Genomic DNA, 143721 nt, shown 5'->3' with positions numbered 1-143721 from the left:
AGACTCTGCTTCTTGCTGTTTAAGGATGCGTGGGTCAGAACAACACCGAAGTATCTTTTTCGGAAATGGATAGACAATCCTCTGTCTTTTTAAAAGATTTTTCAATAATAGAGAACCTAGATAGTCGAATAACTTATCCAAAATACCTCAGGTAAGGATCCTAGTTCTTGTTTCTAGGCAGTGTTGCAGCTCCTTTATATGTGTGGTTGTAATAAAGGAGGAATTGCATCATTATACAGTATTTATCTGAAAAGTTTTGTCCTTAATTTATCTTTAAAACATTAAATCATCTTGGAATAGATGAAAATGTAGTAACAGAGCCTTCCTTTTATTATAGAAGAGTGTAAGGGACTATCTCAAATTTGGAACCATATATGGCTACAAGATATGATAATGCAGAACTGATCTTGACATTGCTAAGCAGAGCTGCAGCCTGGTTAGTTGCTCCTGTAAGTTTGCACAAAAAATAATAATAATCACATAGCTGTGTACTTGATCTAGAACTTGGAAAAACATCCAAAGGGACTCTAGTAAACTACTTCCAACCTGTGAAGAAAACTGCACTGGTAAATTTATTAAGAATTAAGGAGACTTCTACCTTTTGATATATTTCATCCAATATTTTGCTGATGCATAAGTTGGTCTCCATAAGCCAGGGGTGTCCAAACTTGGGAACTTTAAAGACTTGTGGACTTCAACTCCCAGAATTCCCCAGCCAGCTCTGCTTTTGATATATTTCATCCAATATTTTGCTGATGCATAAGTTGGTCTCCATAAGCCAGGGGTGTCCAAACTTGGGAACTTTAAGACTTGTGGACTTCAACTCCCAGAATTCCCCAGCCAGCTGCTGGCTGGGGAATTCTGGGAGTTGAAGTCCACAAGTCTTAAAGTTCCCAAGTTTGGACACCCCTGCCATAAGCAATTGAAAGAACCTTTTTTTTCTAGGTTTACTTGTAAAAATCAACCTGCCTTGTAGAAGAGTTCAAAGTCTTTTTTAGAATGGTATCCAAAACTTGTAATTTTTTCTATTTGTGTAGGCTACTCTCTTGCACGCCTTGGTTCAAAAGTTTCAAACATTCTCCTACCAGTACTAGTTGCTTAATATTTTGGTTTTTGTGCATATAGCAGTACTCATACAGCCATGAAGTAGGAAAACCAGGCAGGTAATCTCAAGGTAAGATTCAAGGAAGTGTTTCCATTTTTTTTTTTTTTTTTTGGTATTCCGTTTCACTATCCTGAAGCTACTAACTTTCAAGGTAGTTCTATAACTGGTGGTATTAACAGAATATACTGTATTCGTTGTTGCATAGAAGCACTGGAATTTCAAAGGTTGTTGAAAGCACCACGTCCAGCTGTGGCAACAGCAGGATTAATGAGAGGGATAATAGGTGTTCATCTACCTGTAGATAGTCACCAATTCTCCATCTCTGAACTGTAAAATCTCCTGGAAGACAGGCACAAGTGAGAGGTATAACTAACACTTTATCCACAGAACTACTTGTTTGCTTCCATAGTTTTATCCCAAGTGGTATAAACCAAAGAATATAATACTTGACTTACTTACATGATGAGTATTTGTAGTGTCACTATTACGTTGCCAACTGTTGTGTTGATTTTTGTTCATTTGTCATCTGGACACTCCGTTAGGGCTGAAGATACTGAATAATGTGGAACTGATGTCTATACATCTATGAAACCAATCTGAAATATTTTTGTTTTACTTCTTTTCTCTCAAATTCAGTACTTCAGCCTTCCCTCTCTTAATGAGAATTGACATAGTTCACTTCGTCAGTGTTATCTCTAGGCATAATTTTCATGTAAACTGTAGACATGTAAACAGGGACAGCTCGATTATTTTCAAACAATTATTCGCCTTTCTGTCCCGGGTCCTTGTAAACTCAGTGGGAAGGCAATCATGTGGTGGTAATAGAGATAGCTTTAGGCCTCAGCTGTTCAAAATGGCTTTCAGCACCTATCAACCACAGGCTGAATCCATCAGCAAGAAGAATCTAGAAGTCTCTGGCGAATCTTGCCGTCTTTACTTGTTCCTTCAGTATCATCAGGTAATTTTGGCTCCGACAGATCTGTGGAAAGGCCAGGAAGAAACTTGTTATAGTCCTTTTAATTAAAGCACTTCCATAGAATAATCTGCTTTTATTTTATTTCAGAGCTCTATCAGCATGACTAGAATAGAATAACAGAGTTGGAAGGGACCTTGGAGGTCTTCTAGTCCAACCCCCTGCGTAGGCAGGAAACCTTACACCATCTCAGACAAATGGTTATCCAACATCTTCTTAAAAACTTCCAGTGTTGGAGCATTCACAACTTCTGGAGGCAAGTTGTTCCACTGATTGTTCTCAGCAACAGCAAACCTTTTGGTCTCAGCATGCAAAAATTTGGAAAATGCCTAACTAGACTGCTGGTATCTCATCCCTTCTTCAAAACAAGAGAGAAACCATTCTCTATCTAACTCCTCTCCCCAATCTAGGCCACCCTGAACAGCAGCCCTGGGGGTCAGGTGTTGGCAATTGCTAGCGTGTCACCAAAATGTCAACGTGGGTCATAGGTATGCCATCACGGACCTATCTAAACGAAGGGGAGGGGGAATAAAAAAGCAGAGGGAGATGATGTTACCTTTCAATTCTGCTGCATCATTGGACATGTCCACTTCCGTTTTCTTCCTATTCTCCTTGTGAGTGGTGTTTGGCTTGGCGTCCATGGCGTCCATTTTAATGGAGCCCAGGTTCCTCAGGAGCTGCATGGCGTCAAACCTCTCTCCGCTGCCTTTGAGGCTCTCCAGGACTTTGAGGCACTTGTAGGATTTCAGCTCGCTCACATTTTCCTCCAGAAAGAGCAGGTAGAGGCTCATGTCGTTGTAGTGTTTCGCTTTGACTTTGAGGACATCAAACGTCGGCAGAAGCTCGTAGACCTGGAGGATGTCCGAGCTTTGCCTGAGGGGAACGAAGAAGGCGTAGATCACCAGCGGCGTGATCAGGACGTACACGATGAAATTGATATAACTCAGCAGCTGGAAAACCCCGACGGCAATCATTTTGCACTGAAATCGCTCTGGGATGTTCGTGTCGTTTTTTAGTATCCCGGTTTTGACGTTGCAAATGAACTCATCAGTCAGGGAGGACAGGCTGATATAATAACCCAGGAAGAGGCAAGCAAAGAGGATGATGATCAAGGTTAGCAAACGGCAAATAATGTATTTGATGATTAAGTTCTTGGAGCTCTTCTTTGTCTTCAGATATTGTTCCACAATAGGGTACTTAAAGTAGCTGTCGGAGATCTCCCATAAACTGGAAAACACAAGGGGGGGGGAAGCCAATTTCCAGGAATGTTATATCAGGATTTCACTTGCTTTAGAAATTACTCCGTATACAATACTTCAACATTCCCAGGGACCTCTTTTCTTCTACCTCCTGTTTGAGTGTATTTTTCAACACTTCAAAATAAATTAAAGTTGGGAATAATTAGCAATTCTCCAAAATTTAGAATATAGAATAACAGAGTTGGAAGGGATCTTGAAGGTCTTCTAGTCCAACCCCCTGCTTAGGGAGAAAACCCTACACCATTTCATACAAATGGTTATCCAACATCATCTTAAAAACTTCCAGTGTTGGAGCATTCACAACTTCTGGAGGCAAGCTGTCCCACTGATTAATTGTTCTGTCAGGAAATTTCTCCTTAGTTCTAAGTTGCTTCTCTCCTTGATTAGTTTCCACCCATTGCTTCTTGTCCTGCTCTCAGGTGCTTTGGAGAATAGCTTGATTCCCTCTTCTTTATGGCAGCCCCTGAGATATTGGAACACAGCTACCATTTCACCACTTCTTTTAATTAAACTGGACGTACCCAATTCCAGCAACTGTTCTTCATATATTTTAGCCTCTAGTCCCCTAATCATTTTGTTACTCTTCTCTGCACTCTTTCTAGAGTCATTAAAATCATTAAATCATAATTAAAACAATACAGGTAGGCCTCGACATATGACCGTCATGAAGCCAGCCCCTTATGGTTGTGTGCTGCCATGGTTATAAAATGGGTCGGTCATGGGACCAACCTGATTTTAAGTCCTTTTTGCAGTAGTCATAAAACGAATATGGCAGCTGTTTACACGAATGACGTGGCAGCAAAGTGACCCCACTGTCCACTATGGCATGGTTTTGCACACCCCAATACAAAAAAAACAGATGTGGAGACTCTGGAAAGAGGGCAGAGGAGAGCAACAAAGATTATTAGAGGGCTGAAGGCCAAAACGGATGAAGAACGGCTGGAGGAAGTGGGCTTGTCTAGTCTAATGAAAATAAGGAGTAGGAGGGACATGATAGCAGAACCCCAATATTTGAGGGGCTCCTACAAAGATGTGTGTGTGTGTGTGAGAGAGAGAGAGAGAGGGAGAGAGGGAGAGAGAGAGAGAGAGACTATTTTCCAAAGCATCTGAAGACAACACAAGAAGCAGTGACTGAAAACTAACCAAAGACAGAAGCAACCTAGAACTAAGCAGAAATTTCCTAAGGGTGAGAGCAATTAACCAATGGAATATGGGTCCTCCATCACTGAGACTGGACAACCATTTGTCTGAAATTATATCGGGTCTTCCTCATCGAGCAGGGGGTTGGACTAGAAGACCTCGGAGGTCCCTTCCAACTCTATTATTCTATGTTTGATCCTGGTGGAATGCAACAAAACAGCTACAAATGTTACCATTTGGCTGAGTGTCCCAAAAGTAATCATGTGATTGAGAGTGGGCCCAGCTCCTGGAACTTCAAAATTGGACCATAACTCCCCTGTTTCAGATAGGCCGTAACTTTGAGGACTATTGGCAATGCAAAAGAGAATGCTCAGAAGAATGCTTCTATACTCATCAAGCTTGAGAACTATTGTACAGGTCAGGGGTCCTCAAACTTTTAAAACAGCGGGCCAATTCACGGTCCCTCAGACTGTGGGGGGGGGGTGGACCAGCTGGGTGGGCGTGGCCAGGTGGTCATGTGACTGGGTGGGCGTGGCCAATTGAGCAGTCCATTTTGCCTTTGTCCTTGCTGTACTTGCCCCTCCCCTCCTTACCCACTGGCCCCGGATCAAATGGCCGTGAAAAACATCCAGAAAGGCTGTTTTTAAAGTGTTTTTAAAAACTTTTAAAGCACTACTTTATAAGCTGGCAGCTGCTTTTTAAGCCAGCAGCAGCCCTTCCCCTACTCACCCACCGGCCCTAGATCACGTGGCTGCACTGGCGAGATCACCCCTCAGTCAGCTGGTCCCCCCCAGCGTCCTTCGGCCTTACCTTCAGCAGCAGCGGTGGGATCAGAAGTGCAGCTCAACCGGTGAAATAACCAACCAGAGGTGCTGCCGGAGTGGATGCTCGCTGGAAGGTAAGGCTGACGGTGAGGGGCGGGATGAGAGGCGGGGCTGAATCCTGCCACTCTGCAGCCGGATACTTTGCATTGGCAGGCCGTACCCAGCCCATGGGCCATAGTTTGAGGATCCATGGTATAGGTAGCCCTCAACTTACAACTATTCATTTAGTGACTGTTCAAAATTACCGTATTTTTCAGAGTATAAGACGCACCAAGGTTTTGAAGAGGCAAATTAAAAAAAAGTTTTTGCACTCTGCAAACCTTCCAAAAATGACCCGTTTTTCATGGAAACGGGCCTGTTTCCCCCCACCCCCAAAAGGGCATGAATAGGCCTTAGGCTTGTAGAGTGCTCCGGGGGGGGGGGGAACGAGCAAAAAAAAGGCTGTTTTTTTGCAAAAATGGGCATGTTTTTGCCCCCCCAAAAGGGTATGGATAGCCTTTAGGAAGCTTATAGAGTGCTCCTGAGGGCCGGGGGGGCATAATTAAGCAAAAAACGCACCATCTTTTGCTTATTTCTGTCCTCCCCGGCCCCTAGGAGCTCTCTGAAAGCCTCCTAAAAGCTATGCACGGCCATTTGGGTGAAGGGGGCAGAGTTTCAGGAGGCAAAAAATGCTGTATTCAGTGTATAAGACGCACCCAGATTTTCAGCCTTTTTTCTGAGGAAAAAAGGTGTGTCTTATACTCTGAGAAATACGGTACATCGGCACTGATAAAAGTGACACAACCATTTTCCACATTTCTGACTATTGCAGCATCCGCTTAGTCACGGGATCAAAATTCAGGCGCTTGGCAACTGGCATGTATTTATGACGGCTGCAGTTCCCCGAGGTCACCTGGCCACCTTATGCGGCCTTCTGACAAAGTCAGTGGGGGATGCCAGATTCACTTTATGGCCGCCCCAATTGTGGTCGTAAGTCGAGGACCGCCCATACAGTACAGGACTGGTTTCAAATCAAAAGACACAGCGACATCAGTTTAACTGAAACAAATGTGTTTAATTTCTGTGAATCTGCCACGGCGCGCCCAACACAATTTCATGCCATTAGAAATTCCAACTCATTTATGATGCCTTACACCAAGGTTTCTCAACCTTGGCAACTTGAAGATGTCCGGACTTCAACTCCCAGAATTCCCCAGCCAGCGAATGCTGGCTGGGGAATTCTGGGAGTTGAAATCCGGACATCTTCAAGTTGCCAAGGTTGAGAAACACTGCCTTATACTTTTCTAAGAGGCCGCTTATAATGAGGACTACTCAGAAAATAGTTAACATTCTGCCGTCAGCTGCCTTGGATTTAATTTGATTAGGTGACAGAACATTAGTCACTCCTCCTTATTCTCACCTGTGGACATCCTCCAAATGAATAGGGAGGGGGTGCATTGAAAGGGAAGATTGAACATGAATATTCATCAAATGCAAAACGAACAGCCAGGGCCCATTAGGGAATTAACTGAAGTAAATGCAAAGGAATCATACAGAGGCAGCGTCTCTTCTCACCCTTGGCAAGCTTAAGATGGGTGGACTTCAGCCATGTGCAAGTCCACCCATCTAAAAACTTGCCAAGGTTGAAGCAACACTGCTCTACGTTTTCTATTTCATATCTAAAGTTACACGTGTCAACTCTCAAAACGACGCTAGGAAAAGGTAAATGTTCTCCTTGCACATATGTGCTAGTCGTTCCTGACTCTAGGGGGCAGTGCTCATCTCCGTTTCAAAGCCGAAGAGCCATCGCTGTCCGAAGACGTCTCTGCGGTCATGTGGCTAGCATGACTAAACACCGAAGGCGCATGGAGCGCTGTTACCTTCCCACCAAAGGTGGTTCCTATTTTTCTATTTGCATTTTTACATGCTTTCGAACTGCTAGGTTGGCAGAAGCTGGGATAAGTAACGGGAGCTCACTCCGTTATGCAGTGCTAGGGATTTCTGATCGACAAGCTCAGCATCTTAGCCACTGAGCCACCGCTCAGGAATTCTGGGAGTTGAAGTCCACAGGTCTTAAAGTTGCCAAGGTTGGAGACCCGTTCTAGATGAGGCAGGATGTCCTCTTTTATGCGTTTCTTCCAAAAAAAAAATCGCACTTCCCTTGTCAGGCTATTGCAAGACCTGCTCAGCTCCTTCACCTTCCTTGAAGCACAAGTCTAAGCAGGCTGTGTGATGATAAACATGACCTCCAGCAGAGGAGAACACGGCGGGTGAAGGGGAATCGGAAGAAAACTGGAACAGCAGATAGAGATGTTACTTACCTCTGTGCAATATTTTCGATGGCAGGCGGGGAGCTGGCTGCGTCTCTGGCATCACAGTTCCGGCAACTGTTGGCAGCTTTGATGGCTCGGTTATAAGCCTTGTCAAGTTCTTCCAAGATAAATTTCAGATCTGAAGAAAGGTGGGGCGCTGCGGTGAAGCGCCAAAAGAGCCACGGCAGGTACAGCAAGATGGCGAGCAGCAGAAGGATGTACGGGAAAAACTGAAGGAAGAAATCAGGAGAAAGAATCTTCAACCAGGGCTCAAATTCAGGCCGGCACAAATTAAGTCATTTTATTTGCAGTCATTCACCGGCAGATGAGAGAAGAAACTCCAAATGTTCTGGCATCTTACAGGTGGGAATGTATCAGGGTGGATTTGATTTCAATCGACGTAATTTAAATCATGATTTAAGTCACTAGTAAAAAGGCTTGACTTAAATCAACTCGATTTAAATCATAATTTTTCAAGAGGAACTGTCATCTCTGTCCTACAGCGACTCCTCCTCTGACCTGCTGTTGACTCACTGACAGCCCCAATATACAGCCTCATGCTACACAGGTAAAGGTAAAGGTTCCCCTCGCACATAGGTGCTAGTCGTTCCTGACTCTAGGGGGCGGTGCTCATCTCCGTTTCAAAGCCGAAGAGCCAGCGCTGTCCGAAGACATCTCCGTGGTCATGTGGCCAGCATGACTAAACACCGAAGGCGCATGGAACACTGTTACCTTCCCACCAAAGGTGGTCCCGATTTTTCTACTTGCATTTTTGCATGCTTTCAAACTGCTAGGTTGGCAGAAGCTGGGACAAGTAACGGGAGCTCACTCCATTACGCAGTGCTAGGGTTTCGAATCGCCGAACTGCCGACCTTTCTGATCAACAAGCTCAGCATCTTAGCCACTGAGCCACTATGTCCCCATACTACACAACTAAGCTCCATTTCATGCTGAATAAATGGTAACTCCTAAATTATTAATGTATCTTAAACAGAAAACTATCTTTAGATAGGTTTTGACTCCCAAAAAAGGTGTTTTTGCCAAAATCCAGAAGGAAATGATTATGGGACTGCAGGAAGCGGCAAACAGCCATAAACCCGGGTCAATTTATGAGCGACTGAAATGCAGTCATGGGACTACAGGGCAGGAAGTCCATTGGAACTTCAGAACTGGGTCCTAAGTCCATTTTGGGGGAATCCATCCTAACTTTGAATGGTTGTTAAGTGATCAGTCATAAGTGAAGGACTATGTGTAAGTATCAAATGAATATAATCAGCAGTGGGATTTCCTTGGGTTTACCACTGGTTCGCAACTGTAAGCGCATGTGTGCAGCCTTCCATGCATGTGCTTTGCTCACATGCGCGGCCTGCATGCATGTGTGGGGCATCAGAAAGAAGGCTACATAGGACATTCTGGAGCCGGGACAGGTCAGTTCAACGCTACCAGTTCAGGCGAACCGGTCCAGTCTGAGCCGGCTGGATACTACCTCTGCATATTATGTGGTTAGTTTTTAGAGGCGAAGCTTATAGTTAGTATGTATTAAAAAGTATATTATCTGTTAGGAAATTGGAATCTTGTCACTTATGCAACTTGGCATCCTGTGTATATAATTATATAATATAATTATCCTAGAAAGGCATTGAATTATAGGAGTTGCAGTCTAATTCCTCTAGAATTGCTAGATCAGGAAAATGTGCTTGATAGACATCCTTCTAGGTAAGCATTAATATTGATTTGACATTTTGTTAGTTCTTTATCTTGCCCTGCATCAGGAACAAAAGCTGGTGTTAAATAGCACTCCCTTCTTTCTCTCCTTTTAGTCTGCACTGAATTATTGTTTTGCGGTCCTCAGCAATCTTGAGTGGATGTGGTTTAGGAAAGTAGCTTTAAATATTTATATTTAAAGAGCTGAAACATCTTCTGGATCAGGGAGCTTTGTTTACAGTCATTTGTGCTTTACTCTACCCTGTTTCCCAGAAAATAAGACCTCCCTGGATAATAAGCCCAATCGGGCTTTTGAGCGCATGCGCTAAAATAAGCCCTCCCCGAAAATATTGCAACACAGCAGCAGCCATGAGGTGACCACGCTCGCTGCCCCCTGCACCTCAAAATAATAAGACCTCCCTGAATATAAGGCTTATTTCGGGGGTCAAAAGAAAATAAGACCCTGTCTTATTTTGGGGAAAACATGGTAGGTTGGGCTGTTACAATGCATTCTACATGGGGCTACCTTTGAAGGGCATTTAGAAATGATAACCGTCTAGAATACAGATGGCTGAATAAACACGGTGCTCCTTGTTGCAACCACATAACACTGCTACCTTTGGGAGCTACAGTGGTCAATGGACAGCTTTCTGGGTATAATTCAATATGACAGCTATCATTTTTAAAGTGCACTAGTGAGGCTGTACTTGGAATGCTGGATGCTGTTCTGGTCACCACGATACAATCAGACAATGATACTCTAGAACAGCGATAGCGAACCTTTTTTTGGCTCACGTGCCATAAGGGGGCTAGCGCAGGGGGGTCATGCGTGGGGGTGCCGCACCCATAATGCAAAGCACAACCCCCCCCCCAGTGTGATCCCCCCCCATTTTGTGCATGCTTTTTTCGCCCTCCCCAAGCTCCAGAGGCTTTATAGGACCCTGGGCAGGGCAAAAAAAGCCTTCCCCGCCCCTCCGGAGGCCCGCCGGAAGTTTCAGGGACCTTCAGGAGGCTTCCCTGAAGCCTCCAGAGGACTAAAAAGGACCCTTCGAGCAAACCAGAAGTCTGTTCCCGAACTTCCGGTTTGGTCATAGGCTGGTTTTTTGCGCTCTGGTGGCTTCAGGGAAGCTCCTGAGGCCTCCGGAGGGCCTCCAGGGTGGGTGGGGGAGGCTCTTTTCACCCTGCCCAGGCTCCTATAAAGCCTCTGGAGCCTGCGGAGAGCAAAAAACGCCTTTAAAAAAGGCTGAACTCAGCTGGCCAGCACACGCATGCCTCACGTGCCCTGACAAATGGCTCCGCGTGCCACCTGTGGCACGCGTGCCATAGGTTTGACATCCCGGCTCTAGAAAGCGTGCAGGGAAGAGCCACAAAGATGATTAGGGGACTGGAGGCTAAAACATATGAAGAACGGTTGCAGGAACTGGGTATGTCTAGTTTAATAAAAAGAAGGACTAGGGGAGACATGATAGCAGTGTTCCAATATCTCAGGGGTTGCCACAAAGAAGAGGGAGTCAAACTATTTTTCAAAGCACCTGAAGGTCAGACTAGGAATAATGGATGCAAACTGACCAAGGAGAGATTCAGCCTGGAAATAAGGAGAAATTTTCTGACAGTGAGAGCAAACAACCAATGGAACAGAAATGTTCTACCTTATGATTCATGACTAATGTATCTTGTCTTTTTATGTACACTGAGAGCATTTGCACCAAAGACAAATTCCTTGTGTGTCCAATCACACTTGGCCAATAAAAAATTCTATTCCATTCCATTCTATTCTATTCTATTCTATTCTATTCTACATGCCTTCATGGGGAATTAATACACAGTAGAGCAATATTTCCCAAGCTTGATAACTTCAAGATGTGTGGACTTCAACTCTCAGAATTCCCTAGCCAGCACAGAATAAAGTATGTTTGTATCCTTGGACTTCTCAGAATTGGGTTTAAAATGAGGAGAGAGAGAGAAATGAAACAGAGAATTGTGTGGTTATTCAAACCTTATGAAGCCACAGGGGAAGGTGGCCTGATTCACTCTGAGACAGCTGCTTCTGTTGAACTGCAGCCCAGCAATAGGAATCCACGTAAGCAGCCTGACGCCAAGAAAATGCACTTGGAGAAAAACAGCTCATCTGGGTACCTAAGAAACAAAGCAGATAAAGGTAAAGATTCCCCTCGCACACGCGTGCTAGTCATTCCTGACTCTAGGGCCGGTGCTCATCTCCTTTTCAAAGCCGAAGAGACAACGCTGTCCGAAGATGTCTCCGTGGTCATGTGGCCAGCATGACTAAACACCGAAGGCGTACAGGATGCTGTTACCTTCTCACCAAAGGTGGTCTCTATCTTTCTACGTGCATTTTTATGTGCTTTCAAACTGCTAGGTTGGCAGAAGCTGGGACAAGTAACGAAAGCTCACTCCATAATGTGGTGCTAGGGATTCGAACCGCCGAACTGCTGTCCTTTCTGATCAACAAGCTCAGCATCTTAGCATCTGAGCCACCATGCTCCTCTCACCATGTCCCTCTCACAACAAAGCAGGAGGCATTGCCCCCCAAAAAAGGTCACAAAACACAGAAGAAATATTGAGAACAATGCATACATGCAACAGAATCAAATAGAACCATTTTCTAGGGATATCATGGGCACATCAGAATGCAGGGTGTCTTCTCTTGCACCTAACAGGCTATTTTTTATTCTGGGTACGAAATTGAACGCCATTATCCATGGAGGACCCAAAGGTCTCCATTTTCCCACCATTCAAAGACCCAAATCACTGGGAATTATGGAAATTGCAATCTAACAAATCTGGAGATAAGGAAATTCTTGCATATTTTGCAAGTTGTGGTCCCAACTCATACCAAGGCTGAACAAGAATAAATAAAAATAAGAGCCAGACAGCTGTGAGGAAAGAAGAAATATTTATTTCTAAAAGCAAAACATCCGTTTTTTGGGGTAGACTGCAGAGAAATGGAGTACAGTGGCAAACTTTTATAGGGGGGAGGCTTAATTGTGGTGTGGAACTGCCTATTTGTTGAGGTATGTGGATGTGTGTGTGCATGCATTCTTGTGAACATGCAGTTCTGCTGGGAAAATTTAATTTAACTCTACTTGTGTTTGCAGATTTTTGTGTTTTGATATGTGGATTAGGTCTAGGTAACTTGTTTACTAGGGTTGGCTGCATCCATATAGGCAGATTTGCTTATGTACCAGAGAACTTCCATTTAATGTAAAGATCAAAACCACAAAATCGAAGCCTGTAATTTAAATTGCAGTAAACAGCGAAGGGAGGGAGGAATAATATATATTATTACCCGTGAGAAACAAAGAAAGTTTAGAAGATCAGTTGCAAATGTAATTCCAAAGACTGATTCACGAATCACATGAGCTGCCTTGTATTGCCAAGACAACCATCACACTATAATCAAACTGGCCGTGGATTGATCATAGACAACAGTGACTTTTCTGTCTGAGACCACAGAGGGTCAAAAGAGACCTCATCAACATGGCATGGACCCAGGGGTTCTTTTCTTCCAAAAACTCAGTAGGGTGGAGAAGGGAAAGAGAAGTGGGTGGGGTGGGGAGAGTGATAGAAATGAGCTACAAAAGTTGTGCTGTCATTCTAGGCAGCCGTCCAAGAATTAAATATACGAGATGCCAAATGCGCAGAGACTGTCCTGCTCTATTAGGGAGAAGTATGGAGTAAGAAAAACGCCACTGCAATCTTGCACATGTAAGGGTCCAGCCTTCCAAGATTGCATCTGAGTTGCTACCTATTACGCAGATATAATTTTAGAGTAGTGGGAACTACTTTTGTAGCTACCTTCAGCTCAACCGAGGTTTCAAAACCTTTCTGTTTATCTTTCTGCAACGTGGTTATGTACAACTATTTTTAAAATTTAGAACCGCGCTGCAATTTATAACCAGTGATATCATAGACGAAGTGCAGAATAAGTCAGCAGAAATAGTTCCTTAATAAAAGGGATTCTAATTGTCTGTGAACTTATTTGTTTGCTTGTTTTTGTTTGTCAAACATGCACAAGGGAACAAGTATAGGTATGAACATAAACATGAACAAAGGAAGTAAATAAAGATAAATGGGGATAGTAAGACAGGGACGGTAGGCACGCTGGTGTACTTATGCACGCCCCCTTTACGGACCTCTTAGGAATGGGGTGAGGTCCACGGCAGGCAGTTTGAGATTGAAGCTGTGATGGTTGGAAGTTTACAATTGATATAATATTCACAAATGTGGCCCTACCTGTAAATATTTTGCTCACTCTATTTTAAATCCTTTGGAGTACATTTATTTATTAGTTTGATTTATCTAGCCTCCCAACTACATGACTGGTTTAGCTTACGATTCAGGGACTGAATCGGGAACCGGTTCGGGGGCGTGGCAGGGCTGGATCGCTGCTGGTTCTGTGACCCAGGCCTGACTTCCATTACTGTGCAATAGTGGATATATTAGTACTTTAGAAGATTTACCAGCATTACTCCATCTTTTACAATAGGGAACAATAGATCTTTCATCCAATCCATTGTTTTCCAAGCTTATCGACTTTTCAAAGTGTGGACTTAAAACTCCTTGAATTCCCCAACCAGCATGCTGTCTGGCTGGGGGAATTTGGAGTCTTGAAATCCATGCATCTTAAAGTTAATAAGGCTGAGAAACTCCGATCCTATCTCTTGGGGGGACTTTTGATCTGAGCATTCGATTAAATGAAAACAGGAACCAGTGAAGAAAACAAATCGGCCCATTATATTTAAAGCAATAACTTTGTTAGTCCCAACCAAGATTTTGACTTCCTCTTACCAGCCCGTATCTTAAATAAACTGGTTTGCTGAAGAATTAATCCCCATCAATTTAGTACTGGCTGGCTTCTGAGCAAATATGTCCAAGATGGCTGAAGAATTCATCAATTAATACAGTGATCAGATTATCTTCTTCAGCTTATTACTGCGTTGACTATGAAAAATATGTCTGGTTTGGCTCTGCAACCAAACAAGAAAGACAAAGACTTCAATGGATAATTAGAATTGCAGAAAAAACAATAATTGCTACCAACCTGCCTTCCATTGAAGACCTTTTATACTGCATGAGTCAAAAAAAGGGCTGTGAAAATATCTACAGACCCCTCACATCCTGGACATAAATTGTTTCAACTTCTACCCTCAAAACGACGCTATAGGGCTCTGCATACCAGAACAACTAGACGCAAAGACAGTTTCCCCCCCAAATACCGTCACTCTACTAATTCCCACAACATTACCTACTAAGCTACACTATAGAGCACTGCACACAAGAACAACTGCACACCAGGGGAGCTAAGGCACTGCACACCAGAACGACTAGACACAAGGACAGGTTCCCCCCCCCCCAAATGCCATCACTCTGCTAAACAACTAATTCCCACTACACTGACATATTACCTACTAAGACTGTATTTGTCAGCTCCAGTGTGCCGAAGGGCGCGGAACTGCTATTCGGATGGCCTCTTCTATTATTATTCTCATCCTTCCTAGTACCTATCTCTTCTCACTTATGACTATAACCAGGTTGCTTGTATCTTTAAATTCTATATTATTTTATTTGTTTCCTAGTATAATTTGATTGCTTATTAGTAACCTATGACTATCACTAAGTGTTGTATCTTATGATTCTTGATGAATGTACTCTATTTTATTTTTCTTTATGTAGCCTGAGAACATATGCATCCAAGACAAATTCCTTGTGTGTCCAATCACACTTGGCCAATAAAGAATTCTATTCTATTCTATTCTATTCTATTCTATTCTCTACTTCTTATTCTATTCCATTCCATTCCATTCCATTCCATTCCATTCTATTCTATACTATACATTTTTGGCTCGCGTGCCACAAGTGGGGGGAGCGCAGGGGGGTCGAGTGCGGGCGTGCCGTACCCATAATGCAACGCGTGACCCCCCCCAGTGCAAATGCGCGCAAAACGCATGCCCCCCCCCCATTTTTACTTTTTTTTTTGCCCTCCCCATGCTCCAGGGGCTTTATAGGAGCCTGGGGAGGGCGAAGAGAGCCTCCCCCAACCCCCCGGAGGCCCTCCGGAGGCTTCAGGGACTGTCCAGAGGCTTCCCTGATGCCTTCGAAGTGCTTAAAACCACCCTCCGAGCAAACCGGTTGCTCGGAGGGTGGTTTTAAGCGCTCCGAAGGCTTCAGGGACGGTCCCTGAAACCTCCGGGGGGGGCGGGGGAGGATCTTTTCTTTAACTTAACTTTATTCAATTTCTAGACCGCCCCTCTCTCAAGGGACTCGGGGCGGTGTACAGTCATATTAAAATAATTGAACAGTAAATATACGTTATAAATATGAAATAAATAAATTAAACATAGGACTGGAGGAGGTAGTGATGGTTCCCTGTACAATTTAGTTAAGTATATAAAGCCTCTGGAGCCTGGGGAAGGCGAAAAATAGCTTTAAAAAAGGGTGAACCCGCGTGCCCTGACAAATGGCTCCGCATGCCACTTGTGGCACGCGTGCCATAGGTTCGCCATCACGGCTATACACTATACTATGCTATACACTACTATACTATACACTACATTACTCTACTCTACTCTACTCTATTCTAAAATGAAAGAAGGGGAATCATCAGTTAACCAATATTTTTCCTTCTCCAGAACTATTTTTTTAAAAAATTCTTTTCTAACTCAAGCATCAGTCCCATAGGAGTTTCACAAAGGGAGGGATGACTTGGTCCCTAAAGCAGGAAGATGCTGTCATGGCTAATTCTAGGCAATTACCTTGGCCATTAAGGTGTTTGTGCAGTTACTTCATACTCGAAAGAGACATGGCTACGCTCTTAGGTGAGCTACACTGGTGGAGTCATACAATCTTACTGAACTGGTTACTGACTCTTTCTTCTGTGTGTCCAGTGGGATCGTGTCCTCACCACACCCGAAGGCGGGAGTTTATCTTAAACAGCATGCATAAGCATTATGGCAGACTGTTTTCACCTCCGATCTTTTGATGTTGCCTCTGGGCATTTGTTCCTTTTGCTAAATGACATCATCACTTGTTATAATCAACACAGAATAAAGAAAAGGAGGCTGCCACTAAGACAGTGATGCCCTCACATAGTATATACTGTATACCGTATTTTTCGGAGTATAAGACACACCTTCCCCCCCCCCCCAAAAAAAAGAGGGTGAAAATCTGGATGCATCTTATATGCTGAATACAGCATTTTTGCCTTCCTGAAATCCCGCAAAAATGGATGTGCAGAGGGTGGGGGGCTACTGACTGACAATCCATTAGTGCCAGTTTTGGCTTTTCTCCCGTATAGAAATTTGCATTTTCAGAGAGTCCACAGATGTCAACCAAGCAGAACCAACCGCAGCAGAATTATGATCCAATAATGGTCAACCAAACATCAGCCATAAGCGTCTTAGAAATGTGTATGTGATGGCTAGGATAGTTTGCCTAATGGGATATATATCACAATCAGTAACTCATATTAATATTCTGCATGATACAACATGACGCACGGAACCTATCACAATTAGTATATCACACTAACATCCTCTGTGATACAACAATAACATATGGAACCTACAGATATGACCAGCATCTAGTCACCCATCATGCAAAGGAAGAATAAATGCTAAAGATCTTGCTCAGAGATCGAATCAGAAATCAGGAAATTTGATGACAGAGTAATTTCAAAGGTGTCATGAAAATAAACACTAAAATGAAAATATAAATGGGCAGGACACATTGCACATTTATGCCAGGCCCCAAGAGCCAAGAAAAAACACGTGGAGTTACTTCTGAGCAATTTGGAGAACCATATTGTACCATCCGTAACATCCTTCCATGACTTTCTCTATCATGTTTGATCAGCTCTACTGACAGCTAAGCCAATGCCAATTTGCAAGGCATCCATACATCTATCAGAGAAATAGCTGCATAAACAGAGAGATAGAATCAAGATCTCGTGAAGTGTTAATGCCACTTTATAAGGCCTTGGTAAGGCCGCTCTTAGAATACTGCATCCACTTTTGGTCACCACGATATAAAAAGGATGTGGAGACTCTAGAAAGAGTGCAGAGAAGAGCAACAAAGATGATTAGGGGACTGGAGGCTAAAACATATGAAGAACGGTTGCAGGAACTAGGTATGTCTAGCTTAAGAGAAAGAAGGACTAGGGGAGACATTATAGCAGTCTTCCAATATCTCAGGGGTTGCCACAAAGAAGAGGGAGTGAAACTATCCCCCAAAGCACCTGAAGGCAGGACAAGAAGAAAATGGGTGGAAATGAATCAAGGAGAGAAGCAACTTAGAACTGAGGAGAAATTTCCTAACAGTTAGAACAATTAATCAGTGGAACAACTTGTTTCCAGAAGTTGTGAATGCTCCAACACTGGAGGTTTTTGAGAAGATGTTGGATAACCATTTGTCTGAAGTGGTGTAGGGTTTCCTGCCTAAGCAGAGGGTTAGTCTAGAAGACCTCCAAGGTCCCTTCCAACTCTGTTATTATTATTAATATTATTATTAAATATGGTAAACAATAAAAAACCCTCTATGGCAGGGGTGTCAAACCCGTGTAGTCAAGGCAGTGTCATGTGACATATTGGGACTCCCCCCCCCTTTGCTAAACTGGGCAGGGGCGGAGCCAGCAAGTGACAAATCCAACCTGCGAGTTTGACACCCCTGCTCTATGGGGTATAAAACTGATAAACTAATTCCCAAAATGGATGAGAAACTAAATCTCTTCAAAAAGAAAAACCAGAAACCAAGTTGCCTCTTGAAAAAGCACCTCTGGGACAACCAAGACCTGGATGATTGAGAATCTCCATAGACATAATTCCCAGAAGAGATTGACTAATATAGTCAACTACATCCTCTGAGGAAGAAGAGGCTAAATAAAAATCAAAACATCTAACTCCCAAACAAACAAACCAAAACAACTCCAAAATCATGAGAAAGTAAGGAAAGAAAAAAAAATAGGGTCATTTAATTGGAGCTCATTAGAAGGCTCAAGGCAGCTTTAGGGAGGTCGACCATTGCAAAATAAATAAATAAATAGAAAGATGGCAGCTATTGGATATTGCATTGCCGGAGAGCAACATGAAGTAACTTTTGGTTTCCCAACATCTGGAATTTCAATCCTCCCAGTGACATATGAACTTTGTCAGCTGTGAATATCCATCATTCTCGAGACATGGGAAGTGCCAATGCCTATTCTTAGTGGAGTTAAAAGGAGATCAGTTGCTGCTCCAGCAGAAATGCTGGAACACTGTAGGGACTTTCCACATTTCTCTCTCTCTCTCTCTCTCTCTCTCTCTCTCTGTGTGTGTGTGTGTGTGTGTGTGTGTGTGTGTGTGTGTCCTTGTGTCAAAATGCTTTCTGAGAATTTTCAGCTGTGGAGACAGCCAATGTTCCCTCTAATTTTTTTTCAGCGTGAGCAGAAAAGTATAGTGTTTGAGCGGCACATTTTCATGCCTGAGCACCTGAATTTTTTTCACAGATGTCGCCTAAGACAACAACTAAATCAATATTATTTGAAACTCAGTTATGTTTATTCAAGGTACCCGCTTAATTAAAAGTGTTATATAATATCAGTATCACTTAACAATGCTCCTGCTTACCAACCAAAATGTTGGCTCAGGAACTCTGGCATTGAAGTGTGCAAGTCTTAAAGCTGTCAAGTTACAAGATCCTTGCACCCCTAACCCTTTAGGGAAAAAAACCCCAGGGGTCTTCAAACCTGACAGCTTTAAGACTTGTGGACTTCAACTCCCAGAATTCCTCCTCCAGTCATGTTGCGGTGGCATCATCTGCGTGGATCTGCTCCATCTTCGGGGGTTTTTCACCAAAGGCAGGGCTGCCACTGAAGATGCCGACGAGCCCCCACCGCCACTAGAATAACTGCTGCCTCCTCCTCCTCCTCATCCTCCTCCAACAGCACCACCACATTTGCTGCCCGGCGCTGCGGCTGAGGTGAAGCTGCCAAAGCTCCCGCTGGCACCTCCGCCTGTGGCAGCAACGCCGCCGCCTCCCACTCTGCTCTGAGCACCTGAGCTGGGCCCCGCGTTACCCCTGCCGCCACCTCCTCCTCTGCCGTGCTTTTGAGAAGCCATGAGGCCTTTTTTTCCTGCTCCCACCCCCCCTGCCACCTTCCTACTGGCTCCCACGGCTTCATGGCTCCTCAAAAGCACAGCGGAGGAGGAGGGGGCGGGGGTATGGCGGCTTCACCTTAGCCGCAGTGTTGGGCAGCAAATGTGGTGGTGCTGTTGGAGGAGGAGGAGGAGGAGGAAGAGGAGGAGGCAGCAGCAGTTATTCTAGTGACGGTGGGGGCTTTGGGGGTTCACTTCAGGTGCAAGCGGCTAGGACTGGCTGCCCACAAAAGACCTCCCCAGGCTTGCTTTGCTGAACATGGGGCGACTGACAATAGTTTGAGCGGGCGCGGCCGGCGTAAACTACCATCAGTCGCCTCGCGCTCATCAAAACAAGTCCGGGGAGGTTCTTTGCAGGTGGCCAGTTCTAGCTGCCTGCAAAGGACCTCCCCAGCTTCCGGAGCCTGTGACAGTAGAAATCACTGCGTGGCAGTTGCAAACTGCTGCACGGTGTTTTTTTGCCACCTGCGCACCTGCGCACCTTAGAGGGAACATTGGAGACAGCCACAGGGCATTCATCGCCTAATCCATAAAATGGTTTCTTTTCAGCTTGAAACCCAAAGATAAGAAGTGTAGTCAAATGCATTATTAGAAATTACATGCAAAGGTGATGGCGAACGGAAACATCGTGTGCACATGCGCACGCTCATTGGGGCCGCACTCCGGAAAAGCTGAACTTCTGAGTTCTATCGCAGATGAATGCCCGGCATGCATGCACAGGGTGGTTTTTGGCACTGCCGTGTGCATGAAGAGATCACCCTGTGGAAAACCCAAAACCTCCGGGTTCTGGCATGCCTTCGCAACCGACAATCAGCTGGGTGGCATGCATGCGCACACTGGTTTTCGACACTGGTGTGCACGTGAAGGACAGATGAGCGTCACGTGCACCTGTGCGCAAGAAAGCTGGAAGTCAGCGCTGTCCAAAGACGTCTCCGTGGTCATGTGGCCGCATGACTAAATGCCGAAGGCGCACAGAACACTGTTACCTTCCCACCAAAGGTGGTTCCTATTTATCTACTTGCATTTTTACATGCTTTTGAACTGCTAGGTTGGCAGAAGCAGGGACAAGTAACGGGAGCTCACTCCATTACACGGTGCTAGAGATTCGAGCCGCCAACCTTTCTGATCGACAAACTCAGCATCTTAGCCACTGAGCCACCACATCCCCCTATTTTCTTTAAAGCTCTTAAAATTACATAAAGTTCCCCAAAACAAGACACACGCTTGCTCCCTTTGAAGCACCTGCTGCCTTCATGTCCTGGCTAAAACTGACAGTTCTGAGGGCACTGAAAGAAATGCTCAACTACAGTGAATTTCCCCTGGAGTGCATTTATGCTTGCTTAATCATAAGCAAGCTGCTGGAATTCCTGGGCACTGAGATATCCATGACTTTTAGGGCAGGAGGGAGGATAGCGCTCTGGGTCTCAGCCAAATATATTTGAATCTGCCAAGTTATTTTTTTTTTCCTGGCTTCCCAGAACAACTGACTAGAATCTGGGCAAAAGCAAAGCATTTGGAATGAAGCAATTCTATCAGGGTCGCGCTCCGGAAAAGTCATCTGGTTTCTAGCACATATGCGTGCCTGCCGATCAGCTGGCTGGCACACATGAGCAAGCTGGTTTTCAGCACTGCCGTGCACACGAAGGTATCACGCTCCAGAAAAGTTGAACTTCTGGGTTCTTGCATTCATGCGCACCCAACAATCAGCTAGCTGGCGCTCACACGCACACCGGTTTTCAGCACTGCCATGCACGCGAAGGGCAGCTTATCATTCGCACACATGCATGCCAAAACCTGGAAGACAAACAGGCAAGGCTGCGCATGCCAGGTGCCATGGCTTCACAGGCCAGTTTGGGCATGCGTGGCATAGGTTCGCCATCATGGATATAGGATAATGGCAGTGAAATTATTGTATGCACCAAGATGGAAAGATTTGGCAGCGCCTAAAATGGAGAATGTTTGGTTAAGATATCAGAGCTTGCTGAAATTTAAATTGACTTTCTTAATTGGAGGAAATATGAAAATATATATGTAGGACTGGAAGGTTTTTGAGGTCCCTTCCAGCGCTATGATTCTACATTCTATCTATGTAGTGTCATTTGTTTGAGACGTAATCATACTGTTGGCAGTGGTGGGTTGTAAATATTTTTACTACCGGTTCGGGTGCATGCAATGCTTCTGCACATGTGCAGAAGTCTCCAGATGGGTGGGCAGAGCCTCCCACTGCTGCTGCTACTACTGGTTCGGCTGAACTGGGATGAACTGGAAGCAACCCACCAGAGACTGTTGGACTGCAGCTGTGATGAATGCCATAAAATCACCTCCACCAAGGATTAAAGCAGCATCAGTGGGAGTTAAATTAAATCCCTAATTGACACACAGAGTTCACTATATGACCAGGGGGCTGGACTAGAAGACCTCCAAGGTCCCTTCCAGCTCTATTCTATTCAAGCTATTTGTTGGGAAGCAATCTGTTTAAACATTTTAGTCCAGACACCAGTATTCAGCTTAATCTTTCTCGCTGGGTTACTAATATAAGAAGAGTTCAATACAGGTAGCCCTCGAGTTACGACCACAATTGAGCCCAACATTTATGTTCCTAAGTAAAACATTTGTTAAGTGAATTTGCTCCATTTCACATTTTTTTCTTGCCACCGCTGTTAAGTGAATCTTAACAGTTGTTAAGTTAGTAACATGGTTGTTAAGTGAATCTTGCTCCCTCCATTGACTTTGCTCGTCAGGTGGTCGAAAAAGCTGATTGCAGGACATTGCAACCGTCACAAGTTTGGACCACTTGCCAAGCATCTGAATTTTGCTCAATGGGGATGCTGCCAAGGTCATAAGTGTGAAAAACGGTCATAAGTCTCTTTTTTTCAATGCTGTGGTAATTTTGAACGGTCACTAAATGAACTGTTGTAAGTCAAGGACTACCTGTACCATATCCGTTCTAAAAAGCTCTTGGAATAAAAATGAGATATGAATACATTTCCATCTGGGGGTAATTTTAGATTACAAAAAGTCCCAAACTGAATTCCCAAACTTCTCTAAGTAAATCTGGAAAAATACTTGCTTGAAATTCTGGATCATTTCACCTCTCAGTCAATTCTAATAATTTTGAGTCAGATGAGCTCAACATACAGGACATAGGCATACTTTCAACCTTAATTGGCCTAAATACCCAATTAAAACACACTGCACACCCTTAAAATTGAGCATAAAGTGGTACTTAGGCAGCCATTAAGAACAAGTAAATAGAAATAAATATGTTTTTCTTAAAGGTGTCCAATTGTGGTTGTAAGTCAAGGAACAACTGTAGTGATGCAGTTTCCAAACAACTACAAAAAAGCATAATGCAACTTCTTGGGCATCAATACTGTATTTTTTGGAGTATAAGACACAATGGAGTATAAGACGCACCAAGATTTTGAAGATGCAAATTTTTTAAAAAAAGGTTTTTGCACTCTGCAGATCAGAAAATGGGCCTGTTTTTTGTCCAAGAAAAAAAGGCATGCATAGCCTTTAGGAGGCTTATACAGTGCTTCTGGGGGCTGGGGGGACAAAAATGAGCAAAAAAACAGCCCATTTTTTGTTCATTTTGCCCTCCCCAGCCCCCAGAAGCATTCCGAAAGCCTCCTAAAGGCTATGCATGGCCATCTTGGTGAAGGGGGTAGGGTTTCGGGAGGCCAAAAAATGCTGTATTCAGTGTATAAGATGCACCCAGATATTCACCCTCTTTTTTTGAGGGAAAAGGGTGCGTCTTATACTCCAGAAAATATGGCAACTAAATATTTCTGATACCTGTTGATCAGTTCTGCACATCAGCTTGGAGGAATTTTAGTCCATTTCTCAAGACGGCAAGGAAGCAGCATGTAGATTTACCAGGGCAGCATGTAGATTTTTAATGCACTATGGTTTATAAAAAACCATGGTTTATGAGTTAGCACAAGGGTCAAGAACCTGCAACCTCAGGTCACATGCAGTTTTTTTCCCTGAAGAGCTTAAATGTCTTCTACAAACAGAAACTTGTGAAACCGAAAGCTGGTTCCCTTCATTTTGAAGTACGAAACGCTGTAAACTTTGTTGTGTGCCTCAATGTAGAATGATCTAATAGTAAAAATAGCCAGCCCAGCTGATGATCCCAACTACTTTGTGGCTCTTAATACTCACAAGTGTTAAATGCAACTCTTACTTACCACAATACTTCCCACCCTTGTGTTGGTTTAAACAGAATTCGAAACGTACCTAAGCTCTTATGAATGCCTTGCAAGAGAGAACAGGGTCAGGGCTAAAGAGCACATTTGCAGCACATAAACCCCATCTACAAAGAAATCCATCAGCACCACAACCACAAAGTCTGGAACATGTAAACTGCCCTTTTTTTTTGTTCTTCATTCTGTTCCTTGGCGTTTGCAAAAAGAGCGGCTCCAGGCATCCTAATATTCATCTGATTTAAAGTATGATCAAGTTAATCCAGCCCAATGTAGGCTAAACCTGGATATAATCATACCTTGTGCCATGGGCGATGTTCACTTGCTGATGGCAGAGCTACTGAAAGGCAGGTAACAGGCCCTGGACAGATCATTTCTTTAAGATGGGAAGAGTTTTTGGAAAAAGAACCTCCTAACAAATAATGAACTACAGCATCAGTTGGCATCAGCAGTAATAGTAAAAACAAGGACATCCTGCTTGTCAAAGTCCAACAGTTACAGGTAACTTATCAGCGGTCAATAAAACGTCTCTTATTATGGGAAAGCTGCAACTTCAAACTTGCCGCGTCTTGACACCTTGACTTTTTTCCCCTTCGCGGGGCTGTGGTGGGAGTGGCCTGCGTGTGACACATTGGCTGCCAGTCTGACACCCCTCCAGAGCAGTGGTGGGTTTCAATTTATTTTACTACTGGTTTGCTTGTGCATGCAGGCGCAGAAGCATCCTGGCAGATGGGGGAAGCCTCCCACTGCACCACTACCAATTCGCTCAATCCGGGACGACATGCAGAAACCCACTTCTGCTGCAGTCTCTCTGTAAACTTGTCAATGTGATATCTGGAGAAGGGGTGAAATCAACTTACCTTCGCTATTGGTTCGTAAATGTGAACGCACACACTACTTCCGCGCCTGTGCAGGATGTTGTGCGCATGCACAGAGCATCAAAAATGGGATGCAAAATCTTTCCTCTCCCACAGTCTTTCACGATAGCTCACAATTACCGACCTTTTTGAGGCTTGCAGTGTGGTTAGGCTGATATCTTTCAGATGCCCCAATACTTGACAAGAATGCAAGAATGAACTAATTGTCTCCTGCAAACACCCCTCTCCTTTCACTCCTCTTTTATTTCCTATGGGCGGGGGTCATTCACCGTCCACCTGTGATCTTACTCCCAAGTCGACCCCTGTTCTTTAGCTGTTCCCTTCCTCTGGCAACTCTTCACATTTCTGGGTGGGTGAGCGGAGCCCGCTACTGAGCGTACTTGCAAAGGTAAGTGGAACAGCAAGGGTGGGAGAAATCCGTTGTGTCACGCGATTTAGATTAGCTTGAAAGAAGGAAATCCAATGATACTAGCTAACATAAACTGTGTGTCACAGCTGATCGTCGGAAATATCAGTTCACTGGAAACAGTAGCAGTTTTACTACCAGTTCAGGCGAACCGGTAGCAATTTTAATACCGGTTCGAGCAAACCGGTCCGAACCAATAGCATTTCACCCCTGATCTGGAGTACTTCTGTATCAATCAATACTTTGGTGAAGTCACCACCAAAAAGGAAGATGGGTGGACTTCAACTCCCAAAATTCTCCATGAGCGGGTGGGGAATTCTGGGAGTTGAAGTCCACACATCTTCAAGTTGCTGAGGTGGTGAGATACTGGCATAGATAATGGTGATATTATGAATATATGCATTTAAGCCATTGAATGCAAATGAAATAGCTTGCATTTATTTAGATATACCGGCTGCCAAATGAAAAGACTGTAGGTGGCTTGCAGAGTCTAAATAGCATAGTAAATACAATGTAATCCTATATTCCCCCCCCCCCCTGTTTATTCTCAAAAGTGAGTGAGTGTTAAGATTCTCTTTGATTGGCTTACATTAACCCAATTTAATCAGGTTGGCCTCATCATCTGCAAGCAAGTCTAGCTTTTATAATGGGACTTCTGCCTTAATAAACTGGTTTAAGAGTGCAAGGTTTGGCTACCATCTTCTGCTCTAGAGATTTATCTATTTACTTAATTCCAACAAATCCTAGCAGAGTTTCAGCAAGTACTAACTTAATATAAGCTAAACAGCATTGTATAATTTTTATACTTATCCTTTTATACTCATCTGTCCTAAGTTTTATAGCATTTAGATTATATAGGTAAAGGCTCCCCCACACATGCATGCTAGTTGTTCCCGACTCTAGAGGGCAGTGCTCATCTCCATTTCTAAGCCCAAGAGCCTGCGCTGTCTGAAGACGTCTCTGTGGTCATGTGGCCGGCATGACTAAATGCCGAAGGTGCATTGAACGCTGTTACCTTCCCACCAAAGGTGGCTCCTTTTTTCTACTTGCATTTTTATATGCTTTCGAACTACTAGGTTGGCAGAAGCTGGGACAAGTAATGGGAGCTCACCCGATTCTGCGGCGTTAGGGATTCTAACCACTGAACTGCTGACCTTCTGATCGACAAGCTCAGCATCTTAGCCCCTGAGCCTCTGCATCCCTTAGATTATATATTAATTTTAATTTTATAGGATCTTCCCACATTTTAATTCCTGAATGCTGTAATTTTATGTTTATAATTTTAACTCTACCTTCTTTTATTCTAGCAACGTGATTTTATTATAAAACCACTCTGGAGGACATATATGGTGTTACCCTGAACCAACTTGCAGAGATTGAAAAGACTACTGGGATAATAAGCAGCAAAATGTTTCAAACCAGCAAGAAAATAAGTCCAGTTGCTGTGACTCAAATTTCCAGGTAACTCTACCTGGATGACTTAGAATCTTCATCAGCATGATTGTTATATATGTTTATGTTTCTACTTCCTAAAGAAATAATTGTGTTAATCTATGCTGGTCTATGACCAAAATGCAATTAAGTGATTGATGTTTACTTAATTTATATAGCTGCCCATCTCACACCCATCACATCCAGGCAGCTTACCATTAAAAAAAGGAGTAAAATACATACAATAGAATAGAGTACAGGTAGTCCTCAACTTACGACCACAATTGAACCCAAAATGTATGTTGCTAAGTAAGACATTTAAGTGAGCTCTGCCCCATGTTGCAACCTTTCGTTAAATGAATCGTTGCAGTGAAGTTAGTAACACGATTGTTAAGGGAATCTGATATACTCATTGACATTGCTTACCCATTTTGTGTCATAAGAGCACAAAAGTTGATCACATGACCCCAGGACATTGCGACCGTCGTAAGAGTCGGCTCCCAACTGTCTGAATTTTGATCGCTTGACCATGGGGATGGTTGCAACGGTCACAAGTGTGAAAAGTGACCTTAAGTCACTTTTTTCAGATGTAACTTTGTTGTAACTTTGAATGGTCACTAAATGAACTTTTGTAAGTCATGGGCTACCTATACTTTATTTAGCCAAGGGTGATTAGACACATTAGGAATTTGTCTCTGGTGCAGCAGCTCTCAGCGTACATGCAAAACAACAGAGTAATAAATAATTATTTCATGTTAATATATATTAATATAATATAATAATACCAATAAGAGGGGGGTAGCAAAGGAGATAAGGATAATACAGATAGTCCTTGACTTACGACCACAATTGAGCCCACAATTTATGATGGTAAGTGAAACATTTGTTAAGAGGATTTTGCCCCATTTTACAACCTTTCTTGCCCCAGTTGTTAAGTAAATCATCACAGTTGCTAAGTTAGCAACACAGTTGTTAAGTGAATCTGGCTTCCCCATTGACTTTCCTTGTCAGAAGGTTGCAAAAGCTGATCACATGACCCCGGGACAATGCAACCATCGTAAGTAGGAGTCAGTTGCCAAAAGTGTTCAAATTTTGATCACGTGACCATGGGGATGCTGAAAAGGTCCTAAGTGTCAAAAATGGTCATAAGTCACTTTTTCCCGTGCTGTTGTAACTTTGCACGGTCACTAAATGGACTGTTGTAAACTGAGGACTACCTGAAACAGAAGAACGTAATAAAAATAATACAGTACAAAAAGCACATAAACACAGCAGTGGAGTATCAGAAAGAAACGATGGAAAACAGGTTTCCACCCAAGGGACAAAAAATGAATCCTGCAGATCAGGTTGGGTGCCGCAGCCCCCAGAAACGGGGACAAGGGTGACCCAAGGCTCAGAAGGGTATTAGCAGTGCCTCACAATGGGTAGACTTTGGGGGTCCTCACCCCAAATTCACCCCCAGGCTGTGAGGCAGTCCGGTGGAACCAAACCAGCCTCCTTTCCAAACGTAGGACCGGAATGTCGCCACTTTGAATGGGTGACATCCTTCTTTCCCCGCAGGGAGACGGACAACTCTGGCTCACCCGTCTTTAACAGAATAATCAAGTTGGAAGGGACCTTGGAGGTCTTCTAGTCCAACCCCCTGCTCAGGCAGGAAACCCTATGCCACTTCAAGCAAATAGTTGCCCAATCTCTTCTTAAGAAGCTCCACTATTGGAGACTTTCAACTTCTGTTATTCCACTGATTCTATGTTCTCACTGTCAGGGGGATTTCTCCTTAGTTCTAAGTTGCTTCTCTCCTTGATTAGTTTCCATCCATTGCTTCTTGTCCTGCCCTCTGGTGCTTTGGAGAATAATTTAGAATATAGAATAACAAGAGTTGGAAGGGACCTTGGAGGCCTTCTAGTCCAACCCCCTGCTAAGGCAGGAAACCCTACACCACATTTGACCCCCACTTCTTTACGGCAGCCCCTATGATTTTGGAAGACTACTATCAAGTCACCCCTAGTCCTCCTTTTTAAAGTCTTGATTGGTTTGCCTTCAGGGAGCCTTTGAAAACTTGGGGAGACCCCCTGAGCATCTCATCCTTGGAAAGACCCCGCTCGGTCTTCACCCTACTCGGCTGAAAACAAGGCTCCCCAGCTCCCCATTTACTTTCTCCCCAAAGGCACCAAAACGGGGAGCGAGCGGGGCCTTTCCAGTGTACTCATTTTTATTTATTTATTTAGTCAAGCGTGAATTAGATAACAGATACACGTATAAACATGATTATGAATACGAATCCAAGGGAATATTAGGACAGAGACGGTAGGCACATTGGTGCGCTTATGCACGCCCCTCACAGACCTCTTAGGAATGGGGTGAGGTCCACGGTAGACAGTTTAAGGTTAAAGTTATGGGGGTTTGAGGATGTAACAACAGAGTCAGGTAGAGCATTCCAGGCATTGACCCCTCTGTTGCTGAAGTCCTATTTTCTGCAATCAAGTTTGGAGCGGTTTACCTTAAGTTTGCATCTATTGTGAGCTCCTGTGTTGAAGTTGAAGTACTCATTGACAATGTAGAAGATAATTTTATGTACTACGCTTAGGGTCGGATCTAAGTTCGAAGTTGTCCAAGGCCAAAATTTCAAGCCTGGTGGCATAAGGGTATACTGTTGCTAGCAGAGGAGCGGAGGACTCTTCTCATGAAGTATCTCTGGACTCACTCAATTGTATTAATGTCCGATAGGGTTTCCTGCCTAGGCAGGGGACTAGAAGACCTCCAAGGTCCCTTCCTCCGCTAACTCTGCTATTGTATAGTCTTGTATTGTATGCAGTGCGGCTTCCAGACAGACGAGCTGCATTGGAGAATTGGTCTAGCAAAGGTTTTGTATGCCCTAGTCTGCAGTTCGATATGAAAGGGAGAAGGAGCTAGGCATGAGCAACCCCCTCTAATATTGGAAGACTACTATCACCTCACCCCTTAGTCCTCCTTTTTAAAGCCTTGATTGCTTTGCCTTCAGGGAGCCTTGGAAAGCCTGGGGGAGACCCCCGTGAGCGTCTCATCCTTGGAAAGGCCCCGCTCGGTCTTTACCCTACTCGGCTGAAAACAAGGCTCCCCATCCTCCAAGGCGCCAAAACGGGGAGCGAAAGCCGGTCCTTTTCCTTAGCGAAATGGGGCTCTTCTCTGCCCCCCCCCCCCGCAGTCCCCACCCCCTCAGTCCGAGCCCCGGATAAGGACAGGCAGGCGGGCAGGCGCCCCCCCTCCCCAGGACAGCGCTGGGCTTACCTATGGAGATCTCCTGCGCGAAGGCGAGCGAGATGAGGAGCAGCGGCAGCCCGACGGCAATGCAGGTGACCAGCTTGTCGAGGGCCAGCTCCAGCCGCAGCCCCTTGTACCGGCTCTCCGACGGCTCCTTCAGCAAGAAGTCCGAGAAGACGTACTCGGTGGCGATGTGCGCGATGGCCATGGTCGCGGAGGAGGAGGAGGCGGCGGCGGCAGGGAGGACTTAGGCTACCAAACACCACCGGCACCTCAAGCGCGCGCAAACCCGGCCCGCTCCTCTGCGCCGCTTTAGCCGGGCAGCATCTCTAATTCCAGCCGCCGCCGCCGCCGCCTCCTCCTCCTCGTCGTCGTCCCCGGCACTTGGCCAGAGGGGAGTCTGGCCGCTGCAACGGCGTCCCCCGCCCGGCCGGGAGAGGCGAGGCGACCCGACCAGCCTTTGTTTGGCGCCCTCTCCGAAGGCAGCCGAGCATTGGCGGGGAGGGAGAGAGAGAGAGAGAGAGAGAGAGAGAGAGAGAGAGAGACAAACACACACACCCACACACCGCGCCGCCTCCGCCTCCGATTCCCCGCCGGCCTTTTGTCAAGGGGAGGCGGGGCCAGACGAGCTAGGGGGCGGGGTCGGTGAGGGGGGGTTTCCGAGAAGGCGGGGAAGGGGAACCCGGGGCCTGAGTACTGAGGTGGGGGGGGGAGGGAAGGCCCCGGCCTCGGAGCGAGCGAGCAGCAGGTAGTTCCTCGGACTTCATCCGAGGGAGGGTCCTTAAGTTATCTCGGCCTCGGGGGTGGAGGGGCTTGGCGGGATATCTGCAAGCAGCTGCGGATTGGCGTTTGTCGAGCGGGTTGCAACTGCACGGGACGGTTGCGTGCGTGTGTGTTTGTGTGTGTAAGAGAGAGAGAATACTAAGGAGACATTTCCTGACAGTGAGCACAATTAATCAGTGGAACAACCTGCCTCCAGAAGTTGGTTGTGCTCCAACAGTGGAGGTTTTTAAGAAGAGACTGGACGTCCACCTGTCTGAAATGGTGTAGGGTCTCCTGCTTGAGCAGGGGGCTGGACTTGAAGACCTCCAAGGTCCCTTCCAGCTCTATTCTGATTGATAACTTGGGTGGACTCCACAGTCTGAATGGGCTGTGTGTTTCCTCAAGTAGAGGTAGTAAAATAGTTCCAAGGCACCAGAAGGCAGGGCAAGAAACAAGGGATGGGAAATAATCAAGGAGGGAAGCAACCTGGAACTGAGGAGAAAATTCCTAACAAGTGAGGACAATTCACCAGTGGAACGGCTTGCCTCCAGAAGTTTTGGGTGCTCCATCGCCTGGAGGTTTTTAAGAAAAAAAAACTGGACAGCCACCTGTCTGAAATGGTTGGACTAGAAGACCCCCAAGGTCCATTCCAGCTGGATTCTGATCAAAAACATGTGGGCATAGGAATAAAATAACAGAGAATCAAACTTCTTTGAAGGAGACCTTATTATTGTAGGAACTCCAACACTGGAGGCTTTTAAGAAGAGACTGGGCAGCCACCTGTCTGAAATGGTACGTAGGGTCACCTGCTTGAGCAGACGGTTGGACTAGAGGACCTCCAAGGTCCCTTGCAGCTCTATTATTGAATTATGAATTGAATTGAATTCTTTATTGGCCAAGTGTGATTGGACACACAAGGAATTTGTCTTTGGTGCATATGCTCTCAGTGTACATAAAGAAAAATAAAATAAAATACATTCATCAAGAATCATAAGATCACAGTGATAGTCATAGGTTACTAATAAGCAATCAAATTATACTAGGAAACTAAACATAACTTTTAAAGATACAAGCAGCATGGTTATAGTCATAAGTGGGAAGAGATAGATACTAGGAAGGATGAGAAGAATAATAGTAATACAGTCTTAGTAGATAATTTGACAGTCTTGTGGAATTAGTTGTTTTAGCAGAGTGATGGCATTTGGGGGGGAAACTATCCTTGTGTCTAGTTTTTCTGGTGTATCTATAGCGTCGTTTTGAGGGTAGGAGTTGAAACAATTTATGCCCAGGATGCGAGGGGTCTGTAGATATTTTCACGGGCCTCTTTTTGACTCGTGCAGTGTACAGGGCCTCAATGGAAGGCAGGTTGGCAGCAATTGTTTTTTCTGCAGTTCTAATTACCCTCTGAAGTCTGCGTCTGTATTGTTGGGTTACAGAACCAAACCAGACAGTTCTAGAGGTGCAGATGACAGACTCAATAACTCCTCTGTAGAACAGAATCAGCAGCTCTTTGGGCTGTTTTGAACTTTTGGGGCAGTTTGAACAGTTTGAGTTGTGTCCCACTTTACGGCATTTTGTGCCCCAACTGTTAAGCAAACCATTGCAGTTGTTTAGTGACTTGTGTGGTTGTTAAAGGAATCTGGCTTCCCCCATTGAGTTTGCTTGTTGGAAGCCAGCTGAGGAAGTTGCAAATGGTGATCCCTTGACCTGGGTCACTGCAAATGTCTTCAATGCATGCCAGCTGTCAAGTGACTGAATTTTGATCACGTGGCTGTGGGGATGCTGCAACAGTTGTAATTGTGAAAAATGATCACAACTCTCTTGTTTCAGTGTAATTGCAAACAACCGCTAAACAAATGCTTGTAAGTCAAGAACTACTTATTGGTAAGAAAGTGGAAAGGCATTTGCTCTGTCGGGTTACTGCAGCATCTGGGTGAACTAGGCAGAATAGAATTGATCCTGGTTGGATGGGAGACCACCAGGAAACCTCAGGACAGTAAGATAGATGGAGAATTTTTTTAAATAAATCCTACAGGAAAAAGCAAGCTACTTAGATATTGTGGTCTGGCTAAGAAAATTGCCAAAACCTATCCATTTGGTCATGAGTAGCTTAGTTTAGAAGCCATTACCTTTTTTTGTGTGGTTCATGCACACCCCACTGATTGGCTTCATTTGTGGTTCAGCTCAGCTTGGGCAAAGCCAGGAAATGGGTTAATTCAATATCCCAATGTCAGAAGACATTTGTGTTTCTAAAGCATGGCTGCAAAACACATTTGCCCTAAGATTCTTAAATCCAGAATGTATTGATGACGCTATATTAGTAAATGCAGTATGTTTATTAATGCTGATGTGTTGAATTGTTTTGCCTTCATTTCATTTTTTAAAGACTTCCTAGTCATTTTTCCCTAGATCTTCAAATTAATAGCAATAGCACTTTGCAATAGCACTTTGACTTATATACCACTTCACAGTGCTTTTACAGCCCTCTCTAAGCAGTTGTAAACAGAGTCAGCCTGTTGCCCCCAACAATCTGGGTCCTCATTTTATTGACCTCGGAAGGATGGAAGGCTGAGTCAACCTTGAGCTGGTCAGAATTGAACTCCAGGTTGTGGGCAGTGTTTGCCTGCAATTCTAACCACTGTACTTTAAGCAAGACATTCGTTTTCCAAGCAATGTAAAGTTTACTTAAAATATTTTCTCCCTTTGGTCACTTGGTTATCCCATTTTTATTTCTCTTTTAGGTGGTTGACATTTTGCTGGTCTTGAGTAAGCCATCTGTAATGCAAACACACTCCAAGGGTGAAGCATAAATGTTTATATTAACAAACCAATAATGCTATATTATGCAGCCAGGTAATATAGCAAAAAGTATTAAGCAATATGTAGTAGATTAATAACCACAGTAATTACAGGAAATGCAGTCTGAAACATAATTCAAAGTATAATGCTTATAGTTTAAAATACATTAAATTGCTTGAAGAGACTACTTGAAGATGCAGTATAAAAAATTATCTGATGCCTTATGAATATTTTCCTCTCTTCCCGAAAGTAAAATGAAGGCCATGTGCCTGTGTTCTACTTTTCAAACCCTGTCTGCAATTGTTTGATTTTAGTATAGCCCCCTTATTTCAACTTTAGATGAAATTAGTTTAACTAGCCCTTGTTTGAACCTATTCACTCTTATCCATGATCTCAAGGCTTAACTTAGCCATAATTTGTTTTGAAACATGGTCTGTTAAATAAGAACTAATTGGTTCACAGATAAAGGTGATTGCTGAATCATATTATAAACTATGAATTACCAACTAACTATCCTGTGATGTGTAAATTTAACCAAAGTCTGAACTGGAACAACTGGATATAATTAAGAGATCACAACAGGCTCAGCAGTTTGAAAACCTTATTCATATTTCTAATCACAGCAGCTAAAGCTGCATAGAGAATTGCTCCTGTGTTTGCACAACATATAAAGGCAACATCAAACAAAGTAAATTATGGCTTAAGATGAAGCATGAACCAAAATTTATATTGCCAAAAGCTTTTAGTAGATGTAAATATTGAAATAAACCCAACCTTTGCCGAAATAGACCTTTGGATTGCAAGGGAATTAATAAGGATAATTAATACTAATAAGACAAAGTTTCAATTTGGAGATTAAATTTGAAGCTGATTCAGTCAAATCTTTGAATCTATGTCTACTTCTGAAGTGGAGCAGCAAACAGCATTGAAGTGGTAAACGAAATACTGAAGTGGACCAGGAAATAGCATTGAAGTTGTTTCTGAAATACTAGAAAAATCAAGTTGGCCTAATTTTCCAAATTATTGAGTTAACAATCGGTTCAAATTAGTTTCTTAATCTGCAGTTGATTCAAGTGGTTTTTTAATTAATCACGTTTAAATTTTAACATTACAATTCTATAGACAGCTGCTTTTATCACATTTGATAATTTTTGGTACTATATTTGATTATTATAACATTTTAGAACTCTGGGAGACTTTTATGGCTGAAAATAATGCATGGTTTAGAAACAATATACATTGTAATGATCATGGTTTTCAATGCTATGATAATATGTTGCACTAATAGTTATAAATTGATTCAAAATCTTGTAACAATGAACATATTTCTTTATCTTGTTATATTTTAACAGCTCTTATGATGGGGCAGGGCAACCTATAGTGTTTAATGCCATTTTTATAGCTGCCCATGTCAACCTGATTGACTGGTTACTAAACTTGAGCAGGGGCTGGCCTAGAAGACCTCCAAGGTACCTTCCAACTCTGTTATTACAAAATAATAAAGATTTTTTTGTTGTGGGGAGGTCCAAAGCTGGTGTTTTTTGGTAGGCATTTTATTCAGAACTTTCTATGGTAACCAATAAATAATTATGACTCTTTTTTTAATATATATAATTTTTTTTTTAATAAACACTAACAGACAAAACACAACAAACACCACAAAAATATCTTCCATTTCAAATTGTAAAAAGTGTGTCAATTGGTTACAAAGAGCTTTCGTGCATCCCTTCCACAGTCATCACCTACAATTCATATCAAGTTATATATTTTAAATCAAATCTATTTATATATATATTACTATCATCATACCTCAGCATCAAGGACATCTTGCCCTGCACCTGGAGTGGCGTGACTGGGAGGCATCTCTAGTTGGGATGGTGCCTGATTGGACCATGTGATGGAAAAATGGGTGATGGGCAAGGGTTTGAACTTTCTTTTGGATGGGGAAAACCTGGAAACTTTCAGATTCAGGTTTTCCCAGATGTGCCAATATGACATCTCTAATAAAATGGAACTTTGAGGGAACTCAAGCCTCAGAGTCTTCTTTCGTTAGGGGTGTTACCTGGAACCCTGACACCAGCTACTGACTGACAATCCATTAGTGCCAGTTTTGGCTCTTCTCCCGTATAGAAATTTGCATTTTCAGAGAGTCCACAGATGTCAACCAAGCAAAACCAACTGCAGCAGAATTATGATCCAATAATGGTCAACCAAACATCAACCAGGAGCCTATTTACAGGCCTCTCGTATCCTGGACGTAAATTGTTTCAACTCCTATCCTCAAAATGATGCTATAGAGCACTGCACCCTACAACCACAGTTTTCCTGAATGCCATCACTCTGCTAAACAACTAATTCCCACAACACACACAAACTGTTTACTAAGACTGAGTGTATTACTACTATTCTTCTCTTCCTTCCTAGTACCTATCTCTTCCCACTTATGACTATAACCATGTTGCTTGTATCTTTAAATTCTATATTGTTTTATTTGTTTCCTAGTATGATTTGCTTGCTTATTAGTAACCTACGACTATCACTAAGTGTTGTATTTTTTTATTCTTGAATGTATTCTATTTTATTTTTCTTTATGTACACTGAGAACTTATACACCAAAGACAAATTCCTTGTGTGTCCAATCACACTTGGCCAATAAAGAATTCTATTCTATTCTATTCTATTCTATTCTAATGACTATTCAAACTTACAGCAGCCCTGAAAAAAGTGTCTTATGACCATTTTTCATACTGCATTTCACACTGATCATTCAGCATCTCCATGGTCATGTGATCAAAATTCAGATGCTTGCCAACTGGTTCGCATTTATGACGGTTGCCATGTCCTGGGGTCATGTGATGACCTTTTGTGACCTCCTGACAAGCAAAGTCAATGGAGAAGCCAGATTCACTTAACAACCATGTTACTAACGGCAGTGATTCACTTAACAACTGTGACAAGAAAAGTCATAAGATGAGACAAAAAGCTTAACAAACGTCTCAGTAGCATAGAAATGTGGCTTAATTGTAGTCATACGTTTGGGGCTACAGGTATAGTGATGGGGAGCACAGGGTTGTCGTCCTCTTTTTTCACACCAGTTTGTTTATTGATACAAAGAAAGTACAAATAGTCTTTAAAACTTCTGGAACTGTTTTTTTTTTTGTGTGTGTGTACCAGCAGCCTTGCTCACCTTGAGGACGTTGAAGTGGAAGGTCTTGCTGATGGGGGTGACATTTTCCCACCATCACGATATCCCCAATCTGCACATCCCTGAAGCAGGGAGACAGGTGCACTGACATGTTCTTGTGTCGCTTCTTAAAGCGGTTGTATTTGAGGATGTAGTGCAGGTAGTCCCTGAGGATGACAATGGTGTGCTGCATCTCCATCTTGATGGCCACCCCGGACAGGATCTGGCCCCAGATGGAGATGTTGCCGGTGAAGGGACCCTTCTTGTCAATGTAGGAGCCCTCGATGGCCTGAGGGGCCTTGAAGCCTAGGTCGAAGTTCTTGTAGTAGCGGGCAGCTTCTCCTTGCCGCCGGCGTCCAGCAGCACCCACTTCTTGTTCTGGAAGATGGTGGGCTGCTTCTGTTAGGCCCGCTCTGTCCGCGCGGGCCTAACCTTGGCCGCATGGAATGAAAAGAGCAGGATCTTCTTTCTTTTGGGGTTCAATTATTCTCCAGAACTGGCCTCATGAAACTGGAGGGGCAGGGGAATCTGTGTGGTAAGAACTGGGGAGCTCCCTACAAAAAATCCACACCTAAATCTGGAGTCAATTCTCATAAAACTTCTTCAATATTTCTTGACGTGTGGAAGAGGCAAATGAGTCTGATGGGAAGTTGGTAGAAGAGGACTATTGATATGGCCTTGAAGAAAATCAACAACCATCACGTAAACATTAGCTTAGCCCAGAAAGATATGAAGAGGTTAGTGGGGGGAAATCAAGATTACCCTACTTTTATTTTCTTTAATATAAGAAGCAATGGAAAGAATTTATGTCAGGCATTCAAGATTCTGCTATTAAACCCCATAACAATAGTATTATACTGTGTGTCAGGCAGCTTCTTGACATGGTTTACCTCAAAAGGTTAACTTGGCATGAACTGAGCTGCTGATTTTGTTTTCCTTGGTATTATCCTTAGGCAAATAAGATTTTGGAACATGGTCAAAATGCTCAAAAGTTGCTTGCTACTAGAAAAGTATACACATGCAAGATACCTTGTTCTTATGTCAGTTGCTGGATCTCTTCCAGCCATAACACAAAGTTCATAATCATTGTTATTTTCTTTTAAAGAAATCAAGATAGCAGTGGCTCTCATGAAACTTCAGATATTGGTTTATGAAAAGGCAGCCTGTATAAATCTCGGGTTCAGACCACACCTGACATTGTTTGTAATAAAATGAAGAAGAAAAAAACCCTTGTCGTTTTTGAAGTAATCACAGCTTCCTTTTCCATCAACTCTTTGGAAAACTCTATTGCTTTAGATGCTAATTAAATAATAAGTAAACCATGATTCATCTGTAATTTCTGATCCCGTTTATTAAAAGGGGGCATTTATTATGAATAATAAATCATTATTTTCTGACACGAAATAGAGGAGAAACTGGTTGGTTCAAAAAATAGAAGTGGAAGCTTTTGGTTCCTCTATTGAACACAGAAAGAACATGTGAATCCAATTTTTTTTGCAGGCTCATTCCTGTTCTGGCAAAATATAATTTATTATGACCTCTGAGTTGAGATAGTCCTTGACTTATATCTGGTTGCTTAGAGAGTGTTCCTGTTCTGACCTAGGCTTCAGAAAATCAAACCTCTTTTTATTTAAGCTAAAGTGAATTCCTCTCGTTCACATTCACCAAAGTCCCGGCAAACAGTCTTTCAAGGGTGAATTGACAACCACAGACCTTATCAGGCTTGGAGAGCTACCAGGCCAATATCTTCCAAACGCAATCCTGTACAAGAAAATACTTGGCAAGGAGTCTCTGAGGGTCACAAACAAATCTTCACACTAATTAAGCGAACTAATTGTCTCCTGCAAACTCCCCTCCCCTTTTGCTCCTCTTTATTTCCTGTGGGAGGGGCCATTCACCATCCACCTGCGCCTTTACTCCCAAGTTGGCCCATGTTCCTTAACTGTTCCCTTCTCCTGGCATGCACACACTGGGAACAGGCTCCAGCTGTTCTTCTGCCCCACTGATCTCCGACTCCGAAGGCAGCTGATAACTGTTGGATGGCCCTGGCTCCATCTCTGCCTCCAATGCAGAGCCCTCCTCAGAGCCTTCCCCAAACTCCAATACTGGCCCATGTTCCTCCCCAACCTCCTTACTGTCTGAGTCTGCCACAGCTTCGCTGGTCGCTGGTGGCCACAACAGTTCCAAGTTATGACAAACCCCCAAAAGGTACTTACCCCCCCAGTTCTGAAGTTCCAATGATGAGGCACCTCCCCACTGCAGTCACATGACTGCATTTCAGGTACTTGGTTTCCTTCTTTGATCACATGACCACAATTTATAATGTTTTTGCTGGAAATCACTGTTTATTTCCAGTTTTCAGCAAAAACATGTCATGGTGAAAAATGCTGGTATTTGCCTAACGACTGCAGTGATTCATTTAACCCAGTGTTTCTCAACGTTGGCGACTTTAAGTCCTGTGGACTTCAACTCCCAGAATTCCCCAGCCAGCTGGCTGGGGGAATTCTGGGAGTTGAAGTCCACAGGACTTAAAGTGGCCAAGGTTGAGAAATACTGACTTAACCACTTCCTTAAAAAATGGTCAATCAGATTGATAACATGGGTGATCCGTTTTATGGCCGTGATGACTTACAACCAAAATGGGGAGGCATAACAATCATAAGCCGAGAGCTACCTGTGACCAAGATTTTTTTTTGGGGGGGGGGGTTGCTATTTTTTTTTCTTCCATGTTTTTTACTTTTATTTATATAACATTTTCATCAAACCGTGTGGTCTGGGTATAATTATGTTTTTTTAAATAAAGTTTTTTTATTTTTTCATTTTCATAACAAATAACCACATGTATACTATTACATAACAGACATCATATTGTATTATTAAATGTTTACATGACTTCATCTTACCATCAACTCCCAAAAATAATTATTGGCTCTTCTGCTCTCCATACACCATATTTGTACCCTATCCATCACTTTCTTCTCCCTCTCTCTTCCTCCTCCCTACCTTCTTTCTTCCCTCTGTCATCCTTCTCTTCTCTACTACCCCTTCCTCTCTCCTTCTCCAGTCATATTATCTTTGTTATGATATTCATCACCATCTTATTGATAATATAGTAACATAATCTTATAATAACATTAATACTTAACATCCTCTTCTTTGCAATTTTCCACTTAACCATTTCCTCTTTTGATATCTCCTCCTTTCTACTTCTATTTCTATTATCTAGCCATTGATAAAATATGTCCCATATCAAAAATATCCATTTCTTCTTTATCCTTAATAGTAAGAGTTAATCTGTCCATTTCTGCACATTTTAGTATTTTCTTAATTACATCCTTCTTGGATGGAATCCTATCATTTTCCCACTGTTGCATAAATACAATTCTTGTTGCTGTTAATATGTGCAAAATACAATGGCAGAGTTGGAAGGGACCTTGGAGGTCTTCTAGTCCAACCCCCTGCCTAGGCAGGAAAAAATCAAGTATATAGTCTTTTTATCATATTTTTCTGGTAGAATGCCCAACAGAAATAATTCTGGTTTCAGATCTATATGTTGTTTTATCATTTTTTTCCAGCCACGTATGTATTTTCGTCCAGTATTTTTTTTTTTGCTTTTGGGCATGTCCACCACATATGGTAATATGAACCAGATGATTGATTACATTTGGGGCTTTCTGGCGAAGGTTGTTGAGAATGTGGTGGCGCAGCAATTTCCACGTCACCTCGATGAATCCGACTATCTAGACCCACGCCAGTCCGGCTTCCGACCCGGGCACAGCACAGAGACAGCCTTGGTCGCGTTGGTTGATGATCTCTGGAGGGCCAGAGATAGAGGTTGTTCCTCTATCCTGGTCCTATTAGATCTCTCAGCGGCTTTTCATACCATCGACCATGGTATCCTATTGCGCCGGCTGGAGGGGATGGGAGTCAGAGGCACCGCTCTATGGTGGTTCGGCTCTTACCTCTCCGGCCGGATGCAATATGTGTTGACAGGGGGGCAGAGATCGACCCTGAGGCAACTCTCTTGTGGAGTGCCGCAGGGGTCGGTCCTCTCGCCCCTTCTGTTCAATGCATATGTGAAGCCGCTGGGCGAGATCATCCGTGGTTTTGGGGTTGAATACCATCTGTACGCTGATGATACTCAGCTGTACATTTCAACCCCAAGCTACCCCAACGAGGCTGTCGAAGTGATGTCCCGGTGTTTGGAAGCCGTCGGGGTCTGGATGGGGGACAACAGACTCAAACTCAACCCCTCCAAGACTGAGTGGCTGTGGCTACCGGCACCTCGGTTCAGCCAGCTGACCCCATCGCTGGCCATAGGGGACGAGCAATTGCCCCCTGTGGAACGGGCGCACAATTTGGGCGTCCTCCTAGATGCCCGGCTGTCAATGGATGACCATGTGGCAGCCGTGGCAAGGGGGGCGTTCCACCAGGTTCGCCTGGTGCGCCAATTGCGCCCCCTACTGGACCGGGATGCCCTACGCACAGTCACTCATGCGCTGGTGACGTCTCGCCTAGACTACTGTAATGCTCTCTACATGGGGCTTCCCTTGGGACATGCCCGGAGACTGCAGCTAGTCCAGAACGCGGCCGCGCGGGTTGTCATGGGGAGTTCCAAATACTCCCACGTAACACCACTCCTGCGCGAGCTGCACTGGCTGCCTGTGGTTTTTCGGGTGCGTTTCAAGGTTCTGATTACCATCTTTAAAGCGCTCCATGGCACAGGACCTAGTTACTTGCGGGATCGCATCCTCCCACACACATCCCTGCGGCCAATCCGCTCTCACAGGGAGGGGCTTCTCCAGGTGCCGTCCACTAGGCAATGCCAGCGGGCGGCGCCAAGGAATAGGGCCTTCTCTGTGATGGGCCCAACCCTCTGGAATGACCTCCCCCCCGATATCAGAACCACCACGGACTTCCGCTCCTTCCGACAAAAATTGAAGACTCACCTGTTTCGATTAGCTGGCCTGGCATAATTATAACTGTTACAACTGTTACCTCCTGGAAATATACTCTCAATTGGTATTTTAAGGGTATTGTTTTAAATCTAATTGATTTTAGGGCTTTCAGAGCCATATTCATATTCTTCTGTACAGTTCTTTTAATTTTTTAACCTCCTCCATATGCATATTTATATTTATATTTGTATTTATTATTTGTTATTTGCTGTGTGGACTGTACACCGCCCCGAGTCCTTTTTGGGAGAGGGGGCGGTCTAGAAGTGCGAAGAATAAATAAATAAATAAATACACTTCCAACATTTCGCAGATCTGTCTTTATACATTTTTGCCAATCTTGCTGGTGCAAAGTGCCATCTATAAAATATTTTATACAAGTTTTCTTTATATGCAGTCAACATTGTCAATTTAATATTTCTATCCCACAATTTCTGCCATTTGTCTAGTTCTATTGCATATCCAATTTTTTTTGATCCAGGTAGTCATAGTCTCCTTTACTTGCTCGCTTTCATACTTACCTGGCAGGGGAGACACCCTGATCACAGAAAGCTAATTTACAATTGAGAAAATTACTGCTTTTCTTGGGGCAATCAATAAAATTCAATTGATATCTAGTTTTTTCCTAACTTGCCCAGTGGTGGGTTCCTACTGGTTCGGCTGAACTGGTAGTGGCTTGGCATGGGTCGCTGGAACTGGCTGTGACCCAGGCCTGCCACGCCTCTGAACTGGTTCCCCGGGCAGCACCATAGGTGCCACCATCTTATTTTTGAGTTCTGCGCAGGAGGGATCACATCTTGCCAGAATCTCAAGACGCAAAAGAAAAAGTCTTCCTGGGGTTACTCAGTGAGATTTATAACAGAACTGAAACAAGCTCAAAATGTGACTTTCTTTATTCAATAGTATGTAGAAGAAATAAAACAAGGAGAGATTGTATTACAGCACGGTTCCTTTAACCATGTTTTATTCTTAAATGTTAAGTACAGGTAGTCCTCAACTTACAACAATTGATTTAGTGACTGTTCCACCGTTTTTCACACTTGACGACCATTGTAGCATTCCCAGGGTCACATGACCAAAATTTAGATGCTTGGCAACGGATTCATGTTTATGACGGCGGCAGGGTCCCGGAGTCACATGTCCCCCTTTGACACTTTCAGACAAGCAAACTCAATGGGGAAGACACATTCACTTACTAACAATAGGGATTCACTTATCAACTGTGGCAAGAAAGGTTGCAAAACGGGGCAAAATTCACTTAAATGTTTCATTTAGCAACAAAAATTTGGGGTTCAATTCTGGCCATAAGTTGAGGACTACTTATATTGTTAAACGTTGAAAAAGCACCTTTGAGATATGTTTTATTATATAAATCAAAATTGACTGGATTCACACCCCATGTTATATAAACAAATCACAGTGTTTGGTTTGTACAGTACTACATATAATAAAAATCGAGCAAGACAGAGTATTGAAAGAAGCTAAAATGTCATTCTTGATGTTAATTCTACTTTTCTTCCAACCTTCGTTCAGCTGGTTCGGAGTTCTAGCTGAAACTTCACCCTGCCTTCTTTCCTTAAACTATCATGATAAACGCCCCTAAGACACAAAACTAAGGCACAAACAAACAAACCAATTTATGGCAAAGCATGTTAGGCTATTATATAATACTGGTTTATATTTGTCTTGTTTAGATGCGGTAGACTATGAGGTCAAGGATCATAAAGGATTGCTATTTTGGAATAGAAATTATACTTTTGGCAGAAAACGTTGGAAAATTGTAAATATATTTATGCATCTAGGATGACTACGGTAATTGAAAACCAGCAGGCTTGGATATGTACTTTTTAAATTACATAAAGAAGCCTTTGACGTCATGTTCAATTAATATTCTCCAGGTGTTTTCTACCTGTTCGAGCAAGTCTTCTGGATTTTTACTTTGTGCTTTCCCATTTATTTCCATGTAGTTTGGCCATACAAACAAATCTAGCCTGCTTTGTGAATAATACGCTTAAGGATATGATCACAGCAGTGGTGGGTTTTAAAATTTTGTAGAACCTCTTCTGTAGGTGTGGCCTGCTTTGTGGGAGTGGCTTGCCGGCCATGTGACCGGGTGGGAGTGGCTTGCCAGCCATGTGACTGAGTGGGAGTGGTCAACTTGTAAAATGTGAAACTCACTTAACAACGCTCTTGCTTAGCAACCAAAATGTTGGCTCAGGAACTCTGGCATTGAAGTGTGCAAGTCTTAAAGCTGTCAAGTTACAAGACCCTTGCACCCCTAACCCTTTAGAAAAAAACCCCAGGGGTGTTCAAACTTGACAGCTTTAAGACTTGTGGACTTCCTCCTCTCGGTCTTCATCTTGATGATGTGCGGACAGGTGGGGGGAGGGAGCTGGAACTGGTTCTAAACAGCACTGTAGATTTGTGGGACCTCTTCTATAGAAGAGGTTAGAACTGGCAGGAACCTACCCCTGGATCAGAGATTGGGATCTGCCCAGCTCCTGTTAGCTACTATATTTTTCAGAGTATAAGATGCTCCGGAGTATAAGACGTGCCTTAGTTTTTGGGGAGGAAAATAAGAAAAAAAATCTGCCTTTGCCTACCAGTATCCATCAGTATTCATCTGGATAGCATCCTTAGGAAACAGCCTGGTCAGCTTCAGCACATTAGTTTGCTGGTTGGGAGTGTGCACGAGCATGCTCGCCTTGCTCGTACATGACTCATTGGGGCTGATAAGCAGTTTCAAAAACACAGCTGATCATCGCAGGGAGCTGCACCCAAATTTTCACTCTCTTTTAGGGGGGGAAATGCATCTTATATTCTGAAAAATAAGGTACTTTAAACTATTGTGAGCTTCACTCTGATCACCAAGACTGTTCTGCAGAAGCTTTGGCTGCTTAAGACTGATTAAGGCTAAACTCCTGGCTGCTACATAGGCATTGCCCATGTAGTCGCGGGCTCTTTTTTAAAAATTATACCCAATTAGATTTATCCAAGGGAGGTGTGATGGCTAGCAGTTAAAGATGATGAGCTTGACAGCTGGCTGACAGCCCCAGGTTCGAGACCGGAGTGCTGCACAATGGGATGAGCTCCAGTCTTGCCCACCTAGCAGTTCGAAAGCATGCAAATGCAATTAGATTAATAGGTACCACTTCGGTAGGAAGATAACGGTGTTCTGTATGCCTTTGGTGTATAGTCATGCTGGCCACCTAACCAGAGAAGATACCTTCAGACAACACTGGCCCCTGCAGGTTAAAAATGGAGAGGAGCAACGCGCCCTAGAGACAGACATGACTGGACAGGGAAAACCTTTATCTCAGATTGATCCAAATTCAAAAGAGCCAGAAAAACACAGGTAGTTTTCTGTCTCTTCCTATAATGGTTGAGGAATTGTAAGCAAGCTATAAAAGAGAAATGTAAAATACACACATCTAAATGTACTTTCTCTCTATCCTACATTCTATTCTATTGCTATTATTTCTATGCTAATGATTATTGCTACAATAATTACTCTGTTATACTACTATTCAATGATTATGGCAATATATCCTCTTTATCACTATATTATATTCTATTGTATTATTAGAATAGCAATAGCAATTTTTGCTATTATATTATATTATAATGGTTCAGTGGCTAAGACGCTGAGCTTGTCAATCAGAAAGGTCAGCAGTTCGACAGTTCGAATCCCTAGCGCCGCATAATGGAGTGAGCTCCCGTTACTTGTCCCAGCTTCTGCCAACCTAGCAGTTTGAAAGCATGTAAAAATGCAAGTAGAAAAATAGGGACCACCTTTGGTGGGAAGGCTCCGTGCGCCTTTGGCGTTTAGTCATGCTGGCCACATGACCACGGAGTCCTCTTTGGACAGCACTGGCTCTTTGGCTTTGAAATGGAGATGAGCACCGTCCCCTAGAGTCGGGAACGACTAGTACATATGTGCGAGGGTAACCTTTACCTTTACTAGGAATAGCACTTATATATTGCTTCATAGTACTTTTACAGTCCTCTCTAAGCAGTTTGCAGAGTCAGCATATTGCCCTCCCATAATCTGGGTCCTCATTTTACCCACCCCAGAAAGATGGAAGGCTGAATCAATGCTGAATATTTTCAAGGTTGAATAATAATAATATTTTCTTCTTCCAAATCCCGATTTGCCTTCTGCCTTGACTTACAATTGCAATTGGAATCATAAATGTTTAGTTATGAGTCAAGGCAACCATTTGACAGGAAGTGAGTATATAATTGTTTTTGAAGTGATCATTAGGTAAACATGGATACAGATAATTCTCGAATTACGGCCAATTGTTTAGTGATTGTTTGAAGTTACAACCACACTAAAAAAATTACTTTATGACCATTTTTCACACTTATGATGGTGGCGGCATCCCCATGCTCACACAATCAAAAGTCAGATGCTCGGCAAGAGGCATGTATTTATCACAATTTCAGTGTGCTGGGGACAAGCCATGACTTCCTGACAAGCAAAGTCAATGGGGAAGCCAGATTCATTTAACAACTGTGTTATTAACTTAACAACTGAAGGGATTCACTTAACAACCATGGCAAGAAAGAAATGGGGACAAGCGCATTGAATAACTGTCTTGCTTAGCAACAGAAATGTTAGGCTCAATTGCGGTCGTAAATCAAGGACTACCTCAGTGGTGGGATCCAATATTTTTTACTAACGATTCTGTGGGCGTAGCGTAGCTTTGTGGGTGTGGTCTGGCTTGGTGGGCGTGGTCTGGCTTGGTGGGCGTGGCAGTGGAAGGATACTGTAAGATCTCCATTCCCTCCCCACTCCAGGGGAAGGTTACTGCAAAATCCTCATTTCCTCCCGATCAGCTGGGACTCGGGAGGCAGAGAATAGATGGGGGCAGGGCCAGTCAGAGGTGGTATTTACCGGTTCTCCGAACTACTCAAAATTTCTGCTTCCCGTTCTCTAGAACTGCTCAGAACCTGCTGAATACCCACCTCTAGACTACCTATATAAGTGTGAATCCATTCATTCAAATGGATGGATGGGTGGGTGGTTTTATTTTTGGCCAGAAAACAAGCATAAAACATCACGAACCCTGTCATGTGAGTGCAGTCATAAAGCTAATTGGTTGTCAAGCACCTGATATGCAGTCATGTGACCATGGGGGGGGAGGGTCAAGTGACTATTTACAATGAGTGTGTGTGTGTTTGTGTGTGCGTGCGTGCGTGCGTGTGCTCCATGTGCTATAAAGCCCACACTCCATGAGCATCATAAATGCAATCAGTCATTAAGTGATCTCTCGTAAATTATCTGTAATTCCTCTCTCTGGAATTTCTTTTACTTTTTTCTTCTCTCTTAATGACCAGTTGAGGGGTGTTTGATGTGCTCACTGAGCTTTGGCTGTTTTCTTGCAGTCGTTAACATTACCCAAACTGATGCACTGATGATGTTACCTAGTTCGGTAATGAAACATCTGCAAGAAAATAACCAAACTCAGAGAGCATCAAGGACCTCTCATTTCAATCCTGAGCTACAAATATTCTCTTGTATTGACATAGACTACTTACACCTTTTCACATTGTTCTGAACTGTTCACTCACTTACTTTTGAAAGACAAATGCCTTCTTTTACTCTGGCAACTTCGTTAGTGGTGGGATCCAATTTTTTTTACTAACGGTTCTGTGGGCATAGCGTGGCTTGGTGGGCGTGGCAGCGGAAGGATACTGTAAATCTTGGTGGTGATTTATGCAGTAATATTTTTACACCAGCCCTTATTCTATTCAATTCTATTCTATTCCTTCTTTATTCTATTCTATTCTCTACTTTTTATTCTATTCTATTCTATTCCTTCTTTATTCTATTCTATTCTCTATTTCTTATTCTATTCTATTCCTTCTTTATCCTATTCTATTCTCTACTTTTTATTCTATTCTATTCTCCAGTTCTTATTCTATTCTATTCTATTCCTTCTTTATTCTATTCTATTCCTCTTTATTCTATTCTATTCTATTCCTTCTTTATTCTATTCTATTCTATTCTCTACTTCTTATTTTATTCTATTCTATTCTCTACTTATTCTATTTTATTCTATTCTATTCCTTCTTTATTCTATTCTATTCTATTCTCTACTTCTTATTTTATTCTATTCTATCCCTTCTTTATTCTATTCTGTTCTATTCTCTACTTCTTATTCTATTCTATTCTACTCTATTCTATTCGTAGTCCTCAAATTAGTTCATTTAGTGACCGTTCAGTTTTACAACGTCACTGAAAAAAGTCACTTATGATCATTATTCACAGTTACAACCTTTGTAACATCCCCATGATCATGTGATCAAAATTCAAGTGCTTGGCAACTGGCTCATACTTATGACCATCGCTGTGTCCTAATCCCAAGGTCATGTAATTAACTTTTGCAACCTTTTGGCAAGCAAAGTCAATGAAGGAGCCAGAGTCACTTAACAACCTGGTCGCTCACTTACCAACTGCAGTGATTCCCTGAACAACTGTTGCAAGAAATGTCGTAAAATGGGCCAAAACTCACTTAACAAAAGAAATGTTGGGCTCAGTTGTGGTCGTAAGTCGAGGACTACCTGGAGTTTGGGTAATGAAGCATCTGCAGGAAAACAAGCAAGCTCAGAGAGCCCCAAGGGCCCCTCATTTCAACACTGAGCTTCAAATATTCCTCTTTGTTAATAATAGAGTAGAAGTAAAAGTCCTACTGAAAGTCCAGTTAGAGCAGTGTTTCTCAAACTTGGCGACTTTAAGTCCTGTGGACTTCAACTCCCAGAATCCCCCAGCCAGCATAGCTGGCTGGGGAATTCTGGGAGTTGAAGTCCACAGGACTTAAAGTCGCCAAGTTTGAGAAACACTGAGTTAGAGGGACTCTGTTGATCTGTGCCCAATGAAGTGGTAATAGGCCTTTTTTTCTGGCAAACTACAATAGACATGAATGTCAAAACAATGAACAGAATTCCTCAATGAACAATGAGGAAAAGCACTTGGAGGATTGAACCGGCATCTTCCAGGTCCAGCCAATGGCCAAAGAACTCTATTTCTGTTCTTCCGTTACCTATTGAAAGAGAAAAATATGGTCATCCTGGACAGTTCATAAATACCAATAGCACTTAGACTTATATACCATTTCACAGTGCTTTACAGCCCTCTCTAAGCAGTTTACAGAATCAGCCTCTTGCCCCCAACAATCTGGGTCCTCATTTTACCGACTTCGGAAGGATGGAAGGCTGAGTCAACCTTGAGCCTGGTCAGATTTGAACTGCCGAACTGCTGGCAACTGGCAATCAGCAGAATTAGTCTGCAATACTGCACTCTAACCACTGCGCCACCACGGCTCTTGTCAGAATCATAAAAAGGGTTTTGGAAATCAAGATCTTTTTTGCTTTTATTTAGTACCTGCAAGTTGAAGCAAAATCTCATAGTGAGACCTACTCCCTGAGAATATTGCTATTTTTTCAACTATATCAAGTTGTTGTGTGAGCAAAGTATGGTGCACAAGAACGAGATGAGCCATGAGGCGCAGTAGTTAGAGTGCAGTATTGCAGGCTACCTCTGCTGACTTCTGGCTGCCTGCAATTTGGCAGATCGAATCTCACCAGGCTCAAGCTTGACTCAGCCTCCCATCCTTCCGAGGTGGGTAAAATGAGGAGCCAGATTGTTGGGGGCAACAGGCTGACTCTGTAAACCACTTAGAGAGGGCTGTAAAGCACTGTAAAGCAGCATATACCATATTTTTTAGAGTACAAAATGCACCTTTTTCCCTCAAAAAAGAGGGTGAAAATCTGGGTGCGTCTTATACACTGAATTCAACATTTTTGTCCTCCCAAAACCCTACCCCCTTTGCAAAAATGGCCGTGCATAGCCTTTAGGAGGCTTCCAGAGTGCTCCTGGGGGATGGGAAGAGCAAAAATGAGTGAAAAACAGGCCATTTTTGCTCTTTTTGCCCCCCCCCCAACCCACAGGAGCACTCTACAAGCCTCCTAAAAGCTATGCGTGCCCTACCCTTTTTTTTTTTTACAAAAACGGGCCCGTTTTTGTGAAAATGGGTCATTTTTGGGAGGTCTGCAGAGTGCAAAAATCTTTTTTAAAAATTTGCCTCTTCAAAATCTTGGTGGGTCTTATACGCCAAAAAATATGGTAAGTCTAAGTGCTATGTAAAGATGAAATGAGGAAAGCTAAGGCTCACAATGAAGAAAGGCTTGCCACAAAAATAAAAAATAACAAAAAAAGCTTCTTCCAACATGTTAAAAAAAGAAAAAAGTTAAGGAAACAATTGGTCCATTGCTGGGAGAAAGTGGCAAGAAGGTGACAAGCAACAGGGAGAAAGCAGAACTATTTAACTCACGTTTTGCATCTGTCTTTACACAAAGGGATAAAACAGTCCAACCTATCAAAAACAGCATCACAAAAATCAGATTAGGAACACAAGTTGAAATAGGGAAGAAAATGGTAAGTGAGCACCTGTCTACCCTTAGACGAGTTCAAATCACCAGGACCGGATGGATTACACCCCAGGGTTCTGAAGGAACTGGCAGACGAGATCTCAGAACCACTGAATTATATCTTTCAGAGATCCTGGAACACCGGGGAACTACTAGAGGACTGGGAAAGAGCTGATGTGGTTCCCATCTTCAAAAAAGGGAAAAAAATAGATCCAGGAAACTACAGACCTATCAGCCTGACCTCAATACCAGGAAAGATTCTGGAAAAAATAATCAAGCAACGAATTCGCGAACACCTAGAAGCAAACAAAGTAATAGCCAAAAGCCAACATGGGTTTGTCAAAAACAGATCATGCCAGACTAATCTTATTGCATTCTTTGATAATGTGACAAAATTAGTGGACCAGAGGAATGCCGTCGATATAGTTTACTTGGACTTCAGTAAGGCTTTTGATAAGGTAGACCATAACCTACTACTAGATAAAGTAGAAGAATGTGCATCACCACCAGATGGATTCGTAAGTGGCTGACCAACCGCACTCAACGTGTAGTTCTCAATGGAACTACATCTTCATGAGGGGAAGTATGCAGTGGAGTACCCCAAGGCTCTGATTTGGGCCCAGTACTCTTCAACATCTTCATCAATGATTTGGATGAGGGAATAAATGGGGAACTCATCAAATTTGCAGATGACACCAAGCTGGCAGGAATAGCCAACACTCCAGAAAACAGGCTAAAGATACAGAAGGATCTTGACAAACTTGAACATTGGGCTCTATCTAATAAAATGAAATTCAATGGTGAAAAGAGTAAGGTTCTACATTTAGGCAACAAAAATGGAATGCACAGGTACAGTATAGGTGATACCTTGCTCAGTAGTAGTAACTGTGAAAGGGATCTTGGAGTCCTAGTGGACAGCCATTTAAATAGGAGCCAGCCGTGTGCAGCAGCTGCCAAAAAAGCCAACACAGTTCTAGGCTGCATCAACAGAGGGATAGAATCAAGATCACGTGAAGGGTTAATACCACTTTATAAGGCCTTGGTAAGGCCACACTTGGAACACTGCATTCAGTTCTGGTCGCCACGATGTAAAAAAGATGTGGAGACTCTAGAAAGAGTGCAGAGAAGAGCAACAAAGATGATTAGGGGACTGGAGGCTAAAACATGAGGAACGGTTGCAGGAACTGGGAATGTCTAGTTTAATGAAAAGAAGGACTAGGGGAGACATGATAGCAATGTTCCAGTGTCTCAGGGGCTGCCCCAAAGAAGAGGAAGTCAAACGATTCTCCAAGGCACCTGAGGGCAGAACAAGAAGCAATGGGTGGAAACTAATCAATGAGAGAAGCAACTTAGAACTGAGGAGAAATTTCCTGACAGTTAGAACAATTAATCAGTAGAACAACTTGCCTCCAGAAGTTGTGAATGCCCCAACACTGGAAATCTTTAAGAAGATGTTGGATAGCCATCTGTCTGAAACGGTATAGGTTTCCTACCTAGGTAGGGGGTTGGACTAGAAGACCTCCAAGGTCCCTTCCCACTCTGCTATTGTATTGTACTGTAAGATTCTTGTTTGCAGTGTGGGTAGACTTGCAACAGTTGATTTAGTGACCATTCAAAGTTACAACAATGATTTATGACTGTTTTTCGCACTTATGACCATTGCAGCATCCTTATGATCATATGATCAAAATTCAGAGGCTTGGCAACTGTCTCATATTTATGACGGTCATAGTGTCCCAGAGTCAAATAACCACCTTTTGCGACCTTCTGACAAGAAAAGTCAATGGGGAAGCCAGATTCACTTAACAACCGTGTTTCTACCTTAGCAACTGCAGTGATTCACTTAACCACTGTGACAAAAATGTTGTAAAATGGGGCAAAACTCACCTAACAACTGTCTTGCTTAGCAATTTTGGGCTCAATTGAGATCATTAATCAAGGACTATCTGTAGTCACTGGTTGCCAGAAGGAATATCTAGACTTTATATAAGAGCCATAGTGGAGCAGTGGTTAGAATGCAGTATTGCAGGCTACCGTATTTTTCGGACTATAAGACGCACCGGAGTATAAGACGCACTGTGATTTTGAAGAGGTAAATAAAAAGAAAGTTTTTGCACTCTGCAGGCCTCCCAAACCCTCTGCATGGCTCATATTTCGCAAAAAAAAAAAGAGGGGGGGGGGCATGCAGAGCTTTGGGAGGCTCTTAAGAGTGCTCCTGATGGAGGGGGGGATACGAGCAGAAAACAGCCCATTTTTTTTGTAAAAATGGGCTGTTTTTTTGCAAAAAAAAGGGGGGAATGCAGAGGCTTTAGGAGGCTTATAGAGTGCTCCTGGGCGCTGCGGGGGGCAAAAACAGCCTGTTTTTTTGCTCGTTTTTGCCCTCCCCAGCCCTCAAGAGCACTTTGCAAGCCTTCCTAACCCTCTGCACGTCCATTTTTGCAAAGGGGGTGGGGTTTCGGTACGCCAAAAATGCTGTATTCAGTGTATAAGACTCACCCAGATTTTCATCCTCTTTTTTGAGGGGAAAAAAGTGCTTCTTATACTCCAAAACATACGGTTATTCTGCCGACTGCCAGCAGTTCAATGCTGACTGTCTCCAGGTTGACTCAGCCTTCCATCCTCCCAAGGTCAGTGAAATGAGGACCCAGAATGTTGCAGACAATATGCTGACTCTATAAACCGCCTAGAGCGGGCTGTAAAGCACTGTGAAGCAGTGTATAAGTCTAAGTGCTATTGTTCTTATCAGAAGGCTAGATACCATCCTTCTTCCCTTAAGCTCCCAGACCACAGAGAGATGCAGATATTATATTAGGTCAATACCCATGTACAGGTTTTTGCATGACTTCCATCGCTCCCTCCTTTGGAGAGGGGAAATTATATATTTTTATATCCTGGATGTTATTTTCCAGCATCAGAAGATCACTTTCATCCTCATGAAATTCTCATGAGTCCCAACAAGGACAAAATCAGTCTCGTGGTGCCTCCTGGTGGTATATACTGTAGAATTGATTTGCAAGGAAATCCTATGATCTTGAGATCGTGCATTTTCTCAGGTCTTCATTGTTCTCCAAAGCACGAGTCAGTGCTCGGTTCTTACCTACGACTGAATTAAGGACTCCTTCAGAAGGGAGTGGCACCTCTGGTGGCACCTTCTCATACTGACAAATTGTGTTAAAAAGTGAACGGTTTTGGAGTTGAAGCTCATTTGATCAGGTGCAATGGAGTGTAGATCTCCAGAAGTCCCACCAGATTCCTTCTGATTTTTGGCTTCTGGCCCTTGAATCAACAGGCAACTATACTGAGAAGAAATTATGTGACCTTACTGTGGTCTGCTTCAATTGCTGCTACTGCTGCGGTAATCAATTTCCCTCCAAATGTATAAGGGACTTCCCTCCAAATGTATAAGGGACTAAGCCTATCAGATTTTCTATGCTTGAAGGCTGATGTTGGAGGGTGAATGAATAAAAGGGAAAAGATTTCAAGATTACGGAAAATGACTGTTGACTTACCTGAACAGTCGTTCTCTGGGCGCTGCGGGAGAATCCAAGCATGGGTTAACACAGCCTATCTGCCCTAGGACTGAGTAGATTTTTCTTTGGCCTCTTTTGCCTCATTGAGGTCAGTATAAAAACGAAGTCTTGTCTGCTGTATCCTAATCGTAATGCCGAACCATGGACCTTGTAATAAACCCTGGGTGGGTTTGGACTCTCCCGCAGCGCCCAGAGAACAACCGTTCAGGTAAACCAATGGTCATTCTCCTGTGCGCTGCTTGGAGAGTCCAAGCATGGGACATACCCAAGCCATTTTGTCCCAAAGAGGGCCGAAGTCATGTCCAGATTGTCCAGAGCTGAGACAACTTGCTGCAAAACACGTCTTCCAAAGGAGGCTGAGGCAAAGGTGTCAATTTCATAATTTCTGATGAAGGCTGTGGGGGATGCCCACGTAGCAGCTCTGCAAATGTCAATGATGGATGCTTGGGTCGCCCAGGCTGCTGTAGTGGCGGCACTCCTTGTGGAGTGTACCGTCACACCACCTGGCACAGTCCTGCCCTGATGTTCATAAACCATTTTGATGCAGGCCTGCAGCCAACGCCCAATGGTTGAGGATGAGAACTTACGACCCAGGCTGAAATGACACAAAGAGTGACTCTGAATGTCTGAAGTCCTAAGTCCTTTTCATATATACGTGGACTGCTTGTTGAACGTCCAGCTTGTGCAAGGTGCGTTCCTTGGGGTTCTTAGGCCTGGGGCAAAAGTTCAGGAGGATCACCTCCTGAGATCTGTGAAAGTGAGAATTCATTTTTGGTATGAAAGAGGGATCGAGACGCAGGGTGACCCAATCATGATGGACGATACACAGTTCCTCCCTGACAGAGAACGCCGCAATCTCTGATACCCTCCTAGCAGAAGTAATTGCTACTAAGAAGGTAGTTTTAAGAGTCAAGTGCCGAAGACTGGCAGTTCTCATCGGTTCGAAGGGTGAGGTGGTCAGAGCTCGCAGAACATATGGTAAGTTCCAGGACGGGTACCTGTGTATCACCTGAGGTCAAATATTGGTCAGAAAACTTCTGACCTGAGGGTGTTGACTCAAGGACTGATGAGTGCCTCTAGCCAGTATAGCTGACAAGGCCGCAACCTGGTGACGGAGGGTGTTGGGCGCCAAGCTCTTGTCCAGCCCCTCCTGAAGGAAGTCCAGAAGTTGAGGTATGGACGCTGAAACATCTACAATGTCATGCCGCTTGCACCAAGTGGAGAACGCGGTCCAGGTCGCATCGTAGATGAGTATTGTAGATGGTCTTCTGGACACTTGAATGGTCTGGATGACCTTGTTGGATAGGTTTTGTTTCCTCAGGAGCTCCCCTTCAAGTGCCATATGGCTAGTTGGAGCCACTGGGGCTCTGGATGACTGATGACCCCCTGGCTGAGGGAGATCTGCTCCTGAGGAATTCTCCACGACTTCTGTGTGGACAGATCGACCAGATCCGTATACCAGGACCTCCTGGGCCAATGCGGAGCTACCAGTATGAGTTCTGCCTCCTCCGCCAGGAGTTTGATGATTACCTGCGGAATGAGCGGCAGGGGTGGGAAGGCATACAGGAGACCTGGGGGCCACCTGGACCTCAGCGCATCCGTCCCCTCTGCCTGGGGCGAGTGGTAGCATGAGAAGAATCTCGGGACCTGCGTGTTGATTGTAGTTGCGAACAGATCGACTTGTGGATCGCCAGCTGATCGTCGTGCATGCCTGCAAACCACAAGACTAGCTAGCCAGCACATATGCACACATCAGAAACCGGATGTTTATTTTTTAGTGTGCCTGCCCCCTACACAGCTCTTCTTCCGGGTTACAGGCTCGATCAACGTGTTCGCATGCACGCATGGGCATTCTCCCTTTTCAGCACTCGATACCGAAAAGGTTCGCCATCACTGTCCTATGAGAAGCAAGTTTGCTCACTTTTGAGCACATTTTCTGCCCTGCTAGGAAAGTTGCACAAGGAAAACATGCAGGATTCATTATTATTATTTTTATTTCTTTTTGACTTTCTTTAACTAAGCAAAATCTAATAGAAGGAAATAAAACAATAGAAAAAACAAGATCGAGTCATATATGCAAATATAGACACATACACATGCATACACAAACACATATCTACATATATAAGGGTTCTTCAAATATACAACACGGGATTGGTTTTTTTTTTTTTTTTGCTTGTCAAAACGGTAGAACGCCGTCATTTCTCCACTCGAGATAAGGGGAGAAATGGTGCACGAGTCTGACGATGCTCTGGTCACTCAGGAGCACCAAAAGTGTGTTAGAGATGAACAGCGGATTAAAAAGATGAGTGTACGCCAAGACAAGGCCAAAGAATAGGCAGCAGGCAAACAGGAACATCATCAGAATTTTGGCTGTCGTCCATAACGAATGAAGGACCTTCCTTTCCTTTGACCTGTCCCCCATCAGCCTGTCTTCCACTTGTTCCTGCATCAGGATGCCCGTTGGCATTTGCTTCTCCTGGTCCAACTGCACGGAGGAGGCCTGCTGCACACAGAGGTCCTGTTGGGTCTGCAGGTCTTTGATGCGCTTCCTCCTGTTTTCTTGGACCGTCTGAAGATTTGTGACTTTCTCCTTCAGTTGGTTAGAGTGGATCCTCTCCACGTGGTAGCTGTGCTCCATCTTAGCCAGCTTATCCTCCAGGTTACGGAGGTACTTTTGAACCTCCAACGGAAGGTTGCGCATTTCCTCGAGGTTGTTCTCTTGGGCAGGTTTGTCGTCTTTGAGGACGGCCACCTGGCTGGTGACCTGGTGCATTTCCTGGTTGAGGTCTTCGTTGGCTTTCATCAAAGTCTTGTTCTGCAGCGCTAATTCTTGGATCACAGTGTTGGCGCGGTCCAACTTCTCTCTGATGTTCTCCACAGTTACCTGCAGATGTTCTATGGTGGACTTAAGGTAATCCATTGTGTCCCAGAGAGACTTCTGTTGCCCTTTGATGCATTCCCTGTCTTTGAGAAACATCTTGTTCTCAGCGTCCAAGCAGGCTAAAGTCCCCCTGAGTTCTTCTACTTGGAGACGGAGACTTTTGTGGGTTGCTGAGATATCTTCCAGGGGTTCTGGCTGCTTCTGAGTTTTCTTCAAGATGCCGGGCTGTTTGAGAAATGGAGAGACACAATCAGCTTTTCCTCACACATGCATGCTAGTCATTCCCGACTCTAGGGGGCAGTGCTCATCTCCATTTCAAAGCCGAAAAGCCAGCGCTGTCCGAAGATGTCTCCATGGTCATGGGGCTGGCATTACTAAGCGCTGTTATCTTCCCACCAAAGGTGGTCCCTATTTTTCAATTTCCATTTTTTACGTCCTTTCGAACTGCTAGGTTAGCAGAAGCTGGGACAAATAATGGGAGCTCACTCCATTACGCGGCACTAGGGATTCAAACCACCGACCTTTCTGATCGACAAGCTCAGTGTCTTAGCCACTGAGCCATTTAAGACACAATCACACCCTCTCCTCAGTTCTGGGGGCTGAATTTGCTAACCTGCTTTGGTGCATTCCCTTTTTCTCTCTCTCTCTTTCAGCCCAATCCACCTCTCATAGGGTTGGTGTGGTGGGGAAAATTGGAGTAGGAAGAAGCATTAGATCAGGGCAGTGGTGAAATTCAATTTTTTTTACTACCAGTTCTGTGGGCGTGGCTTGGTGGGCATGGCAGGGGAAGGATACTGCAAAATCTCCATTCCCACCACCCTTTGGGGCCATCCGGAGGTGGTATTTGCCGGTTCACCAAACTACTTAAAATGTCCACTACCGGTTCTCCAGAACCTGTCAGAACCTGCTGAATTTTACCTATGGATCAGGGGGTGTCAAACTCAACTTCATTGAGGGCCACATCAGGGTTGTGGTTGACTCTGGGGGGTTGGCATGGCTGACTGGGTGGGTGTAACTGACTAGGTGGGTGTGGTGTGGCTGACTGGGTGGGTGTGGCTGACTGGGTGGGCGTGGTCAGCTTGACGCCACTCATTGGAGATGGCTGACTGGGTGGACGTGGCTGGCTAGGTGGGTGGCTGACTGGGTGGGTGTGGCTGACTGGGTGGGCGTGGTCAGCTTGATGCCACTCATTGGAGATGGCTGACTTGGTGGACGTGGCTGGCTAGGTGGGTAGGTGGCTGGGTGGGTGTGGCTGACTGGGTGGGCATGGTCAGCTTGACGCCACTCATTGGAGATGGCTGACTGAGTGGGTGTAACTGACTAGGTGGGTGTGGTGTGGCTGACTGGGTGGGTGTGGCTGACTAGGTGGGTGTGGCCAGCTCGATACTCCTCCCCAAACTGCTGGCATGTTTCCTCTTCATACTGGACAGACCAGGCCGAAGCCACATGGGCCCGGTGTTTCCTCTTTGAATTGGGTAGACTGGGCAGAAGCGATGCGGGCCGGCCCCTTACATTTTCCAGGTGTGTCCACATTGCAGGCCGCATCCGGCCTATGGGCTTTGCATTTGACACCCCTGCATTAGACATTTCACTTCCTTGAGTTATTTATAAAAATGGAGTTGGGATTAAAAATCGAATAATTAAAAAATAAAAATGAATAGTTCAGGGTGAGTCCTTTGGGAAATAATTTTGACAGGATACCAGAGGTTTTACTTTTGTTTCTAATTAACGTACAACAGTCACTTTTAAAGTTTTTTTTAAAAAATTAAAATACAAAATAAAGAAAAAGAAGAAGAAACAAACTAACAACCATCAGATACTAATAATAAAAATAAGAAACCTTTGTACAAATAAAAGGATAACGAATTGCAAATATGTCATTCACACTGACATTAAACATAGAAAATCCAGCCTGGCTGAATGCTGACAAATATATCAAAATGATCTGATGTGTTCTCCTCCCCTTACATAACTTGTCTACAAATAGTTATACATTTTCCCATCTACCATATTTTTTGGAATATAGACGTACCGGAGTATAAGACGCACCAAGATTTTGAAGAGGCAAATTTTAAAAAAAGTTTTTGCGTTCTGCAGACCTCCCAAAAATGGCCCATTTTTTGCAAAAACGGGCCCTTTTTTTGCCAAAAAAAAAAAGGGCATGCATATTCTTTAGGACGCTTATAGACTGCTCCTGGGGGCTGGGGGGGCAAAAACAAGAAAAAAACGGCCCATTTCCCATTCATTTTTGCCTTCCCCAGCCCCCAGGAGCATTCTGGAAGCCTCTTAAAGAATATGCATGGCCATTTTTGCAAAGGGGGCGGGGCTTCGGGAGGCCAAAAATGCTGTATTCAGTGTATAAGATGCATCAAGATTTTCACCCTCTTTTTTGAGGGAAAAAGGTACGTCTTATACTCTGAAAAATATGGTATATTTGATACAAATGCTATGTCACATAAAAAATGTGGAAATTTGTTTATGTAGCAATCCAATGAACCGAACCTCTATTTGCTACATATTAAAAAAAGAAGTCCACAGATAACCCCAAAGGTAAAACTAATCTTCCAAACCCTCCATTCCCCACCACCCTTTAATGACTCTGCAATCCTTTGCATCAGGGTGAGTCAGGACAACTGAATGTAGCTGAGCATTTACTGTCCAGATGCCCTTCCTGACACCTACGTGGGGTTCACAGCAAATATTTTAAAGACAGAAATATCTGTCACTACCGATGATCGAACTCACAAGCCCCTTGATTGTAGGGTAAGAGTTCCACCTCTAGGCCACCATGCTGCTCTTCAAAGCCCTCCATTAATCATCAGTTATTGTGTTCGACATACAGAAAGTCCACAAATGGCTTCCAGTCTCTTATAAACTTATCTAATCCATTATCTCTAATCAATGCAGTTAAATTCGCCATCTCTACCAGTTCAATTATTTTTAAAGTCCACTCTTCAACCGTCAGCGTCCCCTTTTCCTTCCAGTTCCTTCCAGGACAATAGTCACTTTTGACAATAATTGTCATAAAAAGAAGGTGTCAGCAGTTTAGAAGCAGGACTTGATATGCAATGGATTGATAGTTTTAACAAATGTGCAATAACATTGGAAGTATATCTGATCAATGGAGTATCTTTTTAGGTTAACTTCCTCAAATCACTGAGCCAGAACAATTTCTATCTTTGGGGTCACCATAGCCAAAAAAACTAGGATATCTGAAAGCCAATTTTTGGCTCCTAACTCCTACAGATGTTTCTTAGTCTATGTTATTGTTAGCCGGCCAACCCCTTAGGCAGGTGTGTACCTTTGCCATTTCAGATGGTGAGATTCAGTCCCAGGTGTGGAGGTTGCTAGTGAAGCAGGTATGACCACTTCTCTAGTGTAGTGTTGAACCCCACTTTTCTAACCTCACCCCCAATATAAATAAATACTTAATAAAACAATTTTGCAGTTGCTTTTCTTCAGATCCAGGTATTTTGAACCTGATCTAGCCAGTGCTGCTATCCAGAATAGCCAACAAAGCTGGAAATGTTGACACTTGCCATGGTCCTCCAGCCAATGAGATTCGAAGGAGCAAATGATGTCACAAACAATGGCTTGGATTTGGCTTGGACCTGAAGTTTGGGAAAAATCAGTCCTCCAGTTGCATTCACATTAGGGCCTGGCCCATTAATTTTAGTAGCCAACGAAGAAAGAACTTTTTACAAGCGAGCCATGAATTAGCTTCAACCAGAACTAGTCCACCTAAATCATTCTATCTAAACTTTGACTGAACAGAGCCGTTCTTAACATCAGCTGGCAGTTAACATCTACGTTAATAACTATCCAAAGATGCTAAAGAGCTGAACATCTATGGAGATTATCATTCATCCAAGTCATGGTTATCCCAATAGTGCTTTTTCTTTCTTTTTTTTCAAGAGGCAACTGTACCAAAAAAGCCTAGAATCGAGCAGCCAGTGGAAACACTCCAAAGAGGTCAATTCGAGTTGCTCTAAGTATTACAAATTACTTAAGAATTGCTGAGTTGCTCTTTGCACTTTTTCCAAAATCAATGAGACTTTTTTTTGGGGGGGGGGAGTGCAAAGAAGAGCAACTAAGATGATTAAAGGCCCAGAGAGTAAAACATATGAAGAACGGCTGCAGAAACTGGGTTCGAATGGTCTAGAAAAAATAAGGACCAAGAGGGACATAATAGCAGCATTTGAAGGGTTACCACAAAGAAGAGGGAGTCAAGCTATTCTCCAAAGCACCTGAGGGCAGGACAAGAACCAATGGGTGGAAACTAATCAAGGAAAGAAGCAACCTGGAACTAAGGAGAAACTTCCTAACCGTGAGGACAATTAACCAATGGAACAGAGGTTGCTTTCAGAAGTTGTGGTTGCATCATCACTGGAGGCTTTTGAGAAGAGACTAGACCGCCACTTGTCTGATATAGTATAGTGCAGTGGTTCTCAACCTTCCCAATGCCACGACCCTTTAATACAGTTCCTCATGTTGTGGTGACCCCCAACCATCAAATTGGTGTCTCGGTTCCTAAGACCATCGAAAATATGTGTTTTCCGATGGTCTTAGGCGACCCCTGTGAAAGGATCGTTCGACCCCCAAAGGCGGTAATCGGTCGAATCAGACGTGTCCAGATATCTGCGATCAAAGCATCAAACCATGTTGCAGAATTACATGCATCTGAAACACTGAAGCATATTCAGCTTCAGTAGATGAACAAGAAACAAAATTCTGTTTTCTCACTTGCCAGTAAACAGGACATCCATTCAGGAACATCATGTAACCTGAAGTACTTTTGCGTGATTTCTTATCACTTGCCCAATCAGAATCTGCATAACAACATAATTCTGCATAATCAGTATGTGTTGGTTCTAGCAGTAACTTCATGTGTTTAGTGTGTTTCAGGTATGTCAATAACTTCTTAACGGCATGTCCAATGAAATTGTTTTGCCTTACCTACGTGTCGTGATAAGAGATTAACACTAAGTGCAATGTCGGGTCTGGTCCAACTACTAATGTACAACAGTGACCCAATGACCGAACGATAAAGTGTTTGATCTTCGAACTCAGGACTTGATTCATGTGTCAAGTTCTGAAAATCTGTTTGCATGGGTGTCTTTGTTGTGTTAGCATCCTTCATGTTGCAATGTTTTCCAATGGTCTTAGGCGACCCGTGAAAGGATCGTTCAACCCCCCAAAGGGGTCCTGACCCACAGGTTGAGAACCGCTGGTATAGTGAGTGTCCTGTTTATTCTAGCTGCCAAGCACTTGTTCTGGGAAGCATCCAAGCTGGGCAGAAAGCCAACAACCCTCTCCTTTTGTTATATCCCATTTGAGTAACAGCTCCTACACATGGAGGTTTCTTTTTAGCATTAGCACTTATATACCTCTTCACAGTTCTTTTACAGCCCACTCTAAGCAGTTTTACATAGTTCAGCTTGTTGCCCCCACAACAATCTAGGTCCTCATTTTACCCGCCTCAAAGGCCGAGTCAACTTTGAGCCTGGTGAGAATCGAACTGCAGGCAGCCGCCAGTCAGCAGAATTAGCCTGCAATACTGCCTTCTAACCAGTGCGCCACCCCAGCTCTTTTGTTCTTTTGTTCCTAGGTAGGGTTTCCTATCTGAGCAGGGGGTTGGACTAGTAGAGATCCAATGTCCCTCCCAGCTCTATTCTGAATTGAATTGAAGGCCGACCGGCTGCATTCAAACGACAGGAGGAAGAAGTACAGTCATCCCTGAAAGAGAGACGGACTATCCATTTATTCAAGGAGTAGTTAAGGTGGAGTGAACCGTGTGTATTGCGCAAACCCAACGCCCTGGGCTTGCCTTAGGGATCAATTTTGCAAGCGAAGAAGTCACTTCTGCACGCAGGCGAACGGGTCGCGGGGAAGATGGTCTCGGCTAAATGCTAGCCCCGGTTACCGGATCGCAAACCCCTTCGTCGACAGCCAACGCGCAAGCATAGCACCGGCGCAGCAAGGACGGGCTCTCTGCAGCCCCCGCCTGGCCGGGACAGGAAGGATCGGCGGGGGGGGCGGAGCTTGGGTGTCCCCGCCCCGGAGTTCCCCGGAAGAGATGACGTCACTCGTTGCTCCGAAGGCTTCCGTGGCCGCAGCTGCTTCCGCGACGGCAATGGAGGAAGAGGAGGAGGAGGAAGCATGGTTGATGGACTCCCTGAGGCTGTGAGTCTCCTTCCCTGGCCCGGGGGAGAATGCAGCTTCCATCCTCCCCAGCCAATTGCCCTCCCCAGGACTTGCCCCAGCGTGATGGGGCTTCCAGCTCGAAGCCTCTGGGCGAGCCAGTGGCTGGAGCTGCGTTTGCAACCCTTTGCATCTTTGCCCAAGATGGAGGGGCTCTTGGGGTGTGGGGGTGTGAAGCCCCCCCCCCCCAAGCCTGCCCCTCCCGCCTCTCCTCCCTCCACCGACTTCAGTCCCTCCTTTTAGCCACGCCGGGTTTCGTTTTCCTAACTCAAGCAATCTTGGATTCTTTTATGATCCATGGGCAACCCTGAGAAAGAACAGGCGGGTGCGGGGGGGGAGGGTTTGGCTTTCCCATTGCATTAATCGTTGCAGTATCATGTGATTGTTAAACCCAAGGAACGGGGTGCTTTTAAAGCGCCTCCCACCCCCAAACCCCGATTGCCACTGGAGTGGGTCCCACCAAGTAGTACAAGCCAAGATCAGCTGTCTCTAGAGAGATTCTCAGTCATCCAGGTCACGGTTGTCCCAAAGGTGTTTTTTTCCCCTTTCTTTCTTTTTTTAATTTTTAAACTTTTTATTTTGTTTGTACAAACTTCACATCTTTGCAACACACTACTTTTTTTTTACATATCTGTTGTGATTCTTTTATCTATACAATTAAATCTTTTATAACTATAACTTTATATATATGCGCATTTATATTATTTCATACATTTTTTTCACTCTGTATATAATATTCTATATCAGGGGTGTCCAAACTTGGCAACTTTAAGACTTGTGGACTTCAACTCCCAGAATTCACCCATTTGCATGGCTGGCTGGCTGGGAATGTGAGAACTTTTTCCAGTGCCGTGGTGACTTCAAATGATTGCTCAATGAATGGTTGTAAGTGGAGGATTACCTGTAGCATGGCTGTTCGCCTGTTTGCAATGCCGAAATTGATTGTGATTTTCTCCCCAGGCATTTGTGTCGCTGGCTGGAGAATTCTGGGAGTTGAAGTCCACAAGTCTTAAAGTTGCCAAGTTTGGACACCCCTGTTCTATATATTCTATGCATAACAGTCTTTACTACCTTTGAGTCGTTTTGTATAATTATTTGCTACAGTCTATCTCGCATTTCTACCTTTTAATCATTTTCCGGTTTTGTAGTTGTTTATTAATGTGTTGATCTTTCTTCCTTTCTTTTTTGCATTCCTGCTACCCCTCCCCCCCCTTTTCCTCTAGCCAATTATATCATAAATCCCATACGGAGTAATATTCAGATTCTCCTTTCTCTTTTAGTTCTTTCGTGAGCCTATCCATCTCTGCACATTCCAATATATATATTTTTATTACATTTTCTTCTGTTGGTGTATAATTATTTTTCCAATTTTGTGCGAATGTAATTCCCACTGCTGTGATTATGTGTAGGATTAAGTATCTAATATTTTTTTCATAAATTTCCTTTTATAATTCCTAAGAAAAATAATTTAGTGTAATTTGGTGTGTAGTAATCTCCTCTAGCCAATCTTATTTTTTCCCCAATATTTTGTCGCAGATGTGCACGTCCACCACATATGGTAGTATGTTCCATGTTGTTGGTTGCATTTCCAACAGATAGGTGAGAACTCCCGGAACAGGTGCTTTTTCTTTTCTTTTCAAGAGGCAGTTGGACTTTCTGGTTTTGCTTTGAAAAGGTTTCACTTCTCACCCAAGAAGCTTCTTCAGCTCTGACTGAATGGTGGGGAAATGGAAGGATTTCACCATCCCGTCAAAGCTGAAGAAGCTTCTTGGGTGAGAAGTGAAACCTTTTCAAAGCAAAACGAGAAAGTCCAGTTGCCTCCTGAAAAAAGCACCTTTGGGATGAAGGTCAGTTGCAAACCAGCTTTCCTCACCGAGTGGTAACCTTGACTGGCCTCTGCTTTCTGTGCTGCCAATCTGGCTTGTTGGCATTTTCATTCATTATCAAGTCCATGTATGTAGGCCGTTAGCTGCTACATGGTAGATTTTTCTCATGACAAATCAGGTTATGTTGCGGTTTATTGGTAGTGTGTGAACTCAGAAAGTGGCTTAATTCGGGGACCAGTTTTAAAGTATTATGTAAGCTCCGCTATAGGTGATCCTAGACTTACAACCACAATAGAGACCAGAATTTCCCTTGCTAATCAAGGCAGTTGTTATGCGAGTCAATTTTAGCAAATCGCTGCAATTGCTAACTGAATCACGTGATCATTAAGCAAATCTGAGTCCCCCCATTGATCCTGCTTGTCCGAAGATAGATGGGAAGGTTGCAAACGATGATCACTTGACCCTCATCCAGTGCAATGCCAATTGCTAATCCTAAATTGCATTAACGGGGATACAATTAAGATCAAGTGAGGTACTAGTACCACTTTATAAGGCCTTGGTAAGGTCACACCTAGAATATTGCATCCAGCTTTGGTCACCACGATGTAGAAAAGATGTGGAGACTCTAGAAAGAGTGCAGAGAAGAGCAACAAAGATGATTAGGGGACTGAAGACTAAAACATGTGAAGAACAGTTACAGGAACTGGAAATGGCTAGTCTAGTGAAGAGAAGGACCAGGGGAGACATGAGAGAAGTCTTCCAATATTTGAGGGGCTACCACAGAGAGGAGAGCGTCAAGCTATTTTCCAAAGCACCTGAAGGCCAGACAAGGAATAATGGATGGAAACTAATCAAGGAGAGATTCAACCTAGAAACAAGGAGACATTTTCTGACAGAACTATCAACCAATGGAACAGGAGTTGCCTTCAGAAGTTGTGGGAGCTTCATCACTGGAGGCTTTCAAGAAGAGACTGGACTGCCATCTGTCAGAAATGGTGTAGGGTCTCCTGCTTGAGCGGTGGGGTTGGACTAGATGACCTACAAGGTCCCTTCTAACTCTGTTAATCTGTTACTGGGGATGCTGTTATGGCTGTAAATTTGAGGACTGGTCATAAGGCCTTTTGTTAGTGCCATTGTCATTTTAAATGGTTGTAAGCCGAGAACTATCTGTAATTATCTCCCTATCATGGGTCTTGGATGCTTCATCCAACGATGACCTTGCTTGTTATTGCGCTCTTCAGACAATCCCAAGGTTTGCAGGGTCAGGCAACGTTCCCTCTATTTTTGCCTTAAAATGGAGCATTGCTGCCTTCATTGGGATACAGACCATTGGCCATTTCCTTTCCCCTTCTTGAATGTGCCCTCCCCCTCCCCATTTATCTTGCTTAGATACAACGACCTGCATCTCTTTGAACTTCCCGGGCCCACCAGAGTCATCGAATGGACAGGAGACCAACGTGAGTGACTCCTCATTGCCTTGCAAGGTTTGACCTGGATGAGTTGGGGGTAGCTGCAGTGGGAAGAGTCTCCTGAGGAGAGTTTTTTCCCCTCCTGGGCTCCACATTTCCACACCATGGAGAAGGATCGTGATTTCCACCAAGATTTCCACTTTATTTCATTGAGGGCTGCATCACGGTTGTGTTTGACCTCTGGGGGGGCGTGATATCACTCATGTCAGGGGTACCTGTGGCAGCCTGAGTACTCTGTCAGAGAAAATGGGCTCCCGAGCTCCGTTTTTGGCTGCGACGGCCTCCTGCAGCCCTCTGCCAGACAAAATGGGCTCCTGAGCTCCATTTTCGGCTGTGACAGCCTCCTGCAGCCCTCTGCCAGTGAAAATGGCGCTCCATTTTCACTGGCAGATGCATCACGGGCCGGTCCTTTGCTATTTTCAGGCCAGTCCCGCGGGCCAGATCTAAGCATCCCTCAGGCCAGATTCGGCTCACAGGCCTTGAGTTTGACACCCCTGCTCCAAGAGAACCATCAGCCTTTCTGGTGGAGCAGATCAGGAAACCAACTTTGTGGGAAGGCTAAGTTGAAAATAATTGCTCCAATGGGGTAGGTAGGGAAAGGACTTTTTTTTAAAAAAGTGGGTTCCAGTAAGTACAGGTATTCCTCAACGTACGACCAAAATTGAATCCCTCACAACCGTTGCTAAGCAAGGCAGTGTTAAGTGAGGGACGCCTGATTTTATGAACTTTTTTTTTTTGTTAAGTGAATCACTCTAGTTGTTCAGTGAATTATGCAATGGTTCAATGAATATGGCAGGGGTGTCCAAACTTGGCAACTTTAAGACTTGTGGACTTCAACTCCCAGAATTCCCTAGCCAGCAGAGCAGAGTCCAAACTTGGCAACTTTAAGACTTGTGGACTTCAACTCCCAGAATTCCCCAGCCAGCAGAGCAGAGCTGGCTGGGGAATTCTGGGAGTTGAAGTCCACAAGTCTTAAAGTTGCCAAGTTTGGACACCCCTGGAATATGGCTTCGCCCATTTGCATGGCTGGCTGGCTGGGAATGTGAGAACTTTTTCCAGTGCCGTGGTGACTTCGAATGATTGCTCAATGAATGGTTGTAAGTGGAGGATTACCTGTAGCATGGCTGTTCGCCTGTTTGCAATGCCGAAATTGATTGTGATTTTCTCCCCAGGCATTTGTGTCGCTGGATACGAGAAGGGGAGCAGGAACGAAATTCTGCAGCTCCTTCTGCCTCCGAGGCTGCTTGCAAAACAGAATAAGGTAAAGTAGAGATCACACTGGCAGGGTTATCTGCAAGCTGGTGGCTCTCTCCGGTGCAAAAGTATCCTGTGGAACTCACTTCCACTAGATGTAGGGACTGCTGTTAACTAAGCTGTTCGCTTAGTTGGTTTTCTAAGGAGATTGGACAAATTCACCCGGGATAAGAGAATCCAATATCTGGATTTGTATTACATGGCGGTTCTCGACTTTCGACCGCAATGCAATGGAGCCCAAAATTTCTGTGGTTGTCAAGACATTTGCTAAGTGAGTTTTGCCCCATTTTATGATGTTTCTTGCCACGGTTGTTTTTTGTTTTTTTAAATAATTTTTTTTCTTTAAAAAACAAAAGACAACGCATACAGAACAAAAGCAAGGAGAAAAAACATCTTTCCTCAATTTCATCAAGCATGTCGTTTGGTTACAGGTTTTTGTGCAACAGTTTTTACAATTAAAAATAAAGTCACTGGTTATCCATTAAACATAACTAAATATTTCATTGAGCATTGTGTTCAGATTACCATTAATATTCTTTCATTTGTGACAGCCCTTATTTTCTTAAATCCATAATTATCTATTAAGTAACAATAAGTCTTTGTAGAATTATAATATCGCCTATCTCTAGAGAGTAAAAACAAAGATTAAAACAAAAGATTCCCATTAATTCATATTGCATATTTATACTTTCAATTAACCATAATGTCATCAATCATCCGCAACTCCAAATATAATTTTCCATTATTAATTATTCATCCACATAGTCTTTAGGTATTTCAGTTCATATATGTATCCATTGTTCATTACATCATCATTAGTCCATTTAGTATAGCAAAAATCTTTATAGTATAGAACAGGGGTGTCCAAACTTGAGAACTTTAAGACTTGTGGACTTCAACTCCCAGAATTCCCCAGCCAGGCTGGCTGGGGAATTCTGGGAGTTGAAGTCCACAAGTCTTAAAGTTCCCAAGTTTGGACACCCCTGGTATAGAATGATCACTACCTACAGTAATACCTAGAGGTTCAAATCATCCCACTCTGATACATTAGGTTCATTATTGTTCTTCATGTATTGTGTAGATAAGTGCTCTTATTGCATAATAAAAAATAAAAAGTAAAAAAAAAAACCTTTCACAACAGTAAATATAACTTTCTATTATTGCATAAGAAAACAATTTCATTTCCAGATGTGTTCATTTCCACGGTTCTTAAGTGAATCACTGCAGTTGAGGTGGTTAATATGTTTCTTAAGTGAATCTGGCTTCCCCCTTGATTTTGTTTTGTCAAAAGTTTGCAAAAGGCGATCACATGACCTTGGGATGCAGCAACGGGCATAAGTATGAACCGGTTGCCAAGCATCTGAATTTTGATCACATGATCATGCGGCAGCTACAAAAGTTGTAAGAGTGAAAAAATGATTGTCAGTCACTTTTTTCGGTGCCATTATAAGTTTGAGCGGTCACTAAGAGAATTGTCGTAAGTCGAGGACTACCTGTATATAGGAAGTATAAGAAGCATCACCCCAAACTTAGCTGCATCCCAGAGCCTCTTGCCTACCCTGACCGTCTCCAAATCTGAGGATTACAACTGCCATCATGCTGAACGGTTATTGGACCTGTGTGTAGCCCAGGGTAGATATAATAGTCCCCGTGGTCATGTGATCAAAACTTGGGTCCTGTGTGTATTTATGACAGTTGCAGCATCCGTGTGATTGTCGTTTGCATCCTTCCCAACTGATCTCTTGACAAGCAATGTCCACAGGGGAAGGCAGATCCACTTAACACGCAGATGATTCACTTAGCAACACAGTGATTCCCTTGACCATGGCAAGAAAATCCACCGTGACTTGCTCGTCAACCCGCTTACTTGAATATAAAGAGTATCAATCCATCCATTCCCCGCCATTCGGTTAGGACCGAAGTGTCAGGTTTCCTAAAAATGCCCTAATTGATTCGTGAGTATCGAGGCAACATTCAATACAAAACTAGTCATTTATTAGGAGCACCATAGGCAAGATCTTTTCATAGTCAGGTCTAAGCTTACTTTGATTTTATAGCTGAACTTTACCCCTGTTCCTTCCCTCCCCTCAGTCTGTGTCATAAATCACATTCCCCTATGAGTTGCACCCCTCCCAAGCCTGCTGCAGTGATCTGAGATCCGACTTCAGCCGACAGTATGCGTGGAATGCACTACCCCCTCTTCTCTCACTGGCAATGTTAGGAATTGACACGAAGAAGCGTCTTGAATGAGAAGCGAAACATTTTCAAGAAAAAAAGCCATGCAAGCCCAGTTGCCTTTTGAAAAAGTACCTTTGGGACAACCTTGCTTAGCAACAGAAAATCTGCTCTCGGTGGTGGTCGTAAGTCGAGGAATAGCTGTACTCAACCGTCCCAGTGATCCAAGGCTGACTCGGCTTCTCTTTTCCACAATCAGCTGAATGCTACCAGGGAGCTGGGCACTGGCCAGTAGCTTCAGCAGGGTGCAGGCAGTGCAAATGCTAACTTTTCCCTTTATTTGTTTTGTTTTTAAAAAGTTGTGGCCAATGTTATCTTGTTGTTCTGGTCTGTTTTATTTTCTTTCAATGTGACGAGTGGATCCTTGGAGCTTTTTGTTTTTGCAGGGCTTATGTCCGGAGAGAGATTTCAAGGTCGAAAGGGGTGGAATCTGTGATCGGCCCATCTACAGACTCAAACATGTCCCAGGAACCAGGTAGGAAGTTAAAAGCCTTGTTGATGACTTAAGTTAAGGTAAAGATAAAGGTTCCCCTTGCACAGGTGTGCTAGTCGTTCCCAACTCTAGGGGGCAATGCTCCTCTTCCCTTCAAAGCTGAAGAGCCAGCGCTCTCCGAAGACCTCTCTGTGGTAATGTGGCTGGCATGAGTAAATGCCGAAGGCGCCCAGAACGCTGTTACCTTCCCTCCAAAGTGGTCCCTATTTTTCTACTTGCATTTTTTACGTGCTTTCGAACTGCTAGGTTAGCAGAAGCTGGGACAAGTAATGGGATCTCACTCCGTTATGCGGCACTAGGGATTTAAACTGCTGAACTGACAACCTTCTGATCGACAAGCTCAGCATCTTAGCCACTGAGCCACCGCGTCCCGCTTAAGTTGAGTTAGGAAGGCCTAAAAGGAGAAGCAAAAACTATATTTCAAAGAAACGTTACTGCCTCATTGACAGCCGACTTTAGCGCTAATCTGGGCCATAGATACAGTTTTCTTGTCTTTATAATTTTTTTTGACAATGCTTTTTATTAGATCATAATATAAAATACAGAAATACAAAAGCAAGTAATAGGAAATATGGGAGAGGGAAAAGGGAAGAGCAAAGTGTAGAGAAGAGAAAAAGGAAGAAAAGGCATTGACTTTTGACTCCCTTTAGTGCAGTAGAATAAGAAGTGACATCGATCCTCGACTTTTTACCTTTACATAGAGGTATAAACTAACCCTCTATACAATCAGTAAAACCCAAAATCAAAGTTTCCTTTTTTCCCACCTGAAGCACAAAGTCCAGAAGCGGTTTCCACAATAGTACTTGTGGGGTTCCCCCCTCCCCCACCTTGTTTAAAGCAGTCAATTTAGCCATCTCTGCCAACTCCATCAGCTTTTGCAACCATTCCTCCATTGAAGCATCCTACCATTTTTGTGCGTGAAATAATTTTGCCGCAGGGGTCTCTTGTGAACACACTGATGAGTTTCACACATTGCACACACCCTTGATGTGGATGATGGGACTGTGATTTTTTTTTAGGGTCTGAAGCATTCAGGATAGCAATAACACTTAGACTTACGTACCGCTTCACAGCGCTTTTACAGCCCTCTCTAAGCGGTTTACAGAGTCAGCCTATTGCCCCCCAACAATCTGGGTCCTCATTTAACCCACCTTGGAAGGACGGAAGGCTGAGTCAACCTGGTGAGATTTGAGCTGCTAAATTGCAGGCAGCTGGCAGTCAGCAGAACTAGCCTGCAGTACTGCACTCTGACCACTGCGCCACTGCAGCTCTCATTAGGATGCTAATGTACAATCAAACACAGGAGCCCAAAAACCAATAATCAAGGCTTGCTGTAGTATTTATTTAACACGGTGCACTGTAGGAACTCCTACAGACAAAAGAATGCACTGATATATTTCAAAAAAGGAGGAGAAAATGATACAGTCACAAATGTGCACAGGTAATAGATGGTGTAAGCATCAACATTCATAATCAGCAAACCTCAAGTTACAGGTAAACAACAGTTCATTTAGTGACTGAAGTTACAATGGCAATGAAAAAAGTAACTTATGATTGTTTCTCACACAACTGTTCAGCAGCCTTGTGATCACTTGATTAAAATTCAGATGCTTGGCAATTGACTCATATTTATGACGGTTTCAGTGTCCCTAGGTCATGTGTGATCACTTTTTGCAACCTTCTGACAAGCAAAAATCAATAATGGGGAAGCCAGATTCACTTAGCAGTCATTTTGCTGCCTTAATAACTGCAGTGATTCACTCAACCGTGACAAGAAAGGTGATAAGATGGGGGGAAATGCACTTAACAAATGTTTCATTTAGAAACAGAAGTTTTGGTTTCAATTGTAGTTGGAAGTTGGGGACTATCTCTGTTTCTCCAGCCTTCTGCTGTTACTAATCTCAAGCAAGAGTTGTAGTCTTAATGAAAAAAAAACTTTTACTACATTGCCCTAGAAGTTTTGATAAACTGTAGAGAGAAATAAGAACTTCAAGATTGCCTCAGTTCCCGCACATTCCTTCTATGTGTCTTATCTGTTTTCCTCATACTCATCCTGGTTCAAGGATACCTAGCATGAGTCTCTATGGCTATCTCTGAATTCAACAGACACCACGTCAAGTTTTTCTGGGGCCCCTTTAGAAGGTCACCAAATTCTCAAATTTCACGGAACAGAAGTGGGTCGTTATGAAGGAGATAAGTTGGTTTCCCACCGTTTCCTGAACTCAAAGCTCACATTAACCTGAAATCTATTGAGTCTGTCATCTGCACCTCTATAACTGTCTGGCTTGGTTCTGCAACCCAACAAGACAGACGCAGACTTCAGAGGATAATTAGAACTGCAGAAAAAACAATGGCTACCAACCTGCCTTCCATCGAGGACCTGTATACTGCACGAGTCAAAAAGAGGGCTGTGAAAATATCTACAGACCCCTCACATCCTGGATGTAAATTATTTCAACTTCTGCCCTCAAAACGACACTATAGGGCACTGCACACCAGACAACTAGAAACAAGGACAGTTTTTTCCCGAATGCCATCACTCTGCTAAACAAATAATTCCCTCACCACTGTCAAACCGTTCACTAAAGCTGCATTACAATTACTATTAGTTTTCTCATCGTTCCTATCATCCATCTCCTCCCACTTATGACTGCAGGACAGTAACTTTGTTGCTTGTATCCTTACGATTTATATTGATATTGTTTCCTGATTGCTTATTTGTACCCTATGGCTATCATTAAGTGTTGTACCTTATGATTCTTGACGAATGTATCTTGTCTTTTTATGTACAGTGAGAGCATATGCACCAAAGACAAATTCCTTGTGGGTCCAATCACACTTGGCCAATAAAGAATTCTATTCTATTCCATTCCAACCCAACCCAACCCATTCCATTCCATCCCATTCCATTCTAAATTGTTGCCACATTCACATGTTTCTGAATAATATTGGTCCTAGTGACTCTCTACCACATCATTGCCTGTGGAATTCATTGCCACAAGACCTGAGGATGCCTTCCATTGGATAGCTGAGGATGCCTTCCTTGGATAGCTTTGAGAGATGTGCAACCAAGGAAAACCTATGCTGAACCTATTGCATTCAGACAAGAGCTGTTCCCACCATCATCCTGCCCCACCAACTCAGTTTAGTCTTGTTTATAGTAGCGTTTCTCAACTTCACGAACTTTAAGATGGATGGACTTCAACTTCCAGAATTCTGGGAGCTGTAGTCCATCCATCTTAAAATGGATTTTTTGTGTGATGGAGAGAAAATTATTTTTCACTGCTCTATTTCTTCTTGATTTGTGCTTTCAGCTTGTTGGTAACCAGTGGGCCACCGGACAGCAGACTTCAGATTTGGAGAATGGAATCGGATGAAACAGGTGTGCCTCCAAGAAAGTACTTCACTTCCCAACCGGGTTTCAACTTTAGGACGGCCAGACCCAACTCACAGTTTGCAGGGACAAGGACGAAAAGTTTTTTCGCTTCCACAATTTAATTAGTTGCTCTTCTAAAGAAGATACCCGAGTCCTTTTCCGTAATGTAAATTCCTCACAACTGTTAGCATAAACCAGTGTGAGAAACTGAAAAATGAGTAGACTTCAATTCCCAGAATTCCCCAGCTAACTATGAGACACACTGGCACAAACAATGCTAATTCTGTGAATTTTGAAGGAATATCTGGTTTGATTAAATGAAAGCCACCTTTAAAAAAAAGTTTAACTGATTGCAGATTAACATAGTTGGAAGGGACCTTGTAGGTCATCTAGTACAACCCCCCCCCTCTGTTTTGACGATAAAGAGGTTTCATAACGTTTGTACATCTCTGGCATCTTTGCCATTCTACTCCTTTGAAGACACAAAGAAAGAAGGAATTGCTTTTCTTCTAACTTTCCCTTTATAATTCTTGACTTTGAGACAAAGGTACAGCTCACCAATGCTCAGAGGCTGACATTTCTCTCTCTTTTTTAAAATAAATTTTATTTATATAGTTTTTTTAAAATAAATTTTATTTATATAGTTTTTTTTAAAATAAATTTTATTTATATAGTTTCTCTTTGTATACAATAAGTGCTTAGTGAGCAGTGTACTGTCTGAGTCATTTTGTTTACATAACAATATTAAACACCTACTGTAGTTTCTACCTCTAATATCTAACCATTGGTAAAACAAGTCCCAAGTTTGAAACTATTCTGTGTCTTCCTTTTCTTTTATCTTCAATGTTAGTCTATCCATTACTGCTCAGTCTAATATTTTTTAAAATTATTTCTTCTTCTGTGGGTGTTTCCTCATTTTTCCACTGTTGCGCAAAGTGCAATTCTTGCTGGTGTCAAAACATGTAAAATGAAATATATATTCCCTTCATCATATTTCTCTGGTAATATGCCTTAACAAAAATAATTCTGGCTTATAAGCTATATATGGTGCCTTAACATTTTTTCTAACCATAACCATTTTGTCCAAAATATTTTTGCTTTTGGACATGTCCACCACATGTGATAATATGTACCCAGAGTTTGATTACATTTCCAACATTTAGTGGACTTGTTTTTAAACATTTTGTCAGTAGTAAGTACCACCTATAAAACATTTTATACAGGTTTTCCTTATATGTAATGCCAGAGGCTGGCGTTTTCTTTGATGCCAGTATGATTTCAACCAGGCACCCGGTAGAATACCCAGGAAAAAAAAGCTGAGTTTATGATCTCTAAAGTGAGAGAAATTACAGAAAAGTGATGCTTTGGAAACTATAGGCAGTTTTTAACTTACAAGCATGTGTTTGGTGACCATTCAACATTACAATGGCCCTGAAAAAGGTTATGTACAACCGCTCTTCACACTTACGGCCATCGCAGCATCCCCAAAGTTACATGATCCAAATTTGGATGCTTGGCAGCTGGTGTGTATTCATAACAGTTGCGGTGTCCCAGTGATTGCCAATTGCGACTTTGCCACAGAGCTTGTGACAAGCAAAGTCAATGGGGGAAGCTGGATTTGCTTAATGACCTTGCGATTCGCTTAACAACATTGCAAAAACTATCGTAAAATTGAGCACTTAATAACCACTTTTCTTAACAGGAAGTTCGGGTCCCAACTGCGTTCGTACGCTGAGGAGTACTTATAGATGGAAATGAAGGTCTTGTGGAAGTTCTTATTTCTTTCCTCTCTTCCATCCTAGATATGATTAAGCTACTGAGTGTCATCTCTCCCACAAAGACAGAAGATACTTCCTGGTCCAAAATTGCAACCAGCTGTGCCAAACCGGCCTGCGTCCTCCACGGGCAAAGAATCTGCAATCTCCAAATGACGGAAATTGAATCAGAGAAAAGTCCTTGGGTGGCTGGTAGGCAGTTTGAAAACCCTCTTCAAAACCCTTTCTTAGGAAGAGAGCTTCCCAAAGGGTTAGAAATAGGGAGAGATGCTGATTTTTTTCCTTCTTATTTCTGTTCCTCTCTGCTTTTTTATCATCATCTTTTAACGACCCCGTAATCCCTGGCGGAATGGAATCTGGGCAACTGAATGGAGCTAGCAGTGTTTACTGGCCAGATGCCCTTCCTGTCACCAATGCGGATTTCTGTTCAGCAGATATATTCTCATTGTACCCAGAGAGAGAAATATCTGCATCTACCTAGGACCGAACCCATACCCTCCTTATTGTGAGGCGAGCAGGAAGGGGATTTATAAATGCGTGATTTATAGATTTATTTCTTTATTTGATTCTTATCCCACCTTTTTTGCTTTATAAGTAATTCATGAAACAAACAGAGGCAAGACATCTTTCTCCTATTCTCCCCCCAACGATCCTTTGAGGTGGGTTGGGCTGAGAGACAGTGACTAGGCCAAAGTCATCCATCCGACTTTTCTGCCTAAGGCAGGATTCGAACTCAGAGTCTCCTGGTGATGTGGCCCAAAGATATCCAGCCGGTTTTCTCACCTAATGTGGAACTAGAATTCACAGCCTCCTGGTGATTGCTCAAAAATCACCCATCTGGCTTTCATGTCTTAAGAGAGACTGGAACCTATCATCTCCTCATGATTGGCTCAAAATTACCATACTTTTCGGACTATAAGTCGCACCTTAGTTTTTGGGGAGGAAAATAAGAAAAAAAATATTCTGCCTCTGCCTACCAGCATCCATGGCATTCATCTGGCTAGCGTCCTGTCAGTGTGTGAGAGAGTTGAGGGCTGTTTGGAAACAAACAGTATTTGCTGTGTGAACAACAAGGAAGGAGACAGCAAGAAGCCTGGGCGTGACTTGTTCTGTATTAAAGCTGCATGCTGTGCTGATACCTGAAACTAAAACTGAAAGTTTAACTTCTCTGCTCAACTACCACATTGGAAAACCTGCTTTTGGTATTGAATATTTATATATAAAGAGAAGTTATTGAATCCTGCTGAATCAGTTACTTGTGTGTGATTGCTGCTGCAGACTCTCATACGTCCTTGCAGCAAATAGCAAACAGCCAGGTCAGCTTCAGCACATTATTGCAGCCTGATGAGCAGCTGATTGGTGGGTGGAATGGCTTCCTGGAATGCCCCCAATCAGCTGTTCCAGATTGCAGGGATTGCCACAGGCCATCGCCGCCTCCGTGCCTCACATTTGTGGCTACATTTGGTATATAAGACGCACCCAAATTTTCACCCTCTTTTAAGGGTGGGGGGAGGTGTCTTATACGCTGAAAAATACGGTAGTTTTTTTGGGGAGGCATCATTTGAACTCCAGTTCCTTGTGGCAGAATTCTCTCTCACAACCCAACTCAAATTTTTATTCTTTCCTCTTTAGCTTCTGCCAGCCCTGACAAAATTGCCAGTCTGGACTTCCTGGATGAAGCCACCGCCGTGGTGTGTGGTGCCAAAGGGCAGCTGTTCCTTGTGGACTTCCGGCAACAGCAGGGGATTCTGGGAGCGCTCGAGGAGGCTTGGGCCCCGACGCAGGGGCTGAGCTGGTGTGCAGGAGTCGGCTCTGGAGAGACTCCACTGATTGCCCGTCTCTCCTCGGGCGGCCTCGTTGTGTTGACGGACATCAGGCACCCTTCCCACCCCTTGAAAATGGCCCAATGCTGTGTTCCCATCCCTAATCTCTGTGGGGCAGACTTCCTGTCCATCAGCTTGGCTCCGGTATTGGGCAACAACCTGGCGGTGTCAGGTAAGATGTGATGGTCCTTAACCTTTGCAATGCCGCTTGCCGCCATCAGCCTTAGGGGGCTGCAGGGGTGGTTGGTGTGCAAAGGGGAGGCCGGCCCAAGGAACAACCTATATGAAAAGCAGGCACAATTTGCAGAGGGTGTTCTGACTGAGGTCTCCCAAGAGCATGAAGCAAACACCTTGTCCTCACAAAAAAAACCTTTTATTGATTTACTGTGAATTCTGCTCATTCACATCCAGCAAAGTCTCTCAAAGGAGGATTTACAGTCACAGACCTTATCTGGCTTGGAGAGCTGCCAGGCCGATATCTGCAAAACTTGGCAAGGAGCCACGGAGAGTCACGAACCAATTAAGCAAACTAATTGTCTCCTGCAAACTCCACTCTGCCTTCACTCCTCTTTTATTTCCTCTGGGAGGGGCCATTCATCGTCCACCTGTGGCCTTACTCCCAAGTCAACCCCTGTTCTTTAGCTGTTCCCTTCGTCTGGCAACTCTGCGCATGCGCACACTGGGAACAGGCCGTTATCTGCAAAACTTGGCATGACCCCCCCCACCTGACCCCTGCCCCGCCATGCATGCACATCTCCCGCATGCTCCACGCCCCCCGTGCATGCGTGGCAGAGACCCAAAAATCAGCTAGCTGGCGGAAGGCACGCACGCATACACGGTGGAGTTGAGGTCACATGGCAGGTGACATGGCTCTGTGTGCCACTTCGGGCAGGCGTGCCATAGGTTTGCCATCACGGGTCTAAGTGCTATTGCTATTTACTTGCATTTCTCATTTCTTCAAGGTTTTGATGGGACAGTTCACGTCTACAACGCACAGGAATGGGACTCCTCAGGCCAGGAAGCCAAGCCGGTGTTCATTCACAAAGGACACATCTTTGGCATCCCCGGCAAGGATGGGAGCAGTCCAGTGGTCACTAGCCACACTTGGCACCCGTGGAAGGCCCAGACATTACTCTCGGCTGCAAGCGATGGATCACTGCACGTGTGGGACTGGTCTGACCCTGGAGCAAGGGAGCCAGTCTGACACCCTCTGCCTGTCCCTCCCTTGGAGACTGTCCTCTGAAGTCCCCTGCAATCTCCACCCCCTTCACAGCACATCCTGGAGTCTCTGGATTTCATGATATTTATGAATAACCTTGGGAGACAGAAGGAAGAACTGCAGAATTGCAGCCAGATAAGAGGCAGCTGAGCCCACAGCAAGGAACAAGGATGTGGGAAGCATCTCAAAAAGGGACTCTCTAGTTTCTTGGTTTGTAAAAGTGAGGGGGGTCAGAAATTATCTTTATCTTGCAAGTTGCTGTTAATGTAACCTTCAAAGAAAGAAGGAAAGCCAATATTTCTGGGTATGCATCTTGTTTGGGCTACCTCGCAAAGCTGACCTCAGTCTTGCGGGTCTGAATGTAGAACAATCCCTGCGCGAGCGCCCCCTCCCCTCTTTTCTAGGGAAGTCTCTTCTGACATGTTTGCCGCTTCCATTTCAAAATTAGTTTACCAAAATATGAAATGCAGAAATACGAAGAAAAATGAAAATAAGGGTATAATAAAGGTGGAAACGGGGGAGGAAGAAAAGTGTAGGATAGAGGGAAAAAAAAAAAAAAGGCATTGACTTCCGACTCCTTTTGGGGCAGTAGAATAAGGTAACAACATGAAGCACCAATGTTTACTTTTATATAATAATATATACTAGCCATTTCTATAACGACAAGCCTATTTAGCCAACACAACATAAAATCAAAGTTGTTGGAGATTGGAGATAGATGTCATATAACACACACACACCAATTAAGAGAAGGCTGTTCAATTTGACATAGATCAAAATAGATCAAGAGGGGTCAAAGGGGCCATCTAGATCAAAATTAAACAGCCTTCTCATAACAGAGGGGGAGGGATATGACATCATCCATCTCCAGTCTACAACACAGTCCTTTCAACAGTTCCAAGAAGGTTCCACACCCATTTGCCACACTCAGGTGACCCTGAGGACACAGATACACCCCCAGGTGGCCTTAACAACTAGCTAGAAGGATGCAAAGGACCAGCTGTCTGCAAGGAGTATCAATCCTTCCATTCCCCACCATGCAGCCAGAGCTGAAGAAGCTTCTTGGATGAGAAGCTAAACGTCTTCAAAGAAAAAAAAATCAGTAAATTCAGGTGCCTCTTGGAAAAAAAAAGCACTTTGAGGACATTCCCTTTGAGATAGCTAAGATTCCCCAAACTTAACTGGTACTACGAGCTAGATAGGTTCTCATGCAACTGATTTCTTCAAGTGAATTGGAAGCTATAAGAATTGATTCTTGATTTGCTCCCTTTTGAGCATCTTCTCACTTTGGAAAACTGTAAAAGGAAAACACAATGGATTCATTCAATGGCTTTTTGATTTTCTTTAATTAAGCAAAAACCGAAAGAAGAAACAATAAAACAATGGGGGGGGGGGAGAAGATAGGGCCAACAATAGAAAAAAGAAGATCTATATACACATATCGATGGATTATGTGTTTCCAATGCTGGAAACCAAGACACAAGAATCTATTTTTGTTGTTCCACCACATTCAATGACCAGGTACGCTCCTCTCCTCCTTGCATCCTAGGTAACAAGTCAACGAAGGGAGAGATGGAATTTCATTTCTCAATACGGCAAAAGGCCATTGTTTCTCTGTTCGAGATACGGGGAGAAACGATGCACAAGTCTCTGAATACTCTGGTCACTGAGGAGTCCCACAAGTGCGTCAGAGATGAACAAGGGATTAAAAAAGCAAGTGTACGCCAAGACAAGGCCAAGGATTACACAGCAGCCAAACAGCAATAACATCAGAACTTTGACTGCCACCCATAACCAACGTAGAATCTTCCTTTCCTTTGACCTGTCCCGAGCCACCCCTACCAGCCTGGCCTCCACGAGTTCATGCATCAGAATGCCCGCTGGCATCTGATTCTCCTGGTCCAACCGCAGAAACGTGGCCTGCTGCACGCAGAGGTCCTGTTGGTTCTGGAGGTCTTTGATGCGTGTCCTCAGGAGTTCTCTGGCTTTCTGAATAGTCGTGACTTTCTCCTTCAGTTGGCCTGATTGGGTTTTCTCCACGTGGTAGTTGTTCTCCATCTCGGACAGCTTATCCTCCAGGTTATGGACATACTTTTGAACCTCGGATGGAAGGTTCCGCATCTCCTTGAGGTCGTTCTCGTGGGTAGGTTTGTCGTTTTTGAAGACGGCCACTTGGCTGGTGACCTCGTGCATTTCCTGGTTGAGGTCGTTGTTGGCTGTCACCAAAGACTTGTTCTGCAGTGCTAATTCGTGGATCGCCATGTTGACGTGGTCCAAGCTTTCTCTGATGTCCTCCACAGTTTTCTGCAGGTGTTCCATGGTGGACTTAAGGTGATCCACAGTCTCCCGAAGACACCTATGCTGCTCTTTGATGTATTCCTTGTCGTGGAGAAACTCCTGGTTCTCGGAATCCAAGGCAGCTACGTGCTCTCTTAGTTCCTCTACCTGGAGACGGAATTTCCTATTGGTTGACGACAGATCCTCCAATGACATCGTCTGCTTTTTCTGACCTTGCCCCTTATTTAAATAAATACCCCCCCAAAAAATAATTTTGGAGTCGCTTTTCTTCTGATCCAGGAATTTTGACTGGGTCTTGCGCTGCTGCTGTCCAAAAGAATCAACGATGCCAGAAATGTTGACGTTTGCTATGGCAACCTCCAGCCAATGAGGTTAGGAGGAGCCCATGATGTCATTAAGAATGGCTTTGCTTTGGTTTGGACATGGAGTTTGAAAAAAAACAAAACACAGTCGTCTGATGGCCTGGCCCTTTAATTTATTATAGTGCAGTGATGGCTAACCTTTTTTTTTTTGGATCATGTTCCAAAAGCGGGGGGAGTGAGGAGGGTTGTGCGCGGACATGCCACACCCATAATGCTATGCACGTGACCCCTCTCCTGTGCATGTGCACATGACCAGCACTCCCCCCCCCTGCTTTTGGGGCAAGTGACTTCTGGATTGCCTGTAGGGCCGGTTTTTTGCGCTCTGGATGCTTCAAGGAAGCCTCTGGAGGGTGAAAAACGGGCTTAAAAGAAGGCCAAAGTCAGCTGAGCTGGCGCAGCAATGTCTCGTGTACCCTAACATATGGCTCTATGTGCCACAGGTGGCACGCATGCCATAGGTTCGCCATCACGGGTATAGTATGCTATTTCAGATAAGAAAAAAGAGAAAGAAAGATTGAAATACAAACTTCTAGCCAGTCACAAGGAACAAGCTTGAAAATAGCTTCTAGCCCAAGGCTCTCCAATCTTGGGAACTTTAAGACTTGTGGACTTCAACTGCCAGAGTTGAAGTTGCTGGCTGAAGAATTCTGGGAGTTGAAGTCCACAAGCTGACTGAGAAATTCTGGGAGTTGAAGTCCACAAGTCTTAAAGTTGCCAAGGTTGGAGACCCCTGCTCTGGACCTAAGGTGGAACAGTCCAATCAGTGTCAGGTGGATCTGCAGCCTTCGGAATGGAAGACAGGTAGTCCTCAACTTACAACAGTTCCTTTAGTGACTGTTCAAAGTTACAACGGCGCTGGGAAAAAGTGGCATGACTATCTTTCACACTTAACAACCTTTGTAGCATCCCCATGATCACGGGATCAAAAATCAGATGCTTGGCAACTAGTTCGTATTTATGACAATTGCAGGGTCCTGGGGTCACACAATCCCCTTTTGCAATCTTTTGACAAGCAAAGGCAATAGGAAAGCCAGATTCACTTAACAACCAGGTGACTAACTTATGAACTGCAGTGATTCCCTGAACAACCGTGGCAAGAAAGGTCGTAAAATGGGGCAAAAAACCCAACAGATGTCTCACTTAACAACAGAAATGTTGGGCTCAATCTGGTCATAAGTCGAGGACTACCTGTAGGGAACCCAGGATCTAATTCCTTGAACTTTCTACATGGGAGTGTAGAACATGAAGATCAATATACTTTCAAATACACCCAAGTTGGTCCAATCCAACAAATGCAGCTTCTTACAAATATTTAATAAGAGGGAGGTGAGAATCACAGCAGAGAACTGTTCCACACAAGTGCCCCTAACACATTTTGCAATTTGAGGTGGATCAGAAACTAAGACAGGAAAAAAAAAAAGACCAGGAAAAAAAAAGAAAATACATTATGGCTGAATACGATCTCATTTTAAAAACGAAACAAAACCAGATCTAACTTTATCCACTTCCTATGAAGAAATATATTGGCGGATAAATTTGGAACACCCAACTCAGCAGCAAAAGAATAATCCTTATCTAACATTCAAGGACCCGAGAAATTGTTATGTCTAGGGAAGAAATGACTGTCTCTATCACAAGGTCTGCATGGGTGATACAAGGCCAGGGAGTATTCCCTAAGACTCTTCTGGCCGGCTAGCATCGCTTGCTTGCTCCCCGGGTCCATTTTCAGTCCATTCTTGACATTTTATGAAAAAATGGCTTTGAATATCAGTGGCTTAGTAGCTCTGCTTTTATTCTATGCCCTGACTTTAGCTGTTGGAATATGGGCTTCTCGGAAAACCAGACCGAAGGAACACCAGAAGCCCAGTGAAGTAGCCATGGTGGGAGGCAGGAACATGAATTTTTGCATTGGGTTGATCACGGCAACTGGTAAGTACGAAGGCTTCGGAATTATAAATAACATCCGCTAATGCTTGCTTTGGATGGGGGTAATATGATAGCAAGTGTTCTTACATCTAAGGGGCTGAAATAAGAGTAGAGCAGAGCAGAGTTTAGCGAATAGAGTAGAGTAGAGTAGAACAAAGTAGAATTTAGAGTAGAGTTTAGGATAGGATAGGATAGGATAGGACAGGACAGGACAGACAGGACAGGACAGGACAGGACAGGAGGAGAGAACAGAACAGAACAACAGAATAGAATAGAATAATAGAATAGAATAGAATAGAATAGAATAGAATAGAATAGAATAGAATAGAATAGAAATCTTTATTGGCCAAGTGTGATTGGATACACAAGGAATTTGTCTTCAGTGAATAAACTCTCGTACATAAAAAGAAGGGGTCATTAATTCCCAAAGCACTTGAAGGCAGGACAAAAAGCAGTGGATGGTAACTAATGAGGGAGAAAACTTGAAAAAGAAGGAGAAAAGAGAACAATTAACTAGAGAAACAGTTTGCTTTCAGGAGCTGTGGCTGCTCCAACACTGGAGGTTGGAGGAGGAGAAAATTCCCGACCGAACAATTAATCAGCGGAACAACTTTCCTCCAAAAGTTATGGGTGCCCCAACACTGGAGGTTTTTAAGACGGGATTGGACAACCATCTGTCTGGAATAGTATAGGGCAGTGGTTCTCAACTTGTGGGTCGTGACCCCTTTGAGGGTCGAACAACCCTTTCACAGGGGTCGCCTAAGACCATCGGAAAACACATATTTTCAATGGTCTTAAGAACCGAGACACCAATTTTATGGTTGGGGGTCACCACAACATGAGGAACTGTGTTAAAGGGTCATGGCATTGGGAAAGTTGAGAACCACTGGTATAGGGTCTCCTGCTTGAGCAGAGGGTTGGACTGGAAGACCTCCAAGGTCCCTTCCAACTCTGCTATTCTGTTATTCTCTTACAGTGAATGCAAGGCTGGTGTGCCAACAGTAAATGAGCTAAAGCAGGTTTAGTCAAAGATCGAATGTTCCTCCCCAGCTGACTTAAGAACATCCCAACTTAATAATGGCAGTGATTCACTTAGCAACTGTGGCAAGAATTGTTGTAAAATGGGGTGACATTCACGTAACAACTGCCAACAAAACTTTGGGAATTTGGTCGTAAGTCAAGGACTGCCTGAATTTATCCATGCATCTTTTATTAATTTCATTCTCCCTTTCCTCGGTGCCTTTCAGCGACATGGGTTGGAGGAGCCTACATCAATGGCACGGCTGAAATTGTCTATCACCCTTCCAGAGGACTGGTGTGGGTTCAGGCTCCAGTTGGCTTTGCTTTGTCTCTCCTTGCTGGTAAAGATTTTAAAAGATTCTAAAACTAACCGTGGTGATGTGGTGCGGGAGGGGGGACGGGACGGACGGACGACAAATGAATAGATGCTAGAATCAAAATTAGCATATTTTTTAGAGTATAAGATGCACCTTTCTCCCTCAAAAAAGAGGCTGAAAATCTGGGCATGTTTTATACACTGAATGCAGCATTTTTTGCCTCCTGAAACTCTGCCCCCTTCACCAAAATGGTTGTGCATAGCTTTTAGGAGGCTTTCAGAGAGTTCCTGGGAGCTGGAGAGGGCAGAAATGAGCAAAAAACAGCCCATTTTTGCCCCTCCAGCCCCCAGCAGCACTCTATAAGCTTCCTAAAGGCCATCCATGCCCCCTTTTTTAACAAAACAGGCCTGTTTTCATGAAAAATGGGCCATTTTTTGCTCATTTTGGGCCTCCTATCCCCTCTACAAGCCTCCTATGAGCTATTCATGCCCTTTTTGGGAGGGGGGAAACGGGCCATTTTTGGGAGGTTTGCAGAGTGCAACAACTTTTAAAAAAAATTTCCTCTTCAAAACCTTGCTGCGTCTTATACTCCAAAAAATACGGTAAGTGAGGTACTAATACCATTCTATAAATCCCTAGTAAGACCACAGCTAGACTACTGCATCCAGTTTTGGTCACCACACTCTGAAAATGATGTTGAGACTCTAGAAAGAGAGGAGCAACCAAGATGATTAGGGGACTGGAGCCTAAAACATACAATGGTTTCAGGAACTGGGCATGGCTAGTCCAGTGAAGAGAAGGACCAGGGGAGACATGATATCAGTCTTCCAATATTTGAGGGGCTGCCATAGAGAGGAAGGGGTTAAGCTATTTGCCAAAGCACCTGAAGGCCAGACAAAGAATAATGGATGGAAACTGATCAAGGACTGATTAATCACCTAAAATAAGGATAAATTTTCTGACAGAACAATCAACCAATGGGACAGAAATTGCCTTCCAAAGTTGTGGGAGCTTCACCACGGGAAGCTTTCAAGAAGAGACTGGACTGCTATCTGACAGAAATGGTGTAGGGTCTCTTGCTTGGGCGCAGGGTTGGACTAGATGACCTACAGGGTCCCTTCCAACTCTGTTCTTCTGTTCTATTAAAAATACTTAAATATCTCTCCATGTTTAATTTTACCTCAAGTTATCTACTCCGGTTTGTGCATTTGTCAATGATCCGAAACATAATTGGTTGGGAAGTACATGAGTGGCTTGCACCCTTTGCTCAGAATGGTAGAATATCTCTTTAGTTATCAGTAAAGGAGAATATTTGTATCTCAGGGTTGAAATGCAGGGTCTTCGGTGGTCTCTGAGTTTGGTTGTTTTCTTGTGGACATTTCATTACCCGAACTAGGGAACATCATCAGTGCTAGTAGAGAGTGGTGTTGGTTGTCTTTTTACTGTATATTATAGTGGCGTAAGCTGCAAATGGTGGTGGTGGTGGTGGGGAAGTTCTTTGGTTGAGCTGTTTACTATTAGCTTGTTTGGCAGTTCCTTGATTGATTGATTGTCTCCTTTGTTAATAAATAAGACTTCTTATGGAATAAGAGGGAGCCTGGGGTACACTCCATCTGTCAAATCTGATGGGATGAACAGAAACACTTGGGGAATGATGTCCCTGGAGGAAACCTGATCTTGTCCCTTGCAGGATAATAATCACCATCTTGTACTGCAAAAAATGGGTGCAGCAGCCTCATGGTTAAGATACTCAGCTGTCAACCAGAAGGCTGGCAGTTTGAGATCCAAGTACACACAATGGGGTGAGCTCCAGTGGTGGGTTCCGGATCCCGATGCAACTGGTAGTGTGCAACGGGGCCCGGCGTCCACCACATGAATGCATGCAGCATGCGTGCACAAGCACGCAGCGCGTGCATGCGTACTTACCACCTGTGATGCTCCGCAACGCCTCCGTAACGCTTCAGCTGCTCGGCGGAGCGTCGGCGGAGCGTCGCTCAGGTGCTGTATGCTCCGTGCGCAGAATCCCCGAAGAGCTCAAATATCAGTAAGGAGCGCGGGTGGGCGGGCCCTCCGGAGCACCGTACCGTACCAGTACTGCGGCGTACCGGTCGTAACCCAGCACTGGTGAGCTCCCATCCTTACCTCAGCTCCTGCCAACCTATCAGTTTGAAAGCCTGCAAATGCAAGTGGATAAATAGGTTACCACTTTGGTGGGAAGGTAACAGTGTTCTGTGCACCTCGGGGTATAGTCATGCCAGTCACATGACCACAGAAATGTCTTGGGACAACGCTGGCTCCCTCAGCTAGGAAACGGAGTCGGACACAACACGGCAGAGGCATTTACCTTTACCTGAACTGCGAAACCCTATGATGGCCTTCATTTCATAAAGATAACTGATTGTAATCAACTTTGTTTTTTTAAAAAAACAGGAGGGTTCTTCTTTGTCAATCCAATGAGAAGGAGAAATTACGTGACTCTGATGGATCCAATCCAAGAGATGTATGGGAATGTGATGGGAGGTCTACTTTTTATTCCTCCATTGATCGCGGACATATTCTGGTTTGCTGCTGTTCTTGCCTCTTTAGGTAATATTTGTGTCTTTCACCTGTCTTGGCAGAAACTAAATTTAGAAACCAAGGGGAGACAGCTGAGATTAGTTTTCCATCCTACAAATGGTTTATTACAGGGGTGTCCAAACTTGGGAACTTTAAGACTTGTGGACTTCAACTCCCAGAATTCCCCAGCCAGCCATGCTGGCTGGGGAATTCTGGGAGTTGAAGTCCACAAGTCTTAAAGTTCTCAAGTTTGGACATCCCTGGTTTATTATTAACTGAAGGCATGTTCTGAATAACTACTTTAACAGTCATCCTCTTTTAACAACCCCATAATCCCTTATAGGGTGGAGTCTGGGCAACTGAATGGAGCTAGCAGTGTTTACTGGCCAGATGCCCTTCCTGTCGCCAATGCGGAGTTTTGTCCAATAGATATATTCTCTGTGTGCCCAGAGAGAGAAATATCTGCTTCTACCTAGGATCGAACTCACAGTCTGCTGATTGTGAGGCAAGAGCTCTACCTGTAGGCCAGTGGGTCTCAACCTTCTTAATGCCGCGACCCTTTAATACAGTTCCTCATGTTGTGGTGACCCCCAACCATAACATTATTTTATGTTTTCCGTATTTTTTCAAAAATATGTGTTTTCCAATGGTCTTAGGTGACCCCTGTAAAAGGGTCGTTCGACCCCCAAAGGGGTCCCGACGCACAGGTTGAGCACCACTGCTCTAGGCCATTGTACCACTCCAATAACTAACTGTGAACTGAGGATATTTGTAGCTCCAATCTCCATCTGCTTCACACTTCTGAAGTCTGGTATATAAACAGGAGATGAGGAGATGATAGGAGGATTTTCTCTAAATAGTTTAGAAACGCCACAGAAATCTGTAGTTCAAATCTAGAGGTGAGGTGAGAACACTCTTACGTACGCATAAAGTCAGAAGTTTTACTTTATTTCCAACACTAGTATTTTAAAGGAATATTTAGTTATGCTGAAATTCCTCCCTGCACTCTTTGAGTGTAAGAATAGTTTTGAACAGTTTACTTGCTGATTGATGTGAAGTACCCTGTTTCCCTGAAAATAGGACCTCCCTGGATAATAAGCCCAATCAGGCTTTTGAGCGCATGCGCTGAAATAAGCCCTCCCCTGAAAATAAGCCCTCCCCGAAAATATTGCAACACCGCAGTGACCATGCTTGCTGCCTCCTGCAGCTCAAAAATAATAAGACCTCCCCGAAAATAAGGCCAAGTGCTTATTTCGGGGGTCAAAAGAAAATAAGACCCTGTCTTATTTTGGGGGAAACACGGTATGAATATACAGAATAGGCATTCGAATATTTCATCTAAGTCTATTCAATATGACAACCATTTTAGGGGCGGAGACCATAGAATATGATGTCCATTTAACCTATGAAAATAGAATTGGTGTATGACTCTTTGACACCAGAGATTCATAATTCATAGATCAACCTGGTCCCCTCCTAATGGGTCAGCTTCACCTTCCAGAATTTCAGTGGAATGGCCAAAGTGTGATAATCCTGGGAACATATAATATTTATGCTTTTGTTACAAATGGAACAGTTATTTTGTATATCTACAAGTAGTCCTCCACTTAAAACAGCTCATTTAGTGATTGTTTAAAGTTAAGAGAGCACTAAAAAAAAGTGACCTATGGCCATATTTCACACTTACGACTGTTGCAGCATTCCCAAGGTCACCTGATCAAAATTTGGATGCTTGGTAACTGGCATGTACTTATGACCGTTGCAGTGTCCCCGGGGTCATGTGATCACCTTTTGCAAACTTCTGACAAGCAAAGTCAATGGGGAAGCCATATTCAGTTAACAGCCATGTTACTAACTGAATTGCAGTGATTTACTTAACAATTGTTGCAAGAGTTTGTAAAATGCAGGGGGTGGAATTCACTTAATAACTGTCTCACTTGGCAACATAAATTTTGAGCTCATCAGCTAGAACTAATATTAATTCCAAATGAAAAGGCCTTAATGCCTTGGTCTGTATAACATAAGCCTAGAAGAGATCTATCTATCTATCTATCTATCTATCTATCTATCTATCTATCTATCTATCTATCTATCTATCTATCTATCCATCCATCCATCCATCCATCCATCCATCCATCCATCCATCCATCCATCCATCCATCCATCCATCCATCCATCTATCTATCTATCTATCTATCTATCTATCTATCTATCTATCTGGTGTGTGTGTGTGTGTGTGTGTGTTCCAGCATAACTCTGGAATGCCTTGAGCAATTTCAACCGAACTTGGTACAAGATGACTTACTCTCTAGAAACAAATACTGTGGGGGTAAGACACCCCTAACACTCCTCGGGGTTTGTGTTCGGTTAAGATACAGCCTGTTGTGCCTTAAAATGGCTTCTACTGTACAGCGCAGTGGAATTGCTGTGGTAACGGCTTCACAGTCCTCCACAAGGGGGTACCCTTTGGTAAGAGGGAAAATCCAATATTAGAAATTACACTTCTGGGAGCACACGGAAAACATTTTTAACTAATTTAATTGTCGCCGAAATCAGGGCTCAGGGAGAAGTTGCTCTTGCAGGCTTCATAGTACTCCATAAGGGGGCTCTCTCTGGTAAGGAGGAAAAAATCCAATATTAGAAATTACATTTGGTCCGAACATTTTCCCCCTATAAATAAATACCTGGGCAACGCCAGATTATCGGCTAGTAAATTAATATATTTAGGTAAGAGAAATAGCACAGCACAAAATGTATTACTGAATTTAAATAGTAATTACTGCATCTTTTCCTAGGAGCAACCATGAAGGTCATTTTGGACATCCAGGGTTATGTTGCCATCATTATTTCTGCATGTACGGTGATATTGTATACTTTGCTAGGAGGTCTGTATTCAGTGGCCTATACAGATGTGGTGCAACTGATCTTTATATCGCTCAGTCTGGTAAGTTCCTATCTCGTTATATTCCACACACTTGGAATTTATTGAAAATCCAGAATGAAACACCAGCATATTTTCATTGATTATGATTTTATCAACTTTAAAATACAATATATGGACTTCAACTCCCAGAATTCCTCAGCTAGCACGCTGGCTGGAGGATTCTGGAAGTCGAAATCCACATAGCTTACAGTAGCTAAGGTTGAGAAGTGTTAGGAATGTAAGCTAACAGTTGGGTCAGCAATATATAAACCATGATGGTAGTACTGTAGCTTTAAGTACTGCTATAATGTGATTGGTTGCTGTTACCTCAAGCAGCCATAAGATGGAGCCAGAATGACTGTTAGCTCTCTGTTTGTTAGATGCTGATCAGTGGATATATCCTGAGTTACTGTGAGTTTCGCTACTGTTAGCTGCTTTGTGTGCTGAACTGATTATATGATATTGGACTGTGTTCGATGAGATTCCAATAGATTACAAATTTGAGGACATGCTATTCAATGAATTTGGAGATAATCTGAACCAATAAAGAAGAATATTTATAGCTCAGGGCTGAAATGAGGTGTTCTTATTGTTCTTTGAGCTTGTTTTTTATTTTCTTGCAGATGTTTCATTACCCAAACTATGCTCCTGATGATGTTACCAAGTTTGGATAATGAAGCATCAATAACAAGAAATCTCAGAGACCAAGGATAATCTGAACACATTCAATAGCCTGAACCACGGGTGGGCTGCTACGGGCTAATCCGTGTTGGGGAGAACCCGTAGCTAACGTTATGGCTGACTTGGAGAACCTCCAAATCCCTCCCCTGGCTGGGCCCTCCCACTGCGTCCCTCCCACCCTGCCCCGCTCCTCCCAGGAGTCTCCACGCAGCCTATTTTGGATGAGAGGTAAGTGCAGGACTCAGGGAGGGGGGGAAACAGACCTCCCGGAAGTTCTGGAAGGCTGGAGCCCAAGGGAGGCAGTTTTCACCCTCCTAGAGGGTCGAGGAAAGCTTCCGGAGTCTGAGGAAGGCGAAAACGCCCCCACCGCTGTGGTGCAGGAGACCGGCTAGGCCATGCTCACTCTGGCCACGCCCACCCAGCAACCGGGTAGAGAACCCGTTGATGAAATTTTTGAAGCCCACCCCTGGCCTGAACCCCATAGAAGACAATAGAGCACTATACATTGAAAAGGGGACACTGCGTGAGTAAAACAGTGAAGTAGCCATGATACACTCAAGAGTTGAGACAGGATCTCATTTAAGTGGGAGGGGCAAGTACAAAGAAGTGGGCAGAGTCATAACACAGAAGTAGGTGGGACTAAGACATGAAAGCAGCAAGTGATGTTATTTCAATTCATTCGCATTTTTAAAAATAATTCAGTATTGTGACTGTGGGGCACACGGAATATTTTGACTACCAGAAACCCATCAGAAAACATTTTTTAATTCTAACGTTTCTGGGTTTGTTTGTTTTTTGCTGCCAGTGGATTTGCATCCCTTTCGCCATCATGAACCCTGCTACAGAAAACATTTTTTATACAGCTACCTACAATATATCCCGAACCCCTTGGACCGGAAAAATAGAGCCAGAGTTTTATGGAAGATGGTTTGATGATTTCTTATACTTGGTAAGATCTATTCCTGAAATGGATGGGAAATTGGGGGCTTGGCGCACTTACTGTATCCAACAAAAATAATAAAAACAATGGTCCTTCTAAATTAAGGACAAGATATGTTCTTCTCACCACAGATGATAGATAGATAGATAGATAGATAGATAGATGATAGATGATAGATAGATAGATAGATGATAGATAACCACTGGGTATGTTGCTGAAATGGTAAATTCACCCTACAAGGAGTGATGAAAAATAAATAGCAGTGTAATATAGACAATACACCCCAGGTCCGTGTTGGAGAACTGATGGCATGCAGAGCCCTCTCTGCCGGCACGCGAGCCATTGCCCAGCTCTGCTCTACCGCACATGCGCCTGCACCTCCTAGCAGCCAGCTGATTTTCAGGTATCTGTCGTGCATGTGGGAGACATACGCACATACACGGGGGAGCGCGGGTGTGTGTGGCATCCCCTGCACATCCCGTTTTTGGTCACAGCAGGCTTTAGGGAAGCCTGCTAGGCCCAAAATGGGGCGGGGGTCATGCACCGGGGTCGGGAGCATGGGGGGGTCACATGTATGCACGGGGGAGTCTCACACCCATGTGCAGGGGGTAGGGTACATTGCATTATGGGTGTGGGCAGGCAGACGTGCTGACATGCGTGCATGCACACTTTTGGCATGCAAGGACAAAAAGGTTGACGTGGGGTCATTTCTGAGGGCACGTGAGGCGTTGTTCTGTCAGCTCCAGTGTGCATGATTGTGCTGGCCAGCTGATTTTTGGGCTTGATTTTCTGCTTCTGGAGGGCGAAAAACAATCCAACGCGCAAACCAGAAGTTCGGGAATAGACTGTTTTTCTCTGAGGCCTGCAGGGAAGCCTCCTGAAGCCCCCGGAGGGAGAAAAATGGCCCAATGGCAGGGGGGGGGGGGTTCCTGCCAGTTCTAACCTCTTCTATAGAAGAGGTTCCACAAATCTACAGTGCTGCTTAGAACCGGTTCCAGCTCCCTCCCCCTGCCAGTCCACACATCATCAAGATGAAGAGCGAGAGGAGGAATTCTGGGAGTTGAAGTCCACAAGTCTTAAAGCTGTCAAGTTTGAACACTCCTGAGTTTTTTTCTAAAGGGTTGGGGGGGCAAGGGTCTTGCAACTTGACAGCTTTAAGACTTGCACACTTCAATGCTAGAGTCCCCGAGCCAACGTGACAGGAGGAGGAATTCTGGGAGTTGAAGTCCACAAGTCTTAAAGCTGTCAAGTTTGAACACCCCTGGGTTTTTTTTTCTAAAGGGTTAGGGGCGCAAGGGTCTTGTAACTTGACAGCTTTAAGACTTCTGTGCTTCAAATGCCAGAGTTTCTGAGCCAACATTTTGGTTGCTAAGCAAGAGCGTTGTTAAGTGAGTTTCACCACACTTTACAAGTTGGCCACGCCCACCCAGTCACATGGCTGGTAAGCCACTCCCACCCGGTCACATGGCGGGCAAGCAACTCCCACCCAGTCACATGGCCGGAAAGTCACTCCCACAAAGCAGGCCACACCTACAAGAAGAGGTTCTAAAAAATTTTAAAACCTACCACTGCCCAACGGACAGTCCGGAAGTCAGTTTCCGAACTTCCAGTTTGCGCATTGGGCTGTTTTTCGCCCTTCGGAGGCTTTTGGCACCCGAGGCGAAAAAGGTTCACTATCACTGCCCTTGGTGGAATGGAAAGAGAAATACACATGTGGCCCATTCTCTTCCATATGGGTGGAAAACTGCTTTTCCACAGGACAATAAGAAAAATACACTGCTAAATTATAAGATGGAATGCAATAATGTCAGGTCTGACATAATGCACATCAGACTGGGATGATAACTTAAGGTGGCCGATGTTGGAATGCTATTTCTTTGGTTTAAGAAAGGCAAAGGGAGCCCAGAAAGTCTAGAATGATCCAGAGAGAAAGCTATGGAGATGCTCCCAAGAGTGGCCTATCATGCTTTATGTTAAGTAAACTTTCCAGAGTCATCCCCGTTGTTAGGTTAAAGGCAACCTGGTTTAAATTTAAGTTTTGACTTTTTGGCTATGATCAAACATACCATCATGTCTTGTTTTTATTTCAGTTCAGTTCAAGGTTCTCCTTTCCTTCCAGGTGCTTGGGTCCATCCCATGGCAAACCTATTTCCAGCGAGTTCTCGCAGCTTCCTCCCACAAAGAAGCCAGATTAATTTCCTATTTTTCTGGACTGGGCTGCTTCATCATGGCTATCCCTTCTGTATTGATAGGAGCAGTTGCTGCCTCCACAGGTAACCATGGCTGGACAAGAATTGGAAAGGTAGAGCCACAATTTGGGTGGCTCAGCCCTAGTAGTGCCTTTGCCATTCTATGGGAGGGTCGTTCCTCTAGGCCAGTGTTTCTTGACCTCAAGAACTTTAAGATGTGAGAACTTCAACTCCCAGAATCCCCCAGAATTCTTCTCCGATTCTTGGAGTTGAAATCTTTACTCCAAGATTTTAAAGTTGCTGAGATCAAGAAACATTTGAATAAAGGTTGAATAAACTCTTACATCCAGGGATGGGCTCCGGCTTCTTCTACTGCCGGTTCGCTCAGGAACGTGCTTCAGGCCCGCATGTGCTTCGGGCATGCACACGCATGCGCAGTAGGTAGAAAATGCTTCTGCGCATGCACAGAAAAACAAGATGAACCAGTTCAGTGGCGTGGATGGCCGAGTTACTACCTACTCAGCTGAACCGGGCCAAACCGGTAGGAACCCACCTCTGCTTACATCCTAAGTTCAAAGCAGTGGTGGGATATGACTGGTATACGACTGCTGGGAGCACCAGGTACCGTTCCGGTATGGTGTTCCGGAGGGCCCACCTGCCTGCCCTCTTACCTGTATTTGAGCTGATCAGGGCTTATGTGCACGGAGTGTACGGCTCCTGTGCGACGCTCGGCCAAGCAGCTGGAGCGTCGCAGGCAGTAAGTACGCAGGCGTGTGTGCATGTGGTGGACGTCCGGCCCCGTTGCAATGGGATCTGGAACCCACCACTGGTTCAAGGATCCCTGGTATAAAAATAATTATTAACACAAAGCAGTATCACCAGGAGTGGGCTGGTGCGGGTTTGCACGGGTTCAGGAGAACCTCTAGCTAAGAATCTGCCCAGTTCAGAGAATCTGCAAATCCCACCCTTGGCTGCCCCCGCCCACCCCGCCCCACCCCTCCCACCCCGCCTCTCCCAGGAGACCCACGTGGGATGCCACGTAAGTACAGGGCCTGTGCAGATGCTCGGGGAGGGCGAAAAACAGGCATCCCGGAAATTCTGGAAAACCGGAAACAGGCCCATTTCTGGCCTCCTGAGGGCTTCCGGAGCCCAGGGGAGGCCATTTTCACCCTCCTGGAGGCTCAAAAAAACCTCCCGGAGTCCAGGGAGGGTGGAAAAAAATCCTCCAATGTGATGTAGGAGGCCGACTAGGTCATGCCTACCATTGCCACGCCCACCATGGCCAGCCAGCAACCAGGCCGAGAACCCGTTGCTAAAATTTTTGAAGCCCACCCCTGAATACCATATATAAAGGAATATAGAGCTATAGCCTTGAGGAAGCTAAAAATACTTTTCATAGTTTGCATTAGGTTTTTTTTTAATCTTTTTGAGTAATGCGGTAGCCTAGAGGTGGAGCTCTCGCCTGACAATCAGGAGGCTGTGAGTTCAAGGGGGATGTTTCTCTCTCTGGGTACAATGAGAATACATCTGCTGAACAAAGCTCCGCATTGGCGACAGGAAGGGCATCCGGCCAGTAAACACTCAGCTCCATTCATTTGCACAGACCCCACCCTGCAAGGGATTATGGGATCATTAAAAGAAGCTGATGATGATTAGTTTTTTATCTTTGTATTTTTAAACCTCAATTTTAAAAAAAAACAGGATCAAGAACATAGAATCTCTGAGAGAGCTGGCCTACCCATTTCACCTCTGGTCAGCTCACAACATTTTTTTAAAAAAATTAATCCTGTTTTGCCATTGCTTTCACTAATGAAAAAAGTGGGTAAGAAATTACACACACCTCACATGGGCAAATCCCACATTTCCACAAGGTTTCCACTTTCTTTGATGAAGCTTTGTTTGACATGGTGCATGACTTGTAATATCTCATGTAAAAATGCAAATTTTAGCATTCTTGACAGAATCTACATGCTCGGAGGTACAAGAACATGTTATCTGTGAAATGTCGATCATTTTGTAAAAATAATTTTGGGAAGATGCTTAAGCCACCATGCATATCATCTTGGGTAGCTGCCCAGAAATCTGCTCAATGTGTATATAATATTTCACAAAATATATTCAAAGCAGCATATACAAAATACAATATTAAAACTACTATACCTCAATCAATAAAAGTAGACAATAAATAGAATAACCTACATCAAAAATGAACTTCAAAGTCACCTAGCACAGCTGTACCCATACAGAAGCTAGGCTTTTGGTTCAAATATTGATCAAATATGAATAAATATATATTCAAACAACTGTAACCTTGACCCTAATTCAACATTTCTGTAGTCAGATTAAATTTAATCCTCAATTCCCCCAAAGTTGATTTTTTCCCTCCTTATCTTCTCTTTAAGTCAAAAGAAATTTATTCATGTTATTGTCTCTCAGTAAAACAATCAGTTTTTGCCATCCATTTAAAAGTCCATACTTCCATTGTGAAAATATACTGTAGGTACCCTGTTTCCCCCAAAATAAGACCTTCCTGGATAATAAGCCCAATTGGGCTTTTGAGTGCATGCGCTAAAATAAACCCTCCCCTGAAAATAAGCCCTCCCCCAAAATATTGCAACATAGCAGCAGCCATGAGGTGACCACGCTCGCCACTTCCCGCACCTCAAAAATAATAAGACCTCCCCAAAAATAAGGCCAAGCACTTATTTCAGGGATCAAAAGAAAATAAGACCCTGTCTTATTTTGGGGAAAACAAGGTAGTGCTCAATTTACAACCACAGTGGAGCACAACGTTTTTGTTACTAAGCAAGACAGTTGTTAAGTGAGTTGTGCCGCATTTTACAACCTTTTTGCCGCAATTGTTAAGTGAATCACTACCGTTGTTAACTGAATCACTACAGTTGTTAAGTGAATCACTACCGTTGTTAAGTGAATCACTACCATTGTTAAGTGAATTGCTACTGTTGTTAAGTGAATCGCTACTGTTGTTAAGTGAATCACTACCGTTGTTAAGTGAATCATGTGGACTCTGCTTGTAGAAAGCCACCTAGAAAGGTTAGAAATGGTGATCAATCACCCTGGGACAGTGAAACTGTCATAAATATACATGCCAGTTGTCAAATGCAGTTGTTGTTGATCAGTTTTTAAGTGAATCTGGCTTCCCCACTGACTTTGCTTGCCAGATGGCCGCAAAAGGTGATCACCTGATCCCGAGACATAGCAACCGTCATAAATATGAACATTTGCCAAGCATCCAAATTTTGATCATGTGACCGTCAGGGTTCTACAATGGTTGTTAAGTGTGAAAACTGGTAATAAGAGCCGTGGTGGCGCAGTGGTTAGAATGCAGTACTGCAGGCTATTTCTGCTGACTGCCGGCTGCCTGCAATTTGGCAGTCCGATTCTCACCGGCTCAAGGTTGACTCAGCCTTCCATCCATCCGAGGTTGGTAAAATGAGGACCCAGATTATTGGGGGTGATAGGCTGACTCTGTAAACCACTTAGAGACAGCTGTAAAGTGGTATATAAGTCTGAGTGCTAGTGCTATTAAATCATTTTTTAGGGGTGCCATTGTAACTTTGAACAGTCACTAAATGTATGGTTGTAATTGAGGTCTACCATTATTCTTTCCCTTTTTGGGCATATAATAGGGGTGTCAAACTTCCAGCCCATGTCATGTGCCCATGCCCAGTTTAGCAAAGGGGGAAAAAGTCGCAATATGTCATGTGATGCCGCCCTGACAACACTAGTTTGACACCCCTGGTGTTCTGACCTAGGCTTCCCAAGAGCATGGAGCCAATTCCTCGTCCCGATAAAACCCCTTTTATTTAGTTTAAAGGGAATCCCTCTCCATCAAAGTCCCGGCAAACAGTCTTTCATGAGATTTCACAACTACAGACCTTTATCAGGCTTGGAGAGTTGCCAGGCCGATATCTTCCAAACTCCATGCTGTAGCAGCAATTACTTGGCAAGCAGTGAGGAACAGGTCTTCACCCTAATGAATTGAACTAATTGTCTCTTGCAAACTCCCCTCCCCTTTCGCTCCTCTTTATTCCCTATGGGAGGGGCCATTCACCATCCACCTGTACCATTTCTCCTGAGTCGGCCCTTGTTCCTTAACTATTCCCTTCTCCTGGCAGCTCTGCACATGCGCACATTGGGAACAGGCTCCAGCTGTTCTTCTGCCCCACTGATGTCTGACTCCGAAGGCAGCTGATAACTGTCAGATGGCCCTGGCCCCATCTCTGCCTCTGACACAGAGCCCTCATCAGAGCTTTCCCCAGATTCCAGGACTGGCCCATGTTCCTCCCCAACCTCCTCACTGTCTGAGTCTCCCACCAGCTCCACTGGCCGCTGGCGGGCCACAACACCTAGCATATAAGAACCTTAGAGCCGATGTCACGTATAAAAACAAAGCCCACCGCTGATTGAATTCTGAAGCAACCTTTGAAAATGACACTTCTGTGTTTCCTTTTTGAGACTGGAACCAGACCGACTACGGCCTCCCCACCCCGTACGAAAGAAACGAGTCCGCTCTCATACTCCCGCTAGTCCTTCAGCATCTCTGCCCGGTGTACGTCTCCATCGGTGGTTTGGGTGCCATCGCAGCCGCTGTGATGTCCTCAGGTGATTCTGCTCTGCTCTCTGCCGGTTCCATGTATGCTCACAACATCTATAAGAAAATATTCCGGAGAAAGGTAAAGAGTGGATAGTCAATGCTTGTCTACCACAAATGATGCAGGACCATTATTATAGCACTAGCAATAGCACTTAGACTTACCCTATTTTTCGGAGTATAAGACGCACCTTTCCCCCTAAAAGAGCGTGGAAATGTTGGTGCATCTAATACACCGAATACAGCTATTTTTGGCCTCCCAAAGCCCTGCTCCCGCATCCCATTTTTGTGAAAAACGGGCAAAAAATGAGTCTTTTTCACAAAAACAGGGGCGTTTTTGCCTTCCCCCACCCCCCGAGAAGCACTCTGCAGGCTTCAGCAGGGCTGGGGAAAGGGAAAAATGCTCCTGTTTTGGTGAAAAATGAGGGCATTTTTGCCTTCCCCAAGCCCTGCTGAAGCCTGCAGAGTGCTCCTGGGGGCTAGGGAAACAAAAACTTTTTTTAACCAATTTACCTCTTTGAAATCTTGGTGTGTCTTATACACCGGTGCGTCTTATAGTCTGAAAAATACGGTATGTACCTCTTCACAGTGCTTTACAGCCCTCTCTAAGCGGTTTCCAGAGTCAGCTTCTTGCCCCCAACAATCCGGGTCCTCATTTTACCCACCTCGGAAGGACGGAAGGCTGAGTTAACCTGGAGCCTGGTGAGATTTGAACTGCCGAACTGCAGCTGGCAGTCAGCTGAAGTGGCCTGCAGTACTGCACTCTAACCACTATGCCAGCTCAGCACTATACGTAGTTCTCGACTTGCAATCATTCGTCTAGTGACTATTCGAAGTCACAATGACACTGAAAAAAGTAACTTATGACCATTTTCCACGTGTATGGCCGTTGTAACATCTCCAGGGTCCTGTGATCAAAATTCAGATGCTTGGCAACTGACTCATGTTTATGACGTGTTGCAGTATCCCGGGGTGATGTTTGGCCCCTTTGACAATCTTCTAACAAACAAAATCAATGGGGAAACCAGATTAATTTTACAAGTATAGTACTAATTTAATAACTGCAGTGAATCACTTAACAATGGTGGCAAGAAAAGTCATCAAATGAGACACAACTCACTTAACCACTGACTCACTTAGCAACAAAAATTTTGAGCTCAATTGTGATCGCAAGTTGAGGACTACATGTAGAGCAGGGTAAGAGAAATTCCTTTTTCAAAAAAAAGTATCTCCTGATATTTAAAGGTTCCTCAATAGTCATATCTTTTGTGTCTGAGAAGAAAGAATTTAAAATGGCCATAAATGTTGGATGTCGTCCCTAACCTCTACCTTTTTTTCAATTCTTCTTTCCTTCATAAACATTTGCACTAATTACAAACCTGATGTGTACAGATCAACTTCGACTTACGGCCAATATTGACCCCAAATTTAAATGGGGTTGTTAAATGGGAAACCACTACTGAACTTTTTGCTTGGGACAGAAAAAAAAAGAACTCCTGGTTTTGGGTTTTGCTGATTAGACTAGTGCTAGTTTGTTATGGACATGGCTAGTAATTACTAAGTACGTAAACAAAAAAAAAGGTGAAGCTGTAATTTGATTTTGTATTTTACTGCAATGAAAATAATTGGAAATCAATGCCTTTTCCCCCTCCTTTGCTCTATACCTCTCTCCCTTTCTTATCCTTTCCCATGTCCTTATTATCTTTGCTTTCATTTGCATTTTACACTACTACAATTTCAATCAAAACTGAACGGTCATTTTTTAAACGGTCATTAATTGGAAGCAAAGCCCAACCTGCAAAATGGCAGGCAAAGTATCACATTCAAAACCCTTCCATGGACAAAAAGGAAGAGGCTTCAACCACAATACCACAACCACCTTCATACAGGCTTTGATCCTCCCCTCTGGGAACCTATGACTAGTATGTCCACTACACACAGGTGCAATGAATCTAGTTGTGGAGTTTGATAATAATTCAAAATAAAGAGGCAAGCCAAGACCGTGTCTCTAGAAGCCTCAATTTATCTTCCGATTCCTTTCTTCTGCTTTTCGCAATTTCCTAGTGCCCTGATTGCAAACCTATGGCACGGGTGCCAGAGGTGGCAGGCAGAGTCCTCTCTGTGGGCATGCGCGCCATCGCCAGCTGCTCTTCATGCACGCCGACCAGCTGGTCTTCACGGCCTGAAAATGACCCCCAAAACATCCATTTTCCAGGCTGTTTTGGGGGCTTTTGGGGGCTTTATCAGGCCTGAAAAATGACCGAAAAACAGCCTGAAAAAGGCCAAAAAAAATGGCCAAAAAACAAGCATGTGCGCACTGGCCAGCTGATCTTCAGCTTTGTGGCACTCCGGCATGCGCATATGCATGCAAGTTCCGGTATGGGCACTTGGTGCCTGTTAGATACTTCCTCTAACTACAGTGGTTTCCACCAAGATCCTCTGTTCCGGTGGGAACAGAGGTTTAATCCTATTGGTCGAAGGGTCTGACAGCTCCCTATAAAAGGGCTGATGTCAGACTCAGCCTTCGCTGGATTGTTCTCACTTGTTGTACTTAATAAAGAGCTGTTGTTACCTGTTAAGTCTGTGTGTGCCTATGCATCACCTAATCTAACAGTGCCGAAAAGGTTCACCATCACTGTCCTAGTGGAACTCTTATTTTTAATAATTTATAAATAATAGTAAGAATATTTTTTTAAAAAAATGTAGAGCCATTCTTTTTTATGAGATTAGGGCCAACTGTTAATGAATTTGCACCTATTTTAATTTGGAGGCAATTTCCCCTCCCTTTCCCTCTTTGATTTTCTACAGGCCCCAGAGAAAGAAGTCCTGTGGGCCATGAGAATCTCCATGGTGGTGTTTGGGATAATTTCAGCCATTCTGGCTTTCTACTCCCCTTCGATTTATGACCTCTGGTTCTTGAGCGGCGAGCTAGTGTACACCCTCCTTTTCCCCCAGTTGTGTTGTGCTCTGTTCCTTCCCAGCACCAACACCTACGGCTCAGCGGTTGGGTTCTCCCTCGGCTTTCTTCTTCGGTTATTGGCAGGAGAGCCATCCCTGAAGATTCCTCCTGTCATCCGCTACCCGGGATGTTCAGTTGTAGAAGGTGTCTACGTCCAGCTCTTCCCATTCAAGGTGGTCACCATGCTGCTCACGCTATTCACCATCTTCTCAACTTCCCACCTGGCCAGCTTTATGTTTAAGAGCGGGATCCTTCCCTCTGAATGGGACGTCTGCCGAGTTATTACGGATGACGCACTGCCCGTTCCCGTCTCCTGGGGAGAAAGGCAGATGGATGTACGAAAAAATCCAGAACTTTAAGCAAGCGGAGGAAGTGGTTATGAACGATACTTGACGGTATCATTCTTCTGTTATCACTGATTGTTGGGAAGCTCCTTTGTGTTCTGACCCAGGCTTTCTTAGAAAGCAAAAGCAAAATCTTAGTCCCAACAAAGCCTCTATTATATGCCCAACTGTGAATTCCTTTCATTCACAGTCAGCAAGGCTTATTAAACATTCTTTCGGAGGAATGTTTATGCACACACACCTTATCTCGATAGGAACACGGCCGGATAACTAGTGTCTGAACACAGAGCAAAGCAAAACTTGGCCCAGAGTTTCTCACAAACAGAACTTTCCAGACCAATGAACAAATTGTTTCCTGCAAAAGCCCACTCCCCGTTCGTTCCTCTTTTGTTTCCTATGGGAGGGACCAATCACCTCCAAGGTGTGGCTTTACTGTTGAGTCAACCCTGCTTTCTTAGTTGTTCTTTTCTTCTGGCAGCTCTGCGCATGCGCACACTGGGAACAGGCTTCAGCTGTTCCTCTCCCTCCCTGCTATCTAGCTCCCTCTCTGCCTCTGACGTAGAGCCCTTGTCTGAGCTTTCCTCAGCCCCCAGGACTGGCCCATGTTCCTCCCCAACCTCCTCATTCTCCAACTTTGCTGCCAGTCTGCAGGCCGCCAGCCGACTACAATACTTTGAGCTGTAGGAAGAAAATATCCATCTGGTTCAGTTCCAAGCTGAGAGAAAGACACTGAAACATGGAAAGATGCTTTATTGATGAAACAGAACCACATGTGATTCTGGGCAGCTGACAAAATGGAGTTGAGACTGGGTTGTGGGTGTGTTATAACTTCTTTGGGCTTTGTATTTGAGCTTCCTGCTCCTGTGCAAGAACACATATTCCATTGGCTGTTGTCAGATTCCTATGGGGTCATGTAGGGGTCATAGCTGGCTCTATAGGCAAACGAGGAAATGCAAATCCTAGGTGTTTGTCTGAACTAAGTTTGGTTGAAGTTTGGACTTCACCTCTGAAAGGGTGTTGGGAAATTCTATTGTGACTCAATGGCTTTGCCCTCTGTTGGATCTTGAGTGAGGGCTAATCCTGTCTTGAATGGATTACCAAATCTGCATTTCTAAAAGCTGCCTCTTCAGTATCATTAAGAAAGACTGAATCTGTTTCCTGCCTCAAAAAAAGAAAAGAAAAGAAAATGTTTCTCCATTTCTCATTAGGGAATTATAATATTCTGCCTTTTTAATCTTTCTCAAAAAATATTTCATTCTTCCAGGAGGGTGGTAGGTGCTAACTTTCTACCGAGCAATGATGAAAAGTTGGAAGATCGGTCAGAATTCAAAATCACAGCAGCGTCTTTGCATTATAGCAGCTGAAACACTTTTGCAAGTACTTCTGATTGGATAGCGGAGCTCTTTTTATGCCAAGAACAATTTAGATGTAGTTATGGAGGCACTGTTTTTTTAACCGAATATTTATTTTATTTAATATTTCAATTCTGAGGCTACTTGACTCCGTAGGGATTCTGGCAGTGATAGTCTTACAATTAAACATTTAAAAGAAATGCTTGCAGAAACCACAGAGAATGTTACTCCCCTTTGATCTTTGCAGGGAAATTATACAAAAATAGCAACACTGATTATACAGCACATTTGACAACCCATTCTATATTCTCAAGGAGAATGTTGTTTTAGTCCGGACCCTACTTTATACATCCCAACAATTAGAAATTATATATTGGGCATAGAGGTGGTATTCAACCAGTTCTGACCGGTTCAGGAGAATCGGTAGCGGAAATTTTGAGTAGTTCGGAGAACCGGCAAATAGGCTGGCCTCGCCCACGCTGCCTTCCAGCCTCCCAGCTGATCTTTTGTTGCCCTGAACAGCAGAACGGAGCTGGAAAGCAAGTTGGTGGGCTGGGGAAGGAATGGGGATTTTTGTAGTAACCTTCCCCTGCCACGCTCACAAAACGACACCCACAAAACCATGCCACGCCCACAGAACCGGTAGTAAAAATGTTTGAATACCACCACTGATTGGGCAGCAAAGATCTTCTTATCAACTCAGTCACCAAAACCATCCTTACATTTTTAATAAATCCATTGAACAAGTACAATCTGCCATAAGAGTGTTGCCAGATAAAGTGTGCTAGATTTCCAGGTTGGCTCCATTCCGTTAGGACTTTGTGTTACACGTGTATAACTATAACAGCATTTCACAACCTTAACAGCATGAGGATATGTGGACTTCAATTCCCAGAACTGCTCAACCAACATGTCTGGCTGGGGAATTCTGGGGATTGAAGTCCACACATCTTCAAGTGGCCAAGGAACATTGATCTACATACAAACTTCATATTGTAGGCTCAGCAAGTTGCTTTCTTAAGATTGTTGCCCATATCACTGAAGTACAAGTACCATTTTGTCAATGTACATTTCTCCTTCCTTGAAGAGCAGACATTTTTATGATGGAAGTGTAGGAGGTTAGCACCGACCCCGCTCCTAGAAAAATGAAATATTTTAAAAAAAAAAAAGTGCAGAATATTTCCCCTAAAAGGGAGGCAGAAACTCAACCCCCCCCCACCTTTGGCAATGGGCCATTGAGGCCTGAGCCAGTCTATTCTACATAACAAGGATCTACCTTCTGCAGGCAGAGCCATAATAGGAATTGCCCAAAGCCCTTTCATTACATCATCACCCAGCAAGAGTCAACCAAGCTTGGGACTCAGGACAGCCTACAGAGTTGCCCCTGCATGGCCCCATGGGAGTCTGACAACCAATCAGAATACAAGCTCAAATTCAAAAGCCCAGAGAGGGCATAAAACCAGGGCACTCTCAGCATTTCTTCCCTTCCCCCCCCCCCAGCATCTCAAGGCACGTGATCCTGTCCATCATCAATAAACCTTCTTTCCAATGAAATTGAACACCCAATGATAGAAAAAGCAAGAAAGAATGAGAGAAATAATAAGCAGATAAAGGATCTCATTGGACGTAATAGGGATATAAAGAAGAGGGAAGAACATGTCCCAATTTTTAAAAAAAGGGAAAAGGAAATAAAAGAATGGAACAGACAGGCAGTATGATGAAAGAAAGAAAAGAGTTCACTACAGGGGGAAAATATAATAAGAAAATAAAAAGGGGAAATAGGTTGAGGAGAAATCCTGAAGAGGTTACGACGGAAGTTCAGAGATTGGGATTTAAGATTTTTTTAAAATAAATGGAAGGGAAAATAATAAATTGGTAGATGAGAAGGGGGGGAAGATGGAGAATGTTTGCAAAGCATATACTATTGTGAACGTTAATTAACTGTAACACTGAAATGTAATATGTGTGTATGATATAGAAAGGATTATAAGCAAAAAATAATTAAAGGTAAATTAACTAAGGTGAATAAAGATTGTAGGCCAGCTGATATGTATCAATAATGGAAGGTGGAATGATTATGCCGGATTACAAATAAGAAAAATATTAGTTGGGAAAGTTATCAGGAGGGGGGGGGGGAATGGAGGGAAAATGTGGAAATACATCTAATAATGTATAGTTAAAATTACAAGATGAAACAAAATAGGGGCGCTTATTGATGTAAAAATATGTAGCAACATGATGAAGATAGTGGGAAGTTTGAATCCGTCTTGCACTCCATCCAAAAAAGAGGTTGTTAGGGTGTGGGGAGAGGAAACAATTGGAATTCGTATAAAGGTATACCTTTAAAATAAAAACTAGCAATATGGAAAACATTTTTCCCTGCTTCTTTCATTGGGAATATAATTATCAATTCCATTGATATTAAATGAGGTTTGCTAAAAGGTGGAAACACACCATGTAAAATAGAGAATGGGAGATAAAGAGAGGGAAAGTGAGAGAGAGGAGATAGGAGAGAGGGAAGTAGAAGGGAGGGAAAGAGCAGGAGAGAGGGAAGGTGTGGAAAGAGAGGAGAGGAGAGGGAGAGAGCAAGGGAAAGTAGAGAAGAGAGAGAGGGTAGAGGGAAGAAGAAGGGAGGGAGGAGGAGAGGAGGAGAGCTGAAGACGAAATAGACTATTATATGGTGTATGGAAAGCAAAAGAGCAAACAAAAATTGAAGAGGCTTAATGGAATAAATAATTGCTATACTATTGAATATTCAAAAAATGTTTGTTAAGATGTATAGGTATGCTTTGGATTATATTATATGTATGTTAAAAAAAATAAAAAAAAACCTTCTCAAAAAAAATAATCCTTCTTTCCAAACAACTTCCATGAATCCTGTATGTTTTTTTTCCACTTGGAACTGAACCTAGATGGACATTTATTCCAAAAGAAACTTCAGCATTTTCTCAAGATTCAAAATCTGCCTTCCCCCCACCAATTTTTAAACTGGATATCCTGCTTTCATTATCATAGAAAATCTAACAACAACCACACACACACACCCTCAATTTCCAATGTAATGTTCTGGATGCATCTTTTTGGGGGAGACCATCCATATCCAGAAAATAATGAGAAGCACATTTCTGCCATGCTGTTCTTTAAAATAACATACTAACTTGGAATCTTTACTTAATGCTTATAAGTCTCCCAGCTGACATCAGAGAGCACTGTGCATTTTATACATCTGTTCTGAGCAATGCATCAAAATAACCTGTATATAAAAATCTTTTAAGTTGCAGCAGCCTACATTTTTTGGTTCAATATGGATATGTGTGTCTAAGAATGATCTTCTACAAGAATCTTCTTACAAAGCGCAATATGAAAAGAAAAAAAAAATCCTTCTGCCAACAATGTGAAAAGCAGACCATTTACTGTTAGTCTAATAAAATAGTCTGAAAGCTACATATTGTGTTAAAAAGAAGATGGAAACTGCCATGTTTGAGTAAAAGCTTTGCGATTTCTAATGCACCATGAGGCAGATAAGAGCTTTTTGGCTCCTGTTAGTCTGATGCTCTTTTCTAAGTCTATTCTTAATTCTATTATTAATGATTTCAGATCCCCCAGAGAAACTTTAAAACCTCACAGGATACAAAGGTGGGAGGAAAACTGAACTGCTGATACCTAAAAAGGGGATATATATAGAAGAGTTGGAAATATAGTTCCTATTTTTGTTTAATTCTGTGTAACCAAACTAAAATAATAATATAACACAGGAAAAATGAAAAAAATATAGAAAATATGTATACTGGATTAAAGCCATATTATCTCACAATTAATAAAAGAATAAAAGACTCTTAGTGTCAATATTCCTATGGCAGGCCAACTTTGAAGCATAACATTTTTATATAATATCCAGGATGATACTTCCTTTGTAGAATTATGAACTTGTATTTGATAGTGATACCTGTTTGGTAAGATTTTAAATTTTATTGGGAGTCAGGGATGGTCAGAGGTGGGCTGCTACGGGTTCGCCCAGGTTTAGGAGAACCTGTAGCTAACTTAATGGCTGGTTCGGAGAACCTCAAAATCCCACCCCTGGCTGGCTCCATCCACCTCATTCCGCCCCTCCCAGAACTCTACGCGGCCCGGTTTGGATGAAAGATAAGTGCAGGGCCCACGCGGAGGCCCTGGGAGGGGGGGAAAACGAGTCTCCCGGACGTTCTAGAAGTCTGGAAATGGGCCATTTCCAGTGTCTGGAGAGCCTCCAGAGCCCAGAGAGGAAGTTTTTGCCCTCCCAGAGGTTTGAGGAAAGCCTCCGGAGCCCGGGGAGGGCAAAAACGCCCCCCCCCCCGCCATGGTGCAGGAGGCCAACTAGGCCACACTCACCCAGCAACTGAGCAGAGAACCCGTTGCTGCAATTTTTGAAGCCCACCCCTGCTTTGAACGCTCACTAAGCTACGCTAACCAATGTTCTCTGGCTGTTTTTCTGTTTTTGCTCTTGTTCATGCCAGTGAGTAGTTCACGTCAGGCCCTTCAAAGCTCACCAGCATTTTATTACAGCTTGCTTTGTTGCCAGGAACAGATGTCCTATTAAGATTTTATCGTACAACTGCAGAGATTGCCCATGAAAGGTTTTTAATAAAGCGAATAAATGCGTTTGGTTGAATTCTGATCCAGCAGCATTCCTATTTCGACAAACGCTGTTTCCCAGGGTACTCTTATTTTTCTACAATTCCATCACACACATATTTCTCTATTTCTTGGGTTGTGTTACTTTTGATTTTTTTTAAGGCCTGTACTATTTTTTTTTATTTCATAAAGTTCATCAACATTTATTGTATTTATTTGCAATTAGTTCTAACAATTAGTGTGCGCATTCAGGCATATCTATCTCTGTTCCACAGTCTAATAAAACAGTTTAAACTTGAATAACTGTTTCTTTTATTATTCCTGTCTCTTTCCTAAGAATACCATGGCCCCATCATGCCTTTTCTTCTGACTAGTGGGATAGAGCAAACAATAGCATTCAATCAGTGCCTTGCCCTTCTCCATCATATATTGTATTTGCTTCTCATATGTCTTTCCATAAAAATCTAAACTATTGGTTTGAGAGAGAGTTACATCCATTCATTTAAGGGGACGCGGTTGTCGATCAGATAGGTTGGCAGTTCGCTGGTTCGAATACCTAGCGCTGCATAACAGAGTGAGCTCCTGTTACTTGTCCCAGATTCTGCCAACCTAGCAATTTGAAAGCACCTTAAAAAAAATCCAAGTAGAAAAATAGGAACCACCTTTGGTGGGCAGGTAGCAGCGTTCCATGCGCCTTTGGCGTTTAGTCATGCTGGCCACATGACCACGGAGGCGTCTTCGGACAGCGCTGGCTCTTCGGCTTTGAAATGGAGATGAGCACCACCTCCTAGAGTCAGGAATGACTAGCACATATGTGCAAGGGGAACCTTTACCTTTATATCCATTCAAGGCCCCATTCGCTCAGTTGATTAAAAAAAAAGTCTGTGAAATGATGACAACTTATCAGAACCTCTACTGACAGCAGGAAAGGCTGAGCATAGAGCCTTGATTGACTTCAGAGGCCAAAAGAGAAATGGGTTAAACTGAGAACTGAGAAGTGTCACCACTTAGCTGGAAATAAATAAGTCCAGCTGGCAAAATAATATAGGGAATCCTCAAGTTACTATCATTCATTTAGTGACAGTTTGAAGTTACAACAGCACTGAAAAAGTGAATGATTGTTGAGGCATCCCCCTGGTCACCTAATCAAAATTCGGATGATTGGCAGCTGCTTCATATTTATGACAGTTGCAATGTCTTGTGGACATGCAATCTCCTTTTGCGATCTTCTGATAATTAAAGTTATTGTGGATGCCAGATTGACTTAATAACCGTGTTACTATCTTAATAACTGAGGTGATGTATTTAATACCTATGGCCAGAAAGGTCATAAAGTGGGGCAAAACTCCCTTAACAATTCCCTCACTTAGCAATAGAAATTTTGGGCTCAGTTGTGGGTCTTAAGGACTACATGTATGAGATTGTGAGATCAGCAGACACAGTGCTAATTTGAGGAGATAAAAGGCATCTTGGCAAATCAATGGGAAAAAAACATCACATGCCTATTTGAGGGCACAACTTGAAGATGAAGACTTTGCTAGAAGTTGCCACTTTGGAGTGAACACAAATAAGTTTCCGAATAACAAAACAAAAGAAAGAATGGACACATATCCAGCTGGTTGATTGATACTGGAAACTGATGATCAGATTAACAAACCCAGATCTGACTGTGTGAATGAGATGTCAAATTTCACAATTTTTGAATTGTTGGACTGGGAATAATGGGACATGAATTCCAGTACAACCCATGAGCACTAACTTGGGGAGACCTGAACTCCATTGTTCCTTCTGGTTTGTACTAGATTTGATTGCTTATTAGTAACCTATGACTATCACAAAGTGTTGTATCGTATGATGAATGTATTTTTTTCTTTTTCTCCTTATGTACACTGACAGCATTTGCACCAGACAAATTCCTTGTGTATCCAATCACACTTGGCCAATAAATAATTCTGTTCTATTCTATTCCATTCCTATTCCATTCCATTCCTATTCTATTCCTATTCCATTCCTATTCTTTTCCTATTCCTATTTTATTCCTATTCCTATTTTATTCCTATTCCTATTCCATTCCTATTCTATTCTATTTCTATTCTATTTTTATTTTATTCTATTCCTATTCCATTCCTATTCCTATTTTATTCTATTCCTATTCCATTTTATTCCTATTCTATTGCTATTCCTATTTTATTCTATTCCTATTCCATTCCTTTCCTATTCTATTTTATTCCTATTCTATTTTATTCCTATTCCTTTTCTATTCCTATTTTATTCTATTCCTATTCCATTCCATTCCTATTCCATTCCTATTCCTATTTTATTCTATTCCTATTCCATTCCTATTCCTATTCCTATTCTATTTTATTCCTATTCCTATTCCTTTTCTATTTCTATTCCTATTCTTATTTCATTCCATTCCTATTCTATTTTATTCCTATTCCTTTTCTATTCCTATTCCATTCCATTCCTATTCTATTCCTATTCTATTTTATTCCTATTCCTATTCTATTTTATTCCTATTCCTATTCCATTCCACTCTAATCTAATCTATTGACTCCAAGGCGCTGTGCCCGGCTGGGTGAATCCATCTTCTCACCAGCCTGCCCAACAACAAGAGGCCGGGCGGCTCCGGGCTGGGCAGGGCGAGCGCCGAGCGTGGCAGGTCGCTGGCGCCGGGCCAGCCGCAGCCCAAAGCAAGAGCAGCCGGGCTGGCAGGGCGGCAGCCGGCCTTCCTCTCCCGGCTCGGCCTCTTGCTGAGGGAAAAGCCGGGACCAGGAACGCTCGTCGCGCCGCCGACGGGCTTCTGCCATCTCCATGCCTACGACGCATGGAACCCCGCATCCCTCCCGACCTCTTCTTCGGCCAGGTCGGCCCAGAAGATCGTCTGAATGAACCCCGGCGGCGCTTCCCCGCTTTCTGATGAGGCCTCTCGACCGACCGCAGAGCTGCCGCCGACCGGGGGTCCGAGCGGCTTGGGTGGCTTTGTGCCTGGCCGCCCAGTGGGCTCTGCAAAGTGAGTGCCTGGCGCGGCTCCCCTTCCAAGTCCGGGGTTGGGACCGAGGGGAAAAACCTCCTTCATAGCCTATTTTCCCTCCGCCGCCTCGCCCCCTCCCACCCCTGCTCCCTTTCTGGACGCTGAACAGGTGGTCGTTTTCCTGGCTCAGGGCAGGCCGCGAGGGGAAAGGGGCGCGCCTGTTGCTGAAATCCTAGGAATTTCTGCCTGACGCGCCCTCAGAAACCCGGGTCGGAGCAAAGACATTGGCAACCATAGGAGGGTTTTTGTGTGTAAGGGAGAAGGAGTAAGCGGTCGTTTTGCTTCCTCCCCCCCCCACCTTCCCGGAGAATGGGAATAGACTAGAGTAGAATAGGAAAAGGAATAGAATTGGGAATGGGAAAGAGAAGGGGAAGAGGAAATAGGAAGAGGAATAGCATTGGGTATGGGGATGAGAATAGAATAGGGAATAGGAATAGAATTAGGAATAGGAATAGAATAGGAATAGGATAGAATTAGGAATGGAATAGGAATAGAAATAGAATTGGGAATGGGAAGGGGAAGGGGAAGAGGAAGAGAAAATAGGAAGAGGAAGAGCATTGGGAATGGAAATGGGAATAGAATTAGGAATAGGAATAGAATAGGGAATAGGAATAGGATAGAATTAGGTATAGAATAGGAATAGAATTGGGAATGGGAATAGAATGGAATGGAATTGGAATGGGAATAGAATTCAACAGGGAATGGGAATAGGAATAGAGTTAGGAATATAATAGGAATAGGATAGAATGAGGAAGTGGAAGAGGAATAGAATTGGGAATGGGAATAGAATCGAATAGGGAATAGGAATAGAATTAGGAATACAATAGGAATACAATAGAATAACAGAGTTGGAAGGAGCTGTGGAGGTCCTCTAGTCCAACCCCCTGCTTAGGCAGGAAACTAGGGGATTGGAGGATAAAATATATGAAGAACAGTTGCTGGAACTGGGTATGTCTAGTTTAATGAAAAGAAGGACTAGGGGAGACATGATCGCTGTGTTCCAATATCTCAGGGGTTGCCACAAAGAAGAGGAAGTCAAGCTATTCTCCAAAGCACCTGAGGGAAGAACAAGAAGCAATGGGTGGAAACTAATCAAGGAGAGAAGCAATTTAGAACTAAGGAGAAATTTCCTGACAGTTAGAACAATTAATCAGTGGAATGACTTGCTCCCAGAAGTTGTGAATGCCCCAACACTGGGATTTTTAAAGAAAAGATTGCACAACCATGTGTCTGAAATGGTTTAGGGTTTCCTGCCTAAGCAGGAGGTTGGACTAGAAGACCTCTGAGGTCCTTTCCAACTGTGTTATTCTATTAAAGGTGCAAAAATTTTCCCCCCTTTTTCAGTTCACTGGATTGTCCTGCTTTGCGACAGGTAAATAACCAGTGTTTATGCACAAGGGGATGGTAACAGCAGGAGCAGGGAATGGGAGTTTTGCCAAAATAGGAAACATCTTAGAAAAGGACAGTGTGATGTGTGGAGGAGAGATGAAGGTGAAGCGAAAACAATGAAAAAGCTTCCAACTCTGTTATTCTGTTAAAGCTGTTTTGCAAATACCGGGAAAGGATGTGACTGAATAACAGAATAATAATTGGAATAATAATCTTGGTGGTTTTCTAATCCAACCCCCTGCTCAAGCAGGAGACCTTTATACCATTTCACACAAGTAGCTGTCCAGTCTCTGAAATGTGCTTTGTCATGTCATTGTTTGTAGTTTGCCATTTTATTGCTGGTTTCATGTGCTAATAGATTTCTTTTATCCTCAGTTGATTATCCTTGACCCAAAGGTGCTTTTTCAGGAGGCAACTGGATTTTCTTGCTTTTCTCTTTGAAGACGTTTCGCTTCTCATACAAGAAGCTTCTTCCGCTCTGATTGGATGGTGGGGAATGGAGGGATTTATATATATATATATATTAAAAAAAAACCCAAGAAAGTCCATTTGCCTCCTGAAAAAGCACCTTTGGGATAACCATGACCTGGATGACTGAGAATCTCTATAGACTTTTAGATAATTATTGGCTTAAAATCACAATTGGAAAACAGAATTTCCATTGCTAACTTAAGGCAGTGTTAAGTGAGTTGCACCTGATTTCATGACATTTTTGCCACAGTTGTTAAATGAATCACTGCAGTTGTTAAGTGAATTACACAGTTGATAAGTGAATCCAGTTTCTCCCGTAGATTTTGCTTGTCCGAAGCTGTCTGGGAAGATTGCAAATAGTGACCCCATGACACTGGGGTGTTGCAATTATCATAAATACATGCCAGTTGCTAAGCACCCAAATTTTGCTCATCATATCCTCATGATATAGGGGTGCTGGAACAGTTGCAATGGTGGGGACTGTTTCTAATTCATTTTTCTCAGTGCCCTTGTAACTGCAAATTGTTCCTAAACTAACAGATGTAAGTCAAGGACTGTAGATAAAACTGTTTCTTGTGACAAGCAGGCATAAAAACTACCGGTAACTAGCTGATTTTTGAGAAGTTATTTGCTCAACTCTTAGGAAGAATGCCAAACGACATCCAAGGATGTTGCTAAGAAAACTTCATGAACTTCTTAAGAAGTCAAGATTGACTTCAATATTTGTGTATACACACACAGACACACACACCCACCTGCCCACATATTGTTGGCTATCCAAAACCAGCCTTGATTTGAAGTGCAGACCAAACAATGGCTTTGAATCCACCAGTCACGAGAGCCATGGGGGCGCAGCGGTTAGAATGCAGTACTGCAGGTTACTTTTGCTGACTGCCGGCTGCCAGCAGTTCGATCCTGACTGGCTCAAGGTTGACTAACCTTCCCATCAAAAGCGGTCCCTATTTTTCTACTTGCATATTTGCATGCTTTCGTACTGCTAGGTTGGCAGAAGCTGGGACAAGTAACGGGAGCTCACTCCATTACGCAACACTAGGGATTCAAACTGCCGACCTTTCTGAACTTACTTATGAGGGTTTACTGCTCTTGTAACTTCACACGGTCACTAAATGAACTGTTGTAAGTTGAGGCCTGTCACTGCGTTAATTGTTTGCTAGCTGAACTGAGAATAATTACTGCGCAGGTCATAGGCCCTTATCAGCAATGATTTACTGCGCATGCTTAAGACGTTTCTAATACATCACACATTCCAGAGACTTCTTTACTTTTGATCTTCTGTTCGTCTGCCAAGAAGGTGGATGATAATTTGCTCTTGCCAAAATGTAACAATTAGATAGATTTGTTTTCATTTTATTTTCATATTGTTTTAATTAGAACTTGTTATTGGATCTTACTTTCGCTTTTCTGAAGATATGCTGTTTGGAAAGCCGTCGATTTCTAGACCTCATTAGCTCAGGGTGAAATTTCCCCTGACAAGGCCTACCTGTACTAGGCTCCTCCCTTGAGACCTGGGTGATGAGAGAACCTCTTTATCGCTATACGGAATAAAGAGATTACAATTTCCTTCTTTATGTGATAATTGGTGCCTTTTGCAACCAGGTCATAATTCTAAGATTTGACTGGGCCCGCCCATGGTTTGACCAACAGATGTCTAAAATGCCATTCTGTTCCCATAACTTTTATACAGGACATTGAGCTCAACTTCAGAACATGTCCCTGTAATTTTCCTAGCTGTAAAACAGGTGCTCCTCAATTTACAAGTACCCTGTTTTCCCCAAAATAAGACCTCCCCAGATAATAGGCCCAATTGGGCTTTTGAGTGAATGCACTAAGATAAGCCCTCCCCTGAAAATAAGCCCTCCCTGAAAATATTGCAACCATGAGGTGACCACGCTCACCATCTCCTGCACCTTAAAAATAATAAGACCTCCCTGAAAATAAGGCTAGGTGCTTATTTTGGGGGTCAAAAGAAAATAAAACCCTGTCTTATTTTCGGGGAAACACGTTATTTATGTTTAATGACCATCTGAAGTTTCAATGGCACTGAAAATAATTCTTTGGGACCGGTCCCCTTACTTATGATCCTTGCAGCTTCTTCATGCTGACATGATCAAAATTTTGGCACTTGCCAATTGGTATGTATTTACTATGTGTGCGTGTGTGTGTTGCGATAACCATTTGTGACTTTGCCAGCTGCAAAAGCAAAGGGGAAAGCCAGATTCACTTACCAACTGCATGCTTCACTTAGCAACCGCAGTGATTGGCTTAACAACCAGGGCAGAAAAGATTGGGCATGGCTCACTGAACCACTGCCTTCCTTGGCAATGGAAATTCTGCTCCTAACCGCGGTCGTAAGTTGAGAATTGCCTGAATGGAAGTGCTTTAACATTGACTTCCACCAGAACGGGTTTTCAACTTCCCAGTTAAGGCTCCAGCCCTGATATTTCTTAGGCTCCCCCTCCCAGTTACTAACCGGGGCCAACTGTGCTTAGTTGGGTATTGCCTTGTCTAGCTGGATTCCAAAGAACAACTGATTATTAAGCTTGTTGGGATGGTTTCCTTAACTGCCAGTTTACATTGGCACCATTCTCTTTGATCAAACATTGCAAGCCTTTCCTTTTTAAAAGGCATACAATAATCTTTAACTTATTGGTTAACCAATAAGGTCCTATTACAGTAAGAATGTGTGGGTGTATACAAGGTGTATGCATGTGTATACACACAGAATGTATGTGAAAGAGACAGAAAGATATGTAGCTAGCTAGATGATATAGATAGATAGATGATAGATAGATAGATAGATAGATAGATGATAGATAGATAGATAGATAGATGATAGATAGATAGATGATAGATAGATAGATAGATGATAGATAGATGATAGATAGATAGATGATAGATAGATAGATGATAGATAGATGATAGATAGATAGATGATAGATATAGATTAGAAAGAGATTAGATAGATGATAGATAGATAGATAGATAGATAGATGATAGATTAGATAGATAGATAGATAGATAGATAGATAGATGATAGATAGATAGATGATAGATAGATAGATGATAGATATAGATTAGAAAGAGATTAGATAGATGATAGATAGATGATATAGATATATGGATGGATGGATGGATGGATGGATAGATATAGATAGATAGATAGATAGATAGATAGATAGATAGATAGATAGATGATAGATAGATACATAGATACATAGATAGATAGATGATAGATGATAGATAGATAGGGTAGGTAGATAGATCGATAATCAATGATAGATAGGTAGGTGGGTGGGTGGATAGATAGACACAGAGAGAGAGAGAGAGAGAGAGAGCTAAATATGATAGAGAGGTAGGTAGGTGATAGATAGATATAGATGATAGATAGATATAGATAATAGATATAGATTATAGATGATAGGTGGGTGGGTTAGATAGATAGATAGATAGATAGATAGATAGATAGATAGATAGATAGATAGATAGATAGATATAGAAAGATAGATATGATAGAGAGGTAAGTAGTTAGATTGATAATCGATGATATAGATGATAGATTATAGATGATGGGTGGGTGGGTAGCAGGGGTGGGTTCCTGCCAGTTCTAACCTCTTCTATAGAAGAGATTCCACAAATCTACAGTGCCGTTTAGAACCGGTTCCAGCTCCCTCTCCCGCCCGTCCGGAAATCATCAAGATGAAGGGAGAGAGGAGGAATTCTGGGAGTTGAAGTCCACAAGTCTTAAAGCTGTCAAGTTTGAACACCCCTGGGGTTTTTTTTCTAAGGGGTTAGGGGTGCAAGGGTCTTGTAACTTGACAGCTTTAAGACTTGCGTGCTTCAAATGCCAGAGTTTCTGAGCCAACATTTTGGTTGCTAAGCAAGAGCATTGTTAAGTGAGTTTCACCACATTTTACAAGTTGGCCACGCCCACCATGTAACACGGCCAGCAAGCCGCTCCCACCCAGTCACATTGCCGGAAAGCCACTCTCTCAAAGCAGGCCCCAACTACTGAAGTGGTTTAAAAAATTTTGAAACCCACCATTGGTGGGTAAGTAGGTAGGTAAGTAGCTAGGTAAGTAGCTAGCTAGCTAGACAAACAGACAGACAGACAGACAGACAGATGAGAGATAGATAGATAGATAGATAGATAGATAGATAGATAGATAGATGATAGATAGATAGATGATAGATAGATAGATAGATGATAGATAGATAGATAGATAGATAGATAGATAGATGATAGATAGATAGATAGATAGATAGATGATAGATAGATAGATAGATAGATAGATAGATAGATAGATAGATAGATGATAGATGATAGATGATAGATAGATAGTGTGTATATAAGGTGTATGTGTGCTTTTACTGCTCTTTTTCAAAGGAAATTTGGTTGGGAAACTTGTGGTTTTTGGAGGTGACATGGGAATGAAAGAAGCTTTTCTTTGACTTGATCACGGTTGACTGGTTGAATGATTAGCCTCCCCTCCCGCCCCCCCCGGTACCATTGTTGTCACGTCTATTCATTATTTTTGCTTTGTTTGTTTTCATTCCCATGTTTGCCAACAAATTGTGAGGTTGTGAGCAGCTATATAAATCAGGGATATCAAATTCGCGTCGTCACGGCGGCGTCACGTGATGTATCACGACTGTTTCCCCCTTCGCTAAACCAGGCAAGGCCAGCGCCTGACGCGCCTGGCCCATGGCTGCAAGTTTGACAGCCCTGTTATAAATCAATACATGAAGTAAATAAAAACAATTGTCACGGGTGGGCTTCAAAAATTTTAGCAAAGGGTTCTCTGCCCGGTTGTTGGGTGGGCGAGGCCATGGTGGGCGTGGCCTAGTCAGCCCCCTCCACCAAGGCGCGCGTGTGTGTGTTTTTGCCCTCCGTGGACTCTGGAGGTCTTCCATGAGCCTCCAGGAGGGCGAAAATGGTCCTCTGGAGGCCAGAAACGAGCTTGTTTCCGGCCTTCCGGAACTTCTGGTAGGCCTGTTTTTTGCCCTCCCCAAGCCTCCGGGCGCACCTTGCGTTTACCTGCATCCAAAACAGGCTGTGTGGGGACTCCTGGGAGGGCAGGGGTGGGAAAAACTTCACTACTGTAGTAGATCATCCAACCGACGGGAACCCTTGGTGAAGATTGCTTTAACAGTGATGCCTCTGTTTGGTTTTTTTTTTCAGCTCAAGGAGGAGAAATATCCTTATTCGTCTCACAGCCAAACGTCAACAGTTCGGTGGCCGAAAACGTTTTGCTGTCAGTGGCCTATACTGGTGAGACAAGCCCGGTGATTGAGTGGAAGCACACATCAGTAAGCGGCACAACCAAAATCGCCGAATGGAAGACTGGCGTTTATGCCAATATATCCGGCGGTTACAAAAACAGAGTAAATGTTTATGACAATGGCTCCTTGCAGCTCCTGAGGGTGGATTTTAAAGACTCCGGTTATTACTTAGTCACGGTGAGAGACGAATTGGGAATCATCCTATATGGGACCATCCTGTTGAATGTTTATGGTATGGAATGACAGGACCTCATATTTTCTCTAATATGTCTGATGTCCAGTTTTAGCAGATGTGGACCCAGAGTTATGAGCTTTCCTTTTCTAATAGAACTTCAAGGTCCATCTATTGAAAGGAAGTTCTCAATGTGACAGCTAGTGAGCCCAAAAGCTAGGTGGAAATACACTCAACTTACCACCACAATTGAGCCCAAAGTTTATGTTGCTAAGTGCGAAATATACCCTGTTTCCCCGAAAATAAGACGGGGTCTTATTTTCTTTTGATCCCTTCTTTTTTTCTTTTGAAGACATTTTGCTTCTCATCCAAAAATCTTCTTCCGCTCTGACAGGATCTTGTCAGAGCAGAAGCAGCTTCTTGGATGAGAAGCAAAACGTCTTCAAAAGAAAAAAAAAATCAAAAGAAAAGAAAGACCAGTTGACTCCTAAAAAAGCACCTTTGGGTTTCTTTTGGATGGTATGTAGATGTTGTTTATCTCTGTCTGCCTGTTGATGGCTGACTTGTCTGAGTACCAGACTTGAAGCAATTCTCTTGCATAACAACATGCTGGGGCTTATTTTCATGATAGGTTTTATTTTTGGGGAGTGTGTGTGTGTGTGTGTGTGTCAGAGGGTAAATTGGAACGTGCATGTTTGTGTTTGTGTCTCTGCAAGAAGGGAAAGGTGAGGGGCAAAAAGCAAAAAAAAAACAAAAACGGATGACGGAAGCCTGGACTTTCTTTTTCCCAGCTGCTTAAGTGAAGCCGATGCATTTGTGTGGTCAAACCTCACCGCATTATGTGCCTCCCTCCCTTAGAAATTCGCTACGAAGACCTGCATTTTGTGGTCGTCTTCTTGGCCTTCCTCGCCGCGGCGTCCGCTGTTCTGATCTGCTTGATGTGGCTGTGCAATAAATATGTCCACTTTCTGCAAATGGAGGCACAGCAACTCCAAGGTAATGCCTATGTAACACCGCAACTGAATGCACTGTAAGGAAGGGAAATCCCAAGTCTTCTTGCTAGATTTTGTTGCGCTGGTTTCCTCTTCGCGTTTTTTAAAGCTTTGGAGGATAGTTTTTAAAGTGTGTTTGTGTGTGTGTAGGTGTGTGTAGCATGCACGCCTTCCTGAACTGATTTGGAAAGGCATGCAACCCAGAGTAAAGCCAATCCTGTCAGCTCTAGTTCTCTAATTTTTACTTAGTGTACTAACCTAAAAAAAAATTCATGCTTTTCCACGATACTCAAGAGATTAGTGTACAATCTGTCCAGCTACTGTGGATCTTTACTTCTGACTGCTTCCTTGCCATCGGATCCAGACTTAATCAACATGATTCTCCTTTCATTTGCAGTAAGCGAAACTGAAGAAACCGAGCTTCAAACAATGGGGTGTTAAGCTTTGCAATGCTGTAGAATTGACGCAAATCAGGTTTCTACTTCAAGAAGCAAAGCATGAAAAATATCGTTGGCATGCACTTGTCCAATGCTGTTTTCTGAAACAGAAAAGACAAAGGCCCCTGAAAGTGATATACAGGAGGTTTGAAAAATGCTGCCCTTCCCATATCTTAATTTATAATGGACTCATTTAAAAAAGGTCTGCATTTCCTACAGTTTTGCCCACACATTCATAAGACATCTAATTTTCTCTGAGAATATCAAAATGCTACAATGAATTCAAGAGAACATGCCAGGAGCAGGGCTACAAAAGATGACCTAGCAGTGTGCAGCAGCTGCCAAAAAGCCAACACAATTCTAGGCTGCATCAAGAGAGGAATAGAATCAAGATCACGTGAAGTGTTAATGCCACTTTATAATGCCTTGGTAAGGCCACACTTGGAATACTGCATTCAGTTTTGGTCGCCACGTTGTAGAAAAGATGTGGAGACTCTAGAAAGAGTGCAGAGAAGAGCAACAAAGAGGATTAGGGGACAGAAGGCTAAAATATATGAAGAACAGTTGCAGGAACTGGGTATGTCCAGTTTAATGAAAAGAAGGACTAGGGGAGACATGATAGCAGTCTTCCAATATCTCAGGGGTTGCCACAAAGAAGAGGGAGTCAAGCTATTCTCCAAAGCACTTGAGGGTAGAACAAGAAACAATGGGTGGAAACTAATCAAGGAGAGAAGCAACCTAGAACTAAGGAGAAATTTCCTGACAGTTAGAATAATTAATCAGTGGAACAACTTGCCTCCAGAAGTTGTGAATGCCCCAACACTGGAAGTTTTTAAGATGATGTTGGATAGCCATTTGTCTGAAATGGTATAGGGCAGTGATGGCGAAACCTATGGTACGTGTGCAACAGGTGGCACGCGGAGACATATTTGCTGGTACGCCAGCCATCAGCTCTGGCGCGCATGTGTGTGCCGGCCAGCTGATTTTCACCCTTCCGGAGGGCCGGGTGAGGGCCTTTCCACCCTCCCCAGGCTTCAGGAAAGGCTCTGGAGGCTGGGGAGGTTGAAAAACGGCCCCAACGGGCCAACCAGAAGTTCGGGAACAAAATTGCACGTGCAATTTTGGCACACTGTAAGAAAAAGGTTTGCCATCACTGGTATAGGAATTCCTGCCTAAGCAGGGGATTGGACTAGAATACCTCCAATGTCCCTCCCAATTCTGTTATTCTATTATTCTATTCTATTCCATTCAATTCTGCACAAAAGCCTTGAATCCATACAGGCGGTAGAAGCCCACACCTTTTTTAAAAATGACCCTGTAATCTCCTTGAATCAGGATGGAGTTGTGGTGACTGAACAGAACTCAAGCGTTTACTGGCTGGATGCCCTTCCTGATGCCTATGGAGTTAGCAGCAGACAATAACTCATTGCGCCCAGAGAGAGAAATATCTGCTGCTACCTAGGATCCAGCGCCCAGTCTCCTGATGGTGAAGCGAGAGAGCGCCACATGTAGGCCACTACCCCGCCCAGTAGACCACACTGCTTTTAGAAAAACTGAAATTCTTTATTAAATTATATTTAAAAGGACATTATCATGGTTTACCCACTACCATCACTATCAAAGAGCAACTAATGGATTTATTTTAAAAAATCCAATCCAATTATATGGAAATTTGTGGTATTGTTAACTTTCCAGTATTTGATGAAGGCAATATTAAACATTCCATTTATTTTTGTATTTTCCCTCATTGCTTCCTGTTACCAAGTTGTGGCCAAGCGGATATTATCAATTTTTATTTTACTGGCAGATATTAGTCCTGGGCGGGTTGAACAAGTTTGTAAACTTTTCACATTCATTTTTAAGTGTAAAAATAAAAACAAAATCTTACCCAAGCTTGCAAGTGATTTTTCAGTTAACGTCATCATTTATGCGCTTGACCGAGCCAAACCAAGAATCGCTATAGCAAAATACTATTTTGACCGAAATAGAATTCTGGATTCCACCTGTGAATAGGTCATTAGCCCATTTGTTCAAAAGATGTAACCAAGCAATTTAAATAGCATTTAAAGGCAAAACATAAATGTAAACCTGTTCTCCTTTGTACAAAGTTTCCAATAAAGTATTTAATAAAATTTGAACTTTGGTAACGTGACTAATTATTTCAAAAACTGTCACAGTCGAAGTGAATATTCAGAACTTGCTGGTCAGACTACGTAGAGCACAGGCGATAAAAGATGCAATGAAATACCACTGAAGAGAAATCCATGGAGTTATCAAAAACAGATTGCTTCCAGGAATGTATGTGCTGTTCTCACTGACTTTGCTTACACGCCGGTCTAAAAATCACCTCCTTGGATTGTTGTTCCCTAACCTAGGACAGGGATCAGCAACCTGCAGCTCTGGAGCCGCATGTGGCTCTTTCATCGCTCTGCTGCGGCTCCCTGTTGCCGGTCGGACCCCCAATTTATAGGGTTTTCGGTTAGGACAGGAAGAGGAAAAAGGACGCCGCGCTAGGAGGAGACTCTATGGTGGGGGAAGTGGACTTCCAATCGGCAGAGGAAAAAAGATGCCTCGTTAGGTGGAGACACTATGGTGGGGGAACCGGACTTCCGGTTGGCTCCAGAATTGAAAGGGGGCTTCCAGTTAGAATCTTTGTGACTCTGTTTAAGGTTGCCGACCCCTGACCTAGGAACAAGGAGTCAGTGCGGCCATGAGAAGCTCCATTTTGTATACAAAGTTACGCCCTTCCATTTTGTTCCACTGGACTTCCTTGAAGGGGCCACGCAGGTAATTCCATTTGTTGTCTTGCAACACGTCGCTTTTAGGGAGATCTTTGCACTGGCACCGTGGGAATTGCACCATGATTTTACTGCCACTTTCTGGACCGTTCCGTACTGCACGAGAAGGGGAAGAAAGCACATCGTCATTTGCTTTTAGCCATAATACATAACTTCTACACCACTTCATAGTGCTTTACAACAGTCTCTAAATCAGCCCATTGCTCCCAACAATCTTACCGACTTCAGAAAAAATGGAAGACGGAGTTTCAACCTTGAGCCAGTCAGAATCGAACTGCTAGCGGTCGGCAGAGTCAGCCTGCAATACTGCATTCTAACCACTGCACCACCACGGCTGTTTAAAGTTTTAATTTTGGAGAACTGTTTGCTTTGCTGTTTTATTGTCTTCACTGTTCTTTTACAAACTGTTCTGGAGTCCTCTCGAACAGTGATAGCGAATCTTTTCAGCACTGTCACGCACTCCGGTGAAGCTAAACTTCCGGGTTCTAGCGCACATGTTCGCCATCACGGCATTGGGAAGAACTTTGGTATAGGAAATAATGCTATCCTGCCCTGTAGTACAGGCAGTCGTCAACTTACAACCAGTTGTTTAGCCACTGTTCAAAATTACAACGGCACCGAAGAAAGTAACTTATGACTGGTTCCCACACTCGAACTATGTCATGTGATCAAAATTCAGGGGCTTAGCAACTGGCATGTATTCATGAAGGTTGCAGCATCCTGGGGTCTTATGAGTGCCGTTTGTGACCTTCCCAGCCAGCTTCCAACAAGCAAAGTCAATGGGGGGAAAAGATGGATTCGCTTAACAACCACGTGATTCCCTTAACAGCAGCAGGGATTCACCGCTTGCCCAGTAACTAAAATTACTCTGTAAATAAAAAGTAAGACCACTGTGCCTAAAAGCTTTTCTAACAAGCCTTACAATTACAGGGTATACAGTAGTGCATTTATTATTTTCGGAAGTAACATTCCATTCGATTTAAGTGATGCACAGGAAGAAGTAGAATTCTCCATGAGTTAAATTACTACCCGCGGTTTCCCCGAAAATAAGACCCTGTCTTATATATATATATATTTAGCCACCAAAAAAAAGGCACCAGGTCTTATTTTGGGGGGATGTCATGCACTGACTCACCTCACTTGTGCACGTCGCCCCCGGCCCCCTTTTGGTTGTCAGAGGCCTTCAGAAAGTCCTTCTTCTGCAGCCAGCAAGGCTTTCTTGGAGGCCTCTGCAGCCGATAACAGAGTTCCAGATCAATCCTGTTCTGTTATCTGTTATTGGTTACTGAGGCCTTCAGGAAAGCTTTGCCAACTACAAAAGAAATGGGCTGGCAAAGCAGGTGTCGGGGAGCGCAAGGCCTGGCTGCAACTGTCCGAAGGTAAGTAGTAGGGCAGCTCAACCCGCCCCCCCCATCCCGACCCTAGCGTAATTTTTACTCGTGCATCCTGGAGTAGGCGGAGTCTCAATTAGGGCTTATTTTGGGGGGAGATCAGCAGTGGGATTCAAACTTTTTTACTACCGGGTCTGTAGGCATGGCTTGGTGGGCATGGCAGGGGAAGGATACTGCAAAATCCCCATTCCCTCCCCACTCCGGGGGAAGGATACTGCAAAATCCCTATTCCCTCCCCACTCCGGGGGAAAGGATACTGCAAAATCTCCATTCCCTCCCCACTCCGGGGGAAAGGATACTGCAAAATCTCCATTCTCTCCCCACTCCGGGGGAAGGATACTGCAAAATCTCCATTCCCTCCCCACTCCGGGAGAAAGGATACTGCAAAATCTCCATTCTCTCCCCACTCCGGGGGAAGGATACTGCAAAATCTCCATTCCCTCCCCACTCCGGGGGAAAGGATACTGCAAAATCTCCATTCTCTCCCCACTCCGGGGGAAGGATACTGCAAAATCTCCATTCCCTCCCCACTCCGGGAGAAAGGATACTGCAAAATCTCCATTCTCTCCCCACTCCGGGGGAAGGATACTGCAAAATCTCCATTCCCTCCCCACTCCGGGAGAAAGGATACTGCAAAATCTCCATTCTCTCCCCACTCCGGGGGAAGGATACTGCAAAATCTCCATTCCCTCCCCACTCCGGGGGAAAGGATACTGCAAAATCTCCATTCTCTCCCCACTCCGGGGGAAGGATACTGCAAAATCTCCATTCCCTCCCCACTCCGGGAGAAAGGATACTGCAAAATCCTCCCCACTCCGGGGGAAAGGATACTGCAAAATCTCCATTCCCTCCCCACTCCAGGGGAAGGATACTGCAAAATCTCCATTCCCTCCCCACTCCAGGGGAAGGATACTGTAAAATCTCAATTCCCTCCCCACTGCAGGGGAAGGATACTGTAAAATCTCCATTCCCCCCCCCACTCCAGGGAAGGATACTGTAAAATCTCCATTCCCTCCCCACTCCAGGGGAAGGATACTGCAAAATCCCATTCCTTCCCCACTCCGGGGGAAAGGATACTGCAAAATCTCCATTCCCTCCCCACTCCGGGGGAAAGGATACTGCAAAATCTCCATTCTCTCCCCACTCCGGGGGAAGGATACTGCAAAATCTCCATTCCCTCCCCACTCCGGGAGAAAGGATACTGCAAAATCTCCATTCTCTCCCCACTCCGGGGGAAGGATACTGCAAAATCTCCATTCCCTCCCCACTCCGGGGGAAAGGATACTGCAAAATCTCCATTCTCTCCCCACTCCGGGGGAAGGATACTGCAAAATCTCCATTCCCTCCCCACTCCGGGAGAAAGGATACTGCAAAATCTCCATTCTCTCCCCACTCCGGGGGAAGGATACTGCAAAATCTCCATTCCCTCCCCACTCCGGGAGAAAGGATACTGCAAAATCTCCATTCTCTCCCCACTCCGGGGGAAGGATACTGCAAAATCTCCATTCCCTCCCCACTCCGGGGGAAAGGATACTGCAAAATCTCCATTCTCTCCCCACTCCGGGGGAAGGATACTGCAAAATCTCCATTCCCTCCCCACTCCGGGAGAAAGGATACTGCAAAATCCTCCCCACTCCGGGGGAAAGGATACTGCAAAATCTCCATTCCCTCCCCACTCCAGGGGAAGGATACTGCAAAATCTCCATTCCCTCCCCACTCCAGGGGAAGGATACTGTAAAATCTCAATTCCCTCCCCACTGCAGGGGAAGGATACTGTAAAATCTCCATTCCCCCCCCCACTCCAGGGAAGGATACTGTAAAATCTCCATTCCCTCCCCACTCCAGGGGAAGGATACTGCAAAATCCCATTCCTTCCCCACTCCAGGGGAAGGATACTGTCAAATCTCCATTCCCTCCGGACTCCAGGGGAAGGATACTGCAAAATGCCTATTCCCTCCCCACTCCGGGGGAAGGATACTGCAAAATCTCCATTCCCTCCCCACTCCGGGGGAAAGGATACTGCAAAATCTCCATTCTCTCCCCACTCCGGGGGAAGGATACTGCAAAATCTCCATTCCCTCCCCACTCCGGGGGAAAGGATACTGCAAAATCCTCCCCATTCCGGGGGAAAGGATACTGCAAAATCTCCATTCCCTCCCCACTCCAGGGGAAGGATACTGCAAAATCTCCATTCCCTCCCCACTCCAGGGGAAGGATACTGTAAAATCTCAATTCCCTCCCCACTGCAGGGGAAGGATACTGTAAAATCTCCATTCCCCCCCCCCCCACTCCAGGGAAGGATACTGTAAAATCTCCATTCCCTCCCCACTCCAGGGGAAGGATACTGCAAAATCCCATTCCTTCCCCACTCCAAGGGAAGGATACTGTCAAATCTCCATTCCCTCCGGACTCCAGGGGAAGGATACTGCAAAATCCCCATTCCCTCCCTACTCCAGGGGAAGGATACTGCAAAATCCCCATTTCCTCCTGATCAGCTGAGACTTGATAGGCAGAGAATAGATGGGGGCGGGGGCCAGTCAGAGGTGATATTTACCGGTTCTCTGACCTACTCAAAATTTCCGCTACCAGTTCTCCGGAACTGGTCAGAACCTCCTGAATGCCATCTCTGGCGCACGTGTAAAAATCAAGCTAGGACTAACTTTCAGGGTAGGTCGTATTTTCAGGAAAGCATGCTCATACAATACCTGAAACAGCATAGTCTCCGTTAGGTGATGCTACTGTTATGGCAGATGCGTTGCCAATGCTTTCTACTGGGCCCAGCCCCACATGATTACTGAAACTGAGCACATGCCAGCCCATAACTTTTGCCAGCTGTTGAACCGCCAGAATCTGATGTTGTGACATCTGGATTTTTTTTTAAAGAAAAAGAAAAAAAAGTGTGTTTTAGCTTTTTTATTTTTTTAAGGTTCTGCTACATTCTCTCAAAACGCCAATCACTTATTTTGTGAGCTATGCTAATATAAATAGCTCTTGGTAGTTTAGTTCCCCTCTCGAACCCTTGGCATTTTAATTAATCTCTTTTACAATAATAATGGAATGAAGACTTTGCTGCCTTAGTAAGTCAGTTCTACTAAAAAGAACGGTCCATGCAAACCAGAATGGGAAACAAAATATTGGGGTTTTGTTTTACCTGAGAAAGAAGAAAATCTTGCAATTCTTGCTCTTGATGGGACAGTGTGATCACTCTTCCATCTCTGTGTACTACTCTGGTCTGTTCAATGCCAATATTCAACTGCAATTGAATAGACCTTTCAAAATCACAAGATATTATTGTAAGTGGAGTTGTACATGGTGCTAATGTCAAAAACAAATGTCCTTGCTCTCTAATACAAAGTGTTCATTAAAAGCATCATTACCTTTAAGTCAGAGTGAAATCAAATCAAACATAGTCAAACACTAACATAGTGGGATAAAAAATGTCCATTCATTTGCCAGATAACTATTGCAAATTGCCTTCATATCCATAATGAAAGCAATTTGCAATACTATCTGAATATATGAGAATGCTCAGGAAGGTAAATCTATCTCAGCATCTATTTCTGTCCTACTATCGCAGCCCCATTGAGAGCGTCCTGACATACGGCATTCTTGCATGGTATGGGAGCAGCTCTGCAGCGGACAAAATAGCTCTACAGAGAATCATTAAAACTGCCCAGAATATCACTGGGCTCCAGTTACCAGCCCTGGATGACATCTTTGCATCTCGCTGTTTGAGGAAGTTGCATAACATTCTCAGGGACTCCTCCCATCCTGCTAACAATCTTTTTGGACTGTTGCCTTCTGGCAGAAGATACAGAACAATTAAAACTCGGACCACACGTCTTCTGAATAGCTTTTATCCCAGAGCTATAATTGCACTCAACAATGAACTAAAGGGCCACCATCAGTGAGCTGTTGGACAGCATTACTTGGTCTATTGTATAGACGCTTGGGTGGTTTAGGGGCGGGGAATTTTTTGGTGGGTGGGGGTGTGTTTGGGGGTTGTCATGTGTGTTAGGTCCGGTCTCTGGGTGTTATGTGAATTTTGCTGTATGCGTATACTGTGTATATATGTACAATGACTATATATATATTGTCGGGTCTTTTCCTGTGTAAGATTGACAGTATCTTGGCGACGTTTCGACGAGGTCACACTCATCATCTCCAGGCTGGTGCCTTTGGCTTCGTGCTTGTGCGAGCAAAGCTTGATCGGAGCTGCCGTTTTTCTATAAATATAGGTGTGTGTGTGTGTGGAATGTTGGCTTTGTTGCTTTAAATGGATTGGTTGGCTGTGTTGTCACATCTTGATTGGTTGATGGAATTGATGTTTGGTGAGGGTGATTGGTGGTGGCGTCCTGTGTTGGTTTTTGTGGCTGGGACTCGTTTATTGACTAGGGCTAGTTTCCAGATGTCTAGTAGGTGGGAGGTATCATCACGTTTATTCATGTTGTGGGGGTGTTTCTCTGTTTTGATATACGTGATGATACCTCCCGCCCCCCAGCTCCCGCGGCTTGGCACATTCAGGATACCCCCTAGGTCAGGGCATGGAGCTCTGTCCGGCTGGAGGGTGGTTGCGCGACCGCCTGTTCCACCCCCAGCTCGCATGCCTCCCAACCTCACCCTGCCCTGGCCCAGCTCTCCCTGCAGGGCCAGGGCACCACCACCGCTGCCGCGCTCCGAGCATAACTTCTTCTCCAGCTTCCAAACTCCAGAACTAGGCTTCCGATTCTTCCAGTGGCCGGCCCACAACCATAGAGCACACTCCTAGAGCAGCCGCTGCTGGAAGAATTGGAAGCCGAGTTTTTTCGGGGAAGCATATATATATACATGTAAATGTTTCTACGGTGGAAAGTTGTATCCCATTGTATCAATGTCAATGCAGAATATTCAGAACCATACGGCTACGGTATTTAAAAACGTAGTGAAATAAAGAATGATAAAAGCGCAAAGCAAACTAGCATTCCAGAATGGGCTCCCCCTAGAGTTTGGGTGGCAAACGAAAAAGCAGCAACAGCTGCGACAGCAAAATCACGCTTTGAATTTGACACGCTGGTTCCCTTAATGACCACTGTGCAAAAATGGTTGTCAAATCAGATTGGTCGGATGACAGATCTATTTTACAACTGCCACGACGTGCACCTGTTAACGGGCAAGCTCCCATTAAGGTCGAATGTCAAGGATTGCATTTTTCTGCTTAAAAAAAAAAAACCAGGCCGGGCATAAATGCGGTCCCTCTTTTCCTGCTTACTTGCATATCTGCTCGTAGCCTTGGGAGGTAATGAGAACCTTGACGCTTGACTCGTACACGTCGTTGATGTTGGACCAATGGGCTTGAATCTGGGGATCCTCGATTCGGCTGGCAAGACTGTCGATCGTCCGAGCAGTCCTGAAATAAAATAAAATAAAATCCCACCATAAAGAGTTTTAGAACAGGAGTCGGCAATCTTAAACCCTCAAAGAGCCACAAAGGTCCTAGCTGGAGCTGACCGAAAGTCCGGTTCCCCTACCGGGGGGGGGGGGGGGAGGGGAGGGGGGAATAAATTTCACTTAACAACTGCATGATTCACTTAACAACCACCGCTTGTCACCTTTCCCTGACAAGCACAGTCATGGGGAGGGGAAGCGAGTTTCACTTAATGACCGCCCGGTGATCTGTGTAACAACTGTGGCGAAAAAAGGTCGTAACGTGGGGTGAAAAGAACTGCCCTGCTTAGCAACAGAAACGTCGGCTTCATTTATGGTTGTAAGTCAAGGGCAACTCATATCAATAATGGGAACAGCAAAGCTCTGGCAGTGCAAGTGAACGAAACAAGCCAAGGAATCTGAACGGCTTGCTATAGACTAGAAGACCAACGGTTATCTGCGACAACCGGCCCCTCCCAAACTCCTCCTATTTATTTCCCATCCAGGGAGGGGCTGGCTAGCGTCTACGCCTGCCTTTTCCCGCGACCCTGTAAAAGGCTTATTGTTTTCCTTCGCTCTCCTCTCTCTTTCCTCTCTACGCATACACACATCTGGGATGGGCCCAGGGGTGGGCTTTAAAAATTTCAGCAATGGATTCTGGTTGCTGGGTGGGCATGGCCTAGTTGGCCTCCTGCACCACGGTGGTGGTGGTGGTGTTTTCACCTTCCCCAGGCTCTGGAGTCTTTGGGAGGGCAAAAACTGCCTCCCCCGGGCTCCGGAGGCTGGAAATGGGCCTCCTGGAAGTTCCGGAAGTTCTGTTTCTGGCCTTCTGGAACTTCCAGGCAGCCCATTTTTTTTCCTCTCCCCGAGCTTCCACATGGGCCCTGCACTTAACTTGCATCCAAAATGGACCGCATGGAGACTCCTGGGAGGGGCCCGATGGGAAAGGCCAGCCAAGGGTGGGATTTGGAGGTTCTCTGAACCGGCCATAACATTAGCTACCGGTTCTCCCGAACCCGGACGAACTTGTAGCATTCCACCCCTGGATGGGGCCCCATCTGTTCCTCCCCGTCACTCAGCTCAGGCCCCGAAGACAGCTGCCTCTCCACCTGGGGGAGGACGGAAGGCCCCGGTTCTGCCTCTGATGCTGTTTCCTAATCAGAATCTTCCAAAGCCAGCCTGGGCCCTCCCGCCACTTGGTCGGACTCCGCTGCTAGCTCCGCTGGGAGCCGACGGGCCCCCAACAGCAGGTGGCTACTTACGCGCGTCTCAGAAAGATGTGCTTTGCTTGCTTTATGATCTTCTCCAGCAGCCCCTCGCTGGGTTGCAAGGAGCCGATTTCGTTTTTATCCAACGCCTGAGGTCCGGCCAGCCTCATTCTTTTGTGGCCGAAAGGAGCGCTCGCCGGATGAGGCATCACGCTGCTGCTCAGGGTCTGCTTGTGGAACTGTGGGAGGGGAAAGCCGTCGAGAGGTTACCGTCCCAATTTCTTTTCTTTTTTAAAACTTTTTATTTTGTTTATGCAAACTTCACATCTTTGTAACACATTACACTTCTTTTACGCATCTGTTGTGATTCTTTTATCTGTACATGTAAGTCTTTTATAACTATAACTTTATATATATGTGCATTTATATTATTTCATACATCTTTTTTCTTCATTTTATATATAACAGTCTATATATTCTATGTATAACAACCTTTATTATATCTGAGTCATTTTGTATCCATTTCCTTTTGTTTATTTGCTACAGTCTATTTCGTATTTCTCTTTTAATCATTTTCCGGTTTTGTAGTTGTTTTTTAATTTGTTGATCTTTCTTCCTTTCTTTTTTGCTTTCCTGCTCCCTCCCCTTTCTCTAGCCCAGTGGTTCTCAACCTTCCCAATGCCGTGACCCTTTAATACAGTTCCTCATGTTGTGGTGACCCCCAACCATAAAATTGGTGTCTTGGTTCCTAAGACCATCGAAAATATGTGTTTCCCGATGATCTTAGGTGACCCCTGTGAAAGGGTCGTTCGACCCCCAAAAGGGTCCCAACCCACAGGTTGAGAACCACTTTCTCTAGCCAATTATACCATAAATCCCATAGGGAGAAATATTCAGATTCTTCTTTCTCTTTTAATTCTTTCTTGAGCCTATCCATCTCTGCACATTCCAATGTTTTTTTAAATTACATTGTCTTCTGTTGGTGTGTCATTATTTTTCCAGTTTTGTCCGAACGTAATTCTCGCTGCTGTGCTTATGTGTAGAATTAAGTCTAATATTTTTTTTTGCATAATTTGCATCCTTTTATAATTCCTAACAGAAATAATTCCGGTTTTAGTTCAATTTGGTGTGTGGTAATCTCCTCCAGGCAATCTTTTATTTTTTTCCAATATTTTTTCACAGATGCGCACGTCCACCACATATGGTACCGCCCCAATTTCAAGAGCCGTTTCAGGTGAACTGTAGCTTTGGCAATAATTGCATACAACATTAACCGGCTTTCACCGTAGACGAAGTAGACCGGAATTTCCATCGCTAAAATATTCTGCTTTACAACAACAGCAGATCCTCCCATGTCCTAGATATTCTGATCTAGTTAGAACTGAGATGTACAGGTAGTCCTCGACTTACAACCGCAATGGAGCCCAAAATCTATGTTGCTAAGTGAGAAATTTGCCAAGCAATAGTTTTACCCCATTTCGAAGACCTTTCTTGCCTCATCTGTTAAGTGAATCCCTGTAGTTGTTAAATTAGTAACACCGTTGAGTGGATCTAGCTTCCCCACTGACTTCCTCATTTGACCCACCTCGGAAGGCTGAGACAGGATTGAACTGCTGGCAATGGGCAGTTAGCCTGCAGTACTGCATTCTAACAGGAAGAAAGGAAGGAAGGAAGGAAGGAAGGAAGGAAGGAAGGAAGGAAGGAAGGAAGGAAGGAAGGAAATGAAGGAAGGAAGGAAGGAAGGAAATGAAGGAAGGAAGGAAATGAAGGAAGGAAGGAAGGAAGGAAGGAAGGAAGGAAGGAAGGAAGGAAGGAAGGAAGGAAGGAAGATAGCAATAGCCCTTAGACCAGGGGTGTCCAAACTTGGGAACTTTAAGACTTGTGGACTTCAATTCCTAGAATTCCCCAGCCAGCCATGCTGGCTGGGGAATTCTGGGAGTTGAAGTCCACAAGTCTTAAAGTTCCCAAGTTTGGACACTCCTGCCTTAGACTTACCATATTTTTCAGAGTATAAGATGCACCTTTTTCCCTCAAAAAAAGAGACTGAAAATCTGGGTGCGTCTTATACACTGAATACAGCATTTTGTACCTCGCGAAACCCCGTCCCCTTCACCAAAATGGCTGTGCATAGCTTTTAGGAGGCTTTCAGAGTGTTCCTGGGAGCTGGGGAGGGCAGAAACGAGCAAAAAATGGGTAGTCTTTTGCTCAATTTTCCCCTCCCCCCAGCCCCCAGGAGCACTCTATAAACCTCCTAAAGGCTATTCATGCCCTTTTCTTTAAAAAAAAAGGGGGGGGCGTTTTTGGGAGGTTTGCAGAGTGCAAAAACTTTGCTTTTTAATTCGCCTCTTCAAAATCTTGGTGCGTTTTATACTCCGAAAAATACGGTACATACCGCTTCATACTACTTTATACCACTCTATTCATTCTATTAGTGGTTTACAGAGTCAGCCTATTGCCCCTAACAATTTGCGTCCTCATTTTACTGACCTCAGAAGGATGGGAATCTGAGTCAACCTTGAGCCTGGTGAGATCTGAACTGCCAAATTGCAGGCAGCCGGCAGAAGTAGCCTGCAGTGCTGCACTCTATGTTGACGTTCCTTGCCGTTCCATTCTAAATTCGGCCAATCTACTGCTGAGCCTGTTATGGAGTTTTCCTAGGTCCTTCCTTTTTTTCTTCCTTTAGGTTTACTGATACCATCATGCATTCAGTTGTAGTCAAACTCTTTTTAAAGGGACAACTCATAACACCTTCAAAGGCACAGAGGCGTAAGCAGCTGCCTTGCATACATCCTTCCACATCCAATCTCATAGCTGAGATAAAAACAGGCTGCTCTGAAGTCATGCCATGTTCAGCACTGTTCTGACCTAGGCTCCCCCCAAAAGCACAAAGCAGATTCCTGGTCCCGACAAAACCCCTTTTTATGAAACGAATGTGAACTCCTCTCATTCCCATTCAGCAAAGGCCTGGTAAACAGTCTTTCAAAGGTGGATTTATGACCACAGAACTTATCTAGCTTGGAAAGCTGCCATGTAAATATTTTCCAAACGCAGTACTACTGTGCAAGGACTTGGCACAGAGTCTCTGAGATTCACGGACAGATCTTCACACTCCTGAAACAAATGAATGAATTGTTTCCGGCAAAAATCCACTCCCCTTTCACTCCTTTTATTTCCTATGGGAGGGTCCGTTCATCGTCCACCTGTGACTTTACTCCCAAGTCGACCCTGATTTCTTAGCTGTTTTTTTCTTCTGGCAGCTGTGCCCATGCGCACACTGGGAACAGGCTCCATCTGTTCCTCTGCCTCACTGCTGTCTAGCTCCGAAGGCAGCTGAGAACTGCCATAAGGCCTCGGCCCCACCTCTGCCTTCGATGCAGAGCCCTCATCCGAGCCTCCCCCAGCTTCCAAGACTAGCTCATGTTCCTCTCCAAACTCCTCACTCTCCGACTGGGCTGCCACTGATGGGCCACAACAAGCACCTACAAGAGGTTCCATTTTCAGGAACACGTTGCACATGAAATATTTTTGTACCCCTCAAAGCCTCACAAGACGTTCAGTGGAAAAAGGGGAGAATCTGAACTCAAAGCTCTGCTGCAGTGAAGTTGTTTACCTCTCTGATCAGTTGGTGAAGATTGTGCTCCAGAACGTAAAGATGATCTTCTGGGCCCTGTTTCTCAGAAGTAGACTTTTGGGATTTCTTGTCTTCTGAGGAGTGACACAAGGAAATGCAGAGCTGCAATCCTACAAAACGAAGTGCAAAATTGCGTATGTGTGAACTGCATCTTGTAGTGTTATTACATTCTGGTTCTTGATACTTAGCTGTTGATTTCTTAAATATAAGGGTAGATAGGTAAGTAGATAGGTGGGAAGGAAGGAAGGAAGGAAGGAAGGAAGGAAGGAAGGAAGGAAGGAAGGAAGGGAGGGAGGGAGGGAAGGAAAGGAGGGAGGGAGGGAAGGGAGGGAAGGAAAGGAGGGAGGGAGGGAAGGAAGGAAGGAAGGAAAGAAGGAGGGAGGGTGGGAAGGAAGGAAAGGGAGGGAAGAAGGGAAGGAAAGGAAGGAAAGAAGGGAGGAAGAAAAGGAAAGGAGGGAGGGAGGGAGGAAGGAAAGAAGGGAGGGAGGGAGGGAAGGAAAGGAGGAAAGGAGGAGGGAAGGAAAGGAGGAAAGGAGGAGGGAAGGAAAGGAGGAAAGAAGGGAGGAAAGGAAGGAGAGGAAGGGAAAGAAAGAAGGAAAGAAGGAGGGAGGGAGGAACGAAAGAAGGAAAGGAGGAAAGGAGGAAGGAAAGGAGAGAGGGAAGGAAGGAAAGGAGGAAAGAGGAAGGAAGGAGGGAGGAAGGAAAGAAGGGAGGGAGGGAAGGAAGGATGGATCAATGGTTTGGTTAAGATCAGTCCATGTCATATCTCTGAGTCATCCCTATTTACATGGATAGAAACAGTAGCGTAGAGGAGCCAGAAAAATAGACATAAACTTGAACTAAATAAAATGCTTCAAATGCACTTCAAACGGAACCTTGTCTCTTCGTTCGCACCAACAAGTGGGTCAAATCCACCTTTTTTCACACTGTCTTAACTCTCACCTGGGAAGGGCTGGGAAATGATTTGGTTCTTCACAACGACGTGAGGAACTTGTGACTTGATTTGCACGGCTTCCCGAGAAAGCTGAACAAATATTTCTTTACATAAGAGAACGTTCTGGGCGGTCTCCAGCTTGGTTTGCCAATGCAGAGCCCCTGAATAAGAGAATCGCTGTTATTTACAAATCAGTCAAAAAAGGAAAAAGGAACATGCTGGCTGGGGAATTCTGGGAAATGAAGTCCGCAAGTCTTAAAGTTGGAAAGGTTCGGAGACCTGCTCTGTTAAAGCACCACGGAGCTGTAGATAAGTCTAAGACAGGGGTGTCCAAACTTGGCAACTTTAAGACTTGTGGACTTCAATTCCCAGAATTCCCCAGCCAGCCATGCTGGCTGGGGAATTCTGGGAGTTGAAGTCCACAAGTCTTAAAGTTGCCAAGTTTGGACACCCCTGGTCTAAGAGCTATTGCTATAGTTTAAACAGGACACATTTCCAAAGCAATTCCTGATTTGTACTAGGGAGTCTCTCTTTGCACTGATCCCGGGGGACATAAACATTCATAAGCATTGGCACCTTTAAGATATTTACCAAAAATAGAACATAGCAGAATAACAGTGTTGGAAGGGACCTTGGAGGTCTTCTAGTCCACCCCCCTGCTTAGGCAGGCAACCCTGCACCACTTCAGACAAGTAGTTATCCAATCTCTTCTTAAAAACTTTCAGTGTTGGAGCATTCACAAGTTCTGGAGGCAAGTTGTTCCACTGATTAATTGTTCCAATCAATGTCAGGAAATGTCTTAGTTCTAAGTTGCTTCTCTCCTTGATTAGTTTCCATCCATTGTTTCTTGTCCTGCCCTCAGGTGCTTTGGAGAATAGTGTGACTCTCACTTCTCTGTAGCAGCCCCTGAGATATTGGAAGACTGCTGTCATGTCTCCTGTAGTCCTTCTTTTCATAAAACTAGACATACCCAATTCCTGCAACCGTTCTTCATATGTTTCAGCCTCCAGTCCCCTAATCCTCTTTGTTGCTCTTCTCTGCACTCTTTCTAGATTCTCCACATCTTTTCTACATCGTGACGACCAAAACTGAATGCAGTATTCCAAGTGTGGCTTTACCAAGGCATTATAAAGTGGTATAAACAATTCAGGTGATCTTGATTCTATCCCTGTTTATGCAGGTTTTAAATGTTTTAAGAGGGAAGAAAGATGACAATATATATTTTTCCCTGTCTACTAAAGCAAAATGTAAATGTTCGGTTTGCTTGCAATTACAGAATTCTTGTTCAAAGTGGCACGTAAAACATTTTTCAACCTCTAAAGCAGTACAGGGTAGTCCTCGGCTTACAACCATTTGGTTTAGCGAACATTCAAAATTACAATGGACCCTGGTTTATAACTGTTGCAGCATCCCCACCACTGCCGCACGAACATAATTTGGGCGTACAGCCCCAGGCCTGCGTTCCCAACTGATGCAATGTTTCAGGATTACGCCATCATCACTTGCGACCCTTGTACTTGACTTCTGGCGAGCAAAGCCGACAGGGAGAGCTGGATTTGCTCGATGACCATAAGATTCACTTAAGGACTGCGGTAATTTACAATACAATAGCAGAGTTGGAAGGGACCTTGGAGGTCTTCTAGTCCAACCCCCTGCCTAAGCAGGAAACCCTATACCGTTTCAGACAAATGGCTATCCAACATCTTCTTAAAGACTTCCAGTGTTGGGGCATTCACAACTTCTGGAGGCAACTTCTGTTCCACTGATTAATTGTTCTAACTGTCAGGAAGTTTCTCCTCAGTTCTAAGTTGCTTCTCTCCTTGATTAGTTTCCACCCATCGCTTCTTGTTCTACCCTCAGGTGCCTTGGAATTTGCTTACCGATGGCAAGAAAAGGTAATGCAATTGGCCATATCTGAATCGTCCAGGTCATGGTTGTCCCAAAGGTGCTTTTTAAAAGACAAACTGGACTTTCTGGTTTTTTTCTTTGAAGACGTTTCGCTTCTCATCCAAGAAGCTTCTTCCGCTCTGACCGGATGGTGGGGAATGGAAGGATTTATACTCCTTGCAGACAGCAGGTCATTTGCATTTTTTTAGCAGGTCATTAAGGCCACCTGGAGGTTTATCTGTGTCCTCAGGGTCATCTGTGTACTGCAAATAAACCTCCAAGTGGCCTCAACAACTCTCTACCGTGAGTCCCCCCCAAATAAGACAGTGTCTTATTTTCTTTTGAGCCCCCTGAGATAAGCCCTTGGCCTTATTTTCAGGGGGGGTCTTATTATTTTTGAGGTGCAGGAGGCGGCGAACGCAATCACCTCATGGCTGCTGCTGCGCAATATTTTTGGGGAGGGCTTATTTTAGCGCATATGCTCAAAAGCCCAATTGAGCTTATTATCCAGGGAAGTCTTATTTTCAAGGAAACAGGGTAGAAGAATGCAAATGACCAGCTGTCTGCAAGGAGTAGAAATCCTTCCATTCCCCACCGTCCTGTCAAGAGCTGAAGAAGCTTCTTGGATGAAGCTTTGAAGCGTCTTCAAAGAAAAAAAAATTCCCCCCCCGAAGTCCAGTTGCCTCTTGAAAAAGCATCTTTGGGCCAAAATTGACTACGACTCATTTAACAACTGTCTTGCTTAGCAACGGTCGTTCTAATCCCAATTTGTGATTGTAAATTGAAGAGTACTGTTCGATAGCTGCTTTAGAACATCTTTCTTTCAAAGTATGCTTTTTTGAAATATAACAATTAGCATTCTGGAACAAATACCTGGCTTAGATTTCAAGATAGGTTTTTTAAACAGGTTGACTATTCCAAGGTCTCCGATATCTGGTGCTTGTTTCTGAATAGATACCTAAACATTAAAAAAAAAAGAGACACAATTTTAAGGTCTGGATTTTTCCTTCTAGGCATTTTAACCAAATCAATGCATAAACAGATTTCATTGACAAACCTTAATATAGGCAGAGCCTTCCAAATCACTTGGAATCTGAACAGCCAGAGGGCAGTAATCATCGGGAATCTTTTTATCCAGATCAATGTCGGTATTTTTTATGACCTCAAAGGTGCCGTGATGTGGAAATAGAGAGCCTTTATAAAGAAGTTGAAAAGAGTGTGTTATATTTTACATTACGCAGATCTGAAATATCCGGTGCAGGTTTGCACCTTCTCCTGTGTGCATACAATGTAGGCATCATTTTTAAAGCATCAAACACCACTTCAAAGAAATTTGTCTTGGATTACAGAAACGCCATACAATCTCTAAAGCAGCGGTTCTCAACCTTGGCAACTTTAACTCCCGTGGACTTCAACTCCCAGAATCCCCCAGCTGGCTGGGGAATTCTGGGTGTTGATGTCCACAGGACTTAAAGTTGCCAAGGTTGAGAAACAATGCTCTGAAGGACAAGGGAAGATTAATCAAGCAAAACCACAATCAGAGCAAAAGATATTGGTTTCTACTTTCTTCAACACTTATATTACGATAAAGCTGAATTTAAAACTAATTTTTCGCACACATGCACCCACATTAGAGAGGTGGGTTCCTACCGGTTTGGACTGCTTTTTTTTTTTTAAGTGGGCCCACCTGCCCACCCCTGGGTTATACTTACTTTTATTCCACCTTCTGAAGCCCAGCTGATCCGGGGCGGCAGCTTGAATTGCTGCTCCTTAGCTGTTTTCCTTTTTTGGACTAATTTTCATTCAATTGCCGGCAATAAACCGGTTAGGAACCCACCACTGCCACATTATCTCCATCCACAGTTACACAATATGACTTATGACCTTTTTTCACACTTACAACCACTCAGCAATCATGTGATCAAAATTCAGATGCTGGGCAACTGCTCATACTTAAGACGGTTGTTGTTTCCCCAGGTCATGTAATCTTCTTTGTAACCTTGTGACAAGCAAAGTCGAAAGGGGGAAGCCAAATTCAGTAAACCCCCGTGTTAATCACTTAACAACTGCAGGGATTTGCTTAACAACGGTGGCAAGAAAGGTCGTAAAACAGGGGAAGACTCAACTCAAATTTCTAGCACCTCCCTAGAAATTTTGGACTTGTGTTTGTGAAACAAGAACTACATGTGTGTGCGCGTGTGTATACGCACATACATGCATACACACCTATTCATATATACATGTATGTTAAGGTGACCAACCGTCCTCCTTTAGGGAGGACAGTCCTTTTTTTGTAAGTTCTGTCCTCCCTCAAAAAGTGTCCTCCTACATGTCCTCCTTTTTGATATTTGCGTGTTATGTGACGTATTTTATTAAACAGTTTTTAATGGTGTTTTTTTTACTTCATCACAAGTATATTGAACAGATATTGAATCTTGTGTTGAATTTTTATCTAAAGAAATGCTAGACATTAAAATAGACGACAATTGTCTCCAAAGAAATTAGAAGACTGAATGTATACTTAAATTCTGAAAAATTAATACAATGGGAAAATCAACATGTTGAAATTGATAAAAGATGGGTGGATATTTTCAGCCATTTAAAAAATGAACATATTCCATGTGAACATTTATTTATACTTGTTCAATTTACGTTGTGCTGCCCTGGAACTAAGGCAGCAGTTGAAAGAGTTTTTTCAATTGCCAATGATTTTTGGACAAGTGAGAAATCGAGATTGAATGTTGATACTCTAGCTGCAGCACTTGCCGTAAAATTCAATATGAAGGATATTTCTTGTTCAGATATTTCCAATATATTGTTAGAAGATGATACATTGACAAAAAATATTAATTCAATGGAAAAGTACTCATTTAAATAATAATTAACAGGCATGTAAGCATAATTACAATATAAAATGTTGCAAATGTTTTTATTATGCATATATCATATTTTAGTGTATTATTATTGCAATGAATAAAATATTTCTTTTATTTACGATATATTTTTTCCAATTTATTTGTCCTCCTTTTCATTGTAAAAAAGTTGGTCACCTTAGCATTTTGGACAATAGAACGTTTTGTCCCCCTTTTCATTGTAAAAAAGTTGGTCACCTTATGTATGTACAAGTATATACACACCAGTGGTGGGTTTCAAATTTTTTTACAACCTCTTCTGTAGGTGTGGCCTGCTTTGTGGGAGTGGCTTGCCAGCCATGTGACCAGGTGGGAGCGGCTTGCCGGCCATGTGACCGGGTGGGAGTGGCCAACTTGTAAAATGCGGTGAAACTCACTTAACAACGCCCTTACTTAGCAACCAAAGTGTTGGCTCAGGAACTCTGGCATTGAAGTATGCAAGTCTTAAAGCTGTCAAGTTACAAGACCCTTGCGCCCCTAACCCTTTAGAAAAAAACCCCCAGGGGTGTTCAAACTTGACAGCTTTAAGACTTGTGGACTTCAACTCCCAGAATTCCTCCTCTCGCTCTTCATCTTGATGATGTGCGGACGGGCGGGGGGAGGGAGCTGGAACCGGTTCTAAACGGCACTGTCGATTTGTGGAACCTCTTCTATACAAGAGGTTAGAACTGGCAGGAACCCACCCCTGGTACACACACACACAAACACAAATCACACTTATATAAAACAGAATAACAGAGTTGGAAGGGACCTTGGAGGTCTTCTAGTCCAACCCCCTGCTCAGGCAGGAAACCCCTACACTTCAGACCAATGGTTGCGCAGCCCTGGAAATAAATGTACGCAAATGATCCCCTCCTGGTTTCACCTGCACTCTTGTAGCTCAAATCTCCAAGGATTTTATCTCCCACTTTTCTCAGTTTCCAGTGCTGCCTCAGCCTGAGTAGTTCTGAGTTGAAATCTCTTTGCCGCTTGTTTTCTTGGTTTTCCGCCACTGATTTGGATAACCTTTCTGCTCCTTTCAGAAGAATCTGGGCTGCTCCAGCTAAGGATTTTTTCTTGGACATCAGCTGCAACACCTGAGGATTCTAAAAATGGAAGAAAGAAACTCCAATCAACTGAAATGCAATCTTGTCCGTCGGACAACAGACTGAGAGGAGATTTCTACACTTGCTCCTGTCATGAATGCGAATGGCTGAAGTAATTGATAGTATTTATTTAATACAGTAATGCAAAACCAGAGGCCTCCAGATGTTTTTGACCATCAAAGGCAACCACCGTGGCTAATGGCTGTGGCATTTATTGTCCCCAAGCAGAAAAACACAAAATCACCCAGCCCGGATTCAGGCTATATCTGGAGTTGAGGATCCTTGTTCATTGATATCATAATAATCATAGTACAGTAGTACTATTTAAAGCAGGGGTGTCCAAACTTGGCAACTTTAAGACTTGTGGATTTCAACTCCCAGAATTCTGGGAGTTGAAGTCCACAAGTCTTAAAGTTACCAAGTTTGGACACCCCTGCTTTAAAATGATGCAGTGGCTCAGTGGCAAAGACGCTCAGCTTATCGATCAGAAAGGTTGGCAGTTCGAAGCTGCGTAATGGAGTGAGCTCCTGTTACTTGTCCCAGCTTCTGCCAACCTAGCAATTTGAAAGCACGTAAAATTGCAAGTAGAAAAACAGGGACCCCCTTTGGTGGGAAGGTAAAAGCATGTCAGGCCTGGAAGCCATCTTTTCTTTTTGGGATTTCAGGCCTGCCACACTTTCTATTATTCTACTATGCATTTTCTATGATTGGAAAATGGGAGGGGAGATTATAAAGAGTTGGGTGATATGTAGCCATAACAACATTCTTTCTAGAAAGCCAAGGTCATCCTTTGTCTCTGCACCTGGCCGGAACTGGATGGGTGGAACCCTTCCAGCATGGCAGTGGAAGATTGGGCCATGTGATGGGCTTGTGGGTGTGGGGACAGGATCTTGAAATTTCAACTGGGTGAGGAAAACCGGGAAGCTTTCAGATTCGGGTTTTCCCAGACGTGCCAACATGGCTCTCTTAATAAATTGGTACTTTGAGCAATACTTTGCCTCGGACTCTAATTTACTTTTGGATGCTATTTGGAACAGTGGCACAGCGTTCCATGCGCCTTCGGCGTTTAGTCATACTGGCGCTAGCTCTTCGGCTTTGAAATGGAGATGAGCATTGCCCCCTAGAGCTGGGAACAACTAGCACATATGTGCGAGGGAAACCTTTATCTTTAGTACTATTTAAATTTATATGCTGCCTGAGTCCTGAGTCTGGGTGACTACAAATAAAAAGTGTTAAAAACCAGGACCCACCCCTTCAAAAACAATAGACACAATGCATGAATATAGGGTGTGACCCCCCAAAAAAGGGACAGAAACCAAGCAAATAAATCCATATAAGCCAAAGAGGGGACTTCACCCACACTTTGAAAAGTGTAACTCTTTACAAGCCAAGATGAGAAACTTGCAACAGATATTTGAACAGAATAAAGAGAAATTATGCCCCGTACCTGCTTTTGAGTAAGTGGTTCTTGTACAACTGGGTCTAGAGTCATAAACTTTTTATCTTTGACTATGCTGAGGACATCATAAAGCACACACATCTCTGTCAAAGCACTCCTTAAGTTATTCCTCACTGAATCCCAAGGCCAGAGAGAAGGCTGGAATTTTATCAGGCCTGAAAAACAAGAACAGAGTCATGGGTTTTTCCCCCCCCCCAACTTCCGAGCGTTGAGATCTCGTAGTGGCCTCCCATCCACATGCACAAATTCGGGTTCAACTGCTACCAACCCTAGCAGAATCCCAGTTCTTCCAAAAAGACTCCCTTGGGGCAGTTGTGAACGGCAACATACATTGTCCATCCTGTGAACAGGATTCAAGCAAATGTACTTAAAGCTACCCAAAATGTTTCCTTTTAATGGTGGGTAAAATATGTATTTTTGTTGCCCCCCCCCCCAAAAAAGCTGGTGGTTTTCCTTTATACTGAATAGAATTCCCTTTGTAGTTTCCTCTGTTTTCAGTTTCTGAAGCCACCCAGAGTCATTTGGTGGCTAAAAACAAAATCCTATAATTAATTGAAATTAGGGAGGGTACGCCTAAAGAAGATCACGAACATCTGCTTTCAAACTGAGACGGCCTTGCTGAGTGCTTCGGGGTAATGTTTTTGCAGAGTGACGGAGGTTTTTTTCTGACTTCCGAACATTGAGATCTCTTAGTGGTCTCCCATCCACATGCATAAACCCAGGTTCAACTTCTCCCCACCCTTGCAGAATCCCAGTTCCTCCAAAAAGACTGCTTTGGGGCAGCTCTGAAAGGCAACACACGCTGTCCATCCTCAGGTCCGACCCCTTCCATGCATTGTTTTTGCAATTATGGATTAAAAAAAAAACTTCCCAGCTCTGGGATCTCCTGGGGTCCCCCATTCCCTCCATGCATTGCTTTCGCAGTTATGGATTCTTTTTTTAAAAAAAACTTCCCAGCACTGAGGTCTTCTGGTGGGCCCTCATCTAACCAGTTCTGACTCTTACATGCATTGTTTTTTGCACTTATGGATTTTTTTTAAAAACTTCCCAGCTCTGGGATCTCCTAGGGGTCCCTCATCCCCTCCATGCATTGTTTTTGCAGAGTTATGGATTCTTAAAAAAAAAAAAAAACTTCCCAGCACTGAGATCTCCCGGTGGTCCCCATCCGTCCCATGCATTGTTTTTGCAGAGTTATGGATTTTTTTTTAAAAAAAAAAACTTCCCAGCGCTGAGATCTCCTGGTGGTCCCTCATCCAACCAGATCCGACTCCTACATGCATTGTTTTTTGCAGTTATGGATTATTTTTTATAAACTTCCCAGCTCTGGGATCTCCTGGTGGTACCCCATCCAAGTATCCACCAGATCCCACCCCGCTTAGCTTCCTTTGCCGGAGGAGGCTCCTCCTGCTTCTCCCTCACCTTCCTCCTCCTCTTCCTCGTCCCTCCCGGGCCATTCGCGGCTCTCTCCGGCCGGGACGGGCTCGTCCTCTTCGGAACCGGAGCTGCCTTGGCTGAAGTCGATGCGCTGCGCCAGGCGGGCCAGGTTCTGCGACATGGAAAGCGGCTGCAGGTAAGTCTCGCTGCCGTCGAGGCCGACCTCCTGCACATGTTTCTCGCAGGCCGACTCGATGCTGATCCGCACCGCCTGGAGACCCGACATCTTCCGCCTCCCTCGGCGGCTCCGCAGCCGCCACCGCCGCCGCCTCTCCCCTCCGCCTCCTGCCCGGAAAGAGCATGCGCAGAAGAAACTACGGCGGCCCGCAGGGGAACAAACAGGAAACCGCGATTCCAAGGGAGCGCACCGGCGGCCCCTAGCGGTAGGGACATATTACAGATATGTTGTAAGGGACCTTATATACTAGCTAGGCTAGGTTATCTAGTGCAAAGTTCCCCCATCTTGGCAACTTGAAGACTGGTGGACTTCAACTCCCAGAATTCCTCAGCCAGCAAACTGAGGAATTCTGGAAGTTGAAGTCCACCAGTCTTCAAGTTGCCAAGGTTGGAGATCCCTGATCTAGTCCAACCCCCTGCCCAAGCAGGAGATCCTGACCTACACCATTTCTGACAAATGGCAGTCCAATCTCTTTTTGAAAGCCTCCAGTGATGAAGCTATGGTTTTCCCAGTTGCAAGGTATGGCTGTGAAAGTTGGGCCATAAGAAAGGCCGAGCGCCAAAGAATGGAGGCCTTTGAACACTGGTGCTGGAGAAGACTCCTGCGAGTCCCTTGGACTGCAAGGCGATCCAACCGGTCAGTCCTAGAGGAGATCATCTCTGACTGCTCTTTAGAAGGCCAGAT

At 43.9% G+C, this 143721-nt stretch overlaps 5 protein-coding genes across 6 annotated transcripts in view; 3 read left to right on the top strand and 2 right to left on the bottom strand.

The window, feature by feature from the left end:
• Positions 1 to 30114, bottom strand: part of PANX1 (pannexin 1) — a 31894-nt gene extending 1780 nt beyond the window's left edge. Inside the window, exons 1-6 of one of the 2 annotated variants that reach the window (XR_014175187.1) lie at positions 29635 to 30114; positions 11293 to 11432; positions 7602 to 7822; positions 2635 to 3305; positions 933 to 2084; positions 1 to 667 (exon numbers count right to left, since the gene is read on the bottom strand). The exon at positions 1 to 667 is cut by the window's left edge and continues 1780 nt beyond it. Coding sequence is in view for 1 of the 2 variants with exons in the window: in XM_081950713.1 (XP_081806839.1) it covers positions 1996 to 2084; positions 2635 to 3305; positions 7602 to 7822; positions 11293 to 11432; positions 29635 to 29815 (1302 nt within the window). In the remaining variant the exon portion in view is untranslated. Of the gene's footprint in view, positions 668 to 898; positions 2085 to 2634; positions 3306 to 7601; positions 7823 to 11292; positions 11433 to 29634 lie in introns of those variants that run through there. The other variant, XM_081950713.1, reaches the window with a different exon arrangement.
• Positions 30115 to 61895: 31781 nt separating this feature from the next.
• On the top strand, positions 61896 to 78123 carry WDR73 (WD repeat domain 73). The gene is made up of 8 exons (XM_081951664.1): positions 61896 to 62340; positions 65574 to 65641; positions 66826 to 66914; positions 69529 to 69617; positions 72950 to 73017; positions 74814 to 74978; positions 76419 to 76781; positions 77572 to 78123. The coding sequence occupies exons 1-8, from the start codon at positions 62234 to 62236 to the stop codon at positions 77811 to 77813; spliced, it is 1191 nt and encodes a 396-aa protein (XP_081807790.1). The 5' UTR covers positions 61896 to 62233; the 3' UTR covers positions 77814 to 78123.
• A 4065-nt stretch (positions 78124 to 82188) lies between these two features.
• Positions 82189 to 102027, top strand: LOC309390862 (high-affinity choline transporter 1-like). Its single transcript, XM_081950705.1, has 8 exons — positions 82189 to 82417; positions 83662 to 83775; positions 86182 to 86337; positions 89103 to 89251; positions 90717 to 90860; positions 92971 to 93124; positions 97520 to 97737; positions 100464 to 102027. The coding sequence occupies exons 1-8, from the start codon at positions 82243 to 82245 to the stop codon at positions 100971 to 100973; spliced, it is 1620 nt and encodes a 539-aa protein (XP_081806831.1). The 5' UTR covers positions 82189 to 82242; the 3' UTR covers positions 100974 to 102027.
• A 7604-nt stretch (positions 102028 to 109631) lies between these two features.
• On the top strand, positions 109632 to 120855 carry VSTM5 (V-set and transmembrane domain containing 5). Its single transcript, XM_081950718.1, has 4 exons — positions 109632 to 109934; positions 117016 to 117348; positions 118147 to 118284; positions 118678 to 120855. Exons 1-4 carry the CDS (start codon positions 109841 to 109843, stop codon positions 118719 to 118721), a joined length of 609 nt encoding a protein of 202 aa, XP_081806844.1. The 5' UTR covers positions 109632 to 109840; the 3' UTR covers positions 118722 to 120855.
• On the bottom strand, positions 120260 to 143168 carry MED17 (mediator complex subunit 17). The gene is made up of 12 exons (XM_081950699.1): positions 142845 to 143168; positions 141414 to 141580; positions 139747 to 139966; positions 137027 to 137163; positions 136843 to 136927; positions 134091 to 134243; positions 133128 to 133258; positions 129572 to 129756; positions 128155 to 128292; positions 126058 to 126175; positions 125612 to 125771; positions 120260 to 121611 (listed from the first exon to the last, which is right to left on the bottom strand). Exons 1-12 carry the CDS (start codon positions 143083 to 143085, stop codon positions 121403 to 121405), a joined length of 1944 nt encoding a protein of 647 aa, XP_081806825.1. The 5' UTR covers positions 143086 to 143168; the 3' UTR covers positions 120260 to 121402.
• Between the last annotated feature and the right edge of the window lie 553 nt (positions 143169 to 143721).

This window comes from Natrix helvetica (genome assembly GCF_964273705.1).
Source record: "Natrix helvetica genome assembly, chromosome: 4".
In the NCBI taxonomy this organism is placed as follows: domain Eukaryota; kingdom Metazoa; phylum Chordata; class Lepidosauria; order Squamata; family Natricidae; genus Natrix; species Natrix helvetica.
This window is presented reverse-complemented; position numbering and strand designations above follow the sequence as displayed.

Excerpts from the sequence above, each read along its gene's own strand:
- WDR73 (XM_081951664.1), top strand. The coding sequence starts at position 62,234 with ATGACGTCACTCGTTGCTCCGAAGGCTTCCGTGGCCGCAGCTGCTTCC. Across the intron at positions 69,618-72,949 it reads AAACATGTCCCAGGAACCAG|CTTGTTGGTAACCAGTGGGC; the intron begins GTAGGAAGTTAA and ends TTGTGCTTTCAG. Across the intron at positions 76,782-77,571 it reads CAACAACCTGGCGGTGTCAG|GTTTTGATGGGACAGTTCAC; the intron begins GTAAGATGTGAT and ends CATTTCTTCAAG.
- LOC309390862 (XM_081950705.1), top strand. The coding sequence starts at position 82,243 with ATGGCTTTGAATATCAGTGGCTTAGTAGCTCTGCTTTTATTCTATGCC. Across the intron at positions 83,776-86,181 it reads TGCTTTGTCTCTCCTTGCTG|GAGGGTTCTTCTTTGTCAAT; the intron begins GTAAAGATTTTA and ends TTAAAAAAACAG. Across the intron at positions 93,125-97,519 it reads AGCAGTTGCTGCCTCCACAG|ACTGGAACCAGACCGACTAC; the intron begins GTAACCATGGCT and ends TTCCTTTTTGAG.
- VSTM5 (XM_081950718.1), top strand. The coding sequence starts at position 109,841 with ATGAGGCCTCTCGACCGACCGCAGAGCTGCCGCCGACCGGGGGTCCGA. Across the intron at positions 117,349-118,146 it reads CATCCTGTTGAATGTTTATG|AAATTCGCTACGAAGACCTG; the intron begins GTATGGAATGAC and ends TCCCTCCCTTAG. Across the intron at positions 118,285-118,677 it reads GGAGGCACAGCAACTCCAAG|TAAGCGAAACTGAAGAAACC; the intron begins GTAATGCCTATG and ends TTTCATTTGCAG.
- MED17 (XM_081950699.1), bottom strand. The coding sequence starts at position 143,085 with ATGTCGGGTCTCCAGGCGGTGCGGATCAGCATCGAGTCGGCCTGCGAG. Across the intron at positions 125,772-126,057 it reads AAGATTTTCTTCTTTCTCAG|ATGTCACAACATCAGATTCT; the intron begins GTAAAACAAAAC and ends AAAAAAATCCAG. Across the intron at positions 121,612-125,611 it reads CGGAGACTATGCTGTTTCAG|TACGGAACGGTCCAGAAAGT; the intron begins GTATTGTATGAG and ends CTTCTCGTGCAG.